This window comes from Orcinus orca, chromosome 1, assembly GCF_937001465.1.
Source record: "Orcinus orca chromosome 1, mOrcOrc1.1, whole genome shotgun sequence".
Lineage (NCBI taxonomy): Eukaryota > Metazoa > Chordata > Mammalia > Artiodactyla > Delphinidae > Orcinus > Orcinus orca.
The window spans coordinates 119,210,738-119,354,916 of NC_064559.1; positions in this window are offsets into that span (position 1 = coordinate 119,210,738).

The following is a 144,179-nucleotide window of genomic DNA, read 5'->3' on the forward strand; positions in this document are numbered from 1 at the left end:
TCTTCAGTCTTTTGAAAGGATTTGAGAAAGATCAATATAAGTTCTTTGTTTGGTTGAATTCCCAAGTGAAGCCATCCAGTCCTGGACTTTTGTTTGAAGGGATTTTTTTTTTTCTCTTTTACGGATTCTATTTCACTTCTACTGATTGATCTGTTCAAATTTTCTATTTCTTCTTGATTCAGTTCTGGTGGGCTGTATGTTTCTAGAAACTTATTCATTTCTTCTAGGTTATCCAATTTATTGTCTTAAAATTGTTCATAGTATTCTCTTATGATTTTTGTATTTCTGAGGTATCAGTTGTCATTTCTCCTCTTCATTTCTTATTCTGTCTATTTGGGTTCTCTTTTCTTCTCAGTAAGCCTGGTCAGAATTTTGTTGATTTTGATTTTCCTTTCAAAAAACACAGCTCTTGGTTTTATTGATTTTTTTCATATTTTTTAAATCTCTATTTTATTTATTTCTTCTCTGATTTTTATTATTTCCTTTCTTCTGCTGACTTTAGGTTTTGTTTGTTCTTCTTTTTCTAATTCTTTTAGGTAGTAGGCTTGGTTTTTATTTGAGGCTTTTCTTGTTTTTGAGCAAGGCCTGTATCTTGATAAACTTCCTGTCTAGGGATGCTTTTGCTATATCCAATAGGTTATGTATGGTTGGGTTTTCATTGTCATTTGTTTCGAGGTATTTTTTAATTTCCTCTTTGATTTCATTGTTGACCCATTGGGTTTTTAGTGGCATGTTGTTTCATCTCCATGTAATCATTTGTTTCTCATTTTTCTTTCTGGGGTTGATTTCTAGTTTCATGCCACTGTGATCAGAAAAGATGCTTGAAATAACTTCTATCCTCTTAAAAAATTGTTGAGGTTTGTTTTGTGTCCTAGTATATGGTCTATTCTAGAGAATGTTTCATGTGAACTTGAAAAGAATGTGTATTCTATTTTTATTGGCTGTGATGTCCTGAAAATACCAATTAAGTTTACCTATTCTAATGTGTCATTTAGGATCTCTGTTGCTTTATTGATCTTCTGTCTGGAAGATGGGTCCATTGATGATAGTGGGGTGTTAAAGTCTTCTACTATTATTATGTTCCCATCAGTTTCTCCTTTATGTCTGTTAGTATTGATTTTATGTTTTAGGTGCTCCTATACTGGGTGCACATATGTTAACAAGTGTAATATCCTCTTCTTGTATTGATTCTTTTATCATTACATAGTGTCCTTCTTTATATTTTTTACAGCCTTTGTTTCAAAGTCTATTTTGTCTGATATGAATATTGCTACCCCTGCTTTCTTGTCATTTCCATTTGCATAAAATATCTTTTTCCATTCCCTCACTTACAATATATGAGTGTCCTTTGCCCTAAAGTTGGTCTCTTGTAGGCAGCATATTGTAGGCTCTTGTTTTGTAATCAATTGTCACTCCATGTCTTTGGATTGAAGCATTTAACCCATTGACATTTAAGGTCAAAATGTTTTTTTGAATTTTATTTTATTTATTTTTTTGAACAGCAGATTCTTATTAGTTATCCATTTTATACATATTAGTGTATATATATCAATCCCAATCTTCAATTCATCACACCACCACCCACCCCGCCACTTTCCCCACTTGGTGTCCATATGTTTGTTCTCTACATCTGTGTCTTTATTTCTGCCTTGCAAACTGGTTCATCTGTTCTATTTTTCTAGGTTCCACATAGATGCATTAATATACAATATTTGTTTTTCTATTTCTGACTTACTTCACTCTGTATGACAGTCTCTAGATCCATCCACGTCTCTACAAATGAGCCAATTTCATTCCTTTTTATAGCTGAGTAATATTCCATTGTATATATGTACCACATCTTCTTTATCCATTCATCTGTCAATGGGCGTTTAGGTTGATTCCATGACCTGGCTATTGTAAATAGTGCTGCAATGAACATTGGGTGTATGAGTCTTTTTGAATTACAGTTTTCTCTGAGTATATGCCCAGTAGTGGAATTGCTGGGTCATATAGTAGTTCTATTTTTAGTTTTTTAAGGAACCTCCATACTGTTCTCCATAGAGGCTGTACCAATTTACATTCCCACCAACAGTGCAAGAGGGTTCCCTTTTCTCCACACCCTCTCCAGCATCTGTTGTTTGTAGATTTTCTAATGACGCCCATTCTAACTGGTGTGAGGTGATACTTCATTGTAGTTTTGATTTGCATTTCTCTAATAATTAGTGATGTTGAGCAGCTTTTCATGTGCCTCTTGGCCATCTGTATGTCTTCTTTGTAGAGATGTCTATTTAGGTCTTCTGCCCATTTTTGGATTGGGTTGTTTGTTTTTTTTATATTGAGCTGCATGAGCTATTTATATATTTTGGAGATTAATCTTTTGTCCATTGACTTATTTGCAAATATTTTCTCCTATTCTGAGAGTTGTCTTTTCATCTTGTTTGTAGTTTCCTTTGCTGTGCAAAAGCTTTTAAGTTTCATTAGGTCTCATTTGTTTATTTTTGTTTTTATTTCCATTACTCTAAGAGGTGGATCAAAAGAGATCTTTCTGTGATTTTTGTCAAAGAGTGTTCTTCCTATGTTTTCCTCTAAGAGTTTTATAGTGTCTGGTCTTACATTTAGGTCTCAATCCATTCTGAGTTTATTTTTGTGTATGGTGTTAGGGAGTGTTCTAATTTCATTCTTTTATATGTAGCTGCCCAGGTTTCACAGCACCACTTATTGAAGAGATTGTCTTTTCTCCATTGTATATCCTTGCCTCCTTTGTCATAGATTAGTTGACCATAGGTGCGTGGGTTTATCTCTGGGCTTTCTATCTTGTTCCATTGATCTATATTTCTTTTTTGTGTCAGTACATATTATCTTGATTACTGTAGTTTTGTAGTATAGCCTGAAGTCAGGGAGACTGATTCCTCGAGCTCTGATTTCTTCCCTCAAGACCGCTTTGGCTATTCGGGTTCTTGTGTCTCCATACAAATTTGAAGATTTTTGTTCTAGTCTGAGAAAAATGCCATTGGTGGTTTGATAGGGATTGCATTGAATCTGTAGATTGCTTTGGGTAGTATAGTCATTTTCACAATACTGATTCTTCCAGTGCAAGAACATGGGATATCTCTCCATCTGTTTGTAACATCTTTAATTTCTTTCATCATCAGTGTCTTATAGTTTTCTGCAAACAGGTCTTTTGTCTCCTTAGGTAGGTTTATTCCTAGATATTTTATTGTTTTTGTTGAAATGGTAAATGGGAGTGTTTCCTTAATTTTTCTTTCAAATATTTCATCATTATAGGATAGTATAGGAATGCAAGAGATTTCTATGCATTAATTTTGTATCCTGCAACTTTACCATATTCATTGATTAGCTCAAGTAGTTTTCTGGTGGCATATTTAGGATTCTCTATGTATGGTATCATTGCATCTGCAGTGACAGTTTTACTCCTTCTTTTCCAATTTGTATTCATCTATTTCTTTTGTTTCTCTGATTGCCATGGCTAGGACTTCCAAAACTATGTTGAATAATAGTGGTGAGAGTGGACATCCCTGTCTTGTTCCTGATCTTAGAGGAAATGCTTTCAGTTTTTCACCATTGAGAATGATGTTTCCTGTGGGTTTGTGGATATTACCTTTATTATTGAGGTAGGTTCCCTCTATGCCCACTTTCTGGAGAGTTCTTATCATAAATGGGTGTTGAATTTTGTCCAAAGATTTTTCTGTATCTATTGAGATGATCATATGGTTTTTCTTCTTCAATTTGTTAATATGGTGTATCATGTTGATTGATTTGCATATATTGAACAATTCTTGCATCCCTGGGGTAAATCCCACTCGATCATGGTGTATGATCCTTTTAATGTGTCATTGGAGTCTGTTTACTTGTATTTTATTGAAGATTTTCGCATCTTTTTTCATCAGTGATATTGGTCTGTAATTTACTTTTTTTGTAGGATCTTTGTCTGGTTTTAGTATCAGGGTGATTGTGGCCTCATAGAATGAGTTTCAGAGTGTTCCTTCCTCTGCAACTTTTGGAAGAGATTGAGAAGGATGGGTGTTAGCTCTTCTCTAAATGTTTGATAGAATCTGTGAAGCCATCTGGTCCTGTACTTTGTTGGAAGATTTTTAATCACAGTTTCAATTTCATTATTTGTGATTGGTCTGTTCATATTTTCTATTTCTTCCTGGTTCAGTCTTGGAAGGTTATAACTTTCTACGAATTTGTCCATTTCTTCCAGTTGTCCATTTTATTGACATAGAGTTTCTTGTAGTAGTCTCTTAGGATGCTTTGTATTTTTGCGATGTATGTTGTAACTTCTCCTTTTTCTTTTCTAATGTTATTGATTTGAGTCCTCTCCCATTTTTTCTTGATGAGTCTGGTTAAAGGATTATCAATTTTGTTTATTTTCTCAAAGAACCAGCTTTTAGTTTTATTGATCTTTGCTATTGTTTTCTTTGTCTGTATTTCATTTATTTCTGCTCTGATCTTTATGATTTCTTTCCTTCTACTAACTTCGTGTTTTGTTTGTTCTTCTTTCTCTAGTTCCTTTAGGTGTAAGGTTAGATTGTTTATTTTAGATGTTTGTTGTTTTCTGAGGTAGGACGTATTGTTATAAACTTCCCTCTTAGAACTGCCTTGCTATATCCCATTGGTTTGGGATCATCGTGTATTCATTGTTATTTGTCTCTAGGTATTTTTGATTTCCTCTTTGATTTCTTCAGTGATGTCTTGGTTATTTAGTAACGTATTGTTTAGCCTCCATGTGTTTGTGTTTTTTACGTTTTTTTCCCTGTAAATGATTTCTAACCTCATAGTGTCATGGTCAGAAAAGATGCTTGATATGATTTCAATTTTCTTAAATTTACTGAGGCTTGACTTGTGACCCAAGATGTGACCTATCCTGGAGAATGTTCCATGAACACTTGAGAAGAAAGTGTAATCTGCTGTTTTTGGATGGAATGTCCTATCAATATCAATTAAATCTATCTCGTCTATTGTGTCATTTAAAGATTGTGTTTCCTTATTAATTTTCTGTTTGGACCATATGTCCATTGGTGTAAGTGAGCTGTTTAAGTATCCCACTATTATTGCATTACTGTCTATTTCCTATTTTATAGCTGTTAGCATTTGCCTTATGTATTGAGGTGCTCCTGTGTTATGTGTATATATATTTCTAATTGTTATATCTTCTTCTTGAATTGATCCCTTGATCATTATGTAGTGTCCTCCTTGTCTCTTGTAACATTCTTTATTTTAAAGTCTATTTTATCTGATATGAGTATTGCTACTCCAGCTTTCTTTTGACTTCCATTTGCATGGAATATCTTTTTCCATCCCCTCACTTTCAGTCTCTATGTGTCCCTAGGTCTGAAGTGGGTCTCTTGTAGACAGCATATATATGGGTCTTGTTTTTGTATCCATTCAACGAGCCTGTGTCTTTTGGTTGGAACATTTAATCAATTCACCTTTAAGGTAATTATATGTGTGTTCCTATTACCATTTTCTTAATGGTTTCTGGTTTGTTTTTGTAGGTCCTTTCATCTTTGGTCTTTCCCACTAGAAAAGTTCCTTTAGCATGTGTTGTAGAGCTGGTTTGGTGGTGCTGAATTCTCTTAGCTTTTGATTGTCTGTGAAGCTATTGATTTCTCCATTGAATCTGAAGGAGATCTTTGCTGGGTACAGTAACCTTGGTTGTAGGTTGTTCCTTTTCATCACTTTAAATATGTCATGCCACACCCTTCTGGCTTGTAGAGTTTCTGCTGTGAAATCAGCTGTTAACCTTATGGGAGTTCCCTTGTATGTTATTTGTCATTTATCCCTTGCTGCTTTCAATAATTTTTCTTTCTCTTTATTTTTTGCCAATTTGATTAGTATGTATCTCTGTGTGTTTCTCCTTGTGTTTATCCTGTATGGGACTCTCTGTGCTTCCTGGAATTGGGTGGATCTTTCTTTTCCCATGTTAAGGAAGTTTTCAACTATAGTCTCTTCAAATATTTTCTCAGGTCCTTTCTCTGTCTCTTTTCCTTCTGGGTTGCCTGTAATGTGAATGTTATTGGGTTTAACGTTGTCCCAGAGGTCTCTTAGGCTGTCTTCATTTCTTTTCATTCTTTTTTCTTTATTCTGTTCTGCAGCAGTGAATTCCACCATTCTGTCTTCCAGGTCAGTTATCTGTTCTTCTGTCTGTTATTCTATTGATTCCTTCTAGTGTAGTTTTCATTTGAGTTATTGTATTGTTCATCTCTCTTTGTTTGTTCTTTAATTCTTCCAAGTCTTTGTTAAACATTTCTTGCATCTTCTTGATCTTTGCCTCCATTCTTTTTCTGAGGTCCTGGATTATCTTCACTATCATTATTCTGAAATCTTTTTCTGGAAGGTTGCCTATTTCCACTTCATTTAGTTGTTTTTTCTGAGGTTTTATCTTGTTCCTTCATCTGGTACATAGCCCTCTGCCTTTTCCTCTTGTCTATCTTTCTGTAAATGTGGTGTTTGTTCCACAGGCTGCAGGATTGTAGTTCTTCTTGCTTCTGCTGTTTGCCCTCTGGTGGATGAGGCTATCTAAGAGGCTTGTGCAAGTTTCCTGATGGGAGGGACTGGTGGTGGGTAGAGCTGACTGTTGCTCTGGTGGGCAGAGCTCCATAAAAGTTTAATCTGCTTGACTGTTAATGGGTGGGGCTGGGTTTCCTCCCTATTGTTTGACCTGAAGCGACCCAACCATGGAGCCTACCCAGGTTCTTTGGTGGGGCAAATGACAGGCTCTGGGAGGGCTCATGCCAAGGAGTACTTCCCAAAACTTTTGCTGCCAGTGTCCTTGTCCCCACGGTGGGACACAGCCACCCCCTGCCTCTGCAGGAGACCCTCCAACACTAGCAGATAGGTCTGGTTCAGTCTTCTATGATGTCACTGCTCTTTCCCCTTGGTCCCAATGCACACACTACTTTGTGTGTGCCCTCCAAAATTGGAGTCTCTGTTTCCTCCAGTCCTGTGGAAGTCCTGCAATGAAATCCCACTAGCCTTCAAAGTCTGAATCTCTAGGAATTCCTCCTCTCATTGCCAGATCCCCAGGTTGGGAAGTCTGAAGTGGGGCTCAGAACCTTCACTCCTGGAAGACAGAACCTTCACTCCAGTGTCATATAATGTCCTCCAGTTTGTGACTCACCCACCCAGCAGTTATGGGATTTGATTTTATTGTGATTGTTTCCCTCTTAACAGCTCATTTTGGCTTCTCCTTTATCTTTGGATGTAGAGTATCTTTTTTTGTGAATTCCAGTGTCTTCCTGTTGATGATTGTCTAGCAGTTAGTTGTGATTCCTGTTTTCTCACAAGAGGGAGTACTATTTAAGGTAATTTTTGATAGGTATGTGTTTATTGCCATTTTAAGCCTTGTTGTTCAGTTTATTTTTCTATTTCTTCTTTGTTCCATTCTTTTTTTGTTGTTTTCCTTTTTGTGGTTTGGTAGTTTTCTTTTGTATTATACTTGAGTTCTCTTCTTTTTGGTTTTTGTGAATCTATTGAATGTTTTTGACTGGTGGTTATCCTGGTTTTCAAGTATGTTAACTTATTACTATATCTACTTGCTTTAGACTGGTAGTCGTATATACTCAAAAACATTCTAAAAAAAAATTAAATCTACATTTTCTTACTCTCCTCCCTACCATTTTATGATTTTGATGTCTTATTTTATATATTCCTCTTTATCCTTTTGCTGTTCATTGTATTTATCTCACTTTCACAAAGTTTTTTAATTTTTTTAATCTACATACTGGCTTATTTAAGTGATCTACAGTTCTTTTATATATTTGCTTTCCCTATTGTGATTTTCTTTTTCCCTTTACTGTCAATTCTTGTTTCTTTTCTATTTAGAGAAGACCTTTCAATGTTTCTTATAGGATAGATTTAGTATTGCTGTATTCTTTTCATTTTTGGTTGTCTGAGGAATTCTTTATGATAAGTTTGCTGGGTAGCATATCCTAGGTTGCAGGTTTCTCCCTTTCAGGACTTTGAATATACCTTGTCACTCTCTTCTGGTCTGCAAAGTTTCTGTAGATAATTCATCTGATAACATTGTGAGGGTTCCCTTGTAACTAAGTCTTTGTTTTTCTTTTGCTGTCTTTAGAATCCTCTTTATCTTTAACTTTCACCATTTTAATTATGACACATCTTGGTGTAGGTCTGTTTGGGTTCATCTTGTTTGGGACCCTCTGTACCTGAATATCTGTTTCCTTCTTTAGATTTGGGAAGTTTTCAGCCATAAATTCTTCAAATACATTTTAGACCCCCTTTTCTATTTCTTCTCCCTCTGGGATTTCTATTATGTGTAGGTTAGCATGCTTTATATTATCCCCTATGTCTCATATGTTGTTTTCATTATTTTTCACTTGTCATTCTGTTTGCTGTTCTGATAGGGTGATTTCTGTTATTCTATCTTCCAGATCACTTATTAATCCCTTTGCATTATTTAGTTTTCTATATTCATTGCCTTTAGCTTGGTTCATTATCTGTTGAATGAATAAATGAATAGATAAGGCACAGGTACAGTAAGAGGGTTAGCTGCATAGACTTTGGTACCCACCAGACTTGGGTTCAATTATTAGTTTGTAACATATTAGCTACATGAATTGGGGAAAACTAGTTGACAATTGTAGGACTCATCTTTAAAATGGGTGTAGTAATTCACTGGTTCTTTTGAATCATGTTTCTGTGCTTGGTTCATCATAAGTGCCCAATAAATGGTAGAAATTGTTATTTAGATGCTAGCTTTGTGAGTGCTGAGAATGTGGTTTGCTGTTCTTTTTTCTTAATTATTCCCAACATAAACTGGTGTTTTGCTTAGTTTTAGTTTTGATTTTAATTTCAGTTTTTGAATGATTAATGAAGTACATTTTCCCTTTTTGCTTTTTATGACTATAATGCAAAGTTGCAAATCATGTTTTTATACTTTATTTTTCTTTGGATAAGAATCAAGTAAAATTAAATATTCTTATAATGAGACTGGAGAATTGAGTATACTGGTTTTGAACTAGTTTCGTGTTTAACCTGTTCTCATTGATCAGATGAATTACCATCTAAATTTATCACCATCTACTAGAAACACACAGATTAACTGTGTGAATAAATACATATTTTAAATGCTAGAATATTTATATTTTTCTGTAAAAATAAAATATATTTTTATTTTAAAAGAAGAATGACAACAAATCTACATGTAATATCATGGACTCTTTAACCATAAGAGAAATCTCTACTCATCGAGAGAGTTTTATTTATTTATCCCACACATACTGCATACACTGCAGTGTAGCAGGTCCCTGTTTTCATAAAGCTTATGATATAGGAATCTGTGAGTCCCTTTTCATTTTTATATCATCTGCTGCATCCAGAAGAGTGCAAAGTATGTGATTGGTACCCAAACACTTTTACTATCAGAGCTCAAATGGAAGATCTGCTATGGTGAAGTTAAGTGAAACAACAGTATCTTATCCGATACGTAAGTGCATACTCATGGAGTGTGATTTAATATAGTGCCTTTGCTGCTAAAAATTAGTTAATCGTAACTTTGAGTTATGGAGTTTTTTCTAGTTCTAGCACAATGAAAATATTTCTAGGAGATGCATTCACTTGGGTCACAAGTATTTATTTATTCCTTAAAATACCTAAGGCATTATGTTTGATTACTTCTACCTTGTTCTCTTGGTGCCCTGAGTTGCAGTGCAAGAAGTCCTACTATATTGCAGGATAGGCCTTGTTAAGAGGCCCTCAATCTACATGGAGTAGAAGGGGGCTCAGCTGAGCTCAGCCTTTCGTTCATTGCCTCTAAAGTACTGGTCATGTGAGTGACCATCTTGTCCCCTCTAGACTAGCTGAGAAACCAATTCAATACTACTAAGTGACCCCAGTGTATGGCAAATGGAAAGATAGTGCTACCCAATAAGCGCTGTCTAAATTTCTGACCCAGAAAATGGTGAAACATAATCATATTTTTGTTGTTTCCAGCTGTTAAATTTTTGAGCATTTTGTTAGGCAACAAAAGATTGCTGGAATATGAGTAGTCATCCAAATTAATACAGTTATATGTTATGGTAACTATAATGGATGGAGAGATACAGCATTCTAAAAGAGATCAAAATGGAGAGCCCTAGGATGGAGTGTTTGATTTATTTTTATTCATTCTCCAAAAGGAGCATCATGCTAGTAGTGTGTATTTTGGAGAGGGGGTGATTGATAATGGACAATAAGATTGCGAAAAGTAGCACCTAAATAGGAAGTAAGGGAAGACAAAGGTTACCATCACTCACTCCATAATTTTCTCTAAACCATTTCTATTAACTCACACTGAAGGGACATATATTAATTGCCATAAAGTGACTTGCTGCATTTAGAAAAGATTTGAAAAAAACAAAATTCAATAATTTCAGAGGTGGCAACTATATCAGAAAAGAGATTTATTAATAATATATTTAAAACATACCAATTATTAAGCTTCCACCATGTATCAGAAACTAAAATAATAAGTTTCTTATAGCCATTGCTCCTTTAAATTCATTTAAAGCACTAATCTTTTGAGGTGGTAGAATTTAACTGATTTTTACACTTTATTGATGCTTTAAAGATTTAGAATGATGAGCCAGTAATTTTCTCAAGATATACACATAATTTGAAGGTGGTAAATCTAGGATTCAAATCTAGGATTTGATCTCAATATCTTCCCTGAAAACAACTACATTATTATTCTTTAAGAGGAATATAATGGTATGACCATTATGACCTGGGACTAGGCTGTGCGAACAGTAACTGAAAAAGAAAAGGTTTAAGTTGTTGTGTTGCCATTAAGAACTGATAAAGGTGCTCTGTTATATTTTTCATTAAAGTGCTTTATCTTACTTTGAACCCTAAAGGTGAAAATGTGGCTTTCACAAAACTACTGAGAAGCACACACAGTTTCACACACCACCACATACACATACGCCCTTGAGGTTTGCTCAGCAACTTTATATCAGTTATTTCTTTAACCTAAGAAAAACCTTGAGTGAGATCTGAAATAGTGCAGCAGGAGCTCAAAAGAAAGGCAAATGAAGTAAACACTCTGTGTAATTGCAGAATAAAAAAGCTGTGAGTTGGCTTGCACAGGACTGGCTGTTGCAGTAGTTTCTTGATGGTGAGTATGTCAAAAGTTCTCCCAATTCTGATTGACTTTAAGTACCTTTGGATACATATTAACCTAATTCAATTTATTATTCTATAAAAACTATTTATACAGATTATAAGAAAGGGAAGACATAACTAAAACATTAACAATTTCTGAGATTATAATCTCTTGGTCTAGAGATCAAGGATTGATTCATCTTAAGTATGACAAATTTGAATCTGATTTTTGCTGAATTAAATAGATCTGGCCTCCTTAATGACCCACTTTTAGAAGGCAGGGATGTGTCTAGTAATGCTTTTGTATGAATCTCCCATTGGTCTTCTTTACTTACTACCGAGCTTGATTTTAAAGTACTTGTTTGAGATAGTTGTGGTAGAATCTAGTCTATTGCCAATGACATCTATTTAAGTGGTTACCCTCCAAGGACACGGATTCCATACCTCTAAGTCTGTGATGCCAAAAGCGAGCTAGATTCCAATAAAATGTATGGTAATGCCAACCTTGTTTTATCTTCAGTTTTTTTTGCTGTTATTAGGAAGTCTCACACATGTTCTCTTTACTAAAAGGACATAACTTTTGCCTACAGAGACGTTAACTTTCTAGTGACTTTTTACCATGGCAGATAGAAAAAAACACAGAAGAAATCTCTTGTTAAAAGTGGCAAGAAAGTTAAAAACAGTGCAACCAGTATTCATTTATTAAGTAGCATAAAATGATGTCCCAGGAAAAAATGTCATGAATTCTACAACCACACAATATTTTAAAATTGGCAAGACTGATTACCTAATATCCTGCATTTAATTTCTACTTCTAATAAGTGTGCATATTTATCAAGTGGCTTAGGAAAAACAAAACTGAGGTTGAGGAACTTTAAAACAGAGATATAAAAAGTATACCATGTGCCTTATTGCTACTGGTGACTATTAAGTGCTGTTTGCCATGGGTAGAAAATGTGAAGGTTAGCATAAATCTGTGTAGGGTAGGTGGGTAACTCTATGAAAAGTGCTGCTGATTTTGTTAGACAGCTGTAGAAATGCAACATTCCTAAATTAAATGCAGTAACACGAAGTGTCCAGCACAGTGATTGAAGCAGCAAGTACTAAATTACAAGGTCTTTGGAATGCAGAACGTGCTGTGACTCTCCCGCTACAGATTGATTGCATTTTACACATTTAAAAGGCAAGTGGACAGTCCCTTCTTATCAGTCAGTAATATGTGTAGTATGATATAATTTTCATGTGGTAATGGAAAGTCTACAGACTCTGGAGGCAGACAAGTTACATTTGAAGTTTGGCCAGGATCTCATACTTCTAAGCTGTGTGACCTGGAGGGTAGAAGAATTGAGGAGACTTTTTTTTTTTTTTTTTTTTTTTTTGCGGTACGCAGGCCTCTCACTCTTGTGGCCTCTCCCGTTGCGGAGCACAGGCTCCGGACGCGCAGGCCCAGCAGCCATGGCTCACGCGCCCAGCCGCTCCGCGGCATGTGGGATCCTCCCGGACCGGGGCACGAACCCGTGTCCCCTGCATCGGCAGGCGGACTCTCAACCACTGCACCACCAGGGAAGCCCGAGGAGACTTTTATAAAGGAACTATTCACAAGGAGGTAGACAGAGTGTAGGAAACCCAACAAGAGATAGCATAGTACTCTTGGGCTCACAACAGGTAGGAGCCATTACCTTATCTCTGAAGGGATGGGAAAGGAGCAATTGGCAGAATTCTGAGGACTGGCAGACAAGTGGCCTCTAATAGAGAAACACAGGTGACCCACAGTGACCCAGCAGGGAGGAGTCTAGGGAGAATGAACACCGTGACCTCACTCTCCTACAGCTAGCCCTCATATCTCCTGCCAGTTCTCCATTGGATAAACCTTACAGAAGTCAGAGGGTAAAGAAACACATCAAAGCAAGTTGTTAAAAGTTAGCTATTCAGTCAGTGAGTTGGAGGTGCACAGACAGGAGACCAGGGAAGGCAATGGCGTACATCCAGTACCCACACCCATGTCTGTGAACATTTAATCACCAAAGAGAAATTCTTTATCATTCAATTCCAGTCACAGGTATATCTATATTTTAGAAATCTTTGCAGCACCCTCTCCATCTTGAGAAAGAAAAAGGAAATTACCAAATCCACATGTTTTCCTTTTCAACTTGATTGCCAGAAGGAAACCCTGGGTAATTGTAATACAATAATAGTAACTATATCAGCACTAACTATAACTGACTTGTTTCCTGTTCCTCTTCATGCTTGTGACTTTTTAAAAAGTTTTTCACAGCTTAACTGTACTTTTAACCAGTGGCTATATATTCATAATGACTGAAATTGCTTACATCTCCACTGCCTCTTAGCTGTGTGATCCTGGACAAATGACTTACACTTTCTTAGTCTGCTCATATGAAAAATAAAGTTTGTTTTTTTTTTTTTTTGCGGTATGCGGGCCTCTCACTGTTGTGGCCTCTCCGTTGCGGAACACAGACTCCAGACGCGCAGGCTCAGCGGCCATGGCTCGCGCGCCCAGCCGCTCCGCAGCACGTGGGATCTTCCCGGACCGAGGCACAAACCCACGTCCCCTGCATCGGCAGGCGGACTCTCAACCACTGCGCCACCAGGGAAGCCCAAAATACCTTGATGTAACCAAGCAAGTAGGCTTGTTGCCCACTGCACAACGGAAAGACCAAGTAGTGAGGCAACAGTTTTGCCGAGAGGAAAGGCTTTACAGCAGAGCAGCCAAGCCAGGAGACAAGAGGCAATGCTCAGATCTGTGTCCCCCATAGGCTCTTTTTTTAAAATTTTTTAAATTAAATTTAATTTATTTTTTTTTATATAGCAGGTTCTTATTAGTCATCAATTTTTGTAAATTTATTTATTTATTTTTGGCTGCGTTGGGTCTTCGTTTCTGTGCGAGGGCTTTCTCTAGTTGTGGCAAGTGGGGGCCACTCTTCATCGCCGTGCGCGGGCCTCTCACTATCGCGGCCTCTCTTGTTGCGGAGCACAGGCTCCAGACGAGCAGGCTCAGTAGTTGTGGCTCACGGGCCCACCCACAACTGGGATCTTCCCAGACCAGGGCTCAAACCCGTGTCCCCTGCATTGGCAGGCAGATTCTCAACCACTACACCACCAGGGAAGCCCAGTCATAAATTTTATACACATCAGTGTATACATGTCAACCCCAATCGCCCAATTCATCAAACCACGACCCCCACCCTCCCATGGCTTTCGCCCCTTGGTGTCCATACTTTTGTTCTCTATATCTGAGTCTCAATTTCTGCCCTGCAAACCGATTCATCTGTACCACCTTTATAGGTTCCACATACATGCGTTAATATACGATATTTGTTTTTCTCTTTCTGACTTACTTCACTCTGTATGACAGTCTCTAGATCTATCCACGTCTCAACAAATGACCCAATTTTGTTCCTTTTAATGGCTGAGTAATATTCCATCGTATATATGTACAACATCTTCTTTATCCATTCGTCTGTCGAAGGGCATTTAGGTTTCTTCCATGACCTGGCTATTGTAAATAGTGCTGCAATGAGCATTGGGGTGCCTGTGTCTTTTTGAATTATGGTTTTCTCTGTGTATATGCCCAGTAGTGGGATTGCTGGATCATATGGTAATTCTATTTGTAGTTTTTTTAAGGAAACTCCATACTGTTCTCCACAGTGGCTGTATCAATTTACATTCCCACCAACAGTGCAAGACGGTTCCCTTTCCTCCACACCCTCTCCAGCATTTGTTGTTTGTAGATTTTCTGATGATGCCCATTCTAACTGGTGTAGGGTGATACCTCATTGTACTTTTGATTTGCATTTCTCCAATAATTAGTGATGTTGAGTAGCTTTTCATGTGCCTCTTGGCCATCTGTATGTCTTCTTTGGAGATGTGTCTATTTAGGTCTTCTGCCCATTTTTCGATTGGGTTGTTTTTCAAATATTGACCTGCATGAGCTGTTTATATATTTTGGAGATTAATCCTTTGTCCATTGACTCGTTTGCAAATATTTTCTCCCATTCTGAGGGCTGTCTTTTAGTCTTGTTTATGGTTTCCTTTGCTGTGCAAAAGCTTGTAAGTTTCATTAGGTCCCATTTGTTTATTTTTGTTTTTATTTCCATTATTCTAGGAGGTGGATGAAAAAAGATCTTGTTGTGATTTATGTAAAAGAGTGTTTTTCCAATGTTTGCCTCTAAGAGTTTAATAGTGTCCAGTCTTACATTTAGGTCTCTAATTCATTTTGAGTTTATTTTTGTGTATGGTGTTAGGGAGTGTTCTAATTTCATTCTTTTACAGGTAGCTGTCCAGTTTTACCAGCACCACTTATGAACAGACTGTCTTTTCTCCATTGTATATCCTTGCCTCCATTGTCATAGATTATTTGACCATAGGTGCATGGGTTTATCTCTGGGGTTTCTATCTTGTTCCACTGATCTATGTTTCTCTTTTTGTCTTGATTACTGTAGCATTGTAGTATAGTCTGAAGTCAGGGCGTCGGATTCCTCCAGCTCCGTTATTTTCCATCAAGACTGCTTTGGCTATTCAGGGTCTTTTCTGTCTCCCTACAAATTTTAAGATTTTTTTGTTCTAGTTCTGTAAAAAATGCCATTGGAAATTTGATAGGGATTGCATTGAATCTGTAGATTGCTTTGGGTAGTATAGTCATTTTCACAATATTGATTCTTCCAATCCAAGAACATGGTATATCTCTCCATCTTTTGGTATCATCTTTAATTTCTTTCAACAGTGTCTTATAGTTTTCTGCATACAGGTCTTTTGTCTCCTGAGGTAGGTTTATTCCTAGGTATTTTATTCTTTCTGTTGCAGTGGTAAAGGGGAGTGTTTCCTTAATTTCTCTTTCAGATTTTTCATCATTAGTGTATAGGAATGTAAGAGATTTCTGTGCACTGCAACTTTACCAAATTCATTGATTAGCTCTGGTGGCACATTTACGATTCTCTATGTATAGTATCATGTCATCTGCAAACAGTAACAGTTTTACTTCTTCTTTTCCAATTCATATTACTTTTATTTCTTTTACTTCTCTGATTGCCATGGTTAGGACTTCCAAAACTATGTTGAATAATAGTGGTGAGAGTGGACATCCTTGTCTTATTCCTGATCTTAGAGGAAATGCTTTCAGTTTTTCACCATTGAGAATGATATTTGCTGTGGATTTGTCATATATGGCCTTTATTATGTTGAGGTAGGTTCCCTCTATGCTCAATTTCTGGAGAGTTTTTATCATAAATCGGTGTTGAATTTTGTCAAAAGCTTTTTCTGCATCTATTGAGATGATCATATGGTTATTATTCTTCAATTTGTTAATATGGTGTATCACATTGATTGAATTGCATATATTGAAGAATCCTTGCATCCCTGGGAGATCCCCACTTGATCATGGTGTATGATCCTTTTAATGTGTTGTTGGATTCTGTTTGCTAATATTTTGTTGAAGATTTTTGCATCTTTTTTCATCAGTGATATTGGTCTGTAATTTTCTTTTTTTGTAGTATCTTTGTCTGGTTTTGGTGATTGAGGGTGATTGTGGCCTCATAGAATGAGATTGAGAGTGTTCCTTCCTCCACAATTTTCGGGAAGAGTTTGAGAATCATGGGTGTTAGCTCTTCTCTAAATGTTTGATAGAATTCACCTGTGAAGCCATCTGACCTGGACATTTGTTTGTTGGAAGATTTTTAATCACAGTTCAAATTCATTACTTGTGATTGGTCTGTTCATATTTTCTATTTCTTCCTGGTTCAGTCTTGGAAGGTTATATGTTTCTAAAAATTTGTCCATTCCTTCTAGGTTGTCCAATTTATTGGCATAGAGTTGCTTGTAGTAGTCTCTTAGGTTGCTTTGTATTTCTGCAGTGTCGGTTGTAACTTCTTTTTTATTTCTAATTTTATTGATTTGAGTCCTCTCCCTCTTTTTCTTGATGAGTCTGGCTAATGGTTTATCAATTTTGTTTATCTTCTCAAAGAGCCAGCTATTAGATTTTTTGATCTCTGCTATTGTTTCTTTGTTTCTATTTATTTCTGCTCTGATCTTTATGATTTCTTTCCTTCTGCTAACTTTTGGCTTTGTTTGTTCTTCTTTCTCTAGTTGCTTTAGGTGTAAGGTTAGATTGTTTACTTGAGGTTTTTTTTTGTTTCTTTAGGTAGGCTTTTATAGCTATAAACTTCCCTCTTAGAACTGCTTTTGCTGCATCCCATAGGTTTTGGATCATCGTGTTTTCATTGTCTTTTGTTTCTAGGTATTTTTTGATTTCCTCTTTGATTTCTTCAGTGATGTCTTGGTTATTTAGTAACGTATTGTTTAGCCTCCATGTGTTCATGTTTTTTACGTTTTTTTCCCTGTAATTCATTTCTAATATCATAGCCTTGTGGTCAGAAAAGATGCTTGATATGATTTCAGTTTTCTTAAATTTACTGAGGCTTGATTTATGACCCAAGATGTGATCTATCCTGGAGAATGTTCCATGTGCACTTGAGAAGAAAGTGTAATCTGCTGTTTTTGGATGGAATGTCCTATAAATATAAATTAAATCTATCTGATCTATTGTGTCATTTAAACCTTCTGTTTTCTTATTTATTTTCCCTTTGGATGATCTGTCCATTGGTGTAAGTGAGGTGTTAAAGTCCCCCACTATTATTGTGTTACTGTCAATTTCCTGTTTTATAGCTGTTAGCAGTTTCCTTATGTATTGACGTGCTCTTATGTTGGGTGCATATATATTTATAATTTTTATGTCTTCTTCTTGGATTGATCCCTTGATCATTATGTAGTGTCCTCCTTGTCTCTTGTAACATTCTTTATTTTAAAGTCTATTTTACCTGATATGAGTATTGCTACTCCAGCTTTTTTTTGATTTCCATTTGCATGGAATATCTTTTTCCATCCCCTCTCTTTCAGTCTGTTTGCGTCCCTATTTCTTAAGTGGGTCACCTGTAGACAGCATATATATGGGTCTTTTTTTTTTGGATCCATGCAACAAGCCTATGTCTTTTGGTTGGAGCATTTAATCAATTTATGTTTAAGGTAATTATCAATATGTGGTTCCTATGACCATTTTCTTAATTGTTTTGGGTTTGTTTTTGTAGGTCCTTTTCTTCGCTTGTGTTTCCCACTTAGAGGAGCTCCTTTAGCATTTGTTGTAGAGCTGGTTTGGTGGTGCTGAATTCTCTTAGCTTTTGCTTGTTTGTAAAGTTTTTGATTTCTCCATCGAATCTGAATGAGATCCTTGCCAGGTAGAGTAATCTTGGTTGTAGGTTCTTCCCTTTCATCACTTTATCATGCCACTTCCATCTGGCTTGTAGAGTTTCTCCTGAGAAATCAGCTGTTAACCTTATGGGAGTTCCCTTGTATGTTATTTTTCATTTTTCCCTTGCTGATTTCAATAATTTTTCTTTGTCTTTAATTTTTGCCAATTTGAATACTATGTGTCTCAGCGTGTTTCCCCTTCGGTTTATCCTGTGTGGGACTCTCTGCATTTCCTGGACTTGGGTGGCTATTTCCTTTCCCATGTTAGGGAAGTTTTCAACTAAAATCTCCTCAAATATTTTCTCAGGGCCTTTCTCTCTCTCTTCTTCTGGGACCCCAATAATGCTAATATTGTTGCATTTAATGTTGTCCCAGAGGTCTCTTAGTCTGTCTTCATTTCTTTTCATTCTTCTTTCTTTATTTTGTTCCATAGCAGTGAATTCCACCATTCTCTCTTCCAGGTCACTTATCCATTCTTCTGCCTCAGTTATTCTGCTATTGATTCCTTCTAGTGTAGTTTTCATTTCAGTTATGGTATTGTTCATCTCTGTTTGTTTGTTCTTTAATTCTTCTAGGTCTTTGTTAAACATTTCTTGCATCTTCTTGATCTTTGCTTCCATTCTTTTTCCAAGGTCCTGGATCATCTTCACTATCATTATTCTGAATTCCTTTTCTGGAAGGTTGCCTATCTCTACTTCATTTAGTTGTTTTTCTGGGATTTTATCTTGTTCCTTCATCTGGTACATAGCCCTCTGCCTTTTCCTCTTGTCTATCTTTCTGTGAATGTGGTTTTTGTTCCACAGGCTGCAGGATTGTAGTTCTTCTTGCTTCTTCTGTCTGCCCTCTGGTGGATGAGGCTATCTAAGAGGCTTGCGCAAGTTTCCTGATGGGAGGGACTGGTGGTGGGTAGAGCTGACTGTTGCTCTGGTGGGCAGAGCTCCATAAAAGTTTAATCTGCTTGACTGCTGATGGGTGGGACTGCATGCCCTCCCTGTTGGTTGTTTGGTCTGAGGCAACCCAACACTGGAGCCTACCTGGCCTCTTTGGTGGGGCTAATGGCAGTCTCTGGGAGGGCTCATGCCAAGGAGTACTTCCCAGACCTTCTGCTGCCAGTGTCCTTGTCCCCACAGTGAGCCACAGCCACCCCCTGCCTCTGCAGGAGACCCTCCAATACTAGCAGGTAGGTCTGGTTCAGTCTCCCTTGGCATCACTGCTCCTTCTCCTGGGTCCCGATGCACACACTACTTTGTGTGTTCCCTCCAAGAGTGGAGTCTCTGTTTCCCCCAGTCCTGTCGAAGTCCTACAATGAAATCCCACTAGCCTTCAAAGTCTGATTCTCTAGGAATTTCTCCTCCCGTTGCTGGACCCCCCAGGTTCAGAAGCCTGACGTGGGCCTCAGAACCTTCACTCCAGTGGGTGGACTTCTGTGGTATAAGTGTTCTCCAGTCTGTGAGTCACCCACCCAGCAGTTATGGGATTTGATTTTACTGTGATTGCGCCCCTCCTATCATTTCATTGTGGCTTCTCCTTTGTCTTTGGATGTGGGGTATCTTTTTTGTTGAGTTCCAGTGTCTTCCTGTCGATGATTTTCCAGCAGCTAGTTGTGATTCTGGTGTTCTCACAAGAGGGAGTGAGAGCCCGTCCTTCTCCACCATCTTGTTTCAGGGTCTTCTCCTTTTACAGAGCTGAGAAACTGAACTCTGGCCCTGTAGAGCAGAAGGCCAATGGACAAGAAAGAAGCTAATTCATGCTTCAAAACCAGGAAAAACTCAGGATTTGGAAGCTCTGGGAAATTCTTTTGTTCAGCTTAACTCTGAACTCCGAAATCTTTCTGCTTTCAATTCTTCAAGTAAGGCACCCCTGAGTACAGTGTCCCCCACAGGCTCTTGAGTGGGATATTTATTGTGAAAGTAGGGAGTAGGAGGGGGAGGAGGCTACAAAATGATGGGTGGAAAGTAATGGTAAGTTTCAAGAGTTCTCTGTGGAGGTCTACTCTTCTTCATGCCTCTTTGTGGGTTATGTGCAAATTTGGGGGCGTTCAGCGTGTTACATGTGGTGGATTTTTGGCCTGTGATGTCTAAAATTCACTGTCAGTCATTCTCGTTCCTCAATGCTCCTGTGCAATGTCCAGCTGAAGGGGCTGTCAGCAAGTTGCTTCCCTGGTACTCTGCAAGAGGAGCTTGGGGTCTCTGAATCATTTTGTTTTTATTTTGTTTCTACCTTTTGGGCCTTGAGTATGCAAGATACAGGGTATGGTTTCATTGACATGTCTTAAATATTTTTTCATGAAGACATAGGAAGAACTCAATAAATATTAGCTGCAATTATTGCTTCTGAGAAGTTTTTTCAGAGTAACTAATTGATAAATAATTAATATGAGCTATTTATTTGTATAAATAATAATAACATACTTTTTTAATCTGAACCTGGAAATAATATCTTACTCATAGTATTGTTGTGAATATCAAATGAGAAAAAACAGAGAGAGTTCTTTGTAATCTACAGCACACTCAAAAATACCAGTTCTTATTGTTGTTATTAACAGAAATAGACCCTCTCCTTCATCAGTAAGTTCTCTCCAGTAGGAGGGGTGGACTGGCTGAGCTTTGATCATGTCTCAAACGACTCAGCACAGTGTGTCTTTTGTCTGAAAAGCCAAGAGAGAGAGTAGTTCAGTCAGTCACCACCTTTATCTCTCCTACTCTAGAAAATGAGAATTTTGACAAAAAAAGAGAGACTGAATTAGAAGCTCCTCTTTGTAGACTGAGAATAGGATGGTAAGAATAAAGAAATGAGGATAATGTTTTATAAATGTTCTTACCCAGAGATGTTTTTCAATGGTTAGAACTAAGAAAAGCAGAGTACATTTCCAAGGTTATATTTTATCAAGGTTATATTTTAGGTGATTATGCCAGCAAAGAAAATGATAAAGGACAATCTAAGAAACAGCAAGACAATAAGGGCATTTCTTTGGCATAGATATTAAAGGCCAGTAGCAAAGCAGTTATGATTTACTATTCTTCCTTAATGGAAGTATTAAAATATGTATATGTTATTTATAATGTATACAAAGCTATATAGTTTGTAATCTCCAAAGAGAGCCCATGTATTTGAGAAGAATAAAATACTGGCATAAATCAATCTACTCAAATACCCTTTCCTTATGATCCATACTGGCATATATGTAATTCCATCAAAAATACCTTGACATGTCTTTGAGACATAACACAGGTTTGTGTGTGTGTGTGTGTACGTGAACATGCTGGCATGTGCCATTGCAATGCTGATCGCTCTACAAATCTTTAAAATTGGAGAGGATTTGGGAATTTTTATGGCCTAGATGAACGTGGAGTTGGAGTTGTCTTCCAGTTTGGGGCCTTTTAATGTGCCTATTTGTAGTTTGTCATGAAAGCTTCAAGGGAGTGGTAGAATTGCAATGAAGCAGTTTCAGGAGTTCTTGGTTCTAGTCCCAGTGTAGTTGTAGATGAGCATTGTGACCTTGGACAAAGTCATTTAACCTCCCTGGATCTCAGTTTATTCATCTGCAAAGCATTGAAGTTGAACTCTGTGATTTCTAAGGTCCTTAGGAGAGGTAAAGTTTTATGATTCTCTGCAAGTTAATTATTGAGGTCCTTTGTGGTTAAGTTTGCATCCTTCATTGTTTCAGGCAGCAATAAACAAGAATAACTTCTGCTCCAAAATTAGAATATTCTGTAACTTACTAGAAATAGATGAAAATATTCTAAGGAGAATAATGATTACATAATTTGATCTAGGCACAATGATGAAAAATTCAAAACAAAGCCTATTTACCATCTCCTTAAGTGATTCACTTGTTCAAAAACAAATCAAGACTGAGGCTCATTATTCCCTGTAGTTCAAAACTACATAACATTGTGGGTGCTTCAGTTAATGCCTTTGCTATAGTCGACATAGTCTTTGGATTTGCCTCTGTTCCTTGTCAGCGCCAGTGACAAAGCCTGGCTTCTTTTACACAGAGAGTGGATTTAAAAGAAAGGCATGACAACATCTTTTCTGTTGCTTAGATTTCTTTGGTCACACATTATATCTCACTTCCCTAGTGCGAGGCCACTGGCCTATGTTCCAACTTTAATTCCCTCACAGATGTTAAAGAGACTAATAATATCCCCAGGGCCTGTCTCAGACAGAATAGCACAAGAGACAAAGGCTGGTTTTGGGACATTTTAACCTCCCTTTTCAGAACCATCACCAAGTGCTTAGCTTGTGCCCCACTCTCTCAGGGCTGGATTTGGATACTGTATTTTCTGTTACCTGACAAGTATTTAAGATGGTGCCCACTCAAGGGAGTTTGCCTTATGGTAGTGTGTTCTCAGTGCTTAAAAAAAAAAAAATTAAAAAGCCTTGACAACCAAAAGAATTAAAGTGTATAATTTTACCAGAAGTGAATGCCATTTACAAAAAGAAGAAGTCTCTTCAGGACAGGGAGGTAAGTTAAAAGTCACTATAGATATATGTATCTTTACGTATAGATTCATTTAGGTGTTATACATAGAAAGATTGAGTAGGTAATATGATATATTGAAAAAAGCAGAACTATACTTAAAGTTTAGACCTTAGCAAGCTTTTCTTCACCTCCTTGAGACTCAGTTTTCTAATTTAAAAAAATAGGAAATTGTATAACCCCATGTGGACTTGCCATTAGATTTAACTGAAATTATTTATTTAGCATCCCTGGGACAATTGTCATGCTATTCATACGGTATTCCCTAAATACTCATTCTTTTCTCTTAGAAAGCTATTATATAAAATAAGAAGCTAGCCATTTTCAAATTTCAAGTAACAGAAATTGCAATTAACAGTGACAGAGCAGATTTTCTTACATCACAAAAAATCAGGTTGGTAGGAGCTAGCATGGGTTCAGGAGCACAATAATATCAGTGTTAGACTCTGCAGTTCTTTTACTTTCCTCTCCTGACTGCAAATGGCTGTAACTTTTCTGGGCATCATATCTATATTCAAAATGAGAAGGAGAAAATGGTGTGACATCCTTTGTTAAGAAAGTATAAGGATTTGTAGAAGTTCCATAGCAGACTTCCCCTTAATTTCATTGGACAGATTGGGTCACATGACTGGATCTAACTGTTAGGGTGGCTGGGAGGTAAAAACAAGATGCCATAATAGAATCAAACCAATAATTAGCTAATGTTTGGGGCTAACAAAACAAACTCTGTTCTGGAAATAGGCTTCTTTCTGTCAGTATGGAGAACTAGTCTGGCAAGCCTGCTGGATCTTTCTCTACAAAGCAAACATGTAAATACTATAGAAATAAAACATGGAAGTTAGGAACACAAAAAATTGAGAAATACTTGGGAAGACTGAAAGTTATCCTAAACTGGTGAACACCTATGTTACTCGGATTGCAACCTACGGAAACTGCCTCTCCCAATATTGCATGTTTCTACAAGCTAATACTGCAAGAGTACCATGGTGGAGCAGCATCACATAGGAGTTGTTACCTTGTTCTGTGATGCCCAGAGCCTTCCACTCTGGATTTCATTCCATCCAATCTTTTAAAACTTACCAGGAAGGACACAAGATGAGATTTGGCCTCTAGAAATTTCCAAGCATGTTTTACCAGAAAGAGTAGCTGCTACCCCCAGGAGGTCATGAATTCATAGGCTAAAATAACTAGATCTCTCTGGATGGAATACAACAAACTGAACAATACATGAAGTTGAGTTAGACCACACAGAACAATAATTTAAAATAAGCACAATAAATATACTCAAAGACAATGCCAAATGGGGAAAGAACCAGAAGTCATATAAAGAATGAAATGGGAATGTTAGAAATGATAAATATAATCATTAAAATAATCTGATAGAATAATAAGAATGGTGATAGCCAAATAATAAATTTAGTGAACTTAAAGAATGAGGAACTTTCCCAGAAGTCAGGAGACAGGACAGAGAGAGAGAAAACAAAAGTTAAGCTATTGTGGCCTATTGTGGTAGGCAAGAGAGACTTTGAGGATGTGATTAAGAGTTTTGAGATGGGAAGATTATCCTGGATTATCAGGGTGAGTCCAAATGTGAAAAGGGAAGCAGAAGAGATTTGAAGAGGCCATGCTGCTGTCCTTGAAAATGGAAGAAGGGGCCAAGAGCCAAGGATGCAATAAATCTCCAGAAATTGGAATAAGCAAGGAAGCAGATTCTCTTCTACAGCCCGCAGATGGAGTATGACCCTGCCTCCCTCTTTGGTTTTGGCCCAGTGAAATACATCACAGACTTCTGACCTCCAGAATTGTAAGATAATAATTTGTGTTGTTTTAAGCCACTAAGTCTGTGATAATCTGTCATAGGAGTCATAGGAAACTAATACAGATTTATACAGGGTTGAGGTAGAAACATTAAAATCTTGAAATTAGGAATCCTAGAGGAAAATAAGGGGAAGAAGGATAGAAAATATTTGTAAAATTGGAAATACTTCTAAAATAAAGGAGAAAAAATTTTCATAGTTAAATATAAAAATTCTCTGATTGAAAGAACTTATAGAACACCAAATAGGAGAGACAGAGAAATACCCACATTAAGAAATTATAAAAATAAAGCATGTATTTGGTCATGAAAGGAGCTTCATCAAATTCCTAGAAGTCAATATCTTATAGACTTCCTTCTCTAATTTACAATAAAGTTAGAAATTGATATTTAAATGGTAGCATTAAAATAGGTTATTTTTGGAAACAAAGTATCTTACTAAATAATCCTTAGCTTGGAAAAGATTTCATGAAAGAACTTTAAAAATTAGAGATACATGGAATTATTTGACATTAGAAAAGTTATATGTCAAATTCTGTGAGACACAGCTAAAGTAGTCCTTACATGAAAATAATAGCTTTAAATATATTTAAAATATATATTTAAAATGTATAAATATGTTTAAACAAATATGTTAAGCATTCAGCAAAAGAAATTAGAAAATAGAGCAACAGAGGAAACAAAGAAACACAAAGAAAAAAAAGAGCAAAGATAAAATAGAAATCAATAAAATGGACAAAGAGTAGAAAAAAATTAATTAAAAACTGTTTCTTTGTAAAGATAAGGATATCTTTAACAAGAGTGAACAAGAAAAAATAAAATAGGTGCTGATAAACCAGATCCTGACACCAAATATTTAAAAGCAAAACCATATTATGAATAACTACATTTTAAATTTCGTGAGCTTACTATAATTTGATTCCAAAAAACAGGTAAAGATAACAAGAAAATAAAAGTAAAGACTCATTCATTAAGACAAGAAAAATTCTAGATAACATATTAGCGAAGGGAATCCAGCTGTGGCTTAAAAATTAACATAGCATGATTGTCTTCCTTGGGTTCCCTCAGAAGGAGGCACTGAGAGAAAGATTCACATAGAAGTAGGACATTTAGGAGGTGATGCCAGGAAACATTTATAGGAAAATGAGGAAGTGATTCAGGAAGTGAAGGCTGTTAATAAAGATCTTGATAGCCAGCAAGTCACTTCTGTGGGCACCTGGCATTATGTCAGCAGGAAAACCCTAGGACACAGTGTAGACCCCCTGCCTGAGATTAACCTCACCTGCACAGTGTGGGAGTATGCTCCCTTATAAATGAGTCTCCATCATTTATAAATGTTGAGAGCTGCTCTCCATAATTAAGTTGTTACCAAATAAATCAGCATTTCATAGACTTAAATATTACCTGAAATAGTCTGAATCAGTTAATACAATTCAAAATATATCATTCTTTCAGATAACATCTAAGAAAAGAAAAAACCTTGCTTTTCTTCTGTACAAAATAAGTATGCAAAATACATATACTAAGAATGTTATTTTCAGTTTTCAACATGATTTTATTTTCAGTTGCTGTAAGATGTAATTAAATACTGAACTTTTTGTGGAGTTTTCTTTTTGAAGAAAAGAATGCTATTGGCTTTTTGTGGAAGAATGTTGCCTGTCCTTTCCTTAAAATAAAATTTTAAAGTGTCATTTTAAGGCTTTCACTTCTTTCAAGTGAAATTTGGTTTAAGGATGAGAAGTTGAAGAGAAAAAAAAAAACCTCTTTTGAATACACACAATGCAGTCTTTGAATTAAGCTTCTAGAATGTTCTCTTCTTATGGAAACTTCTTAAGACTAGGTCTATTTTCCCTGCAATGTCTCATTAGCTCTGAACACATTTTTCCCTAGATAAATTTAAAAGCTCATCCTAATTAGACTTCACTGGGGTGGTCTGAGTTATTTGATCCATTCAGAAAAATGATAGAAGAAAAGATTACCTTAGGCGGCTAGCATGAATGAGACTGAGGATAACCATGGTGATTTTAAGCTTTGGATTAGGTTTCATGGAATTTTCAACAATCCAGCCTCAACATCAGGCAATAAATAGTACTCACAAGCAATCTTCTCTTTCATCTTATTAAGTGCTTTTGTAACTGTAATACTATTTTCATCTTCCCTGGACTCATTTTGTTCCTGACACCACCCTACCCTATCATGTTCTTTAAAACAGCAGTGAATTAATTATTTAATGGTAAGTGGACTTTCATTTTAGGATGTGCCCCTCTTCAAGTTTACTATCAATATCCTTCACGAACTTTCTCCTTACCTGGACTACTGCAAAGACTTTCAGTCTATCCTTTACTGATGGCAGAGCTCTTTCTCTAAAACTGCCCATGCAGGACATCCACTCTAGGTGTTTCCAGAGTTCCTTGTCCTTTGTCCACCATCCTACCTAAAACATTATCTTTTAGTTTTCTATTTATTAGAATGCATCTGCTGCATTTTTCTCTTTTCCAGTTATGTTGTTAGAATCTAGCAGATGGGATATACAGTGCATGGCACAGCATATGGAAAATAGAGGGGTTTATTTTTGATTTTTTTTATTGGAGTATAATTGCTTTACAGTGTTGTGTTAGTTTCTGCTGTAGAACAAAGTGAATCAACTGTATGTATACATCTATCCCCTCCCTCTTGAGCGGCCCTCCCACCCCTGCCCCTCTAGGTCATCACAGAGCACTGACCTGAGCTCCCTGTACTATACAGCAGCTTCCCACTAGATATCTATTTTATACGTGGTAGTGTATTTATGTCAATGCTACTCTATCGATTCGTCCCACCCTCCCCTTCCCCACCCCGTGTCCACAAGTCTGTTCTCTACGTCTGCGTCTCTTTTCCTGCCATGCAAATAAGTTCATCAGTACCATTTTTCTAGATTCCATGTAATGCATTAATATATGGCATTTGTTTTTTTCTTTCTGACTTACTTCACTCTGTATGACAGACTCTAGGTTCGTCCACATCACTACAAATGACCCAATTTCATTCCTTTTTATGGCTGAGTAATATTCCATCATATATATGCACCACATCTTCTTTATCTATTCATTTGTAAAAATGATTACATAAGTTAATTGACCTGATCTGAACATGTCATTAATATTTTTCCATAGATGACAGAATATAGTAAAATGTTCAAAGTTAGGTCCCAAACTTCCTTTATAAGTAAAATTATTTTTACTTTTCAGGCATGTTTCTGGTTAGTCTTTCCACAAATTCTATGGTCAAATGGCTCTCAGCTTTCCTGTAACACGTCCTTCTGTTTCTCTTCTTCCTACTTTATGTCAACATTTTACTATGAAAATTATCAAACATACAGAACAATTGTAAGAAATATCATTGAACCCCCATTTACCTCCTACTTAGATTTCACAATCAACATTTTGTTTCATGCCACACATCTATTCATCGATCTACCCATGAACCCATTTATTTTTATCCATTTCAGAGTAAGTAATGGATATCACTACACTTTATCTCTAAATTTTTCAGCATGCCTACAAGTTAAGTATTTGTGGTTTTTTTTTCTTTTAAGTAAAATTAACATAGAGTGAAATGCAAAAATCTTAAGTATAGTATTCAGTAAGATTTTATTTTATTGAAGTATAGTTTATTCGCAATGTTGTGTTTAATTTCTGCTGTACAGCAAAGTGACTCAGTTATACATATACATATTCTTTTTCATATTCTTTTCTATTATAGTTTATCACAGGATATTGAATACAGTTCCCTGTGCTATACACATTAGAATTTTATTGTTACTGTTCAATAAGTTTTGACAAATACATACACCTGTGTAACTTAAAATTATCAAGATACCAGCCCACAAATTTCTCTCAGGTCTCTTCCCAGTCAATCCCAGCCTTCTGCCCTTTCAGCTACAATTTCTGTTCTGTTTTGTTTTTTTAACCATAACTTTGTTTTGCTTTTCTTAGAGCTTATAAATGAAATCACAAAGTACAGTCTCTTTTGTGTAAGGCTTCTTTCACTCAGAATAATGGTTTTGAGATTCAACCATATTGTTGCATGTATCAGTAGTTTGTTCTTTTTATTGATGAATTGCATTTCATTGTATTAATATAGCAACCTGTTTTTCCATTCTGTTAATAGAAACTAGGGCTATTTCTAGTGTTAGGGCTCTTTCATATTATGAATAAAGCTTCTATAAGCATCCTTATATAAGCCTTTTTTGTTGACATTAGCTTTTATTTCTTTTGGGTAAATACACAGGTATTATTGGATTAGGAAATAAGTATGTATTCACTTTTCTAAGAAAGTGCCAGAACTTTTTCCCTAAAACTTGTTTCACTTTGTACATTCACCAACAATGTATGAGAGTTTGAGATTCTCCACAGACTCACCAATATTCAATGATATCAGTGACTGAAAAAGCTATATTATCCATCTAAAGTTTTATCCAGGGTCAGGGAAGCATGACTTTTGGAAGCAAAGGTATAGAAAAAAGTATTTATTTTGTAATTTTACACTAGGAAATCCAATTTATTCAGTAACTTGATTATATTTTTTTAATAATACCATATTTTATCTAAAAGTATATTTTATCCCAAAGTGATATTATACTTCAAGACAGTACTATTATTAAAAACTATACCATAAAAATAATTATCTCATTGGTAAAACTTAGTAAGGAGCTAAAAGTTTCAGATTCTAAAGATGAATATTGTTCCCTATAAAAATTTTAATATAAAGTTTCTAATTGTTAAAACTTATATTTGTTATTTAAAGCTGAAGTAATAAATAGCAATAAATTATTGATTATTAATTTTTAATATAAGATCAATTAATTTGTTTGATTAAAATTGATCAAAACAAATTAAATGCCATTAATTTAATACTTAGCAACATAAAAGGCCAGACCAAAACTTATGTTTCCGTATGACCTTTGCCTTTAGTCACTACAATAATAAATCTTTTCAAGAATAACAACCCAAATTGAATTTGATTGTCTGAAGGAAAAACACAAAATATAAAATACAGTTTGTAATAACCATTTGTAAAGAAAAACATTAGATGTCAATGAAGAGTCACTCAGAACTGTTTTGCTTTGCTGCATTTGATTGGCTTTTCCTTAATTTTAATCAGTTTGCAACCAATTGTGATCTCATTGAATTCTTCAGCAAGTATTGCTGAGTAACTATTAAGTGCAGAGACTACAGGAAGAAGTCAAATTGATGAAGATTTTATGTTGTTGAGCTTCTATTCTTGTGGGAAGAGAGAGCCAAATAGATACATAAAAGTGTCAGGGAGAGCCATGAAAATAATTTGAGTGAGGGCTGGAGCCGGTGGCTAAGTGTGGTTTCTGATGGGGTGGCAGAGGAAGTCCTCTCTGATGAGGTGACATTTGAGCAGGGATCTGAATGATGTGAGAGTAGCCCAGTGGATATAATGAGGAATATAATGTTACTCCTCTGTACAGTACTGAACAGATACTAATTCTGGTTCTTCCATTTATCTTTATCTGATTACTGTACCTACCAGTTTTCCTTAATAATTTTTCTCTTAAATGAGTACAAATCTTAATATTTTAAATATATTTCCATTGTATTCTTACTGTTCATCTTTGACTAATTATCCCTATGTTAGTAGAGCAGATCAATATTTGAATTTTGTTTAAATTTAAATAACCTCATTTACAAATGCCGGGATGTAAGATGGCTTCTGGTTAGGTTACTGAAGTTTAATTTTATTCTTAGAAATTACTACTGTAATATTATATTCTTTACAGTAAATATTATTGTGTTTTGCTATGGCCCATTCTTAGCAAGGAATTTGGTTTTAATCTTGTTGGTTTGAATTTGTTTTATATGTTAAATATTAATGCTTAAAAGAAATCCGTAAAATAAAAATTCAAGCTGAACATACTGTGTGTTCTATGTTTTACATACATGCTGAACTTTTTTCTGTTCAGTTTTTCCTCTCCCGTTGCCGAGCACAGGCTCTGGCCGCGCAGGCTCATCGGCCATGGCTCACGGGCCCAGACGCTCCGCACATGTGGGATCTTCCCGGACCGGGGCATGAACCTGCGTCCCCTGCATCGGCAGGAGGACTCTCAACCACTGCGCCACCAGGGAAGCCCTGTTCAGTTTTTTTTACAAACATACTGTGTGTTCTATGTTTTAGAAAACCATTTGTATAATAAATAATTCATCTATTCATCTATTTTTATTTTCATATTTTTTGATGGTGCTCTTTGGGGCTTATAAATAATTTTAGGAATATATAATGTTCTTATTTATAGTAAAGTAAATGAAAATATGGGTATATGGCTAAAATTATAAAATACCAATGTATATTACTTATATTTTTATGTTTATGATAAATGCCAACATATAATTTTTTCATTCCTTCTCTCTTTTTAAAAAACTGTCCTTTTATTCCATTTATGCTATACTACTTCATTACCTTCTCCAGGGTAAATGAAAACTATATTTTTCTAGAAACTCTTTTGCAATACAATATATCACAATAATATTTTTCCCAGTGTGTATCATAATCACCTTTTTATTTGATCTTTTATAGCTACTCCTAATCATGTGGCTTGCCAAGGTTTTTGAACTATCCATCTGTGTGTCAGCTGTGACATTATCTTTTCATAACACTTGTCTAGGTTATCACCATGCATCGTACTTTTTTCTTCTACTGGGCCATATTCTCTTACTTTAAGTTTCCTGTAGTTTGGGGCACCTTTAACTGTTACATTAATGATTCTTGGCATTAAGTCTGATGATGCAGTCCTTCTAGTCTATTGCTATGGGTTGATAAGTCTTGCTGAACCTGGAGCACTGGACTTGTAGGTAGAAACCAGAGTTAAGTTACTTGGTCGCGTCATCATTTACCATTCTGGAATGATATCGGAAAAGTCACTTCATCTCTTCGAGTCTGGTTTTCTTATCCTTAAATTATAATACCAATTCCATCTTACTATTATGAAGATAAAATAATACAATATGTTTGAAAGTTAAACAGTAAAATGCTATATAAATTATTATTGGCTTCTTCTATTATAAAACTTCATAAAATATTGGCTATCATGGATATTATATAGGTAAAGAGCTGAAAGAAAGTTGTGATAACTTCAGAGAACTTCAATGCATTAAAAACCCAGCCAACCAAACTTAACATTTAAAAAACTCAGTTAATGTGTTGAAATGCATTGGGTGGGAAAGAAATCAGCAAATGCCTTTAATCTATCCTTATATAAAGTTGATTAGAATTTTTGAAAGGTTATGACAAACATTTAATAGAGTACAATCATGTCTAAATAAGAACTGTGGGAAAAGTGAAAGTGGTTGAGATTACTGCTTCTTAAATAGATATACATATCTGTGGTAAGCGAGATTCTAACATGACCCCCAGGATTCTCAGCCCCCGATGTACACACCCTGTGTAGTTCCCTCCTTTTGAATGTGGGCAGAACCTCTGAATATGATGAACTACCACTTGCATAATTAGGTCACTACTCAATTGACTTTAGTTTAATTAAAGGGAGATTATCTGGGTGGGCCTGACCTGTTCACATGAGCCCTTTAAATCCCAGTCTAGAGGTCAGAGACAGCAGAAGAGAGATGCTCAAAGCTTGAGAGGCCTGTGGGAGCAGGGTCTGTGAGCTCCTGTCAAGGAACTGTGAGGGGCCTCTACCAGCTGTCTATCCCTCGATCACACCAACACCAGCAGGAAAACGGGGTCCTTAAGTCTTACGGCCAACAAACCTACTTTCTGCCAACTACCAGGGGAGCTTAAAAGAAGTTCCCAAGCTCCAGAAAGGAATGCAGCCCAACTGACAGTGATTTCATTTGTGTGACTCTGAGCTAATCCTCACCCAGATGCCTGACCCAAGGAAACCGAGATAACAAATTTGTATTATTTTAACTGCTCAATTTGTGGTTGTTAGGCACACAGAAAACTAATACAATGCCCTTCATAATATATTACTTCTTTGGAATTTTTAAAATTAATTAAAGTCAACTCTGGTAGACAGATTAATTTAACAAATGTATATATTTTTTCAAGTTGGTAAATTTCTCCCAAACTTGTTACACTTAAAAGTTTCTTCTCTTCTAAAAATTTCTTACATTTGTGTAAAGTTTACCCTAGCATCAGTGAGAGGAATAATATATCGTTAGCAAGTTTTGAAGCATATATATGTGAATATAGTCTCTATTCTTGTTATTCAAAGTATGATCGAGAACAGAAAGCATCAGCATCTCCTGGGAGCTTATTAAACATGAAGAATCTCTGGCCCCACCCAGACCCAGTGAATCAGAATCTGCATTCTAACAAGACACCCAGGTGATAACACACTGTTGAGAAACATGGTCCTACCTTTTACTTGTTAATAATAAATATCTGCTAAGGGTCTTCCTCAGGAATTGTCATGATATAGTTCAAAGGGGAATCCATTTCTAGGACTCCAGGAGGGAAGTGACTACCTCCAATAAGGCAGTTAAAGAAAAGTATACATGATCTTTATTCTGATGTTGGAATTTAATCACTTAAAAAAATATTTTTTTGTTGTCATAAAATTTAGGGGAGGAAATTAGGCCCAGGTGTGGTTACATATAAATAATAGGGTTTGCTTAATCCTAACTACTATAGGAAAGATGCTAAGGAAAAGAGAGGATAAACTGAGGTCAGTAACCCCCTCACAGCTGCATCTCTGGAATTCTGATGGCCGCTTTGCTCAGGGCTTTCTACACTCCTACTGAATCAGAATCTCCACTCGTCATGTTTGAGTGTATGACTTTTAAAAATCCTCTTTAAGTGATTCTAACTTACATTTTGAAAACAACTGCTTCTTTAAAAGTCTAGAATAACATGGCTTTATTTTATCTGTTTCTGTAACATACTATAGAAGTACATAATTAATTTGAAATTTTTGACATTTTCGTCTTCTTAGTTCCATTGCTGTAGGACTAGTTTATTGACTTTTTTGTTTGCTTTTATTTATATGTTCTTATTTTATAAATTTATTTTTCTGACCTTATGTTATTGGAAAACCCCTTGTTTGCTATTCAATGGTATATGAGTAATAATTAAAATTATTACATAATCCTTAATGGCTCAAAATGGATTCAGCTAAAATAATTAAAATAAGGTGTAAAAATTACCTTTTAGTAAATACATTAAAAATTATGGGGTGATTTTATATGGAAAGGTTCAGATATTAAACAATAATTTTTATTAATCTGATCCAAGTTTAAGTAAAATGAATCTTGAATCATGTCTATCCATGTATCAGAATGGGATAGGACGAGTTAGGGGTGGGTTCTAGGCAGTGGAGAAGGGATGAAGTTGGCAAAACCATATGGAGACCAGAACCTATGGCCCTAAGGACAGTTTGTATGAAAAGAGAGCCTCTGATATTGGATACCTCATCACAAACAGTGGATCTGTTTATGGTTATAAGTAGATGATATTCCCTCAGATGGAACTAACAAAACAGATCTTAGAAGACAATACCATGATGAGCTAGAACAGAGGAGAAGAAGTGGTGGATGACTCTGTATGACAGCAAGTGACTCCAGCTATACTTGGGAATTTAGAAGAGATAGGTTTGGGTTGGAGCAATAAGAAAGAGCGCAAGACTTAATTTTATGTATAACCAAGGACGGAAACAGAATACTAATTTATGGCTAATGTTAAGAAAGAAAATGTAATCAGGAAATATGGAGTATCCCTGGATTATTTGGTGGACCCACTTTAGGTCACATATGTTATACCCCCTTTTATGTTAACTATCTTTGTTTTTTCAGGTGATCTCATCCATTTTCAAAAGTTACTACGGAAACATCCACATCATTTTAAAGGTGACTCTGACTATAGGTGACAGTAGATTGTATAAGTTTGGGGCACTTTACTTAAGATGGTTGAATTAGATCCTTTCTGAAATATTTGGATGAGAGACTAAGGAACTCAAGTAAAAGTCTTTCCACATAGCTACACGTACACTTGGAGTTTGCAGGAGCCATATCTTTCTCCATGTGAACTTGTCTGAAATAGGAAAAAAAGAAAGATAACAATTTGTAGAGGAGTGTTGTGATGGTTAATTTTGTAAGTAACTTGACTGGATCACAAGGTGCCCAGATATTTGATTAAACATTATTTCAAGGTGTGTCTGTGACTATGTTTCCTGATGAGATTAGAACTTGAATCAGTGGACTGAGTTAAGCAGATTGCCCTCTCCAATGTGGGTGGGCAATTTGAGGGCCAGAATAGGACAAAAAGGCAGAAGAGGGAGTATTCATTCTCTCTATCTGCTTGAGCTGAGGCCCAAGTCTTCTCCTGCCCTCCAACTGACTGGGACTTACACCATTGGCTCTCCTAGTTCTCAGACCTCTGTACCTGGACTAGAACTATACTGGGTCTCCAGCTTATAGGTGACAGATCATGAGACTTCTCAATCTCCAAACATATACATATTTGGTTCTGTTTTTCTGGAGAACCCAGACTAACATGAGTATTGTAAAAATCAATCTTTTTGAAACATGACTTTTGCTCTTCATTAAAATATCCTTATGCAAAAAGTGAAGTTGACTATGACAATCCCTCACATATCAACTTTAGGTTTTCTTTTCCACATATAGGATCAACTACCCACCCCTATATGCACACACACACATAATCTTCCAGAAATTGTTTTGGGATCCTCTGGTAAGAGAGGCCCTCATATTAATAAGTATATAATATAATCTATAAATTTACATGATATACATATGAAAAGCATTTAAGTATATACTTGAAAACAAGAGTAGCATTACATGAGGTCAAATATACATTTGAGAATATATTCATATTTCCACTTTGAAAATAAATACAGTAAATATAGGTAAGTATACATTTTTGAAAGGCCATTCGGATATATATTTGTAAAAAAAAGGCAGTCAGTATTTGTTCAGAGTTTTTAACTTGCAGGGCAGGAATAGAGATGTAGACGTAGAGAATGGACATGTGGACACAGGGGGGAAAGGGGAGGGTGGGACTAATTGGGAGATTAGGATTGACATATATACACTACCAAGTGTAAAATAGATAGCTAGTGAGAACCTGCTGTATAGCGCGGAGAGCTCAGCTTGGTGCTCTGTGATGACCCAGATGGGTGGGATGGGGGTAGGGGGAAGAAGGTACAAGAGGGAGGGGATATAAGTACACCCATAGCTGATTAACTTTGTTGTGCAGCGGGAACTAACACAACATTGTAAAGCAACTATACCTCAATAAAAGATAAAATAAAATATATATCATGAATTTAAGTATAATAGGTTGATGTCCTTCACTGGAATACAGAAAAAAGAAAACAAAAATTTCCTTATTTCCAGTTTGTGGTTTCCTCTGTTTCTAAAACCTAGGTAGATTTATTTTCATAGATTTGGGGAGATTTTTTAGTCTTTTTTACCTACAATTTGTTTCAATCACTACCAGAGAAAAAAGTCTTTAAAAGTATAGAAGAAATACATGGCTTAAGGCCAAGAATTCATAGTCCAAGTTGGTTAGGAAGTAGAGTTCTGAGAGAGCAGGAAGAGAGTCTCAGAATTTGACTTTAAGCTCCATAAGGTCAGCTTGCTTTGTTTTCTGTTATGCCCCAACCCAGTACTTGGGATGGAGTATGACCTCCAAGATTATTTTTGATTTGATGAACTATGTTCTACATAATTTGAAGGATCTCTGTCCTGAAAATCCATAGGGTTTATTAGAATCTCAAAGTCTTAGCAAGTACTCTCTACAAACATGGTTAAAAATTTCATTAACCTGATTACAACATGCATGTAGGAAATGATCCTTAGGAACAAGAAATCATTGTGGGCAAGAATACATGCGCATTTGATTTGATTTTGGTTTGTTTCTACTAAAAGAAGCAGCAAACAATGTAATAGACAAGTCTGATCACTGGGGAAATAACAATGAAAAATAGTATTCTCATGTCTCAAGAACATTAAAATAGAATCTTAACTATAGATAGTCCACTGATAATTAATTTGTTGTTGTTACATGTTATAAATCGCCAAAATACAGGACATGCCCTAAAGCCATATTGAAGCAATTAAAAATTTATTACACTTCAGAAGACTTAAAGGGAAATGTGAATGTGACTCATTATCAAGGTAATGTATCTTTTAAAAAATCATTCATTCTTCATTCATTCACTCATTTATACACTCACTAAATATTTACTGCATAGTCACTGCGTGTTAATTACCATAACTATTTTACATAAGTTAAAACACAGAGCTATGTGTGTGTGTAAGGAAAGTCAGAGTACATCTCTGAATGCCTTCTCTCTGTGACATCCTGTGACTGCCTGAAGGTTCTGCCTCTGGTGCATCTTGTGTGAGAGGAATTCTGCAAGATGGGTGCTTTATCTTAGTTTCATTATGTACTGTAGATAGCCAGGGCACAAGGATGGATTTCTCGGTGTCTTCAGGTATAGGTATGCTTGGAAATTATTCCCCAGTTCTGAAACTACTCTGCAGAACTCCCAAAAGAGGTATCAGTTCTGCTATGGTATAATGTTAAACTTGCCCAAAGGGTAAAGATTATATGGATTCTTTTATCACCAACAGTTTTGAACTTTGAGTTCTGGAGGACCTGTGTCCCTCTTTGGATTCTTATTTCTAATTTTAATAGGTATACATGAAAATTGCTACTTACTTTAAAAAGCTGTAAGAATCTCTTGCTGGAATTGATAATGTTAATGGTAACAGGATACATTTGTGAATGCTTATCAGCCACCAAATTCTGTTCTAAGTGCTGTCCATGTGCATTTGAAAAAAGAGGACAGGAGATACTGTTAGGTTAAGAAACTTCTGGGTGCTAAAGCTTAGAAATTTCAGGAGAGTCCAGTTCATAAAGTTTATGGCCCTGCTGTACATACTGCCTCATTTGGAGACTTAGTAATATTTGAGGAACTGATAGTTGATATTGGCTTAAGAAACCTAGAAATACCCAAAGCCTGCCAGGACAATTGTTCTCCCCCATCCAGGTTTCAAGGTATATGTTGTTTACAGCCTCGAATGATAACAAATGAGGAAGTCAAGGAATCACTTGATTATTAACTAAGCTAATTCCCAATAACCACCACAGAATTCTTAATAAACTGGGCTGAAGTAAGGGTTTTATTCCTCAACCCTAAAAAGTAGTAACAATCACCAACTTAGTTGCTTACTATCTTCCAAGCACTGTGCTTAACACTTTATATTGTTATATATATAGCACAATATAATGCAGTTAATCCTCCCAATAACATTATTACTATCCCCAATTTACAGATGAGGAAAGTGAGGCACAATGGGTTTTTAATAATTAGCCATCGTCATAGAGTTAGATAGTGATGGAGTGCCCATCTGCCAGGTCACCACAAGATTGCTACCAGGCAAAAGGAATTTACCTGTGAGCATGCTTCCTGGTGAAAAGAGGATCAGAATATAGGGTGGCCTGGCCTCCTATCTTAACTCACCTTTGGCCAATAGGTCACTTGGAGTTGACATAATTATGACCGGTTACCAAGGAATGCTGTTTGAGGAAGAGGGTAGGGACAGAAAAAGGCACCTTCTCTCCCTACAATATCTATTAGAAAAACTAAATATTACCTATATTTATTTCACATCTGATTTTAATGAAAGGCTTAAAAATGAAAAACTTCTAGTTTTATATCTCTTTTACTGTATTTAATGGTTTTTATAAATTACATAACCAGTATTGCAAGCTCTCTGCCCTAGAATTTGAACTGAGACCAATATTTCTGCAGTTTAAAAAATGTTTCTCAGGACTAAATTATAGATGGTGACAAATCGGCCTAATACAGGGCATTAAAAATGAATTATAACAATTTTATTCTAGAAACTAAGCAATCCAAGCCAAATATCTCTTAAAGATTGTCCCATTATATTTTCGCTATTTTAATGTTTACTTACTCTTGTTTATTACTACCTGTTTATTACAAAGGATAATGTTTGATTTAAGCTGTCTCAGTTAAATCGATCATACTTATGAAAAACTTTCTTCATGATCAGAGCAAATATTTGAAATAATCGTGTCCAAGAAAGGGACAGAATTTTTAAAATATTACAGATTTAGGCATTAAAGCACTCTTCACATGACATTAATTCTTGCCCAAATGTGTAGACAACAAGATTGAAGTTCTGTCTGCCATTAATTAGATGTAGAATATTAAAGAATTGTAAACATGACCAAGTCTCAAAAATTTCTCCCCACTTGCTTCTGAAATATCACCCCCGTAGGCATCAGTTTGGAGAAAAGAGTGCTTTAAAGGGTTGTCTAGGTGGCTTATGTGTCTGTGTCGTATTCAGAGTTAGAATCATAATAATTTCAAATATGCACTTGTACTAATCACAGATATATCACATATTATTTTTAAAACAGCCATGGCAAGAACACCACAGATTTGGAAGATAAGATTTTAGTTTTGGTCTGCGACTACTGATTTTACCTGAACACTGCAGATTTCTGATGCCTCAAAGATTGAATTAGGTAGAGATGGAAGAGCTGCTGCCCAAAGCCTCTTTCAGCTCTAATATTTTGGTTTCACACTCTGCCATTGATAATGGAGTATCTTATGAGGTAACTACCACCTGGCTCTTTCTCCATCCTTCTTCTTTTTCTATCACTTTTAAAGAAAGACTTTTTAAAAGAATAATATACATAGAAAAATATGTGCAAATCTTAAGTGTCAAACTTGATGCACTTTTATGAAGCAAATATACTCAAGTAAACAGCAAAAGATATTTTAAAAAAAAGAAAATTATCAGCAACTTAGTGTCTGCCTTGTGCCCTATTTCAGTCACTATAACCACATAGTAGCCACTATTCTGACTTATAACCCAAAATTCTAGAAATATAGCTTGATTTGATTATTTACATAAATGTGGTCACCAACTGTGATTGAAATTATATCCAATCTATAGGTCACCTAAGAGGATATTGGCATCTTAGCACTATTGACTCTTTTAACCAAGGAACATATATCTCTCCATTTAATTAAATCCTTAATTATTTCTCTCAGCAATGTTTTAAATTTTCATGTATTGATCTTGCACGTTTTGTTAGTGTTATACCAAATCACTTCATAATTGTTGATGCTATTATAAATGGAATTTTAAATTTGTTTATTGCTAATATGTAAAAATACAATTGAGTTTATAAATTGACACTGTATCTTAAAACCTTACTAAACTCACTTATTAATTCTAGTAGTTTGTTTGTAGACTCCCTGAGATCATCTACTTGTATGATTATGTTGTCTTCAACTAATGGTAGTTTTACTTCTATTTTGATCTATATAACTTTTTCCCCCTTTTTCTTGCTTTATAGCACTTTCTAAGACTTGCAGTAAAATGTTGACTAGGAGTGGTGAGATCAGACATTCTTAGCCTGTTCCTGATCTTAGGGGGAAATGATTCAGCCATTTCCTACCAAGTATGGGGTTAGTTACAGGTTTTATACCAAGTTGAGGAAATTTTCACCTATTTCTAGCTTGCTGATAGTTTTTTTATTATGGCTGCTTAACTTTGTCAAATGCTTTTTCTGAATCTATTCATATTAACATATTTTTTCATAGTTATTTGTTATTATAATGATTTACATTGATTAATTTATGAATTTTGAATCAGTCTTTCATTCTTAGCCTAAATTCCATTTGCTGATCTAATGTGTTAATATTTTATTAAGGAGTTTTGTTTATATGTTCATGAGGGATGTTGGTCTGTAGGTTTCTTTTTTTGTAATACCTTTGGTTTGATTTCAAGGTATAACTAGCCTCATAAAATGCATTGGGAAGTATTAACTACCCCTCTATTTTCTGGAAGAGTCTTTGTAGAATTTTTTTTCTTAAATATTTGGTAGAGTTCACTAGTGAAGCCATCTGGGACTGGGGTCTCCTTTGTGGGAAAGTTTTTTTGTTTTTTTTTTTGTTTTCCTTTAACATCTTTATTGGAGTATAATTGCTTTACAATGTTGTGTTAGTTTCTACTGTATACCAAAGTGAATCAGCTATATGCATATGTATATCCCCTATCTCCTCCCTCTTGCGTCTCCCTCCCATTCTCCTTATCCCACCCCTCTAGGTGGTCACAAAGCACCGAGCTGATCTCCCCCGTGGGCTGCAGCTGCTTCCCACTAGCTGTCTATTTTACATTTGGTAGTGTATATATGTCAATGCCACTCTCTCACTTCTTCCCAGCTTACCCTTCCCCCTCCCCGTGTCCTCAAGTCCATTCTCTACGCCTATGCCTTTATTCCTGTCCTGCCTCTAGGTTCATCAGAGCCTTTTTTTTTTTGATTCCATATATATGTATTAACATACGGTATTTGTTTTTCTCTTTCTGACTTACTTCACTCTGTATGACAGACTCTAGGTCCATTGTGGGAAAGTTTCTGTGTTAAAAATTCAATTGGCTTATTCAATTGCTTTAATTGATATTGATTTTCTCAGGTTGTCTATTTCTTTTCTCATTGAGCTTTGATAGGTTTTTAATTTCCAGACATTTGTCCATTTAACCTAAATCAAATTTATGAACATAAATTGTTTGTAACATTCCTTTCTTTTCCTTTTCCATCTCTGTGAAGTTCTCTCTACCCTTCCCAGTACTGGATATTGTTCTTTTTGGTTTTTTCTCTACTTGATCATTTGGCTCATTTCATAAGGATTGCACTTCCCCACCATCTGTCAGAGCACCCAGGGGATATTTGTCAGATCTTCACAATGAGAACCTTGTGAGGATCCCAAAGATAAAACCCACAAACATGTGGGAACCCCTAAGATTGCAGCCCTGAGAGTTTCTCAGTCTCCCACTGGTGCACGCTCAGCCATCAGCAAATTCATCAAAATTACAGTACATATGTCTTAGTACACTCAGCTTCAAATAAGAAAATCTTGATTGTGACTCTATGGACTCTCCTTTATGTCCAAATTTTAGGGCGACAATTTGCCCTGCCATCTGAGTTCTGTAGGGAGACCAAGAAAAGTTACTGAATCTCAGTTGGTCCAGCTTTTATTTATTTATGGCATAAAGGTAGAGGTGAAACTGGAGGTCAACTTAGTAATTTTAGTTTCCTTTTTATTATCGCTTTTTGTGACTTTTTAGTTACACCATTTAAATATTTTTTAGTTACAAGGTCCATCTTTAGCTTATCTCAGTTATTCAAAAAATATGTGGTTATATTTTTTCTTCATAAAGTTATCTTTTAAAGATAATAAAATAGGAAAACATTTGTCCACATTTTGAATCATTTCTTGATTTTTAAAATTTCTTTGTTTAGATCCAAATGTCCATCTACTATATTCTTTTTGCCAGAAAAACACTCAAATGATTCTTGTAGTTCCTCTCTGATAGCAACAAATTATCTCAGTTTCTAGTTTTCTGAAAAAGTCTTAATTTTGCCTTGATTTCTGAAAAGTTTTATTTTCTGGGTATACAGTTACAGGTTGACAGCTTTATCTTTCATTATTCAAAGATTTCCCTTTTTTTTTTTTAACTACAATGAAGATGTTGTCTAGTTTTTGATGAGATGTCTGTTGATGTTAGCTTCACTTCTTTACAAATAATATATTTTTCTCTTCAAGATTTTCTATTTCCATTGGCTTTTTAGCATATTTGTGTTTTTATTTGTATTTTTACTGCTCAAGTTTCTCTGAGATTCTTGGATCTGGGCTTTTTCTTTTCTCTTTTAATTAATTTTGGAAAATTCTCAGTCATTATCTATTTAAACATTTATTTTGGCCTGTTCCCTATTTCTTCTCTGGCTGGGAGTCCAACTACTTGTATTTTAGACCCTTTGATATGATTTCACAGATATTGAAATCCTGTTTCTGGAAGCCTGTTTCTGGGTTTCTTTTTTCTTTTTGGTTTAGTTTGTACAGTTCGTATTGACCTAGTTTTCAGTTCTACTTGTTTTCTCTGTTATATCTCGTCTACTCTTAAGCTCAGTGAAGGGGTTTTTCATCTCCAGTACCATGGTTGGTTTTTTCTTTCTTTCTCTTTTTGTTCAAGCATTTCCTTTCATCTTTTTTCATAGTTTTCCTTTCATCTGTGTACTGGTATTCATCACTTCTCACATATTTTGGTCACCTTTCTCAGTAGAATCTTTAACAGATTTATCCCATAGTCATTTTAAAGTATCTTTGTGACAGTTCCAACTTCTGAGCCATGTCTGTTTCTCTTTCTGTTGACTATTTTCTCTGTTGACATGGATCATTGTTGTCATTGCTGTTGTTTTGTGTGTCTTATAATACATTCTTTGGTTGAATGCTGTGTGTTGGGTGTAACAGAACATTAGAGCCAGAAGTGAATAGTATTTATGCCCAGAAAGGGTAATGCTTCTTATTCTTTCAGGCCATTTATTTGTGTGGGTGGTCAAAACTAATCTAATCAGCAGTTGAGCTGGATTTCAATTTTGCTCAATTACTGGCAGTGTGTTTCAGTGGTGGGCTTGTGCTGCCTTGTGCATAGTCTGTGCAAAAAGGGGTTTTCTTTCTTGATCTGCTCTGTGCTCCACCCTCAGCTTTTAGCAGGCTCTGCACACAAGTTCCATGGAGAGACTCTCTCCTCACTCTCTCCTCACTCTTAACTTTCTCTAGCTTTTTTAGGTAATCTATTGCTGTTGACTGCAGCTCTGTTCAAGGTTCAGGGTCCGGGTGGGAGTCAAAGGTTGGTTCTCTCGCTCACTCTCAGTGGTGGTGTTTTCTCAGCATTCCTGTCCATCTTCCTGCCCCCGGTGCAGCTAGGCCCTGCCCAAAATCCAGTATAAGTCTGTGCCTTGTTTCTCCTTGCCCCACAGCCTCAGAATCCACTTTGTGTCAGTGGAAGATACTGGTCTCATGTGGATTTTCTGCCTTTCCTCCAATGGCAGAGAGCTTTTTCTTCTACCTCCTTCCTAGCAGCAGCCAACATTTGTCTAGGACCAAGGAGCTCCCAATCCCCTGGCAGCAGATGGCTTTTATTTCTACTACTTTCCCAACAGAGTGAATCTTTTCTTGGAAGTGGGGCAAAGAGGGCATCTTTTCACATCTCTAGTGTCAAATGGGTTTGCTTCATGTGAAAGAAACTTCTCTGCACCATGGAGGTGAGATTTCTTGTGTCTTTCCCCTTCCCACAGTCTTTCTTGTAATCACCAGTGGAAATCAATGGAAAAGATTTGGTCACTGGCTGTTGACTGGCTCCTTTTGAATCTGGAACTCCCAATGATTCTAAACTGATAATCTGGCTTTCAGTGGTCTTAAAGAATTCATTAGAATTTCAGTTATTTTCTTCCTATCCACTTTTATGACTCCCTCTCATTCCTCCCATACCCTGATAAAGGGTAAAACAGTTCATATATCCTGTCCCTACTAAGATGGTCACCCTTAAGAAGTCACTTCATCTGATCATCTTGTGACATCAGCTCCGTTTGTACTTAAAGTTGTGACTTTTTAGAATATCTGGGTCTTAATCATCATTAGAGTTGGAGAAATATTCATTTGTGATTTTTTTTACATTCTAAATCATTTGTATCTATAGGACAGATTTTTTGGAATTCCAGAAAAAATCTAATTTTAATGTAAATAACAATAAATAATTTTTAAAATGTAACCTATGTTTTTACTACCTTCTTTATAATTGTCATAATTTAAAATAAAACTATGAATTTAATTTAACTCTAAGTAAACAATCATTACTCTTTCTAATTTAATAATTTAATAATATTACTGAAACTAAGAAAGATTTTTTAAATGTAATTAGAAACAAATTTTTTTGAATCATAATAATGGATGATTTAATGACTAGAATTAATTTGAAAACATGCAAATTCCCTTTGTGTGTATTTACCTGAACTTAAAATGAAGATTTATGTGAGAAATAATTTTTCTATAATAACTTCTGTTTTTCTTAGTAAGACATTGTTATTTGTGATGCTCACGTAATTATATGCCAGTGTAACTCAAGTATGTAATGACATTTCTCTTTGAAACCATTTAAATAACTCAGGAAATTGCTTTACTGTTCTGTTTCCTGACTTAAAACTCACTTTTGCCATGTTCGTTTTATTATGCAATCTGTCTCAACTCATCCAGGCAAAATATATTCCACAAAATATAATGTGCACTGAATGTTATACTGGTTGATAGCCATATAATTGTATCCATTCTTACATTTATATTTGTACATAGACTTTAGCATACTATATAAACAGTCGTGTTTATAAATGTGCATGCAAATAATGTCTGAATAAGGACTTAAACATTTACTTTCCCTTCTTTAGTGATTTCAGTTGATTTTAAAATCAGATATTTCATGAATTATGAGTTGCTTTATGGATTATAAAAGATAAGTAAGGAGGGATAGAAGAATAATAACTCAATAAAATTGTAATATGTAATTAGTTTGATTAGGAAGTAAAAAAAAACAGACCTTCGTCTCCATAAATGGATTGATGTTAGTTTTTACTCCATAACACATGAGCATATTTTCTACCAATTACAATGAATTAATGAAATTCCAAGTGATGACATAAATTCATATTTTTTGGCAGTGGAGAAGCTATTTTCACTCAGGTGACACTAATATTATATAAAAACACTTTTAAGCAAATGCTCACTTAATCCCTTTCCTTTTGATCTCAGAAACTGCTGTTGGCAGGAATGTGCACTACATTACCTGGGAGGGGCCTTGCTTTGTCTTCATTTTTATTGCAAAGTCATGTTTCTGAGTGATGTTTCTCATCTTTCCTGTCAAGATGACCATGGAGACCATGATCTTATGCTGTTCGTCTTTTCCTTTGCGTGTGTCTGTAGAAATATTCTGAAATACCAGTGAAAGCACATTTGCTTATTTAGTACATGGACACAGGCCCAGAGAAAAGCAGAAGATACACATGATAACAATGCTACAAAGACAAGCATTGTCAGAAATGCCTTTTCCATTTTTTTTTAATGAAATTTTGACATACCATGGGACCTAGACTGTAAGCCAAATAATATTTTGATTAGATACCATTTGAATCAAAAGCTATGTTTTGGAGTAGCAGTGATTCTTTTCTTGTACCTATCATTATTTACTGATAAAATTTTTAAAAGAGACAAAGTATTCTTATTTTGTGGCCTTGACATGTTTATGTTAATGCGCATCTTTTAAAAAGTTCTAAAGTTGAGATGATTTTTCTTCCATTTGCTGCTTTCCCTCCTTATTTTCAAGAAGCTAACCTCATAATCAATTGCTGGCCCTTTTCTAAAAACTAGCTCACATACTCCTTCTCATCTCAATTCTATCTTGCCCTTTTTTGACTCTCTACTCTTCATGTAAATATTTCTATTCAGAGAGATCAAGCAAAGTAGAGATGACATTGTACTCTGTCATTAGCTGAGGTGTATGAGATTAAACATTTATTTGTCTGCTCCAGGTGTCATATTCTTTATCTATAAGACTGCATCTCTAAAGTCAATTCCAGTGGTTATGGAAGTGGTGCCAGCTGAGTCTCATATAGGCATGTGAAGTTAGATAACACCTCTTCTTTCAAAACCAAGTGTCTACTCACATCCACTGCTTTATATGGTTTCCATGGAGCCTCTCAAAGAGAGAAAATAAGTTATACCATGTCTTCAATCCAAGATTAAATACATCAAATTTGTCTGGGAGTTTGGAATAGGGAGAGACTATCAGCCAGTGAAAGCTAAAGTTTTGCAAGGCAATACAGGGTCAGCAAGTTAAAACTTGTTGCAAAGGAAGAAGAAAAAGCCAGGCAAAAGAGAGGGTTTAGGTGGTTCTGAGATCAGCAGGAGAGCTAATTCTAGAATTCCTCCAATCCCTCATTAATTTAGCTATACACAATACCTGTAGGATAATATGGCTCTCTCTATGAAGAAAGATCTAGTTCAAGCAAGCCCACTCTGAGTGTGGGCACATAGAAGATTGGCACATCCTCTCTTTGCCACAATCTGACAATCTACCAGAATGCTTTGTGTCTTGAGAGGCCCAATGGAATTGTAGAAATATATGACTTCTCACTGACACAGGACTAGGTGACATGAAAAGGTCAGATGAGTGAAGAAGAGACTTAAGAATGCTGTTGATACAGAGTGGCAGAAACCAGTAATGGAGTACCAACTTGAACTCTTGAGTGACTACTTAGAAGGCACCCCTTTGTGGTGTGCTGCTGAAGGACATATTGAAGTTTGCCACCATGCACACAGGAGCTTGGAGCCCTATAATTTGGCCATTATTGGTGAACTAATCTGTATCCATAGATTAGAGAACACTGCAGTTATATTTTATGTATCTTATCTTCACTATGAAATCCCAAGGCAGAAACTTTTTTATTAGCCTTTAAAAAAAAAAGCTCTTTTGCACTAATATGTTAGGAAAGATCTTCTTAAAATCCCCACTTTTACTTCCATACTTCCAGTGAACAACTGGCACTTTAATAGGAAATTACTGGTGAAATTGCATTAATTTCTTTAGGAATTTTAGACAATGTAAGAAATAGTATAGCAGTATTAAATTAATCAAACAAGGAGGCCCTTAGACTGAGGTAACTCTAGTGCTGTGGTGGCCTTTATAAGCAAACTGAAATCTAAGCCTTATAAATCTAAGCCTCAAGTTTATGAAATCAAAACTCAGGGACAACAAATCACAAACAGCCACTGGTTATTGGTTAAACCATATGCAGTCAAATAATTTTTTTCTGTGCTTCTGTACCTTTTCTATCTAAATCTTTCCCTTAGCTCCTCTTGGTGGATCACTCCTAACCAATTCTGGTTTGGTGCTGCCTAATTCAAATAGATTTTTGCTTAAATAAACTCTTCAAATGTTTAATATGTCTTAGAAAGAAAAAGAAATGAGAAGAGGGATTTAGTTGGCCATGCCTTTCACAATATGAATAAAGGAGATAAAAAAGATGGCAAATGCCCCTTTAGGTGTTCCTTGAGTAAAACAGAGGCAGAAGCTGAGGGTTGTCATATACTATTTAAATTGTTGTTAAAAAATTAATGGTTCCCATACCACTCACCCTGAAGTCCAAAAGACTCTGCAGACATGGAATAAAAGTATTTATAAAATGAAAAATATGGGTTGAGGAGGTTTTTAGCAGTAAGCCACAAGTAAGACAATCTTTACTTTTCCTGGTGATAGCACAGTGTCCCTTCAGTAGCTGGTGCTCCACCCTGTCCATTAAGTCTCCTTGTGGCCCATTGTGGCATCAAAATAACCCTATATTTTCTTCACAGATTCTGCAAAATTTTCCTCCCTCATATTCTTGCCCTTTCACTTTAATGTCCAGGAAATAACCAATGCCCAGAAAACTGAGCTGTAGTATCCCTGATTTACTTTTCTTGTTGTCCAGATAGAGGTGACCACACCTACCCTGATTTTTTTTCAGCCCTGAGGTATTATTAATTCCTTACTCCATTAGAAAGAGCCACAAAATTATTTTATTATTTTAATGTAGTTTTTTCAACTTCCATTTGTTTTACATTTTTCTATTGTATCTTCAGCCATCTACACATATTGGTTTATTTATTTCAAAGTAAACACATTTCTGTACTTTTTCACATATACAGCATAATATAACAGAGAGTATGTAATCATTAGAGAAATTTGAAAAGATATTAACTTTGGATATTTGAACATTAAAATATTAGGTCATCTTCATTCAAAGAATCAAAACAGAAAGTTTACCCATCAGAAAATGATGATTTCTTAAAATAGTAGATTTTTAAAAAATAATACAAAACTTCATTAGGGAGGTTAGGCAATGATAGATGCATAGCAATGATGCCAAATATTGATAACAAGGAAAGATAGATTGTATTGTGAATCTTATGTATATCTCTGTCATAGAACAAAAACATATGAATAGTCTGAGATCATCATGCTTTATGAAGTCCAAGCTATATGGAGAATCCCTGGAGAAAGAGACACCAAAGAGAGAGAGACAGAGAGAGAGAGTTCATGTACTAGTTTTGACTATATGGACAATAAAATTGTTTGACGAAGGTCATATGGCTAGTAAGTATTGGTGCTGAGGCTCAACACCATTCCATCAGTTTCCAGAGATTAAATGTTTAACTTCTAGGCTGGATAGGTAAGTTTCTCAACCACAAAATGGTGATAATAGTTGCATATACCTGACCAAGCTATTACAAGGATTTAATAAGTTATATATTTGAAGCAATTAGAATAGAGCCTGATACATAGAAATTACCATATAGGTAAATTTTATTTTGGTTTTCATTATTATTATTAATCAATTAAGCAAATATTACATGGAACCAAATTTTAAGAAGTAATTTTTATTCTGATATAGATATTTTAAACTTATGTTATGAAGAGATCATGTTGAAATTTTATAGTCTTTAAAATTAATGAACCAAAGTAATCCATTACCTTAGTTAGAAGGCATTAACTAATCATAAGCAAGAAGCCTTGTCATGAAAGGATGTAGCCTATTATGCTAAGTATAGATTTTGAGATCAAAGGGTAAACAACTAAAAATGAGAGTAAATGGTTCCAACATATGCTAGTTACATAAAGAACATAATTTGTTTTCTTTTAAATGTCATTAAATTAGGTCTAACTACTTTTCAATTAAGTTTAAATTTATTTTGAAGGTAATAATATGCTTTTACATCATAATTTGATAAATTCTTAACAGCTTTCCTGGAAAAATATGTGCCCTCATTCCTCCTGCATATTCATTTATGTTGTAGAACTTTTACAGTAGTTTTAGAAATTTTTTTTCTTTAAAGATATATCAACTTAAATCCAATTGGGAATAACCCATTAAAATCCCCTTTTTCTTTAATTTATTTATATACTTTTTTCCAAAAAATAAAAAGTTAAATACATATATATATATATATATATATGTGTGTGTGTGTGTGTGTGTGTGTGTGTGTGTGTGTAAAAATAAGTAGATGACATCTGGGTGAAGGAGAACTAAGAAAGTGGGTGAGGGAAGAAGCAAGTAAAACAGGTTTATATGCCATAAGGACATGTTCAGTCATTAAATGTAAGACATAAGGCAATGTACTGGGAAAGGAAATGAAAATGTTCTTTATCATGATAAGCTCTGGGTTACATGATTATGATGAAATTGTATAATTAATAGCTGGATGGCCAAGATGGTAGAGTAGGAAGACCCTGAGCTCCTTTCCTCCCATGCACATACCAAAATTACAACTATCTACAGAACAACATTTGTGAGAATGACCCAAAGACTAGCAGAAAAGATTTTCCACAACTAAAGATATACGGACAAAACTACAATGAGCTGGGTAGGAGGAGCAGAGATGCAGAATAGTCAAGGCCCGTATACCAGGGTGGGTGACCCACAAGTGGGAGGATACAGTTGTAGAGGTTCTCCCCAAAGAGTGAGGGGAAACACACACTAAAAAACCTCAAATAGCCAAAATAATCTTGAGAAAGAAGAACAAAGTGGGAGGTATCATGCTCCTAGATTTCAATCTATAATACAAAGCTACAGTCATCAAAACGATATGATTCTGGCACAAAAGCAGACATAAGGTCAATGGAACAGAATAGAGAGCCCAGGAATGAACCCACACTTATAAGGGCAATTAATCTACTACAAAGGAGGAAAGAATACACAATGGGGAAAAGATAGTCTGTTCAATAAATGGTACAGGGAAAACTGGGTAGCTACATGTAAAGGAATCCAACTGGACTACTTTCTCATACCGTATACAAAATAAACTTAAGATGGGATTAAAGACCTAAATGTAAGACCTGAAACCATAAAACTCCTGGAAGAAAACAGGCAGTAAGGTCTTTGACATCAGTCTTAGCAGTATTTTTTTTTTTGATATGTTCCCTCAGGCAATTGAAACAAAAGCAAAAATATACTAATGGACTACATCAAACTAAAATACTTTTGCACAGTGAAGAAAAAACTATAAATAAAACAATAAGGCCACCTACTGAATGAGAGAAGATATTTGCAAATGATATGCCCAATAAGGGGTTAATATCTAAAATATACAAACTCATACAACTCAACATTAAAAACACAATCCAATTAAAAAATGGACAGAGGACCTGAATAGACACTTTTTTCAAAGAAGACATACAGATGGCCAACAGACACATGAAGAGATGATCAACATCACTAATAATCATGGAAATGCAAATCAAATCCACAATGCGATATCACCTTTTACCTGATAGAATGGCTGATATCAAAAAGACAAAAAATGGGGCTTTCCTGGTGGTGCAGTGGTTGAAAGTCCGCCTGCCGATGCAGGGGACACGGGTTCGTGCCCCGGTCCGGGAAGATCCCACATGCCGCAGAGCAGCTGGGCCTGTGAGCCATGGCCGCTGGGCCTGCGCGTCCGGAGCCTGTGCTCCGCAACGGGAGAGACCAGAATAGTGAGAGGCCCGCGTACCGCAAAAAAAAAAAGACAAAAAAAGACAAAAAATGACAAATATTGACAAGGATGTGGAGAACAGGGAACCCTCATGCACTGTTGGTGCGAATGTAAATTGGTACAGCAACTATGGAAAGCAGTATGAAGATCCCTCAAAAAATTAAAAAAATTAAAAAATAATTAAAATTATTAAAAAATTAAATTAATTAAAATTAAAATTAATTAATTAAAATTAAATTAAAAAATTAAAAAAATTAAAAATAAAATTATCACATGATCCAGCAATTCCACTTCTGGGAACTTTTTTGTTTTCTGAAGAAACAAAATCACTAATTTGAAAATGTACATGTATCCCTATGTTCACTGCAGCTTTAGTTATAATAGCCAAAATATGGAAAACAACCTGTGTCCATTGATAGATGAATAGATACAGTGTATGTGTGTATATATATATACCAAACACACACACATACACACACACTTTGGAATATTAGTAGTAAAAGAATGAATGAAATCTTGCCATTTGTGACAACATGGATGGACCTACAGGGTATTACGCTAAGTGAAATAAGTCAGAGAAAGACAAATACTGTATGTTTTCTCTTATATGTGGAATCTAAAAAACAAAACAAATGAACAAACATAACAAAATAGAAACAGACTCATAGAGCCAGAGAACAAACAGGTGGTTGTCGGAGGGGAGAGGGCTCAGGGCGGGGGGGATGGAAAAAAAAGGTGACATAATGAAAAAAAAAAACTATGAGGTAATGAATGCTAATTAGTGTGATTGTGGTGATCATTTCTCAATGTATATTTATAGGAAACCAATCACACTGTACACCTTAAATATATACAGTGTTTTCAATTTTACCTCAATAAAGCTGAAAAAAATTTATATAGTTAATATTTGTGCAGTTTAAGGTATGTTAATTTTACATAAAATAACTGTGATTATAATGGTAAGTATGGGGAGAAGGCGGTAATTTCAATGAAACAAAAACTAAAGACTGGAGGATTATTGAAGTTTGATGATAGATAAGTGGAAGTATCATGGACTATTCAGTGTATCTTGCATGTATTTCAAATTTTCCTTAATTAAGAGGCCAAAACCTTAATTTAGATTTTCCACTCGATCAGAACAGAGTCAACATAATTATTTATAATCTTATTAGAGCACACCAGAAAACTAGAAATACATGTTTTCTTGATATTGTTGCCTTAAAGAAATTATGCCCCTGAGCTCTCATAAAAAGGATATATGTGATTATTTGGCAACATTTTCAGTAAATATAATAGTATGTCTTTAATAGATGAGTCTTATTCTTAATCTCTCTAGTCAAACTGATGGCAAAAAAACAGTTCTTAAAGCTAAAAGAACAACTGAATAATGTTGATAGTGTTTCTCTCCAATTGTTTAGCTTGATGAATCTTTCAACTTTGTAAAAAATTACTTTGCAAGTTTCAGTATTTTATTAAGAATAACAAATGATTTTCACTACCTTTCTACTTTGTCATAGCAACACCAAACACTAACTCAGAGATACAAATAGGTTTTACATTCTTCAGGCAGTCATGGAGTTTCCTCATCAGAGGTGAGCCATAGGGTGCAGCAGCTTATGTTTTCCTAGAAGAACTTTGAGTGAGGACAGAGTAGCCAGACAAGCGTCTATGCATCTGCTTTGCTTCACTAACTGATTGAAATGGGAGGCAAGTATGACATTCTTAAGAAAAGTAGGGCGATTAACCAAATCACATGCCACTGCACTACCGGAGAAAGGTAGCTTTAAACACTCATTTAAAAAAAAAAAAAAAGAAAGAAATCTATCTGACTAAACAAAAGAAAAGGAATCTATCTGACTATAGACCAGACCATAGGATGATCATGCTAAAAGACAACAAGTCCTAGGGCACATACTGAAGTTTTGTTTTTTGTGGGTTTTTTTTTTTTTTGCCACTAACCTTGGAGATATTCTTATAGTAATTACTTCAGTAGCATTCATCCTTGTTTCACTTACAAAATTCACTGAAACTTTGAGTCTTGATTAAGTTGTGAGGTATGTAGCCATGAGTGGATGGTGGCAGTGGGTGCTTCATCCCCACCTGACTGCAATTGCTCTACTCAGTGTAAGAGATTTATGTTAACTCTTCCAACCCACCTGTCAACTTACCCAGCTGTGAAGAAATTATAATTACCTGTTAGAAAGATACCTTTGATATTTTCAGAGAAAGACCCTCCTCCATCACTTTCTTTAATTGCTTGAAATTCTTATGCTCATCAGTCTGTTGAATATGGGTTCTGTTATAAACACTGTAACCTTTGATATTTTTTTTACTCTTTTTTTACACTTAGCAACTGATTGCATAAAAATTAGGGTAACTCATTTTTACAATCTAAGAAAAAATTAGCTTTATTCTAGTAATTCTCCTGGGCTTTTCTTCTGGAATAATTTATTAAACTTAATTCTCTATTTATTCATTAGTCAAGCTTTCCTCCTTTCACTGTTCTTGGGTGAAACTGTATTTTGAAATAACTTTAGGCAATTGGTTGTACATTTCTACTTCTGTATTAAGCATTAGAAAATTAGTTTAAAAAAAGATATTTATATCACTGATAGAGAAGAACTCAGTCCTGAATTTAGTATTAAAGTTAATTAAATCAGAAAATTGTGAGCAATTGTGTGTAACAGCTTTATCCTTCTCCGACCCCCAAAGCACTAAATTAAGCATAGACATCTACTATCTTTATCAAGAAGTATTGACAGGACCTTAGCTACCGATTTTGCATAGGATGACTTCCAGAAAGTGCACACTTGAGAAGATCCAAACCATAAGGTCTTGATTTCTGCAAAGTTCAAGTCTCAGTGCTTTTCCAGACATGTTCCCATTATTCAGATACCATATTAAGTCTTTGTCAGACTGTTGAAGGTTCAGAATTGGCCTTTATGACATTCCCTCATTGATACCACTTTGGTCTAAAGTGAAAAGCATCGATATGTGAATTTCTAAAGATCCACACAAGAGCTAGAACAGTAGAAAAACACACAGCACCAACGAAGAAGCAAAATGAACTCTGACTATAGACCTCACCTATGCCACGCCATACTAAATATACCTATCTTGGGGCTACTCAATATTATTTGTCCACCAACAACACCTTATTTAGTTTTATTCTTAAGTTATAACTTGTCATGCCTCCCAGGTCAATTTTCTTTCCTCTAATAAATAAATGATTTTATGTTTAGAATTAAGACACACCTCCAATATTATCTACCAGTTCCCACTCTTGTTTGGAATTTCTATTATTCATATTTATTTTGATATATGATTGAAATGACTTATTAAAATTAACTATGATCCTTGAGTTGCAACATATTAAACTTGTATTGCCGTAGCAAGAGTTCATTAGAGTGGTTATTGCATCTAAGTACAGTGTTGAATGAAGGTAATTTATCAAGGGAGATGAGAAAGAGGTTCAGGACTTTATTAGTGAATTGAGGGCCAAGATGAGTTGATTAGAGTCAGGTCCCAGGCTGTTAGGGTGACTTCCCACCTACGTGGAAGTTGAAAAATAGGAAAGATGGTTCTACAAAGGGGAAGAAAGAGCATCAGAAACACATTATTACACCTTTAGACCAGTATGATTTCTTCACAACAAAATGAAAATGAAAATATCAAAATAGTTTATGATCTCTGTTTTTTCCTATCCTAAAGCAGAATTATTTCTGGATTTCTCAGGAAGCAATTCACTAGTTTATGGATTATCCTCTTTGTTTCTTCCTTCATCTCTTTCCTCCTTTTGTTTTCATTAATTCCATATATAGAAATTGACTCTAAGATAATTATGATAAATAATTAAATATTTATCTACATTTATGTTATTCTAGTGTTGTTTATAATACCAAAATATTGGAACTCCTTAATCTTAGGGAATTAAATTAGTAATTATAGCTATGGAATAATTTATTATTTCAAATAATGTTATGAAAAACTTGTATAAATACACTTATTTAAAAATATATAACATTTGTGTTGGAAAACCCACTCTCTTTCCTTATACTCACAATATTTTTAACATCAGATGTGTGGGTTTTTCCCCCACACCAAGTAATTCTCTAGGACACCAGCTAAGTATCTCACAATTTAACTCAATCTGACACCATCTACCTGAAGGCAGCATCCTGTTTCACAGGTTAAGGACTCAGTCTTACAAGACTGCCCCCTCCACTTCAGATGCCCATCGCAAGTCCCAGGTTGTCACCTGTAATTCTGACTGATGAGCTATCAATCAGGGTTTGCATAACCTCCTCCTTGGGGTTGATAATTTGCTAGAATGGCTCACAGGACTCAGGGAAACATTAACTTTACCAGTTTATTATAAAAGGCTATGATAAGGATCCAGATGAACATCCAGGTGGAAGAGATACAGAGGACAAAGTACTGGCTAAGGGGCTCAGAGCTTTCATGCCCTCGCCAGTGTGCCACCCTCTTAGTACCTCTGTGTGCTCAGCAATCTGGAAGCTTTCTGAACTCCAAACTTTGTGGAGATTTTTATGGAGTTTTCAGCATGTAAGCATGATAGATAATTAACTCAATTTCCGGCCCATCTCCCCTTCCTAGAAGACACAATGTAGGGCTGAAATTTCCAAACTTCTAATCATGGCTTTGTCTTCCTGGTGACCAGCCCCCATCCTGGAGCCCACAAAGCATTTCATTAGAACTAAAGATACTCCTATCACTCAAGTGATTCCAAGAGATTTAGGAGCTCTGTGCCAGGAATTAGGGGTAGAGATCAATACAGTTTCTATTATTTCACAATATTTATACCTTATTTAAACATTTAATGCTTTATTTAAATATTTATATCACATTTTATTTCAGTCACTGCTGTAGCCACTTTACAAATACTAACAGCCCAATAAGATGGGCAATAAGCCCATAAGATGAGTATCATTAAAATCTTCACTTCAGAGATGACAAAGCTGAGGCCAGAGAGATTAAACAAGTTGTTCAAGGTCTCACAGCTTGAGTGGCAAAACTAGGATTTGAGTCCAGGCAGTCTGGCTCTGGAGTCCACACTCATAGCAACCACATTAACTTTGCTCACAAACTGTCAAGTGGGAAAAAAATAATTTGTACGCTATGATTATATGGTCTGGCAAAGAAAACAGGGCTGCAGATATTTTAAATCAAAGTCAGCATTGTCACTTTTACTCTAAAACAGCTACTAATAAGACAGCTACTCCATTTTTTTGGAGGTTTCTACAAATTATATATGGGTTAAAAGTTTTAAAAAAAGGGAAAAAGAGACAATCCATTGCTGACATCATTTGAAATTAAAGTGAAGAATAGAATGCACATAGGAACCTTACATTATTTCTTAGAAAATAAACATGTTGTTACATGTTTTGCATGTAACAAAAAATTTGGGTCAGATGTTTAAAGATAGACTCAGTAGTTCAACAAAAACAAAATGACAACAAATAGGAGAATCCTTAGCTTTTTATATTGACTGGAAAGAAAACACAACAGAGAAAATCTGCCCCATATGATAGACAAGGAAATATTTTTAAATAGAGTCTTATTGGGCCCTTTGTTCAGTTAAAAGAATCAGCTCACTAAAAGGTGCTATGTGTATTTAGTTGTATTTACTTTCTTATCAGTACAAAGCACAGCAGCTGAAAGAACTAATATTTTTACACATAATAAAGTTGCTTTGTGTCTATGTAATATTGTTTTTAATCTCATGGTTCCTTTTTAATACAAAACAAGGTAAAATGAAACAAGAAACTTTTATTCCACATTGCTCTTTAGAAAAAAACAATACTAATTCCACAATATATATTGCTGATATACTAGATAATTTTAACTATTGAATACATTCATAGTCACATTTATATCATTTCCTATTTCTCAATTCTCAGCAACATTCCATGGGTGAATAGGAAATATCCATCGTTTTAGGAGTTATGCTCTATCAATACTTGTAAGAGTCCCTAATTACTTTCATGTATATAGTCTGACATTCCTTAGACTCGTGGTCATGGGCAAGGTCATTATTCTGTTTTCCTCTAGGACTGCAGGATTAATAGCCCACATCTCTCCAGGAGTCCCCAAGGAAGGATGCTGCCCCACTTCTGCTCAGAGCTTTGCCTGCCCTTTTCATCTCTCACGCTCATGCTCTAGCTATTGCTTTATAGTCTGCTCTCTTTCTGCTCATTCCAGGACACTCTTTACACCATTTGGTGAGCAATCTGTACTACCAATAACCATATGGTCCGTGAATTCCTTGCTACCTTCTACATTCAACACAACTTGAATCATGAGACATTGCTTTCAGTGACAACTTGGGGGAGCAAGGTTCCTCATTCGTCTTATTCCCCTCCATGCTGGTAGAAAACTATCTTTCTTGCGTCCAGTTCTCTTAGGTAGGGTTCCCACAGCTGAGATGCTTTGTGTCATATATGATATATATAGATATATAGTTATACCTATAATATAGTATATTATTAATATATTGTATTTATATTTAAATTCTACTACAGTCTTCTCTATTCCAGGACAGAGAGGTACTCAGGGATAGAAGGCCAAGTTGAAAATAAAAACTCAGAAGATAAAGATAGAGCCACTAAATCATATTATTAATTATTATTTAATATTATTAAAGTGGTACTGTGTGCTTGGCATTGTCTTAGTTGCTACTGAGCAATCAAAAGAAATATAAGGGCAGGTCTTAAAACTTTAAGGGATTTTTCCATCTTGTTGAGAAGACAAAATTAGCCACAAAATTGCACTTGTGATTCTAAATATGGAAAAGCATCAGGTTTACTGTGGCGCTTCTTAAATGCAGAAATGCAGATGCCTGGTCTCCATTAAGACACATTAATTAGCATTTCCTGCAGTGGACTCAGGCATATGTATTCATATCTAATCTGTCCATCTCTACCCTCTCTCCACACACAGAAGAGAAATTTAGCATGTCCCCATTTGCGAAAGTGGACTGGGAGGCATTTAGGTGCCAATTGTTTATGGCTTAATATCGGAATTGGCAGTTATGTGAAAATTTGTGCCATCACATATGTGTTGTCTTAGAGTATTACCATAATTTTATTATAATTTTATTACAGAGAATTTTGCTTGCCTAAAATTCTTTGAATGTTTATTTCATATCTATATTCACGTATTTAAATATAAACAAATATATAGAGTATAATAATATATAAATGTGTGGATAGATATACACACACATTTAAGAAATTTGACTTAAAAAATAAATTTTTCCAAATAATTTCAACATGGACATTTGCAATATAATGACTCCAAATAGATTCTAAGTATTGAATTATGGACTCCTAAAAACTGACATGTTTTCTTAAAAAGCAACTGGCATCTAAGAAGCAGAAATTCAGGTGTAACAGCCAGGATCACTCGTAGAGTTTTTATTTGTTTGAGTTTATCAAATAAAAACATATCTATGGTCCCATACCACACAGACTCAAGCCACTGTTTAGGAGAGTGATTAATAAAAGCTTTACCTAAATCCATAAAGAGAAATTGGAGTCAAATCCTAATCCAAACACAAGCCCTGTTTGCAAATTAGAACCCAAATCCTAATCCTTCTGAGGCTAGCCCATCACTGCTTGAAATGGCATTGTTGTTCTGATTTAAAATCTAGGCTCTCACAACATCTTTAAAAAGTGATTGCTATTTCTTTGTATCATTAAACACAAAGGCTTTTAAATGATTCTTCCCTAAAATGTACTCATAAGTAGAGCTGAATATTCAGCTTGACTCAAAATGGGGAAGGATGTGCTTTAAAATACAACCATTTAACAGAAAACATAGTTAAAATATTTTTAGTTCAATATGACTCATTTTTCAGGTACAATTTTCAGAGATGAACTGGAACTGACATAAGGCCAGGCATTTATATATATGATCTCCCTAAATTGATGGTAATTCTTGAGAAGTTTTATCAATTAAGATTAGGTTTGGCTAATATAAAAGTGAGATATGTCTTTTTTCTCTTGATTAAAATACAGAGACAGAAAATCCAAGACTGAGAGAATGGCTTCAGGTAATTTCCAGCTCAATTGCTCCACCATCCCTTTATGTGGCTCCTGTTCTTATGATTCAAATCGTCTGCTAGAACCCCAGTCTCCCAACCACACTCCAGGTAGCAGATGGATAAATGGAAATGGAGGAGAAAAGGGTATACTCCTTACCTTTTGAAGTAAGCACCTCACAGAAGCGTCATTTAACAATGTAACAATCCCATTTATGTTAATTCATACAGTTACAGCTAGTGACAAAGGCGGATGGAGATTGAAACAGTAAATCCATGTGCCTAGATCATTATTATTGTTTTTAATTAAAGAACAAGGGGAAAATATATGTATAAAGTGTAACCTGCAGCTTCTGCTACTGAAGTGTAGTGTACTAGTGCTTAGGACAAATACAATCTTGCCTGTGAAATTAAGATCATAATATTTGTGTGCCCTGGTTTGATGGGTCTGGGCATGAACTGCACTTTTAGCCATACCCCTGGACTAAGATGGGTCTGAAATAGCCTTTGACTTCTCCTTCCCTGATATTGCAAACGTCAACTCATCTTTAAATATTTAAATAAAATGTTTTCTAATCTTCAGAAAGCTTTCCTTTATCACCAGGTTCCATTCTAGTAAGAGTGACCTGCTCTGTCCTCTCCATTTCTATAACATATTTTGTGTTTGTTGAAGTAGAATGTGAGGCCAATATGGCTACAAGTGGCTGTTCAAAGCAGAGGTCCGAGTGATTATAGTTTGTTAGTTCTTACATGGTTCTCACACAAGATAGCCTGTTGAGGTAAGATTCCTGACCCTGCTTAGTCAATATATAGGAATCACAATAGGTCTGATGTTCTCAATCGCAACATGCTTCCCATTGCAAACTAAGAATCTCAAACCAGGTTGAAAACATTTTGTGTGTGTGTAAGTCTGATGTCAGGATTCAGTTTGTTAGTGTGTTTCACATTGGTCCACTTGATTCAAAAGATTCTCTAAACTCGTATTAGAACTGTGTTATGTTCTACCTCGAATGCTTGTTTCTTTTTACTTTTCCAAACTCTAGTCTGTTTCTCTTGCCTGGATCTAGAATATTTGCGTATTTCATTCTTTAAAAACTAAGGACCTAACTTGGATCCACTACCTCCTTACATATGCAACATCTAACAACCTGATTCAGGCAATTTTGTTAGTGAAATTGACTACTATTTTTAATTTTGCTGGGAAACATGTAAACTGGACTGTCTCAGGCAAATGGGACCATATGGGAACCCTAGAAATAATGGAGAACCTAGAATACTATTATCTTAGAGAAAATATTTGTGGTCACTCTTCCACTGGGCAGTATTTTGGAATAAGTAGCAGGAGACCCTAATACCCAGAGCAAAGAGAGTTAATATTTTTTTAAAAAAACTCTGAAAAGCAGGACCAAAGAAATATTATAAAGGCATTCTGTGACACAGGCATGAACTTTTTGAGACTGTAATAGCTCCCCAGACTATATTGTTGTAAGCTTGATAAAACAGGGTGAGGATTTTTGCCCCGTTTTTATTTTTTGGTTTGTTTTTCTTTTTGTGCAAAGGCAGGGGGCATATTATATTAAACAGCCAGTCTTCAACATTGCAGAACCAAGAAACAAGTTGTACATTGCAGCTGTAGCTTTAGAACAAAACGAAAGCCTTTATGTGTGTTTATTACAGTGGGGAGGAATAAAAGGCAGATATAGTCAATTCAGCTTCACCAAATTTTATATATATGTGTAAATTTATATATATATATTATATATATATATATATACTGACCCATATGTTAGTAATTACTAATTATTTATGACAAAAATTTGTAAGCAAATCTGATGTAATTTTTTTAGAGAGGAGCTTCTTTATGACAATAATTCATTTTATTGATACTTATTATCTACTCTATATTTCTACACTCTTAATGCCTCCCACAAACACTGAAACTCACTCTAAAAATCTAGCATCTTAGAATGAAAAAATATGGTGTTTAAAATAATGATTTAAAGGAGGGAAGTTGGTGCCAATATGTACGTTCTTATAATTATCCCAGAAAAGTTCCTAAGGGTTCCAAACTGCCTGAAGTTCCATTAATCTGGGCTAGGCTAAATTAAACATAAGATAGTTCAGCTGTGTTTGTTTTTAATTTGCAAAGGAATTTAGTGTTCCCAAAAGTGAGGGACTAGCAAACCAGGCTTCAATCAATCAGGAATATTTTGGGCATCTCTGCAAGTAGCATTAATGGGAAAGACCTGCTGTTATAATCCACAGGGTCTTTGGCAGGTTCTGAAATAAGAAAAAGGGAAATTTATAAGAGAACATGAAGTCTAACAAGCTGGTCAAAGAAAGAAGTGGTAAAATATGAAATATTTAGCTAAGCTGAGAGGGTTCTAGAGTTGAAGGAGAATTACATCAGAGAGTCAGAAGGTTTTAATGAAATATTATTTTATAATTAACCTATAATTGTATTCATTTAATACAGGTACATAATTTAAAATTTCAACTCATACTATAAAACCTGTTAAGAATACATTTCCATTCTTCCTGACCTCTGTCATGTTACCCAGCAACAGATTTTAACTTGTTTCATGTTTTCTTCTGTTATTTAGCACTCTAAACTTTTATTTCCTTCTTAGCTCTTAAGTGTCAGATATTAGCCCACTACAGCCTATTATGGAAAATAATGATTTACCTCATCACCTCCCCCCTCTTTGGGAGAGTTACAGCAGGGATTTAGTTAAATAAATACTATGATTTTGTAAATGGAATTTACTTCTGAACCAAGTAATAGATTATGATTTTTTTTCTTGTACATGTTATTGTTTTACTGCCAACTAATATTTGTGTGTTTTAAAAATTCACTTAGTTTTTATTTACAGTGAATCTTCCATAATGCTCAGACTCATGGGTTATACCCATCTCAATAATATTTTCCAAATGGTCCAATACATGAAATAAGTTTTCAGTTCTCTTTTTTTTTCTAACAATCTCTTCTCCTATAGACATTTTACATGAATGAATTTACATTGGTTTCTAGGCCTGCTGCACAGCTATTATCCTGAGACTTCTTTTACTACTATCCTTTGTTGGAGCTTTTGATTCGGGCTTCCCAATATCTTCTTTCTTTGTTTATATTCTTGCTTTGAGGTAGCAAGTCTTCCAGGAATTTCCTAAAAAAGAATGCTTATATGTTTAGCAAAACAAAACAACAAAAATGTGACAATTCTGAAGTCCTAAAAATACTTTTGTTCCACCCTCACACTTAAATTTTAGCTTGGCTTCTAAAACACTCTAAGTTAAAAATATTTTCCCCTCAAATTTATGAAAGCATTGCTTTATCTTTTTTCTAGTGTGTTGTTTATAAAATCTGATGCCATTCCAGTTCCTGACACTTTATATGTAAACTCTTCCCACCCCACCACTAAAACTCTTATGATAATTATAATAATAATAAATTCTTGATTACTTACTCTAAGATACTACATCATGAACTTTGTGTGCATTTTAATAATAATTTAATCCTCACAATGACCTTAGGTGATAGATATTATCAATATCAATCCCACTTTACAAATGAGGAAACTGAGCACTAAGACACCAAGTGAATTGTCAAAGTCATGCATCTGATAAATGGTGCAGATGGGTGATGAATCCAGGTGGTCTGGTGCTAGACTCCATATGCATAACCACTCTACCATCTGCCTCTCTTTTTCAGGTGTTTTGAAATGAGTACTTGGACTTTCAGTTTGGAGAAAACCTTCAGTTATGGGAAAGTGTTGTATGATTGGTTTTCTCTGTTTCATTCTATTTGTTGGATTTTGGATACTCTTAATTAAATCTCTAATTTAAAATTTTTTATTTTCCTTTTAACATTAAAAAATAGGTTTATCCTGCTTTTCAGGAAATTCTATGAATGATCCAACCTTTCCATTGCCATTATTATTAGTAGTAGTATTTAATTTCAGTGATCCTGTTTTTGATTTGTGAGGTCATTTCCTGTTTCCTGGTTACTCCTTTTATTATTTTTAAAAGCACCCTGCATTTGTTTCATAGATGGGACATCTTCTTTCTTTTAGGATACAAATTATACATTTAGGTTTCCTGCTCCCTACTTTGTTTCTGTATCCCCAAAGTTTCTTTCTTCTACTGTGTGCTTTGGACTCTCTTTTTTAGGCTGAGTCTTTCCTCCAATGACCAGGGATTGTTGACAATTACCATGGATGACCCAGGGATGAGCAAGCTTGATTATTGGAGGGAACCTCCAGTGCTGATATTTGGAATAATTGAATTTTTCAAGATAAGAATTCTTCAATTTCGTGCTGGGGGTTCTAAACCTTAAAGCAGGAATTCTGGTAGTTAGGATAAAGGACAGATATTGAGAAGGGCTGGCGGTTCCACTGTTCAATACTAGACCTTTATATATTCTACTTTCAGCCCCATATCCCAGCCCTCTACTGAGCCTAGAGTCCTTGAGACCAAAGTCTGTCAGCGTTATTATTTCCAGAAACATAACACTCTTTCAATAGGTATGTTTTGAGGGGTAAGGGAGAAGTAGGTGTTAGTCAACTGACTGTATCCACATTTTTGACTGGTTTCTCTGTTTTGAGCTCCATACCTATTTCTTGCCTTACTGGGGTTCTAGCCACAGATTGATTCACTTCTTGCAGATAGCTTTCTCTATAGGCAATTAGACTATTGCTTCCTCCTCTATGATAAGGCATTTTCCGCTCCTTCATCTGCTTTCTAACCCATGAAAATTTTTTGAAATCCTTTATCCACTGATTTTTTTCCCCTATTCTCTCTCTCTCTTTTTTTTAACTTTTTAAATTTTATATTGGAGTATAGTTGATTAACAATGTTGTGTTAGTTTCAAGTGTACAGCAAAGTGATTCAGTTATATAGATACAGGTATCTATTCTTTTTCAAATTCTTTTCCCATTTAGGTAGTTACATAATACTGAGCAGAGTTCCCTGTGCTATACAGTAGGTCCTTGTTGGTTATCCATTTTAAATATAGCAGTATGTACATGTCCCTATTCTCTTAATTTCTTTTTCTCTTGTGGATAGATTTGTTTACCAATTTAATATTGCCTTTCCTCTTAGATTAGTGGAATTTTAGGAGATACATGTAAAAAATCAATGTATATTTTTAAAATTTTTATATTTTTAATGTTGATGTGTATACTCTGTGCAAGTAAGATGATTAAGTGTATAACAAAATATATACAAGACATATAATTAGAGTCATGTGCACATGTGGCTGTGTAATATATGATTGAAATAGTAAAACCCTCCACTATTTTTTTCCTTCTCTTTGTGTAAACTAGTTAATGAAGATTTCACTGGGGCATGGATTGGGACCTTTGTTCTGGGGATAATGAGTAATATAACCTGACATATATTAAAATGTATTTGGGCAAAGGACAAATTGCAAGGAAGTAAGAGGATGTCTTATCAGAATGGGTGAAGTGAGTGGAGAGGAGTGCAAACAGACTGAGAATCTTGAACCAATGGCTACTAATATGAAATATAAAATTGCATGACTTGAGTAATCACTGTTAGGAAGAAGCTTAACATATTTATTAAATTCATACCATTACTGATACCCTGTTACTAGCAAGTTCTCCCAAGTATCACTCTTTTGTCTCATATTCATATCTGTCCCCAGATTTCTCTGAGTTGTCCTCTTTTCCCCCTAAGAAACAAATCCTCACTTCCAGAGTGAAAGAGTTTCCCTAGATTAAGAAGAAAAGTTGGAGATAAATTTTAGAGAAAGGTGAAGCTGTATGGGAATATAACAATGTAAGGGACATTTAGATATATTAGGGAGCAATTAAATTTCTTTAAACATCTCTAGCACTCCTTACCTTGATTCCACTCCTAACTTGATTAGTTAACTCAATGCCACTAGGAAAAGAATGTCATACTGTACTATTTTATATTGCTAGTAGGGTGTATTTGAATTCTGTGATAGTAGAACAATAGGCTGATTATATCTCAATCATGATAATTTTCAGACACACCATATACATATTTAGGTCTATAATATGTATATGTTACAGGAATACGGGGGCAAGTTGTCTTATCCTCAGGCTTAGAAAGAGAGTAATGCAGAGAGGAAATAAAATGATAAAGGATTGTCAGATTTGGGAAAATTATTCGTGTTAGTAAGAGTAGGGCACCTTCCAAACCATGTAATTATAGAATCACAGAGCTTGAGGAAACTTTTGATATCTACAGTTTACCTTTGTTTACAGATAATAATAAATGAAATTTTTACTTCGTACTGGATAACTATTGTAAATATTTATTACCCTTGACTCATTTAATGCCCTCAAAAATCCTATGAAGTATATTTGCCTTATATCATCATTTCACAGATGAGGAAACTGAGTCACAGAGAAATTAGGCAATTTGCTCTAGGTTACACAGCTATTGATGTTAAAACCAGGATTAGAATCTACAGAGTCTAGCCCCCAAAAGACATGTGCATATACATTTAACTACTATACATTTCCTCTCTTGAACAAACACCCAAAGGTAAAATAGGACTGAGATAGTTAATAACACACCAGGACCAAACTAAGTTTTCTTAGCCATAATTAATTGAATTAAAGATTGATATTCATGGCTATTGACCAGGACCTATGATTCTTTTCATGGTATTAGCTTTGCATGTTAGTATTATTTATTCATTACTTTTCAGTAATGGTATTGGCTAACACTCAGTTAAACCTAAATATGGGACCACTGATTAAAGGGAAAAAAATGTTTATTTTTATCACAATCATTATTTTCTAACATTTGTTGTCTTCTATAAGCCAGGCAATAAGCTAGATAATTTACTTCCATTTCCTTATTTCATTCTCACAAGACCACTGTTGCAAGTATTATTATATCTGTTTTACATATGTGGAAACTTAAGGACAGAAGTTTAGAAACTTATGCAAGATCACAAAGCAATTAAGTTGCAGGGTTAACCATCAAACCCTGATCTTTCAAACTTCAAAGTTCTTTTATTACTGTATACCTTGACTTTTTAAATAAATATTACCAATGAAAATTCATTTCCATTTTGAATATGTGCCAATTCTGTTAGCTAAAACACAGAGTACATTCATTTGTGGGACTTTAATTTGCCCTTTCTAAATGGCATTGCTATTAAAAAAATATTTGTCAATACAAACATTCCCTTGTGTGATATGCCTTATTGGGTGCACATTATCATTTCTGAGTTTCTATGCCTATTTTCTCCTTATTAAAAAATGTATGCACAGCTAATATTTACTCAAGAGATGAATTATTGTGCAAGTGAAAAATTATAATTGTTATATTCAGTCACATTTCAACCTTACCAGCACCAAAATGGAGTCTTTTGCTAGAAACTCTTTTGCAACGTTTTTTTTAAAAGCTCTCCAGCCAGCTTTAATGATTGTAAAATATTTAGGTATTTTTAAAATGGCGACCAAATAGAATAATGCATGAAAGCAATAAATAAATAAGCAGACAAATAACATCTTAAAGACCAACAGACAGTGGGGCTTTTACAAAAGAATCGACCACAGAGGTTTTAAAATCCTTTTGATAGTTTTTATTTGTGGTGGGGAGATTCTTAAACAGGTGAACCTCTCTGCCCTCCGAAGAGTACAGAGGAAGCAGTGATGAAGGGTATTAATAAACCAGCGAGACATGGTGACCACAATTAAAAATTAAAAATATTCCTTTCTGGAAGGAATATATAGTGAAATTACTCAATCTCTGGCTATGCCTCAAAACCCAGGTTATCTGTGGGCATACCTTCCCCCAAGGGAAATCATGTTCTTTGAACAATCAGGCATGTTCTGCCTCATTACTCTCTGCGATCTGAAGAGGCACCTGAAAGGATGTCTGGAAGAAGTATTCTTAAAGGGATTTTATGAAACCACTCATCAAGATAGAGTTGGGTCACACTGACACAATGCTCTTTGACTGGAGACATGTCCAACTCTGTTGAAATGAAGGGTTTACAAGAAGGGATCCTTTAGATTTTGAATTCCTTTCTCACTCTCTTTCCTTTCTCTTGTGGCAATGTTTTTTTTTTTCAAAAATATCCACATTGACATTTATATTAATGTCTGTGAGTTTTTTCCAGTAAGCAATTTTCTGCACTTTAATCATCCTCATATTTTAAAAATTTCTAATATGTCAAATTTTGGGCACACAATTTTCATTGATTACTAATTCATTTGGCAAACATGCTACCTTAGACTTCATACTAATATGTTCATCGACAATGACATAGAAGAAAGGGCATTTAGACCTACAGAGAATTAATTAGCATGTAATTCTCAGTATATCATCTAGTGTTAATTAGCAGTTAAACCATCTTCTTGTGCATGACCTGCTGATTTCAATACAGTGTTCTATTTTGGAGACTCAAGGGGAACAAAACTTGAAAGGATACTTGGTCTTCTTTTTTTGAAAATGAAGTATGGAATCACAGCTCCAATTCTCCTGTGCTTTGTTTAACTGCTATATATTTTCCTCATTTTGTTCCTTTCTTAAATCTATGTCGTAAGTATTATGTCTTCCCTTTCTAATAACACGGTAGCCAGACCACTACTAGTTATTAAGAGGAAAATAAATATTCACATTTAAGGCTTTTTAAAAGTTAGAACTTTTCCTAATTTTTTATTCACAATTCTTAGAGGAATGTTGAATATGATTGGTAGATAAATCTGTGTTTGAGTTAATCTTACTGTTTTCTGTTTTCTCATGTTTTTACGTACGTATGTTTTAATGGCATACAACTCTTTGAAGAAGAGAAATTCATTGAGAAATTGGCTAGTCATCAATGACAAATAAATTCTGAATTTTCTTTTTCTTTTAATGTTTCTCTATAGTTAATGCAATGATTTTGTATCTGAGAATTTTTTGTACATAGAGAAATAAAATAACTCATTTGAACAATTGCTATAGAAGGAAAAGTTTTTAGCACATTGATTTTATTCATCATAATAGATAACAATAGTGTAAGAGTGGCTGACCTATTCGAGTCATTCACATTTATCTTTGAATGGCATAATTAAATATGTACATATCTAAAATGTCAGAAATTCAGAACACTTTAAAAAATGAAGAAATGGCATTTCTATCTATTTGAAAAATGCTAGTATGCCAGCCAGGCTTGCTGACTCAGCATTCATGGGGTATTCTGTCTTCACTAATCTTCCTCCTTTGAATTTAGGCCTGGTCCTCCCCGTACTAGAGCTAAACCCTGGTCTCTGCATCTGTCTCTCTCATGACTATTACTTTGGTTCACAACTTTTTTAGGCAGGTAATAAGATCAGGAATGTCAAAATACATTATTTTTAAAAAAGCTTTCATGGCTTTTAGATTTATAATCATATTGAGAAGAGGTTCATTATGAAATTATCTTCTTCACCAAAAAGAGCAACTTAACATTTGGGCAACCCACAAAGCATTTTCACACATGTTATCTCATTTGATTCTCACAGAAACTCGGAGCAGGTATAATTACTGTCATTTTACAAATGAAGAGAGAGTCTCAGAGAAATTCAATGATTTCCCAAGGTAGTAAAGCTAGATAGATGGTGGTGAAATCAAGAATAACACTTAGGTTTCCGATTTCTACAACCAGTTCCTTTCCCACTTCATTATGCTTCAAGATATAGACCTCAAACTCTGTTTTTTACTGACTCCCCTTGGGCTGGAGGACTTGGGAAATAATAAGGCAATAGAGAGGTTGAGGAAATGAAGAAGAGTAGAAAGAAAGCAGATCTGGAATGAATTTAATATAAAGTTTCCTATCACATGACATTCCTGCATTCCAGGGAGCAGGAAGTGTTTGTTCCTTGCTGCATGCTGGTTCTTAGTTCCCTGGTCAGGGATTGAACACATGCCCCCGCAGTGGAAGCTCAGAGTCCTAAACACTGGACTTCCTTTTTTTTTTTTTTTTTTTTTCCCGGTATGCAGGCCTCTCACTGTTGTGGCCTCTCCCGTTGCGGAGCACAGGCTCCAGATGCGCAGGCTCAGCGGCCGTGGCTCACGGGCCCAGCCGCTCCGCGGCATGTGGGATCTTCCTGGACCGGGGCACAAACCTGTGTCCCCTGCATCGGCAGGCAGACTCCCAACCACTGCGCCACCAGGGAAGCCTTCATATTACTTCTTAATGGCACTTTTAAAAAGAACTAAAATATTTTTATTTTCATTTTAGAATTTGTACAGAAACAGGCTCCTGACTCGTCTGAGACTGAGGCTTCATTCTAAATATCCTCAACCACTAAAAATTTGAATGCTGATTTCCTATGTTGCATATTTAAATTTATACATTTTTTAGGTAAGGACCTGGAACATATGAAAAGTGCAATATTTGTATAATCAGCCCCACCACTTTGAGTCAGTTAGAAATGTGAGATAAATGTATTGCAAATTCTTTGCGCATCAAGCTTCTTGTTTTTAGAGCTATCTCATAGGGACAGAATAACATCTCAGAGTACTGGCTCTGGCTTCAGATGACGTAGGTTTAAATCAATGTTCTTCCAGTTACTAGATTCTTGACTTCCAGCAAGACAACTGAAGTCTCTGTGTCTTAGTCTGTTTTAAAAATTAAGTGAGGCAGCGCACTTGTAATTAACCAGTACACATTGGCTATTACTTTTACTATCAAATATTCAAAGAGAATAAAGTGCCTAGCATCTTATGTCATCTCTTATAATAATGGTGTTCTGGAAAAGGTACTCTGCTCTTTATTCCTTTATTAATTAACTTGGTGTCACCACGGTTTCCATATTTCCATGTAACTCTTGGGTGATTTTCACCATATTATTTTAGATGTATATATATTTATATTTTTGTATTTGTGTATAACATGGGTAAAGCCACATTCCCATAATATTTTCCAAAGTCTTTGAAAGTAAGGAGACCAGGGAATTTCATCAATTTGCTAATCATTTGGCTACATAATACCAAGTAATTGATTTTACTTTTTGAAATGTTTTTAGTAAATCTAATTGATATTTTTTTCTTTTTACCTTATAATTGAGTTGACTGGTTGATGTTAACATTTTATTCACCTAGACCAAGTTAGGCATTTTTGGAAATTGTTTATTTTTCAGCCTCTTAATGTACCATTAATACATTTTTCTGCCAGTAGTTTGAAAATATTCATGCAGCTTTCAAAAATTCCTAATTTATTTCCAGGTAGGAGATCATACATTGGAAAAATCTGATTCAGCATGAAATATTTACAGTAAAAATTATTTTATCTTAATAAGTGTACTTAAAATGTATTTGTACAGAAAGTTTCTTTCCTTCTTCCAGCTTTATTTCTATTATAGCTTTTTTATTCAGCCTCTCACCTTGAACACAGAGAGTTTTATGAAGAGCTGTGATGTACTAGAAATAGCTACCTGGCTGTCAGTTATCACTTCAATTACAGATGCTAAGCCCAAATTTTACAGAGGTGGTCCTCTCATATCCTTTTCCTCCTCCTTCTCCTTGAGGAAATTATTCTAAAAATGTTTGGTAACTATTTCCTTCTTTCAGCTCAGAGTGACCCTGGTTTGGTCCTTGGAGAAGAGAAAACATGTTATTGGACACATGATTATAAAAACACAAGAGCTGAAAGAATTCAATCTGATTCACAGTTTCCAAATCAAATATTGCACACATCTAGAAAAAACTAGAGATAACAGTTTTTATCTCTCTCTGTCTTCCTCCTGTGTCTATTATCTTTGAATTATTTCCACCAACTTTTCATTCCTTTCAAGTCCAAAGTGCCAGTGAGATCTATTTCTTGAATAATAGTAGCATATTAGGGTTTAATGAAATGGCCTAGAAGTCTATATGAGTCATACATTTAAACTGGTTGGCTTCTTTGTTAAGTCATGGTAGGGAAAGTGGTGATAAGAAAGAAATTCTTAAAACATAAACGTTCTTTCAGTGGTTTCTGAAATGTGTTGCTCTATAAAGTTGAAAACAATGTTTTACATTTCTTGCTGTACTGGGTGACAAGGCAAAGTGTAGTATATTATTTGATTTGGATAAATTAAAAGTGATCTTACTCTTATTACAGATGCCCGAAGAAGGTGGTCTACAATTGTTGAGGTAGCCTCAGGGCTTTCTCCTGAGATACCTCAAAGAGCCTGATGGGATATCTTTACTGAAATAATAAGTATTTGGAGAAATTTATCTTTCTTTGATTTTATGATTCTGCACCTTTGGAGTTTTATTTAAAAGAGGTCTCTTTAAAATTATAGACTGGTTCTTTTTAAAATAACAGTGTTTCTTTTTCATTCATTTATGTACATTTAATATATTTTGCTTAAGCAATATGAGGTGGGATCTTTGTTAGGGACTGGGGGAAATAGCTTGAAATGGAAAGAACCTGCTTTCAAGGTATTTACCTATGACTGTTGAGTTGCAAGCAAGGTATAGATGGTGATCACTTTCATTTTTCTGTTTCATGTCATACAATCATGTGATAACATTTAGTTTCTTTTAGCATTCAGGAAAATGAAAACATTAATATTCTGGGAAGATATGATTCTCATCATGTAATCCAAATGAGTTTGCTTTGCATTATTTTGATAATTCCTATTTCATCCCAATTTTAAAATGCAAATTATCTATTCATTACTTTTTAAACCCCATATTCACAAATTTTTATGGTAAAATACACTTGACATGAAATTTACTACTTTAACCATTTTAAAAGGTACAATTTAGTGCCACTTAATATTTACAAGGCTGTACAACAATCACTACTATCTAGTTCTAGACTATCTTCATCACCCACACCCATTAAGCAGTCATTACCCATGCTCCTTTGCCCCCAGTCTCTGGCTACCATTAAACTGCTTTCTGTCTCTATAGATTTGCCTATTCTGGATATTTTATGTACATAGAGTCATACACTGTGTGGTCTTTTGTGTCTGGCTTCTTCACTTAGTATGATGTCTTCAAAGTTCATCCACGAGGTAGCCTGTATCACTATTCATTTCCTTTTTATGGCTGAACAATACTCCATTGTATGGCTATACCACATTTGGTTTATTCATTCTTCAGTTAATAGACATTTGGGTTGCTCCACCAATTACTCTTATACTGGACAATACTAAATCCTCAAGTAAAATTTGAGCATATTTACTTGCTTCAAGTAGTATGCAAATAATAAAAATTCATTTGAAATGAGATGGGAATATTCCTTGGAATGTATCTTGGACTGTTCTATCTTCTTTTAAGGCTTCTAATCTAATGTGGTGTCTGAAATATAGACTTGGTGTTTTAACCGGTGGGGCTTCTATGCCTCTTCCTTACAATGTCGTAACTTACTTAGGTAATGGGTTCTTGAAAGGCATTTTTTGTAGACAATTAAAATCTAGCTATAAAGGAAAAGTTATTTCTCATCAAATTAGCAATATGCCTATTCCTCTTATAGCATTGGGAAATAGAATAAAAAGATTGCATTATGTTTCATAATTTCAAAATATCCTAGAGTGAAATTTGAATTCATTGTTTTGATTCTGAAGATTCCACAGCTCATGGAAAACAAGTTGGCAGCTTCAGACATGAAGCAATGACTTACCCCCAGCCTTGTGTATTACATGTTTTGAAACTGAAGGTCAAGGCTCTGAGGTTGCCCCATCCTCTTTCAGAAAAGCGTGATGTGATCTTTAACTCCACTTGAGAAGCCACTAGAAGCAAGTGGATGAGACCTCCATTTAATGTCTCAGCTGAAGGGCAGACAGGCAGAGCCATTATTAATACCCGACAAGCTGAGAACTCTGCCTCAGTGCAGTTAAAACCTCAGTGACGGGCAGCAGCAGTTTATAATTTATAAGGATGAAAATGGATCGAGACTTTTTTTCTGGGAAGAAAATAAAGTCATAATGAATTTTCAACTGATGCTTAAGTGCCCCTCAGGGCATTCCATTAATGAGGATAAGAGATTACAAGAAACAGATATAGATATGTAAAAATGTTGAATTAACATGTTTTTCCTTTCTTTAAACCTGAAAAAGCACATAATGTCCTTTCAGCATATTTGACAAACATATACTTAAAGTTAAAACTGTTACTTACAAAGCCATAATACTATGTGAAACCATATGGTAAACAGTCTATCTTGATGATTACAAACTCTGATTTTATGACACCCTAGGGATATCATAAACTTGAAAATTATTTTTAATTAAAAAGGCATAGTAACTTCAATGTAACACATTCTCTGTAGACCAGAATTCCTGTTAAAATAGACTTACTTTAGCCTCTGTCTTACATGGGTTTTGTACCAAAAAGAGTTTATGTTCGATGCACCTATAGAAACAATTTAAAGAATTGGCATTGGAGCTTGCATTAAATCATTTATTCACATGTTCTTTAGGACTGAGATAGCTACAAAATCAAGTAGCATACAATAAGATACATCAAGTCTGAAATTATTGAGGATGTTTGGGCCAGGAATCATATATCTAATTTTATATCTTTTTTTTCTAAAAACGGTTTTTTACTGTCTCTCATAATATTAGAAAGTTGATCTATTCTCAGGAAGAGAATGAAATTGTAAATCACATCAATGGTGTGTGTGTGTGTGTATGTGTGTGTGTGTATGCATTTGTGTATATACATATTTTTCCTTTTAACACATTAAATAAATTAAATTGAACACATTAAATAAATAACACATTAAATAAACAAAACCATTCAGTTTTATTAATTAACATATATTAAGTTTACAATAGTCTAAATAAAGACTTTCAAAATCTCTGTATGATCCTTGATCAAAAGACAGATTACAAGCATTCAAGAAACATTCTTTTTCTTCTGATATAAGGACCTGAGAATTGTGTTTTTCAAAACAGACGCTAATTATTTAGTAAACATGGAGGTACATCAATTTTATGACCTTTTAGGGAAGGGTTACCTATATTTTTCTTGGATATCTGTGAAGATTGCTTTGTTTCAACCACATCAACTAATATTGATAACCTCTAACTTTTGCTATTATGAAGATGCATTTTGGATTTTAACAAATTGTCAACTTTTTATCCTTAAAAAACAATTGGCAAAACACTGTGTATGTAGTACACACACATATATATATCCAGTTAAAACCAGAATACCAGAATTTCATCCTCCCTTTGCATAATGAAAACCAAGAATCCTCTTGGAGACATTCTTCCTCTTATGAAGTCAATTTTAATTTTAGATGTGCATCTAAGTTACAAAAAAATGTGTAAATTTTTGGTTGATTTGATCCACCTCTAAAACATGCCAAATAAAGTCCTTCAGTCTTTCAAATGGTATGTAAAACTCACCAATAGAAAGACAACAACAATAACATAAAATAAAATGGAAACTAAGAAATATCATTTGCTATAATAGCCAGCTCTGAAGCTAACATTTCTCTTACAATACTAATGAGTGAATGAAGAAAAGATGCTCTTCTTAGTATATTTCTCAACTTAGCCATGTATTAAAAGTGAAACAAAAAATGGCCTGAGCCTTTGTAACTAAGACTGTTCTAGGAATTAATTGGGAGAAACCATCGTTTGTACACTCTTGCCATGTATATGGCTGAAGGTCTCACCAGGAACTTGAAGAGGCCAGAGAATACTGTATAAGCACATGTCAATCCTTTCCCACTTTGATGTAAAGATCCATTAGCCTCTGGAGCAACAGCCAGACAATGAATCATAGGCATGCAGTTTTACATTGATCTCATGTACATTTTATTTATATTTTAACTTGTTTCCTTTTAAAACACAGTAATTCTTAACCCTTTGTATGATTTTTCCTTAATTCGTAGTGAAGATTTTTCATTCCCGGTGAACAGAAAGGGAGATCTACAAGAGAGAACTATTAAATTAACCCTACAAAATGTGCTGGCTGTTCAAGGTAATTGTTACCCCTCTGTCTCACTTTCACAAAGTTACATGCATGAACAGTTACAACAATAATAGGACTAAAGGCATTGACCATACAGAGCCATCATTCTTTAGAAGTTTACTCGTAATCGTTGTACAAACATTGTTTTACTTCTGCTTCATGAATTCTCAAATATATATGACACTACTCTTTCTGCACTGAGAAAAACGATCTGTGATTCCTGAGGCACTTTGATTTTATCATTCACTCATCTACTTGTTCAGCCTTCAGTAACTGTCTGCTTTACTGCTACTGTGCTTGACATTGGGGATTTAAAGTAAAACATAGTCTCTGACTCCAAGTTGCTTCCAGGATAGTACAAGGTGACAGACATGTAAAGATATAAGAGGAATCAATTGTTATAGAGCCTGTCATAAAAGTATGTATATGCACTACTGTGGAGAAGAAAAAAGGAAATGTTTATTTCTACCTAGAGTTGAATAAGAATGCATAGAGATGAAGAATAATGCTTAATGGTTATTGCCAATTGAAAACTGAAATTAAATAAGCAAACAGAAGAAAGAGTAAGTGAAACTGAGCACACTAAAGAGAAAAAGAGCCTGAGGGAAAAAAATATGGTAATAAAAAAATGGAAGAAAGACTTACAGGGGATTATTTAAGGTTGTTAAAAATAACTGAAAATAAATATTTTGATAAAAAGTCCTTTAGAATTTTAAAATTTGTATTCCAACTGATGACTGATCAGTTATGGTATAGAGTCTCATTGGAATTTATGTAAAAACTCTGATTTACTTTTCCTAACACAATTTTGGAATAATACCCTGGAATCAATAATTTCTTTTAGCAGATGTATTATTTTAGTCTTATTAATTCTGTAATAATAACTGTTCAGTCTTCACAAAAATGGAATAATATGGAATGCAAGTTAAAATACACACATGCTTTAAGCCCATTAGACCAGTGTACAGACTTTTTAAGTGGCTAGTTGGATATTCCATAAAAATTTAATTAGCATTTTAGAATCAGCAGCATCATGCTTCTTGCATTAAATAAATTCATTCAAAATCTTGGGTATGTAGTACTGGCAGGAACCATTGATAACAATTGGAACAAGACATGATTTCCTTTAAAGCACAGCTTTCATGTTGACTGATATGAAAGGCAGAGATTTTCCGCTGCTACATTTTTTTTTAAATTTCTATACAAATTAAAGCAGCAGACTAAGTTCTTAAATGTCAATTTTTATGTCAAATACACTCTGGCATTATGTAATATGTGTTTTCTACTTTAAGAATATTTTCCAATGATAGATCTTTCAGACTTTGCGAGATTATGGAAAAACCTCCAAATTTCATCAGACTCCATGGTTTGTTAGTTATTATGCGGCTAGGTCATGGAGTATCTGGCATGAAGAGCCTTAATCCTGAAATTTAATAGGCATAAGTAAAACTGTCATTAAATTATATAGTCCTTATTTTTAGTCCTATTTTCTTTTTTTCACAAGTGTCATGTATTTGGGTTTTATTATATGCAAACAAACACACTATTAAATATAGAAACAATGGAACTTGACCAAGAGAAAAAATAGCACACTTAATAGAAATTAAACCCGTAAGTAAGGTATGAAATTTTAGCAGTTTTAATCAACAGGTCAAAATAAAATAGAGTTCCCCACAAATTAAAGAATTAAAGGACTGCGATCATGAGTCCAAATAGAATAACTAAGATAGAGCAGATTGATTTCCAAAATGTTCAAAAAGTTGCTGAATTCTTTGGCTTAACATAACAATACATTCCTGCTGTGATAGTGTGTACATCATCAATTTAGTTAAATGGAACTACATTGTCTAGTTTTTCCTTTCCAGCTTAGGTTTGGCCACAGGAGAGATGTCTGTGAGATTTGCAAGGCCAAAGTGAAGTGGCAGCCATCACTCTCTAAAGGTCAGTGAAGCTCACACACATTGTCACTGATCTTCTGTCTTACAGAAGATGGTGTGGTGCAACAGCAAGAATTGCAGACTCCAGATCCCAATGGATCTACTCCTCAGTTTCTTCAAACTGTGGGCCAGGTGAAGAGCATCAGCTTCTTTTGCACATCACTACATCATCAAATGACAGGCCATGAGTGGCCAATTTGTCTTCATGATTTGCTGTTGTCTTTGCTTTTCCTCTGCATCATGCCTCACTTTTCTTCTTGACTGCTGTCTCTCCTGATCTATGGTAACTTCATGTTCTCATCAGTTACTTTCCACAGTACCCACAACTGCATACAATGTACTCCCTATAATTGGTCCTTTATTGTATCACTTAGAGTTGTTCTTCCTCCCTGACTGAACCTTAAATAATAGAGAAATTTATACCAGAGAGGGATCTAGGGGAACAGAACCTTATGAAAACATTCTTTGAAATGGCTCTGTGCTTTCTGGAATTTGTTATTTGATCTAATTATATTTCAAGACATTGATGATCCCATGGACAGTGGTAAAGTAGACATGAATCCATGGCAAAATGGTTACTTAAAATATCACCTGTAGACACCTGTAATAAAGTATCTGCAGAGGAACTGGGTGACCATGTAACTTTTGCCACAGAATATTTTATAAAAATAAAGAGCAAAATAAGGTTGTTTTGTTGCTTCTAAGTGTTCTAGAAGACTTGGGGAAAGTACATATGAGTTCAGAGTTTTAACTTTCCAGTTAAGGAAAAGAGAGGAGAACACTTCTAAGTCTGCCTTAAATAAATCTTTATCTCCTATAGCTGTAGGACTGAGATTTCTGAAAACCAATCCCAAAGTCTAAAGCTGTTTTTTGGCTGAATTAAAAATCAATTAAATGTACAACTTCAAAGGATCTTTTATAGTAAAGTTATCACATTCATTAGGAAGAAGTTTTTATCTGAAAATATGGATAGGATTATACAGAACAGATTCTAATGAAGCTGGGGAGCTTGATTCCTAAATACTCCTCAGCCTCCCTTGCTGTGGAAACAGACTTTCTTCCCTTGTTCGAAAAAGTTAGTCTTATCCTACCCAAGGAAACTGTAATGGCCAATCCTGAAGTAGTTGAATTACAGGGGACTGCTAATTCTCTTCATAACATACCCCATAACCTCCCATTGCTTCTAGACTTAGACTCTAGCCACAGTGGCCAAGATTTTAAATGTGACTTATGTGAAGGAGGAAACCACACTGAAGTGCCTGCAAATTTTGCCAATTTGTATCATCATAAACCTGGGGAACATGTATGGAAATGGATCCTATGGATGTTATAGCAGGTTAAAGAGGATTTAATGTAGGACTTAGTTGAACTTGTTGATATGGATACTATAGGCAGAGATTCTAGATTAAATTTGAAATCTCACATGACGAGAGTGGCAGATAGGTTAAGAAACTCATTCAGAGTTACAAAACAAATACGTAATGATTTCAGGATCTGAGCCCAAGGATTCTGGATCCAGAGTCCTTATTCTTAAGGGTGATATTGTTAGAGACAAGAGGCTGTGGCTTCAGACACATTAGAGACTATAGATTTAAAAGGGCAGTTGTAATAAATGAGACAAGAAAGAAAGCCCAGGATTTAGCTACTAAACCTCAAATTATAGTTATACTTTTCATGAAATCTTCACAACACTTTTTCTCTGTTCCATATGCATTTAGTCAAATGGTTGTCCTTTTTAAAGAACAAATTATATTTATTAAGCGACAAGAATATTTCCTGAATCCTCATCATATCTTGTTAAAGAGGAGATCTACAGTAGACCAACAATATAATGTAAATATTATGATGAATAATTAGGAAGCAGAGGAAATGTTAAATCAAGAGAGGGTGTGGGGAGAGGGAGAAAGAAAGCATAAACCCCATTCTTAAATATGTCTATGCACTTGTAATACAGTTTATATTTTCACAGTGAGATTGATGTATATATGTGTATATCTGTATGTGTGTATGTAAACATTATGCTGTAACCTCAAACTAAACTCTTTGAGAGATAGAAAAAGCAGAACATTACTGTCTAGATAACCAAACTCAGACCAATATACACAGCTTTCCAGGAGTGAGAGCTTCTACTTTCTAGGTAGAGGTGCTGAGTGGAATAGGCAGATAAAAGAAATATATTACTGTAAGATGTTTCATCTAAACTAACCTAATTGGGAGACACAATTCTTAGGTTGTACCTGGATATTCTGAGTGCACAGATGAAGCTGACCCATATACATGAAAGTAATTTCCCTTTAGGAATACACTATTTTGTGACATTTCCTCTGTCTAAATTATTCTTTAGATCTTCTACTAAAGAGGAGATAAATAGACACATAGGGTCCACCTCCAACTATGTTTTACTTTATTTGAATAGTTTTTGAAATTATTACAGCAGTTTTCTATTGTTGCATAAAAATTACCACAAACTTTGCAGATTAAAATAATAAACATTGCTGTATATGAAAAACCCACAGCTAACATTATATTCAGTGAAAGACTGAAATCTTTTCCTTAAGATCAAAAGGAAAAGAATGATCACTTTTTCCATCTCTATTCAACATAGTATTGGAAATTCAAGCCAGAGCAATGAGTCAGGAAAACGAAATAAAAGGCATCCAAATTGAACAGAAAGAAGTAAAATTATCTATGTTTGCAGGTAACACTATCTAATGTATAGAAAACCCAGAAGACACCACAAGAAACTGTTAGAACTGATAAACAAATTGAGCAAGTTGCAGAATACAAACTCAACACACAAAATCAGTTGTGCTTCTACAAATTAACAATGGACAATCTGAAAAGGAAATAAAGAAAACTATTTCATTTACAATAGCACGAAAAAGAATAAAATACTTAGGAATTAGTTTAACCAAGGAGGCAAAAGGCTTGTGCACTGCAAACTACAAAACACTGCTGAAAGAAATTAAAGAAGATATAAATAAATGGAAAGATATCCCATACTCATGCGTTGAAAGGCTTAAGATGTTGATACTCTCAAAGCTATCTACAGATTCAATGCAATGCCTGTCCAAACCCCAATGATGCTTTTAGTAGTAAAAGAAACCCTTCCTAAAATTCATATGGAAGCTCAAGGGAACCCCAAAAGCCAAAACAATCTTGATAAAGAACAAAGGTGGCTGTCTCATACTTCCTAATTTTAAAACTTACTACATTTGGTAGTGTATATATGTTGATGCTACTCTCACTTCAACCCAGCTTCCCCCTCCCCCACGCCGTGTCCTTAAGTCCATTCTCTATAACTACATCTTTATTCCTGCCCTGCCACTAGTATTGTGAAGCAATTATACACCAATAAAGATTTATTTAAAAAATAAATAAAAAATAAAACTTACTACAGAGCTCCAGTAATCCAAATGGTGTGGTAGTAACTTGAAGATAGATATAAAAATCAATGAAATAGAATAGAGACTCCTGAAATAAGCCCTCACATATATGGTCAAGTGATTTTTGAAAGGGGTGCCAAAGACATTCAGTGGAGACAGGACACCCTTTACAACAAATAGTGTGAAAACTGAATAGTCACATACAAAATAATGAAGCTGGACATTTACCTATATCATATACAAAAACATTTCTGTTCTGAGTAAGTTAATTTATAAATTTTACACAATCCAAATAAAAATATCAACAGGATACTTTTTGTGGAACTAAACAAGTTAACATGAAACAAAGCAAACTTGTGAGAAAAGACAGGAAAACACTGAAAAACAAAAACCCCATAAGAAAATGTCTTCCCAGACATTAAAATATAGTATAAACTCTATAATTAAAACATTGTGATACTGGCATATGAATGGACAAACTTTGCATTAGAACAGAATAGAAAGTTTAGAAATAGATATAATTGCACAATTTAAAAAACAGATATAAAAAAAGTCCCTTAAGTATAGAAAAATACATAAAACCTCACTCATATCAGAGAAATGCAAATTAAAAAAACTATGATATCATGTCTCACCTATCAAATTGTTGCAAATTTAAAATAATAACAGCACTTTCTATTAGGCAAGTCTCTGGGGGACCAGGTATTCTCATATAATTTCTGGTAGCCATGCTAATCAGTACACGTTTTGTGGAAAGGAATCTGAAAGTCCATACTGATGTCAGTCAATCAACCAATAAACATAAATAAATAGGAGTAAGAAAGCTTTTCCTTACAGTAGAATGGCAACTAATAAACGTATATGTATATGTATGTAGGGTTTGTGGGAGAGAGAGAGTGAGAGAAGGGAGAGAAAGGGGGGAGATGTGGGGAGAGGGAAGGGATACAGAGAACACAAAACTCGGTTACATCAAATAGCCTTCAGTGGAGCTGATAAATCTGAAAGTTGTGAGAAAGGGGCCACTAGTTTTAGGAGGCTATTCCAAACAATTACTGTAAAAAGATTTTTCAAAAATTCGAACTAGTAATGTGGCAGTAAAAATAGGAAGGGGTGTAAACAACAAGTCTGAATATTTTCAAGTTATTAACAAGGAAAAGTGGAAGATACTGATGAATACTTGGAATAGCAGAGGGTAGGGAAAATGATTTGAAAAAGAGAGAGATGTATTACACAAATTTTGGGAAAAAAAATTTAGTAAGACTAAAAGGTTTACCTTTTAATACTCCAAATAGAGAGATCTAAGAACCTAATACAAATTTCTAAAAATGTTTTGGAGGGGATTTGTCTCTGGGAAAAATTTACGTCAGGTAAAAAGGATACAACACAAATTTTTTTTAAACTTTCTATAGTTGACATTTTTAGGACAAATCTCTTCTACTATTTAATAAACTCCTTAAATCCAGGCTTTATTATACATAAAATAGTCTATTCTCTAAAAAATGCAAATAAAGTGTATTTTATTATTTATATATGGTTATTTTACTCATAGCCCTACTTCATTATCTGCCAGATTGCTGAATTAGAAGAGAAATTATATTTTAAATCTATATAAACATTGTTTTTAATGTAACTATAAAATATAATCACAATTTTATACCTGTATAACTATGAAAAATCACATACATCAATGGGTGATTTCTATCCTAAAGTACAGTAATAACTTGTTTGCTATGCCCCATTAGTGAATCTATGTTTGAGCACTAGTTATATTCAAGCAGAACTGTTTAAAAGTTATGGGAATATCAATGTAGGAGATAATTAAATGTGTACAGAACCTATTAATGTGTATAATTAAGACAGAACATCATTGGAGTCTATTATGAAATTATAATATCCTGTAGTCATCCTGAAAGGGACTGCTTGTCATGTTGTATTGCTTAATTATGGCCAAGTAGTTCACATAACTTGAAGTTACAGTGATTAAAACAATTAGTATAGGGTTAGGCCAAGTTATAAAATTAAAAAATCTAAATGTGAGCATAAGAATTAGATTTTAACATGTAACATTTATTTGGAAATGGATTAAATTTATTCTATTGCACTGTTTTCAATTAGCAAGAGATGGCAGTGCTCCATCCCACTTAATAGCTGTTAGTGCATAATAGTGGAAAATACTTTTATGTACTTTAGAACTGCTAAATCTAAATGGAAACTTATGAAAGGAAACATGTCAATAAATTTATAAATCATGTCTCTTAATGGCTGTGTATCCTCTATGCCTCAGTGTCCTGATGTGTAAAATGGTGATAATCTATAAAAGATTTTATCATGGGCTTCCCTGGTGGCGCAGTGGTTGAGAGTCCGCCTGCCGATGCGGGGGACGCGGGTTCGTGCCCCGGTCCAGGAGGATCCCACATGCCGCGGAGCGGCTGGGCACGTGAGCCATGGCCGCTGAGCCTGCGCGTCTGGAGCCTGTGCTCCGCAGCGGGAGAGGCCCGTGTACCGAAAAAAAAAAAAAAAAGATTTTATCATGAAGATAAATTATAAATATAGTTATGTACATAATTGTATATTAATGTGATATATATCTCAGTATATGTATGTGACATAATAAACAGTGATTGTAAACTATTATTATTATTGCTGTTACTATTACTACTATTATTACTTATTTATTATCCTTTTTTCTTTTACACATTTTGACTATCTACTTAGAACGCAGAAAATGACATTTTATTGCCTTACTGATTTAATACATTTCTTCCTTTTACAAGTATTATGACTAATGGATTATGGGACTTGAATGATCCTTGAAGTGGGGTCTACAAATGGTGTGTGAACTAAGTGATTATAGAAGTAGTTTTTCTTCATTTGTGTCATGGTCCATTTTATACAAAGAACAGGAAAGCTTGCATGTTCCACCATTTGTCTTCACAGAGACTCATGCATAAGCTAACACATGATGTTTAGAATTTATCTTATTTTTTAGAGCCTTTCAGAAAAGGAGATTATATGAATCCCAACAATTTCCTCCTCTCTCTCCTGCAACATCAATTTTTCTCTTCTACTGGTGATTTTTGACAAGGGTGGTATCATGGAGTGGTGAGGGTAAAACTATGATTGGAATGGATTCAAGAGAGAAGGGAAAAGAAAAATTCCTAATGTGGGAGTGTATATTTGGGGTAAACTTGTTCTAAAGTGAAAGATAGAAATATGGAGGTAGAGAAATGCATAGAATAAATGGAGAGGTATTGTTTGTTTGTCTGTTTGTTTTCTAATATGTTTGCCTTCACAATGAGTCTAGAAGAGACAAATTCATTTGATATGGAAGCCTTGTCTGAAAAGGTCTGAGGGAGAAAGTGTCTATCAGAGTAGTCCACAAGAATGAAAAAAAGAGGGGATGTACATGCCCCACTCTTTCCCATTTCCCAATGGTCAAAGCATGCCCTAAGAACTTCCCACTCCCCTAGCTTTTTGGACTTGTACCAACCATCCTCTTAGGTTGTTGCTCAGGAAACCAGATCCCTGTCCTGGGATGCGAAGCTCCATCCAAGACTCAGAGAAGTGATGAACTGGAGGTAGGACATGAAGGTAGGGAATCCAAAACTTGCAAAAGTTTATGACCCAAATAGTCCCTCACACTTGGTGTACTTAATTCTCCTTCCCTGAATTATTTTTCTCCTTAACACATATTGATTTGTTTGTTGTCTACTAGCCTGTCCTAGAATGTAAGGTTTGCAAGCCATGGGTAGGGGTCCAGGTACTATTTGTTCTTGTTTTTGTTTTCACTGCTGTATCTCCAACTCCTGTTAGATATTAGGTGCTCAGGAAATATTTGTTTACAGAATGAAGCACTCTAGGAGATTCAGTTCAACTTGTCCATATTGGAAAGGGTATATCAAAGCAGAAAGTCAAATGCAGACGAGTTGTACTAGAGCCAGACCAGCAATACCAGGCAACCAACCAAAACACAACCTTCCTCCTTCAGATCTTCAAGTTAAACATCCATTTACCAATTCTGACAATATTCAGGATTCACAGAGCACAAGTCCTTAGAAAAGAAAAATCATTAAAAAACAGAACTTTCCTTTTTGGTTTGGGTTTGAAAGATCTGAAAGAGATCTTGAATATTTCTTATATTTTCGTACTCAAGAGACGCAGAGGTGAATTTCACTTTGTAAGTCTCTGAAACATCAAATGAATGCTGAAAATGCATTCAAATGTGACAAAAGCAATCCCTATCTAAACAGTGCCTAAAATGAAAAATTTACTCTGGTTTTAGCCCAGTTGAATTGGTCAGAGCTGAAAATTCCTGTTCTCTTCCTAGCCATGTGTGGACTTTGAATTTAACTACAGGAATAACAGATATTTTGGGTTTGGTTCCAGACTACGGCAACAAAGTGAATATCGCAATGAGGTAAGTCATACAAATTTTTTGGTTTCCCAGGGCATATAAAAGTTACGTTTACACTATACTGTCATCTATTAAGTGTGCAATAACATTATATCTAAAAAGCAATGTACATAACTTAATTTAAAAATAATGCGGTTGCAAAAATGGCACCTATGGACTTGCTTTATGCAGGGTTGCCACAAACCTTCAATTTGCAAAAAAATGCAGTGTCTGCAAAGTGCAATAAAAATGAGGGATGCCTGTATAAAGTATTTGTCACTAGTATGTATGAGGCAGCCAGGTAGCAAATATCTATCCATTTTGGCTTGAGGTTGCACATTACAGACAAGAGGATTTTATTTCCTTTAACAATGTACAGTGGTAAAAGGAAATATGGGAATTTTTCCAGATTGATTGTTTTCATAGGCCTCTGCATCCCAACTTGGAAGCCAATTGGAAGATATATTTACTTTAATGAGAACATGCTTTCCTGTAGTGAATTTTTATAGCAAGAAAATGGAGATGTCATTGCTAACGGGGGGAAAAAAGACCTCTGAGGTCTCAGCTCATCCAGCTCTCTTGATTTGAGTTGCCACTAACCACTAAATTAATGCAAATATAGCTTAATGAAATGCTTCTCATACTGTGATCATAAAATATCCCTGCAAAATACCACCCTGCACTTAATAAATAGGAGAACCAATCCAGAATACTCCACATACCAATTTTCAAAAATTATGAATATTTCCCACAGATTCCTCAAACACTCAAAAGATCAACACAAGCCTCAAAGGTCAGTCTAATTATAAGATGAATTTGGATTGATTTGCAATCAACTCTGTCAGATGGAGAGCAACAAATTCAATGATGATAATTCTGGTAACAGTGAGACCATATGACAGAATACCAGATAAAAGCTATGTTAGAAACTGTGTTCATTGCATGGCGCAGATCGCAGGGCCCTCACTGAAGTGAAAGTTTTCTTCCCACTCCATTGGACCAGTTTCTCTGGGAGTATACAAAACCAGTGATACCTAACATGTGCGTCACAGACCAGGGAAGTACTGACGTTTAGAGCCAACATTTAGAAAGCTTCATAGCAGTTTGACTTGTTACACTATCTTAATGCATGATTTTTTTCTACTAACTAATTTTCCAGTATTTTACAAAAGATTTAGAATGCACTGGATTGGAGACTGCAAAGTAATAATAATAATAATAATAATAAATCAAAGATAACTTGAGAAACACTGTCCGAGTGTGTATATTTGCTTTGAGGGAAAACCGGAGAGCACTTAACTGAGTGTGAGCCAGAGATGATTTGCCTGAAATGTACTGTGGGATATGAGGAAGGAGAATAGAAAAATCTAATCTGTCCCCGCAAAAGCATTATTTGGAATTAGATGCATAAGACTCTTAAGATCAAGCCAAAATGACAAGAGGTAGTGATATTTGAAGAATAGACTATTGGAAGTTAAAGTGATTTTGTAAGTGTTAAAATATTTTACAAATATTTTTATTGTGTGGATTTTTGGAATTAACAGAGTAGAAAGCAGTGTACATTGGATTGAAGAAAGAGAACATTATCATAGATTTTAATAATATAAATATTCTCAGAATATAGAAACTATGTCACCCTCTTAGAGTATAATCAGTGTTATTAGCCACTGTTCAATTCACCAACCTATAAAAACCAAGTAGATTTGGAATTTCTGAAGCCCTAACAAAGTGTTTTGGGCATACAAAGAAGTATTAAAATAGAAAAAAAAATCTTACAAAGTTAGTTATAATTCCATATAGCAGGGATGATTTGCAGGGAGTATAAAAAAGAAACTTTGAATATTTAGTTGTCCATTGAGTTAGATGGATATGATAAAAAGAAGATACTGAATCTGACAGTGTCTCTGTCCACCATGGAAACTCCTTTTATCCTTCAAATTTCAGATCAAATGCTATCTTCTGTGAGAAACCTTCTCATAATAGCCTAGGTAGACTGCCTTTTTAATATACCATTTTATCAGTTATCATATTATAATAATTTATACAATTTAAAAAAAAATACAGTCTGTAACCTGATAGCAGGCAGGCAGATTTTCTCTTTTCTTATCCTTGTAGTTCTATTTCTACAATCTGGGAATTTCCTTGAACTTGGTACTTTCTAAATAATTAACAAGAGCATTCTAGGCTCTGTAGAGCAGGAGTCATATATGAGAGTGGATAAATGGCAAAAACATTAACGATGATAATGATGGATAACATATTCAATGTTTACTATATGCTAGGCACTGTTCTAAGCATGGTACAAGTATCAATTCATTTAATCTTCCCCTCTGTGAGTGACAGAAACTCAACATAACTGTGGCTTAAACAAATGAGAAGATTAATTCTCTCATATAAAAAAGTCAAAGATGGGCTTCCCTGGTGGCGCAGTGGTTGAGAGTCCGCCTGCCGATGCAGGGGACACGGGTTCGTGCCCCGGTCCGGGAAGATCCCACATGCCGCGAAACGGCTGCACCCATGAGCCATGGCCGCTGAGCCTGTGCGTCCAGAGCCTGTGCTCCGCAACGGGAGAGGCCACAACAGTGAGAGGCCCGTGTACCGCAAAAAAAAAAAAAAAAAAGTCAAAGATGAGCACCTGTAATGGAAAGGTCGTGTAATGAAGAGGTTAAGTCAGCCCTCCCACAGATAACAGATAAAATCTTGAGAAAGATATATTGTTAAAAAAAAAACCCAATTTCTCATGTTATAAAGACATGAGAAAGTATTTGAAAGCATACAGAAGACAGAACAGAGTTTACTCTTGAAACACTTCAACTAGAAAGGATAATAACAAGATAACAAGAAACATAATGCAAGTTTGCGCTTTCTTGTTCAAGTGCATCCCCAACCCTGGTGTCTACAGGGGACAAAACTGCAAACTGACTTCCTCCACTTGAGGTGGTAGAAATGAATTTTAAGGCTGAAAAAGCAGGTAGAAAATTAAGGGAGATGTTCTGAATGTGAGAGAGCTGACAAAGAGCTAAGATCCCAAATCTAAAAACCCTCCACCCAAATAACTGAATGACTGCTAAACTATGCACACACAAAAAAACTGCTGGGAATTGGGTGAAAACAAATGAACAAAAAACAAAAACAAGAAGAGATCGGAAAGATATCAGTTGAAATTAGTGAATTTTGTTTCATTGTTTTACTTCTTCACCTATTTTTCTTTTTAACTGAACACATTCCCCAGCTATTTGCAACTTGGTCAGAAGAAAGTTGAAGAAGTCTTAATGGCTTGAGGTATAGGAAGACAAAAGCAAAGGCTGGAAGAGAAACCAAACAATTAGAGCAGATTTTCTTGATTTTCACCTTGTCAAGAAAATCATAGACAAAGTGAGACCTGAAATGTGAGTGTATAATTTGCCCAAATCCTTGGTGGACCCCAAATTATGCAAGCCTGAGGGAGTTCACCAAGGGGCCAGGCTAGATAAAGCAAAATAAACCAGCAGCTGAAACTGTAATAATTGAACAGATATATCAGCTACTGCACACTCTGTGGGAGAGAGTTTGTAGTTTGAGTGTATGTGATTAGTCGCCACTAGAATTAAAAAACAAACAAGAAAAGCTAAGTGTTCTCTAAAGAACACGGCAGGATTCAGAATTACTATTTACCTGCAATATCCGGTTTTCAACCAAAAATTATTAGATACCCCACCAAAAAAATAACCCCAAAGTGTGATTCCTATTAAAAATAAGTAAGAATAACTTCAAAGCAGTTACTATGTTATGTTTGAATAATTTTTAAATGGTTCTAATAAGGAAACAGATAGGAAATCTCAGCAGAGAAATGAAAACTATCTTAAAAATGAAATTTTTAAAGATGAAAAGTATAACTTAAACAAAAATTTATAGAATGATCTCAACAGCAGAATGGAGCTGTCAGAATCAGTAAAGTTGAAATTAGAGGAATAAAAATTACCCAGTCCAAAGAATGGAGATAAAATGATTAGTGAAAAGTGCACAGAGCCAAAGAAATCTGAAGAGTAATACCAAACAGTTCAATATATATATAATTGGGGTCCTAGAAAGAGAGGAGAGTGAGAAGAAGGCAAGAAAGAATGTGTAGAAGTAATGAATGGAAAATTGACAAATAAGATTGAAAACATTAATTTACAGAACCTAGAAATGCAACGAACCCTTACCAATATCAACAAAAACAAAACTTTCCCAAGTACATCAGAGTTAAACTTCTGAAAAGCAAAGATAGTGAGACATTCTTAAAAGCACATAAAAGAAAACAACACTTCACATAACAGGAGGAATGATAATATGTTTAATAAATGACTTCTGTTCAGGACCAGTGGTGGTCAGAAGATATTAGAATAAAATATTTAAGGTAGTGGTGATGAAGAGAAAGCCTGTTAACCAAAAATTCTATATCCAGCAAAACTATCCTTCAACATAAAGATGAAATAAGACAATTTCAGATAAACAGAAATGGAGAAAAAGTGTTTTGAGATAGACCTTTGAAGTGCTAAAGGAATTATTCAGGTTCAAGGGAACTGGGAACAGATAGCAACCCGTATTTCCAGAAAGAGATGAAAAATACCAGAAATGGTAAATATATGAGCAAATGTAAAAAACTGTATCTAGGAAGATTTATGGTCCCTCAAAAAGTTAAACACAGAATTACCATATGACCCAGTATTCTACTCCTAGATATGCACTTCAAAGAACTGAAAACAATTATTCATACAAATACATGTACACCTATGTTCACAACAGCACTACTCACAATAGCCAAAAGGTGGAAACAACCCAAATGTTCATCAATGGATGAATGGATAAACAAACTGTAGTACATACATACAATGGGATGTTAGGCATACATAAAAAAGAGTACATGCTACAATGTTGATGAACCTCAAAAACATTATACTAGATGAAAGAAGTCAGGCACAAAAGGTCACACATTGTATGACTCCATCTACATGAAATAGCCAGAATAAGTACATCCATAGAGACAGAATGCAGATTAGTGATCGACAAAGGCTTTTGGGGACAGGGAATGGGGAGCATCTGCTTAATGGGTATAAGATTTCCTTTGGGTATGGTGAAAATATTTGGAATAGAGTTGTTTGCTGCACAATATTATGCATGTATTAAATGTCACTGAGTTGTTCATTTCAAAAATAATTTTGTTATATGAATTTCACCTTAATAAGATATTAAAGAAGTCTGCAGTATCTATAAACTGTTTTCTTATTATTTATTAATTTGTAACATATCTATTAGAGTACATAAGAAAAACAAATAACACTATATTGTTAGGTTTATAACATATATGGCTGTATTATATATTACAACATTAGCACTAAACATAGAAATAAATGAAAGTTTCCTACATTTTACCTGAACTTAAGTCTGAAATAATTTGGTTTGTAATAAATGAAAGATATTTATTTTAAATAAATAAAATAAATAAATAAATAAATAAATAAATAAATAAAACCAGTGGTCCTCAAACATTTTGCTCTCAGGCTTTAACACTCTTCACTGTTATTGAGAAACTGAAAAAGATTTTGTTTATATGGCTTAAATCAACCAAATCTAGCCTACTGGAAATTAAAATTCAGAAAATTAAAATATATTTATCTACAATTCACTTCAAAACAGCAATAATGAACACAGTAATTGCAAACACAAAAATACATGTTATAAATGAGAAATAACTAAAATTTCCAGAACAAAATAGGAAAGATATGACTCTTTTTTACATTTTTCTAAATTCATTAATATAGGACCCCTGGATTTTCAGTTATGGTTATGCATTTGATCTGTTATAATAGGTTGGTTTGAACTATATGAAAAAAATGTGGTCACACATATATAAGTAGCTGGAAAATGATGACTATTTTAATAGGCCTTTTCATGTAATTTTGGATATTCTTCTATTATTCAAAACCAAAACTCTACAAGTGTTAGTGTCTTAAAGTTTCTTACAGTACTATACATCTGACACTAACATAATACTGTATGTCAACTACACTTCAGTTTAAAAAAAATTCATTATAATGTCAAATCTGAAACTGTAGAGTGAAAATTTCAAAATCCATTGGTCTATCTTTTATCTTGAATAAATATTTTAACACATGCATGCTATTGTAACATCATTGTATTGGTGATCTGGAAAATATTGGGTCACTGAGTGATATAAGTTTTTCAAATATTAACATTTTATTATATAACATAAAAATGAAATTTACTAATATAACCATTAGATTCTTCAGAAAAGTCTTTGAATAATGGGATACAGTCAAGTTCACAGTGGCAGGTATAAGTTTTTCAAAATTCTAAGTTTTATTTGGAAATGATGTTTATCTTTAATAGTAAAAACTTTCAGTTATTTTCCTTGAAATGATAGGCTTGTATCATTCATTTTTAAGAAAACATTTGCCATATCTGTAAAAAACCCAGTAAACCAATATCTCTCATGAATATAGACTCAAAAATTCTTAATATAATATGAACAAATTGAATTAAAAATATTTAAGATGAATAATGAATTATGACCAGTTGGGGTTTACCCCAGGAAAAAAACATTACTTTAGCATAAGGAAATCAATTGATGTAATCTACAATACTTAGAGAATAAATTATGAAAGTCATATGATCATCTCAATAGAGAGAGGCAAATTATTTGACAAAATTTAACACATATTTATGAAAAACTTTCAGCAAATTAGAAATAAAGGAAACTTCCTTAGCATATAAAGGCACATCTACCAAAACCCCATGGCTATCATCCTTTTTTTTTAAATGTCTTTTTTCAGTTGAATGAAAGATTCTTTAAATTCTATAGTGCTTTATAATTTTCTAAAGTTTCACACACATGATTTCATATAATCCCATAATAACTCTTTTCTCCCCTTACACTTATTTGCCCTTCCCCCATTCTTCCTCCCCCCTGGTAACCACTAGTTTGTTCTCTATATCTGTGAGTCTGCTTCTCTTTTGTTATTCACTAGTTTGTTGTATTTTTTAGATTCCACGTATAAGTGATATCATACAGTATTTGTCTTTCTCTGTCTGACTTATTTCACTGAGTATAATGTCCTCCAAGTCCACCCATGTTGCTGCAAAATGGAAAAATTTCATCATTTTCTATGGATGAAAGTATTCCATTGTATATAATACATACCACAGTTTTTTTATCCATTCATCTGTTGATTGACACTTAGGTTGCTTCCATATCTTGGCAATTGTAATAACTCTGCTATGAACATTGGGGTGTATGTATGTTTTTGAATTAATGATTCGGGTTGTTTTTTTTTTATATCCAGGAGTGGAATTGCTGGGTCATATGGTAGTTCTACTTTTAGTTTTTTGAGGAACCTCCATAATGTTCTCCACAATGGCTGCACCAATTTACATTCCCACCAACAGTGTAAGAGGGCTCCATTTTCTCTACATCCTCATTAAGATTTATTATTTGTGTTCTTTTTGCTGATAGCCATTCTGAAATGAGGTGATACCTCACTGTGGTTTTGATTTGCATTTCCCTGAAGATTACAGATGCTGAGCATCTTTTCATCAGCCTGTTATGCATCTGCACTTCCTTCTTGGAAAAATATCTATTCAGTTCTTCTACCCATTTTTAAATTGTGTTGTTTGTTTTTTTGATGTTGAGTTGTATGAGGTGTTTATATATGTTGGATATTAATCCCTTGTTGGTAGCATTATTTGCAAATATCTTCTCCCATTCAGTAGGTTGTCTTTTCATTTTGTTGATGGTTTCCTTTGCCATGCAAAAGTAAGTTTAATTAGGTTTCATTTTTCCTTTTATTTCCTTTGCTTTAGGACATAGATCCAAAAAATATTGCTTCAATTTATGTCAAAAAGTGTTCTACCTATGTTTTCCTCTAGGAGTTTTATAGTATCTGGTCTTAGATTTAGGTCTTTAATACATTTTGAGTTTATGGTGTTAGAGAATGTTCTATTTTCATTCTTTTACAAGTAGCTGTCCGATTTTCCAGGCATCATTTACTGAAGAGACTGTCTTTTCTCCACTGTATTGTATATTCTCTCCTTCTTTGTCATTTATCCCAGGAATGCAATGATTTTTCAATATTTGGAAATCAATCAATGTGCTACATCACATTAACAAACTGAAGAATAAAAGCCATATCATCATCTCAATAGATGCAGAAAAAGCTTTTTATAAAGTTCAATATCCATTTATGATAAAGGCTCTCCAGAAAGTGGGGATAAAGGGAACATACCTCAACATAATAAAGGCCACATATGACAAAACCACCACTAAGATCATGCTCAATGGTAAAAGCTGAAATAATTTCCTCTAAGATCAGAAACAAGACAAGGATGCCCACTCATGACATTTTTATTCAAAATAGTTTTGGAAGTCTTATTCACAGCAATCAGAGAAGAAAAAGAAATAAAAAGAATCCAAATTGGAAAGGAAGAAGTAAAGCTGTCACTGTTTGCAAATGACATAATACTAAACATAGAAAGTCCTAAAGACAGTACCAGAAAACTACTAAAACTCCTCAAATGAATTTGGTAAAGTTGCAGGATACAAAATTGATACACAAAAATACATTGCATTTCCATACACTAACTATGAACTATCAGAAAGAGAAATTAAGGAAACAATCCATTTAGCATCACATCAAAAAGAATAAAATACCTAGGAATAAACCTACCTAAGGAGGCAAAAGACCTGTACTCAGAAAACTATAAGATACTGATGAAAGAAATTGAAGATAATACGAACAAAAAGATACACTATGTTCCTGGATTGGAAGAATTAATACTGTTAAAATGACCATACTACCCAAGACAATCTACAGATTCAATGCAAACCCTATCAAAATACCAATGGCATTTTTCACAGAACTAGAACAAAAAATTTTTAAATATGTATGGAAACACAAAAGATCCTGAATAGCCAAAACAATCTTCAGAAAGAGGAACAGAACCAGAAGAATCATGCTCCCTGACTTCAAACTATACTACAAAGCTACAGTAATTAAAACAATATGGTGCTGGCAAAAAAAAAAATAACACATAGATCAATGGAACAGAATAGAGAGATTAGAAATAATCTCACACACTAGGATCAATTAAGTTATCATCCTTTTCATTGAGAAACACTAAATGTTTTTCTTCTAAGATCAGAAAATGTGATGCTTATTTTCATTATTTCTATTTAACATTGTACAAGAGATTCAAGCCAGTGAAATAAGGGAAGGAAAAAAAAAGGTAATGCATATTGTAAAGGAAGTTGTTAAATTATCTTTAATTTACCCTGTACCTAGGAAGTTCTAAGTAATCTACAAAAAAGGATATGAGAACTAATAACCAAGTTTAGCAAAGTCACAGCATATAAAGTTGATATCCAAAGTAATTCTGTGTTGATTTATTAACATTAAATATCTGTAAGGGGAAATAAAATACATTTCCATATACAGTAGCATCCCCAAACATGAAATACTTAAGAATGTACTTAACAAAATGTACATAGATACCATTCATTGAAAACTACAAAATATTGCCAAAATAAAGAACTAAGGAAATTGAAAGATATACCACCCTCTTGGATTAAAAGGCAGAATATTATTAGGATGTTATTTTATCCAAATTGATCTTTAGATTCAATGTTAATCAAAATAATCATGAGCATTTATGAGGAAATATACAAGATGACCAAACTTTATGTGGCAATGCAAATAATATATATTAGCAAAAGCAGTGGTTAAAGAAAGGAACAAACTTGCAGCACTAACAATACCAGATTTCATCACCTACTATAAAGTCACAGTAATGAAGACAATGTAATATTTGAAAAAAGTATATTATTATAGACCAATGGGACAGAATACAGTCCAGAAATAAACTCACTCATGTGAGTGATTAATTTTTAACAAAGTAGTCAAGGCCATTCAATGAGGGGAAGTAAAGTTTCTCAATAAATAGGGTTGAAACTACTGGATATTGGCTCTTATCTCATACAATTTACAAATTTTTAAAAGAATCATAGACAAATGTAAAAATTAATACTATAAAAATTTGAAAAGGAAACATAGGAGAAAACCTTTGCAAACGGGGTAGGCAAAGATTTTGTACATAGGAAAGAAAAAACACAAACCCTAAATGAACAAATTTTATAAATAAAACTTTGTTAAAATTAGAAATTTCTGGTCATTAAAAGACACTATTAAAATATAAAGCAAAGTTACAGACTTTGAGAAAAATATTTCTGTTATATAGACATGATAAAATCTTTTATAAAAAATAAATAACTCTTACTACTCAATAAGAAGGCAAGTAACCCAACTTAAAAAATGGGCAAAAGGGGGGCTTCCCTGGTGGCACAGTGCTTGAGAATCTGCCTGCTAATGCAGGGGACAGGGGTTAGAGCCCTGGTCTGGGCTCCCTGGGTCCCTGAGCCCTGTGTCCCACATGCCGCAGAGCAACCAGGCCCGTGAGCCACAACTACTGAGCCTGCGCGTCTGGAGCCTGTGCTCCGCAATAAGAGAGGCCATGATGGTGAGAGGCCCACACACCGCGATGAAGAGTGGCCCCCGCTTGCCACAACTAGAGAAAGCTCTCACACAGAAACGAAGACCCAACACAGCAAAAATAAATAAATTAATTAATAAACTCCTACCAGCAACATCAAAAAAAAAAAAAAATGGGCAAAAGAGTTGGACACTTTAGCATAAAAGATATATGAATGGCCATTAAATACATAAAAATTGTCAACAGTGTTAGTTATCAAGGAAACACAAATGAAAACCACAATGAGAAAACACTAGCATAACTAAATTGTAGTAACAATGAGATTCCATTACAATGGCAAAAATTATAGACTAACCACTTCAAATGTTGGTAAGGAGATGGAGCAACTGGAACTTTCATACGTTGCTGATGTGAATGTAAAATAGTACAATGCATTAGAAAACAATTCAACAGTTTCTTAACAATGACAAAAAGTTAAGCATACACTTACCGTAATATCCAAGGACTTCACTCCTATTTAAACAGAAAAAGCAAAACATGTCTCCTCAAAGCCTTATACTTAGAATGTTCGTAGTAGTTTTATTTATGATAAGCAAAATCCAGATATAACCAGTTCATCAACAGAGGAATGGATGACTAAAGTGTAGTATGTCCATATAATGAAGTACTCTTCACGATTAAAAGGGACATACTACTGATGTATGTAACAACTACTAACACATGAAACTATGTTATGCTGAGTGAAATATAACTGGCACAAGATACTACATATGCTACTATTCTTTCATATGAAGTTCTAGAAAATAAACAGCAATCTATTTTGAAAGAAAGCAAATTTGCATTTACTCTGGGTGGAAATTTGTGAGAAGAAAGTATGGAATTGACAGTAAAAGAGCCCAGTAAAAATTTGGGGGTTGATGGAAATGTTCTGTATCTGATTGTGGCTATAGTTACATCAGTGTAATCACTTGTCAAAACTTATAAAACTCCAAGTTTAAAATGGGTGCAATTCGTTGTATGTAAGCTACACCTAAAGAAAAGATTACATTTCTTTATAGAAAATAAAACCACAATACAATAAAAATAGAAATGTATAAAAATTATTTTAAAATAAATCCAAATATAAAGAGATTAGGACTAATCTAATGTTGCCAATGGGGTCAATGGGGTCCTATGTTCCCTCAATCTTTTTACTTCACAATCTTCAATAATCTTTCTTCCCATGAAATAAGTTTTCTCAGTCTCCAGTCCTCTTGTCTGTGTTTCAGTCAGCACAAAGGAAAGAGCAGAGGATGCCGTGCTTTCTCCTTCCCTCTAAGGACATGTCTTAAAACTGCTTACATCACTTCTTATTCTGTCCTATTGTCCAGGACATGATTACATAGCATTAGTGGCAGTAGAAGTGGGAAATGTAATGTTTACTCTGCATGGCCATTTACTCAGCTAAAAATTTGAAGTTCATTGCTAAGGATGAAGGAAATAACTACATTGAGGGAGTAGATCTCCTCATCACAGTTCTATTCTTTCAGACTTTTTTATATGTAGAGGTCATTTACCAATTTAGACTAAAGTAAGAGAAATTTCTTTGTGTATATCTTCCCTGCTATAAGACTTCATGTTTTTCTATAGAGCAGTACTTACCACAATGTATGGTAGTTGTTATACATCTTGCATGTTTAAAATACTGGATTTAAAGGCAGAAATTGTATCTTACTCATTTTTTATGGTTAGTACTTGCCAATATTTAGATAGTGATCATTTAGTAAATGTTGTTGATGTTTTCCTGACCAAATTTCATTTCATCTGAAAACTAAGGACAATTTTTATCCTAGGGATGACCACCATGTATAGACCAATTGCAGCCACTGGATAGCCTCCCTCACTGAAATTTTTATATGCAAGAAAGACTTATTGACAAACATTAGTAAGTGTGTGCTGATAGTTCAAATACATGTTCTTCTTGGATCAATAAAATATAATTTTCAGATCTAAAATTTAAGTGAGAAATTCAGTATATACATAAGAGAGTTTAGCAACATTCTCCAAAGCAGAAACTCATGCCCTAGAATTTTACACGCAAAATCATGAGTTGTTGCTGGTAACATTTGAAATAACAATGACTTCTTTTTAAAAAGAATTTTTTATTGGAGTAAAATTGCTTTAAAATGTTGTGTTAGTTTCTGTTGTACAATGAAGTGAATCAGCTATATGCATACCTATATCCCCTCCCTCTTTGACCTCCCTCCCACACCCCCATCCCACACATCTAGGTCGTCACAGAGCACCAAGCTGAGCTCCCTGTACTATACAGCAGGTTCCAACTAGCTATCTATTTTACACATGGTAATGTATTTACGTCAAACCTAATCTCCCAGTTTGTCCCACTCTCCCCTTCTCCTGCTGTGTCCACATGTCTGTTCTCTATGTCTACATCTCTATTCCTGCCCTACAAATAGGTTAATCTGTAACACTTTTCTAGATTCTACATATATGCGTTAATATACGATATTTGTTTTTCTCTTTCTGGCTTACTTCACTCTGTATGACAGACTCTAGGTCTATCCACATCTCTACAAGTGATCCAATTTTGTTCCTTTTTATGGCTGAGTAATATTCCATTGTATATATGTACCACATCTTCTTTATCCATTCACCTATCATTGGACATTCAGGTTGTTTACATGTCCTGGCTATTGTAAATAGTGCTGCAATAAACATTGGGGAATATGTGTCCTTTTGAATTATGGCTTTCTCAGGGTATATGCCCAGTAGTGGGATTGCTGGGTCATATGGTAGCTCTATTTTTAGTTTTTTAAGGAACCTCCATACTGTACTCCATAGTGGCTGCAACAATTTACATTCCCACCAACATTGTAGGAGGGTTCCCTTTGCTCCACACCCTCTCCAGCATTTATTGTTTGTAGATTTTTTGATGATGGCCAGTCTGACCAGTGTGAGGTGATACCTCATTATAGTTTTGATTTGCATTTCTCTAATAATTAGTGATGTTGAACATCTTTTCATGTGCCTCTTGGCGATCTGTATGTCTTCTTCGGTGAAATGTCTATTTAGGTCTTCTGCCTATTTTTTAACTGGGTTGGTTTTTTTTTTTTTTTTTTTGATATTGAGCTCCATGAGCTGCTTGTATATTTTGGAGATTAATCCTTTGTCCGTTGATTCATTTTCAAATATTTTCTCCCATTCTGAGGGTTGTCTTTTCATCTTGTTTATGGTTTACTTTGCTGTGCAAAAGCTTTTAAGTTTAATTAGGTCCCATTTGTTTATTTTTGTTAACAATGACTTCTTTATACCTTCTGAAGTACAGCCAATGTGAAGCAGTTCTGCATGGACTTTTATAGATATGTGTTAGGGTTTATTATATATCTCGGTTAGAGGTACCATTTTAAGTTCAGTGTTAAATAGGTATATACATTTACAATATGTCAAAGAATATGGTATCATAAACAACAGTACACACAGGCAGCAGCACAGTTTTTATGACCTTTGCCTCCCCCAGGATATCACAAGGATGTCCTTAAAATTGTTGCCACTAAGCTAGAAGAAAGCTTAGGCTAAAGCATTCACAGATCAGCCATAGGGTCTATATTGCATGTGTCATTTATTTTACTTCAACATAGAAATTGTATTAAAAGTCATAAACTGGTAATTCATATCTAAGGTGATTTAATGACCTTCCAAAGACTTGTCTGCAGTATATGTCTATATGTACCTGAGGAGAGATATCTGGGTGGATTGGCAATGGGAATTCTTAAGGCAAAGGGGCAAAGACAGAAGGAGGTAGACAAAGCAGAGAGCAGAGTTAGCCAGAAAAAGACATGTGGTTTAGGACTGGGAGGTATCTGAGTGACATAGTGGTTTTGTCTGCCATGTGCCATATGTTATATACTATTTTATTCTCTTCTTTTCTATTCAGAGCCCTTTTTTCATTCAGGAAAAGGAAAAAGTTCCAGAATTTTAAAAAATAGAAATGAGAAACAAGCACATGTAGTACATTTCTAAATGTTTTACAGCTTCCATATTTGAAAGCCAAAAAAAAAAAAAAAAAAAAGAGAGAGAGAGAAGAAAAGATTCTTAGAACTTGGGATTTACTTTAAAATATCTTTCATATCTTAAAAGTTTGTAAACCTAAATTTGTGGCTGAACAGAGAAATATATTCCTAGGGTATAGGAAATTCAAGAGTTCTTTTCTTACAAGGGGGAGACAGTGAAAAGAAATCACTCTGTGTATAGCACATATTGTGAAAAGAAGACCAATAGTCTTACAAGCCAGAGGAAACCTAGAGGTCCATGTCCAGCTCTAAGGTCACTGAGAGATTTAACTTTACAGAGCATTGAAGGTATTGTTAAAAGATAAACTGAGGCATATTAAAAAATTTAAGAGTTTATTTGAGCAAAATTCGACTCGAATCCAGCAGCATCCAATCTAGTGGATAGAAAGGAGCTTCAAGGAGCTGTACAAAATGAACAACTTTATAGCCAGAAGGGAGAAGAAACAAGAAAGTTATACTAGGCTAAAAAAAAGAAAAAAAAGGATAGTGATTGCAAGATTACTTTCCTTTAGTAACTTTACAATGGACAGGGGATCTATTAGGCAGACTACCTCACTAGTGCTGATCAGCTGATTCCTGGTTGACTGGTTTAGGATTCCATTTCTGGAGACGTGAAACTGTAATTAAGTCTTGGTTTGGTGACATGGGTCTCAGCATAATTGACTCCATTTTGGGTCTGTTGTCTTGTTTTTAACAGTATTCATGAATTTTATTCTTTCTTAGATTAAAGGGCATGGTGCCCTGGTGTCAAACAGAAAGACAGATTTTAGGTTTTCCTTACTCTGATTTTAACTTCCAGAGGTAGTTTACTTACTTTTCAAAGACTTAATATGGTCTTGGCATTTGATAGATATGATTAGATACAGATACAATTGTGATATGTTGCAACTAATAAGATTTTTTTAAAAAGTCTAGGACTTAGTAAGTTTGACAGCTGATATAGGCCCCTAAGAATTTTTATTAATGACAATTAAGTCAAATGTAGTTAATTCTGTAGTTAACAAGAACTTTCTGTCCCAGATTTATAAATAGATTTTTTTTTACTAACAATCCCTAAGACATTCTGCATTTCTTTTGCCTCTGTGTGGGAGGACAGTATTTTTTCAGGTAAAAAGAATACAGTTATCCTTATGGGAGATACAACAATCTCACACATGGAGAGAGGACAGAACTCTAGTTTTCTAGTAAACTAGAAAACTATGCAGTCATTTTAATCACATAGTCAGCTCCTTGAGAAGATAGGATCTAGCTACCATTAAAGGTTGAGTTCAAGTCTGCCATCATTTGCATCTGTTTGGTAGCCCACTAAGTATTGTCTTCAGATGAGGCAACTGGTATTTTACTGAGTGTCCCCTGGAGATGCCAGATAAACTATCAGAGAGTAGGTTTAGACTCAGTAACTGCTAAGGAAATGACTAGGACAATAGCATTTCAAATGAAAATGCTGTGAATGGTCAGTATAATAGTAGATTTCCCAACATTTAACAATGTGTATATTGATGAAACAATAATAGGTTCCTGTTTGGGGTTCTTCCTCTAAAAAAGATGCCTTTGTTTTGTCAATACAATTAACTCAAACTAACTTAAATTTCATGCTTTTTTAATAGCTGCAGAAGGACAAAATAAGTGTAGTGGAAATAATGTAGATTCTGACAGACTTGGTTCTGAATCCTGGCTCCACTGTATTTTTAGCTCTGTACCTTGGATGTTTAGTTTACTTCTTTGAACTTCAGTTTCCTTTCAAGAAAATTGGAGTAATAATAATAAATACAGAGCATGGTTTCAGGGAATATTATGTGAGAAGATTAATATAAAGAGTTTAACATCTTAACTGACTCAGAGATGTTTCCTGATCCTTAGAGGTAATTGATCCTGTATAAATCTGCTTCCATGACCTTTTTTTAAAAAGTTCAATTTTTCTAAAGAAATATTTTACAGAATTCCAAGACCAATATGTAAAACAAATCCACTCACCTATCTTTTTTGTGTTGCATCACCTGAGTTTAGAACTGTATTTAAAACATTTCTGGCACTCTACTTTCAACTTGAAGACACTGAGTTCTTTTAATTAAAAAAAAGAAATCCTCAAATTCCCATAGATGGTAAGGTCTCTTATCCTTCAGTTCAGTTCATCCTTTTGTCCTGCAATACACTTGTGTTCTATATTAACATTAATTTAAATATTCTCTTTTAATAAATAAGGTAGAAAATAACCATCTTGTTGAGAATAATCTCCAAGCATATTTGCAAACCAAATGAGAAAACTGGTTTTATAAAACTCTATAAACTTTAAAACAGCAATATATAATGTGGTTTTCTTTCATTTATATTTTGCTATTATTATTGCTACATTTAGGCATGAATTTTGGAGTCAAATCCCAGTGTCATATCTGCCATCAACATGACACACATTTATCTTTGTGAGTTTGTTTCTCTATTTGTAAAATGGGGCAAATAATAGATCCTTATTTGATTGTTATGATATATATAAACCAATCAACATAGTGCTTGGCATAGAATGGACATTGCACACATGCATGCATAATTTGATTGGGCACTCAAAACAGTATTTAGATATTACTTTATCTTTGAAACATCTGTAACAGGTAAATAGGTAGCAAAATGATAATTCCTATAATTCCAAAGAAAAATTAAGATTAAGGTATTAAAATTAATACCCTCTCCACAATATTCAGGATAATTACATTGCTATCACTAAGTATAGGATGAGCATTTCGTTTCAGTATTCTGTTCCTCTAATTGAGGAATTCTTGGTTTTGAAGGCTAAAGGATCTCTGCAGATCATGTAATGATATAATAAGTATGATGCAAACCAAAGAGTAAGAATGGGAAAGAGAATTACTGATAGCTAATATATAGGCTTAGCTGGCATACGGCATAATACATGCCATTTCCTGTTCTTAGTGTTTTACTTCTATTAAATTATTTAAGTATTCATACTCCAAACAACCCTCTGAGGAAATTTTTATTAATGTGATAATAATTTTACATATATAGAAATGGAAATAAAGAGAATTAAAAAACCTGGCCTAGGGCTTCCCTGGTGGCGCAGTGGTTGAGAGTCCGCCTGCCGATGCAGGGGACACGGGCTCGTGCCCCGGTCCGGGAAGATCCCACATGCCGCGGAGCGGCTGGGCCCGTGAGCCATGGCCGCTGAGCCTGCGCGTCCGGAGCCTGTGCTCCGCAACGGGAGAGGCCACAGCAGTGAGAGGCCCGTGTACCGCCAAAAAAAAAAAAAAACAAACAAAAAAAACCTGGCCTAGATTATATAGCTGGTAGGAAGAACAGTGAGGGTTCTAACCCAAGGTGCCTGATTCTAGAGATGGCTGTGCTGGTAACCACTATATTCAGCTGCCTTTCCAATGTGAGAGCATTCTTGTAGCAATTACTCATAAGTAGACATCTACATCACTAAAACTGCTGAACACTGGATCTTTTAAAATGATCAAATCTGACTTTATTAATCTCTCCTTAATTATCCTTTTTTAAATCAAATGTTTTGTTGATATGTCTTTCACTGCTTTTATAACAGAGAAGGATGTTCTCTAAAACTTTCTTGCAGAAATTGTTTTCTGAGCTGGAACATACCACGTAACGTCTTCATTCATTCTTTCATTTATTCTCAGAGAGAGAGGAAAAATCTTGTGGCCTAGAAGCCTCAGGAAATAAAGAGGAGGTTCTCAAAGGCCATTTTACTGACTATGAGATACTCTCTGGCAAGCACACAGACCTCTCAACTTCAAACTCTCTCCTCTTAAACATGCTGGAGATGATAGGAAGGGATGATTTGGAGCCTGGGAAGAAGATAATCTAGGTTGTTCATTTTGTGCTAGAAGCATTTCTTTGGACTTCAGATGAATAATAAAATAAGGTTGCAAGAAGAATGTAGTCCCTGGACATTGATGATAAGGTGAATAATTTAAATGTTGTAAGGGACTGAGTCTGGTGTTAAATAATATAGGCCCTTTTTGGCCCACATTTTTTTTTCTTCTTGTAATTTCTTATTTGCTAGAGAGAGAACACAGTTTAGTAGAAAAAAATTAACCTTCTGAACCTGTAATGGATAGCATTATAAACATTTAATTAGGAACCTCTTTCTAAGTTATTTTTTCTTGAGATATAAAATTGCTTCATATGAATCATTACATAATTCTAACGTATTTTGGAGTCATATGTATTAGATGTTGAAGAATACCATATTTTGATTCTTCTTCTGACATTCTTCCTGACACATCTTGGTGCCTACAATATATGTTGGATATTTAATGAGTTATCTCCAGGGTAACATGCCCAAAAGAGAACTTGTACTTCCTTTCCCACTCAAAGTCTTCTCTTCCTCAGTCTTCCCCCATCATAACGAATGGTATCACAATTCACTCAGTAACTCTTCCCCCAAAACTATAGAGTCACCTTTGATTCTCCTCTTTCTTTCCAATGCCACTTCCAATCCATCAGCAAATTTTCATATCTCTACAATCTCTTTGGCCTCTTCTTACCACCATCTTCATTATCCCTATAACCTATGTCACTAAACTCTGCCCTCTGGCATATTACACCACTTCCATAGTCCTCTTGCTTTCACTCTTACTCCTCCACATGGCACCAAGTGTGAACTACTATATATAGAAAATCCTAAAGACACCACCATAAAACTACTGGAGCTCATCAATGAATTTGGTAAAGTTGCAGGATACAAAATTAACATACAGAAATCTGTAACATTTCTATACACTAACAATGAACTATAAGAAAGAGAAATTAAGGAAACAATCCCATTTCCCATTACATCAAAAAGAATAAAACACCTGGGAATAAACCTACCTAAGCAGGTAAACAACCTGTACTCGGGAAACTAGAAGACACTGATGAAAGAAATCAAAGATGATGCAAACAGATGGGAAGATATACTGTTGTGGTCTTGGATTGAAAGAATCCATATTGTTAAAATTACTATACTAACCAAGGCAATCTACAGATTCAGTGCAATCCCCATCAAAATACCAATGGCATTTTTCATAGAACTAGAACAAATATTTTTTTTCTTTACTTGAATGTTTCATGTAGCTGACTTCTGATTTTTTTTTAATTTTTAAATTAAATTTAATTTATTTTTTTATACAGCAGGTTCTTATTAGTCATCAGTCTTATACACATCAGTGTATACATGCCAATCCCAATCGCCCAATTCATCACACCACCACCCCCACCACCCTGCCACTTTCCCCGCTTGGTGTCCATACGTTTTAGAACAAATAATTTTAAAATATGTATGGAAACACAAAAGGTCCTGAATAGCCAAAACAATCTTGAGAAAGCAGAACAGAGCTGAAGGAATCACATTTCCTGACTTCAGACTATACTGCAAGGCTACAGTAATCAAAAGTATATGGTACTGGCACGAAAAAACAAAAAGACAAATAAATCAATGGAACAGAATAGAGAGCCCAGAAATCAACACACAAACTATGGTCAATTAATCTATGGCAAAGAAGGTAAGAATATACAATGGAGAAAAGACAGTCTCTTCAATAAATCATGCTGGGAAACCTGGACAGCTACATGTAAAAGAATGAAATTAGAACATTTTCTAACACCATATACAAAAATAAACTCAAAATGGATTAAAGACCTAAATGAAAGATTGTGTACTATAAAACTCCTGGAGGAAAACATGGGCAGAACACACTTGGACATAAATCACAGTAATATTTTTTTTAGATCTGTCTCTTAAAGTAAAGGAAATAAAGGTAAAAATAAACAAATGGGACCTAATTAAACTTAAAAGCTTTTGTACAGCAAAGGAAACCATCAACAAAATGAAAAGACACCCTACTGAACAGGAAATAACTTGCAAATGAAACAACCAATAAGGGGTTAATATCTAACATATATAAACAGCTCGTACAACTCAACGTCAAACAACAAACAACCTGATTAAAAACTGGGCAGAAGAACTAGCTTCTTGCATCCTTTCCAGCGGTGTATGCTTTTGATTTGTTCCATGACTGATGAATTCTTTTTGATTGCTTGATTAAGGTGTTGTTTGTCACATTTATCCTCTGAAAGTTTTTCTAATCCCTTTGGGTGTTAATATATATTTTGTGGGGAGGTGCTTTGAAGCTATGTAGATATCAAGTTTTTAATTAGTAAGTAATTTATTTAAATCAGTATAGTCTCTGGTTTCCTGTTTTATTCAGTTGGCTTAATCCATTTTTATCATTATTTATTTTGATGCCCATATTACCATGAATTTAGCCAGTAAAAGCCCCTTCTGGTTGGTTTCTGTGTCCTTTTGACATGCCCACAACATTCTTTGAGCACTTCCTTGCTTTCTGGTACAATAAGATAGTCTAGGACATCTTGTACTACTCTTGCCTCAGCCCTTAAATCAACCATTTCTCTAAAAAGCCCTGGTCCCTTTAAGTGGAAAATAATAAATAATATTTAGAAAATATTGTTTTTAAGTTACTGCTGCTCTTAGTGAACAGAATATGGAACATATATCTATATATATGTGTGTGTATTTTATATAACATACATATATATATACACACAAATTCACAAACTTAAACACACATTTAGATCTGTATTCATTTCCAAAGTTACCTATATGTTGAAAACTATTAGTTCACATCAATACCTCGATTCCAATCTAATACCACTAGTTCATCCTAGCTTTCTCTCCTTCCGTATTTGTAACTCCTTTCTCCAAAGTGAGAAAGCTGGTTTTCATTATCCTTAACATATTTACATAATGTATTACTTAATATATTTTCTTAATTATCCTGTGTGTCACCAGTTTCTATTGGTACTACACCTCCGCAGCTTGATTGCTCTCAATCCCCCTTCTGGACTCCAACACCTCTTCTGAGACGACCCTGACATTTCCATTACCTAACCCACAACTATTAAAATAAGAATCCATTTGTATATATATATATATATATATATACTTAATTTGAATTAATATTTAGATTCCACTATATCCTATAAAGGACTTAAAAACAACTGAGGTGCAAGGATTTGGGGAGAGTGATTTATACAAATTAATTTTGGAGAAAATGTATCAAAAACATATTTTTGAACTGGTTCATCATAAACATGTTCCAAATATAGTCAGACATCTGTTTCAAGTGAAACCCATAGGTAAAAGAGAAAACAAAATAAATAAAACAATTTAACATAATAAAAAAATGATAAAAAACTTGGCATAGGAAAGAATCATGCAAGCCTTGGGATACAAGGATTGTATCTGAGGACAGATTATCCTAGGCATAAACCTATAATGCTCAAAACATATTAAGGCCTCAAGGTGGCCTGAACATTAGCAAAAGTGGTCTGATATGCAGGCACTTTGCAAGAGACATAAGTGGAGGAGAAAGATAGAGAGAAGGGTGGTATCCAGAAGGCTGGTGACTATTCTGAAGCTGAGCTCTGAACCCAGGTCTAGTTGTGTTGAAGCTCTGATAATATATTCAGAGGCATAGTGAAAGGAAGAAAACTAGCAAAATCTAGGAAAGAATTTGGTCCTCATATTTGCAGACTGAGTAAAGAGATTGCAATTAAATCATGAATTGGTAAAGAAATCCAACTATAGTTTTAGGGAAAGCATATGTGAAAAAAGTAGAGTACTTTTCATAAATAAGCAGATCACTGAGAGTGATGGCCCAGACTCCCTGGATACCAGACCAAAAAGCAGTGTGATTAGTTTTAATTCCTCCTACTTTAGTGGGTGATGTTCTGAATATTCTTTCAAGATTGGTTAGAATGGCTCAGAAGCTGGGTGGAGCTGTATCTGCACTTGATGGCCTCCTTAATTTAGACAAGCAAACTGGGAGTGTAGTAAATGTCACATCTCCTCACTCTATATATAAATTAAAAAAACAAAACAAAACTATAGGGATTTACTTTAGAAATGAGGTTTGTCCCTGCATCTAATTTCTCTATACTGTCTTTAAATTTTGTTTTTACTTTTCAACATTTTTAATTATATATTTTATCCTCATATTTGATGAATTATGGACAATAAATGCTTTCAGAATCACCAGAAATTGAATCTTAGCTAACTTGACTTTCTTTAAAAAATGAGGAAATGGCAGAAAAACCCATCTTTTAAAAAGAGAATAAACATTTCAAAAATAGATTTATTTCAGTCTGACAAGGGATGTTGGGCTATTTTCTTTTTAAAAGCTTCACTGAAAGATTTATAACTAATATATTTGAAACACAAGTTGCAGTCATGTGACTGCCTGCTCAAATGATGGTGGTGTAGAGTGAATATTAATGATCAGTTTTACTAGGATAGATAAAACTCATACGACCTTATGACAAATATTTACTCTCCCCTTATATATATGCCAGTATAAAATAAACTTCCATTGTCATTTCAAAACGAAAGCTGAAATTAAGTAGCTTCACATTTGTTAGCTGAAAATTCACATATAGTACTTGCTTCCAGGTATTAAGACTCATCCTTTAAGTATTGTTTGATTCAAGTCTTTAATCACAAAATTTCCCAGATCCTTATTTCCCTTTCACTCACTGTTTGAGCTTATAACTCATGTAAAATTATTTTAAAGTAGATATGCTTTTCTGCAAGTTTCCTAGATTCCAACGATAAATTTATTTTGTTTTAAATGTATTCAGTCAGAAGGTACTCCAGTATTACCTTGTTTAGTTAGTATCTTGTAATCAAATGTTTTTGTTTTCTTCTTTGACCCAAGGAGGCTGAATCGTGTCTATTATTTGGAGACTCAGATATATGGTGCAGGCACAAGGGAGAAAATCAAATTTGTAGTCATATTTACCTTCTTTTTCTTCTTTTCCTTCGACTGATTAATTTTACAGTCTGTGGTTTGTTTTCACTCATTAAATACTTTCCATATATTTCTAAGAGTCGATTAAATTTTGCAGCAGTCTATAAAATCAACTGTTACTTCTCACTCCTCCCTCTCTCCCTCTTCAGAAAGACCTGGGGAAAGATTTTGCAATTGTTCTGCATGATCATTAACGCATACATCATCAAACTTGGCTTCTGATTGAAGATATCTATCAGGCTTCTCAATTAGAGGAAGATTTGCCTAGAATCTTCCTCTGACTCTGGCCTCAATATAGAGTCATTGATTTGGGGATTTCAGTATTTTGATTTTTCTTTTAATAAGAAGGAAGAGAACTTCCAGGAATTATACTTACACATAATTAATGGGTGATTTTTTAAAATCTACACTTAAAAAAATTACCCTATATTTACCCACCCTGATTTGGTTATTTCCAGGTAAAGTATCTATAATATGTAAAACCTTTAGACATTTTCCGACAGTAATTTGTTGAGTCTCTTTCACCCATCTGCACAAGGGATATCATGACTTTATTTTTAACTGCTACTTTTGCAGAAGATAAATGTTTTACTCAATAGATCATTTCTCTAAGGAATTAGCCAACACATATAAACATTCTTCAGGCAGGACTGAAAACTCCTCTTCTTGCACCTTTGATTCAAGCTTTATTGCCTACTTATTTAGTCTGATGGGATAAGTCTTTTCTTTTATGCTTGAAAGAAAGAAAAAGAGATTCTTTAGCTTCCTTGGGAAGAAAGGAGTTTTCCTTCATATTTGTGTAGAAAGAAGTTTGTGAGGAGCAGGGCGTTCCCTAAGGCCTGTCAGGGATAGAGATGTCAGAGCCTGGGAAGGGATAGCTGAGTGCTTACCAGGAAAGTTGTCTGTTTGGGCACAAGTTTGAGAAACAGTTATGAATTTGTTGCAGATAGAAGCTGGTGAGCAGTAAAAGCAGAATTAATTTATATTGACATTTCGGGTAATCCAAATACCACAAGACCATTAGTATTCTTTCATGGCCATTTGGGAGGCAATGTCGGGGTGAAATTTACTTAGGCTAATCATATTGATTTTTTGGTGTCCTTTAAGTATGAGAGAAAGGAAAGAGTATCTCTGCCATGGTTATATTCACAGAACACAGGAACTTGGATATAAAGTTGATTTCTACTTCTTTTTTTGAGTCTTATATTATCATTCAAAAATGCTTTTCCACTACATCTGGTTTTAGTAACTTTACCTCATTTTCATATTTCCCATCAGGGCTATTTTCTAAGTTATGATTAAACATATAGAGATTAAATTTGATCACCATTTCAGCAAATATTGATTTAGTGCTCACTGTGTGTCCGCACTATGTTAGGCACTGAATATACAAAAATAAAAACTGATTCAGCCCTTCAGGAATATACAGTCTACACAGACAGAAAAGGTAACAAGTGTTCAGAATGAAGTATGGTGAAGTGCTGTGAGTATTTCAAAGAGCAGTAGTCTACTTCTAGCCATGTGGGTTGGCACCCTCGCTGAAGGAGGGAGACAACTTGAGCTGCACCTGGGAGGTGGGTGAGGCCAAGAGAAGAAAGTCACTGCTGTTCTCTGGGTCCAGATGCCAGACCTTAGAGTCCCACAGCTCCTGGTGCTACGTCTATGTCACTATGTGATGCAGCCAAAATACTCTACTTTTCTCCTGAGGTCTAGGGAGACCACCTAAAAAGCATTGCTTATGTATCCACTCAACCATTTTTTTCTGCTCTTATCAAAATTCCTACCAGTTGCCCAGAGTTTACCAGGAGAACAGGTACACAGGTCAGCCCTGAAGTCAGATCTATCCTAGAGGTATGTCTCATTCATAGTTATTTTCTTCACTTATGCTTTTTGCTCCCAAGACAGAAGGCATCTATTTAAGGCATCTATATCTTGATACCTCCTAGACCTAAATTTAGAAAAATTAAATACCTAAGTTTACAACACTGAAATTCATTTCTTCAGTTTACTGAAGCAATAAGTGCACCTGATTAAATAATGGGATGGGAGAACATGGAATTATAACAATAGTGGTTAACATTTCAGAAAATGATCCCCCTACACATCTTTATATGGGATGAGGGGGACTGAAGAAGAAGGTTGAGAATTACCCTGGGGTGCTGATATAAATTTCTCCATTATTAAACTGGGTAGAGCAAGGGAAATAAATGTATAAACAAAGTACTCTGAAAGCATCTAAGTGTGGCATGTATGGGCAGGGAAATAGAAGAGGTGCCTCAGGAATGACTTCCCAGAAGAGGCTGCATTTAATCTTACTACCCGACTTGACATATGAGTAAACTGAGGCTCAGAGATGACTACCTTAAGGAAGTTTGTGTTTTTCCATAGCAATATAAAGATTATATTGTTGAGATAATGGTAGAACTTGATGTTTCCTAGTCAAAAACAAATATTTTCCAAGTTCTTAGAATATCCTGTCCTAGACAGAGATTTTGGGTCTCTCTGCTGTGAAATATAAGCAGGCTAACATTAGTTAGTCTGTGCCAGCCTAATTAATTTTCCACCAAATCCCCATTGGCTGTTTTGGAAAGAGGATCTTATTTATACGCTACACATTATTTCTCCAAACAAAGATCATAACTCCACCAAGCAGAAATGAAAACTCTATTGTTTCCAGATGCCCAAAATGAAAGCGTTCCATGTGAAATTTTGCTAATTACAGGTAATTTTATTATAATTTTGTTTAGATCATTGTGGTGTCAGATAAAGTCTCAATATCTGCTAAAATCAGTTTGAATGCACTGGCATAGCTGGTGTCCTGTGATGCATTTCCTTTTTAAAATCAATGTTTGCTTTTCAGAGCTTATCTACAATAGTCACAGTCTTTATTTCACAAAGCCATTAAAGTAAAGGCATTTCAAAGGGAAGACAGCTATAATAGCAGCAACCTAGATTTTATTATTAGAATAATTCACAATTATTTTTCAGTTCAAAAATAAGACATTTCACAGTTATTCCAGCATTTCTGCCTCCATAATATAATGTACCTAGCTCTATTATAACATTTACCAGGTTGTGCTGCAACTCTTTATTTACGTCTTTATTTCCCTTACCAGGCTGAGAGCTTCAAAATAGGCAAGAACTGAATCCTGTTTCCTTTTTCAGTCCCCTCCCCCAGTGCCCCAAACAGTGCTGACCATATGGTTGGGGCTCAAGAAAGATGTTTTCAGATAAAATAATAATGCATATGTAAAGGAAGCCATGCATTTGTATACTTAAAGTGAAGCTTTGATTTCCTGAAGTGTACATAATCACCTAAATTTCAAATTCTGCTATATAAAAATTGGCACAACTGTGCTGATAAAGTTTGTTTCAGCAAGAAGTGAAAAATAATCTTGTTTCTTATAAGGAAGTTGTTTATACTTACATTTTCTGTGAGTTGAATGTTCAGAGAAAATTAGTGATACTGAGATCCTATGTATAGGTGAATTTCCTAGTGCTTATCTGACACTTTTGAAAGTCACCTTCTTATAAGTACAAGGACTTCTGCTGAAAAGTTTATTATGATGGTGATTTTAAATCATCATTTACTCCAGTTTTCATTGACTCAGTGAACTCTTTTGAATTTTTATTATACTGTACTTATGATAAAGAGATAAATCCTCCTTGCCCTCAAAGATCTCACAGTCTACTTTTCAGTTTGGTATGCAACAAGTATAAAAGTAAATGGGTAAGTATTAAAATAGAAATATAAATAAAGTTCCATGTGAGCACAGCAGTATGATAAAACTTGTGACAGAAAAGGATGGAGGATCAGAAAAGACTTTACAAAAATTAAAATTGAAACTTATCATTTACTCCCCAGAGAGTTTAATACTCCAACTTGACTTTATGGTTGGTAAATGGTATTAGAATCTAGGCAAGTCTGGCTCTAAAGCCCATTATCCTTATATTCTGCTTGTCCCACTGCTCCCCAACCCCATAATATAATGAGTCTTTCAAAGCTAATTCAATTTCATATACAATTCATACAGTGTATGATTGTCTCTTTATGTGATACATTTTCTGTGTTATTTCTTATATTTTCCCTGTTTTGGCATTGAGCTAGCAATTCCATGAACATGGGGCACTACAGACCTGCTGAAAATCATGGAAACGTGATGAGGAATGATAAGCACATAATATTTCTTAATCAAAGAGAAAGATTTTAACCACATATATATTATAAAATTCAGGTGAACAACAGATGCTTTATTTATAATATATAACTTTATATTATAAAACAAGCCATGTGCTATTAAATGGAAATGTGTTATATGAACCACTATGAGGTTTACAAGATAAAATTATGTGGTGAGTGAAAACTTTCTTCCCAATTTCAGTGAAAAATGTTATGAAGTTAACATTCTCAGGCATATGCATGATAGCAAGTTATTATTTAGAGACCTAGACTGATACAAAGGGCAAGTAAAACTGATTTTCATCTTTGAAAACAATGATTGGCAAATTTAGAAATCCCATGGAAGTTTGTAAACACTAAAAGCATATTTGTATTGCAAATATGCTTGTCAACAGTCCATTCCATCTTCTCCTTCGTCTCTTATAAGAAAAAACTCCATTTTTTTCAGACAAAGATTTACTTTGTGATTTCAGAAGAGTTGCAGAAGAAAGCCTTGAATATTTTTACTAGTACACAGGGAAAACTGATGAAAACTGGATTTTAACCAACTTCTAATTTCAATATCCTGCTTTTTCTTTTATTATATATTACTCTCCAGTTACTTACTACTTGTTACTAAGTTGGTAAGAACCTTGAGATTAGAGGAGTTCTGATAACTGAAATGATCTTCTAGCTGGTTCTGACTAAAGCAAAGAAGTTATTTGAAATAACAGACCATTACATAAAGTTTCATATAAGCCAAAAATACAAACTGTCATTATTTGAACAAAGTATTTATTGAATTAATAGATATATTTTGTAAAGTAGGTCCTACGGTCTTTTAAAATGGTGTTGCCTTATAAATTTGTTTCTGTTAAATATATTTCCACTTACTCTTATTTTTAAATTTTTAAATTTAATTTATTTTTTTATACAGCACGTTCTTATTAGTTATCCATTTTATACATATTAGTGTATACATGTCAATCCCAATCACCCAATTCATCCCACCACCACCACCACCCCCCACCACCACTTTTTCCCCTTGGTGTCCATACATTTGTTCTCTACATCTGTGTCTCAATTTCTGCCCTGCAAACTGGTTCATCTACCATTTTTCTAGGTTCCACATATATGCGTTAATATACGATATTTGTTTTTCTTTTTATGACTTACTTCACTCTGTATGACAGTCTCCTAGATCCATCCACATCTCTAATTGACCCATGTTCATTCCTTTTTATGGCTGAGAAATATTCCATTGAATATATATGTACCACATCTTCTTTATCCATTAGTCTGTCGATGGGCATTTAGGTTGCTTCCATGTCCTGGCTATTGTAAATAGTGCTGCAATGAACATTGGGGTGCATGTATCTTTTTGAATTCTGCTTTTCTCTGGGTATATGCCCAGTAGTGGGATTGTTGGGTCACAAGGTAATTCTATTTTTAGTTTTTTAGGAACCTCCATACTGTTTTCCACAGTGGCTTGTATCAATTTACATTCCCACCAACAATGCAAGAGGGTTCCCTTTTCTCCACACCCTCTGCAGCATTTGTTGTTTGTAGATTTTCTGATAATGCCCATTATAACTGGTGTGAGGTGATACCCCATTGTAGTTTTGATTTGCATTTCTCTAATAATCAGTGATGTTCAGCAGCTTTTCATGTGCTTCTTGGCCATCTGTACATCTTTTTTGGAGAAATGTCTATTTAGATATTCTGCCCATTTTTTGATTGGGTTGTTTGTTTTTTTTTTAATATTGAGCTGAATGAGCTGTTTATATATTTTGGATATTAATCTTTTGTCCGTTGATTCATTTGCAAATAATTTCTCCCATTCTGAGGGTTGTCTTTTCATCCTGTTTGTAGTTTCCTTTCCTTTGCAAAAGCTTTTAAGTTTCATTAGGTCCCATTTGTTTATTTTTGTTTTTATTTTCATTACTCTAGGAGGTGGGTCAAAAAGGATCTTGCTGTGATTTATGTCAAAGAGTGTTCTGCCTATGTTTTCCTCTAAGAGTTTCATAGTGTCTGGCCTTACATTTAGGTTTTTAATCCTTTTGAGTTTATTTTTGTGTATGGTGTTAGGGAGTGTTCTAATTTCATTCTTTTACATGTAGCTGTGCCGTTTTCCCAGCACCACTTATCGAAGAGACCCTTTTCTCCATTGTATATTCTTGTCTCCTTTGTCATAGATTAGTTGACCAAAACATGCGTGGGTTTATCTCTGGGCTTTCTATCCTGTTCCATTGACCTGTTTTGTGCCAGTACCATACTGTCTCGATTACTGTAGCTGTGTAGTATAGTCTGAAGACCAGGAGCCTGCTTCCTCCTGCTCCATTTCTCTTTATCAAGATTGCTTTGGCGATTTGGGGTCTTTTGTGTTTCCATACAAATTGTGAAAATTTTTGTTCTACTTCTGTGAAACATACCACTGGTAGTTTGATAGGGATTGCATTGAATCTGTAGATTGCTTTGGGTAATATAGTCATTTTAACAATGTTGATTCTTTCAATCCAAGAACATGGTATATCTCTACATCTGTTTGTATCATTTTTAATTTCTTTCATCAGTGTCTTACAGTTTTCTGCATACAGGTCTTTTGTCTTCTTAGGTAGGTTTATTCAAAGGTATTTTATTGTTTTTGTTGCAATGGTAAATGGGAGTGTCTCCTTAATTTCTCTTTCAGATTTTTCATCATTAGTGTATAGTAATGCAAGAGATTTCTGTGCATTAATTTTGTATCCTGCAACTTTACCAAGTTCATTTATTAGCTCTAGTAGTTATCTAGTGGCATCTTTAGGATTCTCTATGTATAGTATCATGTCATCTGCAAACAGTGACAGTTTTACTTCTTCTTTTCCAATTTGTATTCCTTTTATTTCTTTTTCTTCTCTGATTGCCATGGCTAGGACTTCTAACTTTGTTGAATAATAGTGGCGAGAGTGAATATCCTTGTCTTGTTCCTGATCTTAGAGGAAATGCTTTCAGTTTTTCACCATTGAGAATAATGCTTGCTGTGGGTTTTTCGTATATGGCCTTTATTATGTTGAGGTAGTTTCCCTCTATGCCCACTTTCTAGGGAGTTTTTATCATAAATGGGTGTTGAATTTTGTCAAGAGCTTTTTCTACATCTACTGACATGATCATATGGTTTTTATTCTTCAATTTGTTAATATGGTGACTCACACTGATTGATTTGTGTATATTGAAGAATCCTTGCATCCCTTGGATAAATCCCACTTGATCAAGGTGTATCATCGTTTTAATTTGTTGTTGGATTCTGTTTGCTAGTATTTTGTTGAAGATTTTTGCATCTATATTCATCAGTGATATTGGTCTGTAATTTTCATTTTTTGTAGGATCTTTGTCTGGTTTTGGTATCAGGGTGATGGTGGCCTCATGGAGTGAGTTTGGAAGTGTTCCTTCTTCTGAAAATTTTTGGAAGAGTTTGAGAAGGATGGATGTTAGCTCTTCTCTAAATGTTTGATAGAATTCAGGTGTAAAGCCATCTGGTCCTCTACTTTTGTTTGTTGGAACATTTTTAATCACAGTTTCAATTTCAGTATTTGTGATTGGTCTGTTCATATTTTCTATTTCTTCCTGGTTTAGTCTTGGAAGGTTATACCTTTCTATGAATTTGTCCATTTTTTCCAGGTTGTCCATTTTATTGGCATAGAGTTGCTTGTAGTAGTCTCTTAGGATGCTTTGTATTTCTGCAGTGTCTGTTGTAACTTCTCCTCTTTCATTTCTAATTTTATTGATTTGAATCTTCTGTCTCTTTTTCTTTATGAGTCTGGCTAATGGTTTATCAATTTTGTTTATCTTCTCAAAGAACCAGATTTTAGCTTTATTGATCTTTGCTATTGTTTTCTTTGTTTCTATTTCAGTGATTTCCTCTCTGATCTTTATGATTTCTATCCTTCTACTAACTTTGAGTTTTGTTTGTTCTTCTTTCTCTAATTCCTTTAGATGTAAGGTTAGATTTTTTATTTGAGATTTTTCTTATTTCTTGAGGTAGGCTTGTACTGCTATAAAATCCCCTCTTAGAAGTTCTTTTACTGCATCCCATATGTTTTGGATCGTCGTGTTTTCATTGTCATTTGTCTCTAGGTATTTTTTGATTTCCTCTTTGATTTCTTCAGTGATCTTTTGGTTATTTAGTAATGCATTGTTTACCCTCCATGTGTTTGTGTTTTTTACATCTTTTTCCTTTGTAATTGATTTCTAATATCATAGTGTTGTGGTCAGAAAAGATGCTTGATATGATTTCAATTTTCTTAAATATACTGAGGCTTGATTTGTGACCGAAGATGTGATCTATCCTAGAGGATGTTCCATGCGCACTTGAGAAGGAAGTGTAATCTGCTCTTTCTGCATGGAATGTCGTATAAACATCAATTACATCTATCTGGTCTATTTTGTCATCTAAAGCTTGTGTTTCCTTATTAATTTTCTGTTTGGATGATATGTTCATTGGTGTAACTGAGGTGTTAAAATCCCCCACTATTATTGTGTTACTGTCGATTTCCTCTTTTATACCTGTTAGCAGTTGCCTTATGTATTGATGTGCTCTTATGTATTGAGGTGCTCCTATGTTGGGTGCATATACATTTATAATTGTTATATCTTCCTCTTAGATTGATCCTGTGATCATTATGTAGTGTCCTCCTTGTCTCCTGTAACATTCTTTATTTTAAAGTCTATTTTATCTGATATGAGTGTTGCTACTCCAGCTTTCTTTTGATTTCCATTTGCATGGAATATGTTTTTCCATCCCCTGACTTTCAGTCTGTATGTGTCCCTAGGTCTGAAGTGGGTCTCTTGTAGACCACATATATATGGGTTTTGTTTTTGTATCTGTTCAGCAAGCCTGTGTCTTTTGGTTGGAGCATTTAATCCATTCACGTTTAAGGTATTTATCGATATGTATGTTCCTATTACCATTTTCTTTATTGTAATGGGTTTGTTTCTGTAGGTCTTTTTCTTCTCTTGTGTTTCCCGCTTAGAGAAGTTCCTTTTTCATTTGTTTTAGAGCTGGTTTGGTGGTGCTGAATTCTCTTAGCTTTTGCTTGTCCGCAAAGCTTTTGATTTCTCCATAGAATCTGAAAGAGATCCTTGCCAGTAGAGTAGTCTTGGTTGTAAGTTCTTCCCTTTCATCACTTTAAGTATATCATGCCACTCCCTTCTGGCTTGTAGAGTTTCTGCTGAGAAATCAGCTGTTAGCCCTATGGGAGGTCCCTTGTTTGTTATTTGTCATTTTTCCCTTGTTGCTTTCAATAATTTCTCTTTGTCTTTAATTTTTTCAATTTGATTACTATGTGTCTCAGCATGTTTCTCCTTGGGGTTATCCTGCCTGGGACTCTCTGTGCTTCCTGGACTTGAGTGGCTATTTCCTTTCCCACGTTAGGGAAGTTTTCGAATATAATCTCTTCAAATATTTTCTCGGGTCCTTTCTCTCTCTCCTCCTTCTGGGACCCCTATAATGCGAATGTTGTTGCATTTAATGTTGTCCCTGAGGTCTCTTAGGCTGTCTTCATTTCTTCTCATTCTTTTTTCTTTATTCTGTTCTGTGGTAGTGAATTCCACCATTCTGTCTTCCAGGTCACTTATCCATTCTTCTGCCTCACTTATTCTGCTATTGATTCCTTCTAGTGTAGTTTTCATTTCAGTTATGGTACTGTTCATCTCTGTTTGTTTGTTCTTTAATTCTTCTAGGCATTTGTTCTTTAATTCTTCTAGGTCTTTGTTAAACATTTCTTGCATCTTCTTGATCTTTACCTCCATTCTTTTTCCGAGGTCCTGGATCATACTCACTATCATTATTCAGAATTCTTTTTCTGGAAGTTTGACTATATCCACTTCATTTAGTTCTTTTTCTGGGGTTTATCTTGTTCCTTCATCTGGTACATAACCCTCGGCCTTTTCATCTTGTCTATCTTTCTGTGAATGTGGTTTTTGTTCTACAGGCTGCAGGACTGTAGTTCTTCTTGCTTCTTCTGTCTGCCCTCTGGTGGATGAGACTATCTAAGAGGCTTGTGCAAGTTTCCTGATGGGAGAGAGTGGTGGTGGGTAGAGCTGGGTGTTCCTCTTGTGTGCACAGCTCAGTAAAACTTTAATCCACTTGTCTGCTGATGGGTAGGGCTGAGTTCCCTCCCTGTTTGTTGTTTGGCCTGAGGCAACCCAACAGTGGCACCTCCCTGGTCTTTGGTGGGGCTAATGGCAGACTTTGGGAGGGCTCACACCAAGGAGTACTTCCCCGAACTTCTGCTGCCAGTGTCCTTGTCCTCACGATGAGCCACAGCCACCCCCTACCTCTGCAGGAGACCCTCCAACACCAGCAGGTAGGTCTGGTTCAGTCTCCTATGGAGTCACCACTAATTCCCTTGGGTCCTCATGTGCACACTACTTTGAGTGTGCCCTCCAAGAGTGGAGTCTCTGTTTCTCCCAGTCCTGTCAAATTCCTGCAATCAAATCCCACTAGCATTCAAAGTCTGATTCTGTAGGAATTTCTCCTCCCATTGCCAGACCCACAGGTTGGGAAGCTTGATGTAGGGGTCAGAATCTTCCCTCCAGTGGGTGGATTTCTGTGATATAAGTGTTCTCCAGTTTGTGAGTCACCCACCCGGCAGTTATGGGATTTGATTTTATTGTGATTGTGCCCCTCCTACCATCTCATTGTGGCCTCTCCTTTGTCTTTGGATGTGGGGTTTCTTTTTTGCTGAGTTCCAGTGTCTTCCCGTCGATGATTGTTCGGCAGTTGTGATTCAGGTGCTTTCACAAGAGGGAGTGAGAGCACCTCCTTCTACTCTACCATCTTCTCTTATTTGTTCCACTTAGTCTTTAAAGGCTGTGATGTGCTGAATATTTATGTCCTTCCCCCCAGATTCATATGTTGAACCTCTAACCCCCAATGTGATGGTATTAGGAGGCAGAGCCTGTGGGAGGTAATTAGGATTAAATGAGACCATGAGGCTAGAACCCTCATGAAAGGGATTAATGTTCTTATAAGTCCTGAGAGCTTGCTTCCTTTACTCTGCTGTCAACTGAGTGAGGCTACAAGGAAAAGTTGGTAGTCTGCAACCCAGAAGAGGGCTCTCACCAAACCTCTATGGTGGTGGCACTCTGATCTTGGAATTCCAGCCTCTGGAACTGAGAGAAATAAATTTCGGTTATTTATAAGCCACCCATTTTATGATATTCTGTTATAGCAGCCCAAGCTAAGACAAAAACATTATTGTCAAAAGGGAAGAAAGATTTCGCACACTCAATGCATTTTTGTCAGCTATTCCCATCGTATAGCTCAAGCCTTTGTCATCATCTGGAAGCTGATAAATGATACTGTTCACATTGCCTATAATGCCCTTTCCCTCCAGGTATAATCCTCATTCCTTGAGGCACAGCTCACAGTTTTCTACAATGTCAAGTCTTCTCTGCTTTCTCAAAGCAGATTTAATTTCATCTCTTTCTTGGCTTCATTGCACTGGGCACTGGGTATCATGGAGTATTACAATTAATCTGTTTGTCTGAGTGGTGCTTCACTGAGCAATAAAAGCTCTGAAGTCAGAAAAACCTGAGTGCAAATCACAGCTGCACTGACTGTTACTTGGGCACGCTATTTAATCTCTCTGGGGCTCAAGTTCCTCACTGGGCAAAAGGGTACATATAACCACCCCACTAGGGTGTAGCAGTGAAGCTAAAATAATCTATATATACCGGATCCAGCAGTGGCTGGCATGTTGCAAACACCAAATAAATGTCATTTTCCCTGTATGTTTTTGTCTCTGTCACAGCTATAAATGAATTCCTGCAGGACAGGGAATGCGATGTACTTATCTATGTAACCTCAGCATGTAGCACTGTGCCTCATATATGCTCAAGGAGTTTTAATTTCATATAAGAATAAAAGGTCCTCTTGGCAGATAACTTGGTGATGTTTAGGGAGGATATAGAGTTTAGTGTGGTAGTGGTACTTTTCTTAAAGGAATTTGAACTAATTTTCCATTTTATTATTTGGGTAAATGAGGCAGCAAGGGATTCACTTAACAATAGAAGCTAATATCTTATTTCTACTTGTTGTCTGCCCACAAGGCATCTCTCCTTTGAATGGGCCCTTTAAAGAAACACTATTGATGGTGAGGCCCATAAGCAAGGCCATCCTTCTCTTTCCCCTGTAGTAATCGCTTTTCTAATACCAATTTACTTTCAATTTAAAAGGACTTATGAAGAACATTTTTATCTTTAAAATACAAACTAAATCAGGCCTCAAACTCATTGTCAGCATTTTTTAAAAATAAACATTCCACTACTAATGAGAGAGTGGGCCCAGACTGCCCTACAGGACAGAATGTAACAGTGTTTATCTCCTTAGAGAAAAAGAGGCAACCTCAAAAGAGAAGACTTTTAAAGGACATACACTTAATTTTTATCCATAAAATTTTACAACTAGAAGATAACTTAAAGATCATGTATCTCAAATCCTTCATTTTACAGATAAAGGAAGATCTAGAGATGTGCAAAAACTTTCCCAGCATTGTTGTACAACTGGCTGTCAGAGGGACCCCCCAAAACAGAGGTGTCTGGAGTTTAAGTTCAGCTTTCATCGACTGAAACTCTTTTGACACCTCCTAAGTTTCCACTATGGACTTAACAGTGGAGCATCAGTAAAATATCATTATAGTATATATATCATATATACACATATATATGTATGTATATATAATTTTGTCTTTCAAATATAGTCATTTCTCTCTCCCTCAGAAAACTTTCCTTCCCAATTATATATTCATTGGGCTTATGTTATAAATGTATCTTTATTTGCTGTGTGTACACACTGGCAGAATAGCAGGGTTGAGGCTCAAGAATGCACTGTTTTTGGAAAGCCAGTATGGGATAAGCAATTGGTCTTGGAAACCCATAATTTTGAGAAAATGGCTAATTCACATGCTGATAATTGTTGAATTGAATAAGGAAGAGAGAAAATGCATTTGTGCCCAACTGGTATTCTTGCTGTTTAATTTTGTAAAAATCAATCTATAGGAAGAGTTATTGTTTTTAAAATAATGTTACTTTTAAATCTTAGAAAAGAAACACACTCGATACTAACAAATGGTACAACTCTCTTTTGCAGGGGTAGGTGCTAATCCTATGACCAACTCCCCTTTTTCTCAACCTGAAATTGCAGTGTTTCTTCTCAGGACAGATTTTGGCCACTTGCCTTGTGTTTCAGGTCATCTTATGCTCTAAGACTGTGCTAATCAAAGTGTCCAAACTGCAGCAGAATCGGTATTGCCAGGAACTTGTTCGAAAGGCAGACCTGAGGCCCCAGTTCAGATCTACTAACCCAGAAACTGCATTTTGATGAGATTCCAGGGCATTTGTAGGCATCTTATCATTTGGGAAGCACTGCTCTAAGAGCCCGTATACATTCTTCCCATTTACAGCATTCTCAATCTCCCTCTCGGATAAAAAGGAACTACTATTTTACTGAGCTATTTCTAAGGTTTTGAGGAGACCCAAAATGTTAGGAGCAGAAGAAAGCCTTCAAAAAGAGAAAAACAAGTGGTGTTTTCTGATTTCCTACCTGTATACCACCCCCTATGTTCCTGTAGTTGGTCCAGAGCGGGCCACTGGCTGTGAGTTACCAACTTATAGATACATACACCTGTGGCACTGAACTTTTTATTTCTCTCAATCCTTTTCCTGCCTTTCATTTTGTGCATGAAAACGGTTAAAAGTGGTTGACATATTCTCTGCTTTCTTTTAAAATCTTTCATTTATTTATTTATTTATTATTGCGGCTCACTGGCTCCTTAGTTGCAGCACGTGGGCTCCTTAGTTGTGGCCTGCAAACTCTTAGTTGCAGCATGCATGTGGGATCTAGCTCCCTGACCAGGGATCAAACCCGGGCCCCCTGCACTGGGAGCATGGAGTCTTAACCACTGCACCACCAGGGAAGTCCCTTTAAATCTTAAAAATATTAGCTACTGAGTTTTGCCTCTATGGATGAGGCAATTCCTTACATTGCCATTAAATTTATCTGGAGGTCCTTACCTTCACATGTGAAGCAATGTGTAAGGAGGCTGAGTACAGAGATTTACCAAGTACATGGACTAAAAGTGAGGAAGACCTCATTAAGACAAATATTTATATTTTTGTCTGTAATGCTCAAACTTAGACTCCAAAGTGTTCAGTGTTTATTCTATTATAACAGAAGTGTCCTTTATTGTATTTTAAATCTTACACAAGAGTTATGAGATCCCTTAAGAATCTTAACTCACTTTAGAGAATGGACCATTAAAAAAAGCTTATTTAACAGAAAAAAGGAAAACTACATTGCCATTCTAATAGTGCTATAATATGACTCATGTCATATTTTTTGTTTATTTATTTAAAATCCAAACATCACATATAAAAGACCCAACACAAAGTACAGACTTCATGAGAGTATTTGATTCAATAACTGATGAATGATCAAGTCCTTGTGGTACAACCCAAAGAAATAACTTCTTAGGAGAAAACCCAAATTAGATTCAAAGTGGATATATTGCCATTAGTATGCCTTCAAACTTGAGTCTGCATCACAGTGGCCTGAAATAATTGATTAATTCCCGTAATCAATTATTTGATTGATTATTTGAAATTTGATTGATTATTTCCCATAATCAATTAATTTGATGATACTGCCTTTTTGGTTGCTGATATTTGTCTTTTTAAACAGCAGAAAGTAAATCCATTGGTTAGCATGTATTTTTGTCTAAATCAGTTTCCCAGGTATCATGTAACAGCAGAAAATTTTCAAGAATTGATTTATTTGAAATTTTGAGGTAATTCCCTTGCTGTAATCTTTAAATAGAGGTGATCCCAAAATATCTGGGCACTGGATTTCCATCAGGACAATGAAAATACCTTAGCATTGAAAAATATGAACTTAATATATTGAACAATTCTAGCAAAAAAAAATTGCTATTTGCTTCTCTCTGATAGAAAGATTTGTAATTGACAATTGAAATAAATTCAAAATTTTCTATTTTATTAGCAAGAAACATACAAATGTCTGCATGTGTAAATAATTAATATAATAAAAATCAGGTTATCCTTTCTCCTGTCACACAATATATGCTAAGAATAGAGCTTTTCAACCTTGGCCTCACATTGGAATCACCTGATAAGTTTAAAAAATATTGATGATTGGATCCCAAGTCAAGAAATACTGATTTGATTAGACTAGGATGACACTGAAATCTGCTTCAAGGAAACTGGTCAAATGTTCAAGGCAACCAAACCAGGTAGAATGAGGAGGTTACAGATCAGGACTGGAAATCCTTGACTGCCCAGGTCCTAGAGTTGCACAGCAAGTCTTTCCCCCAGCCCCAGATCACAGCGGGCCCAGGAATGTTACGTCCTCAACTAGAGGTGAAATCAAAAGACTTTGACCCCAGTCCCTGATCATGCCGGAGGAGGGTTGACATGTCCCTAAAACTGCAGACTCAAAACTTCACATCCCAGCGGTTGAGGTCCCTCTTCTGAAGTCTATCTTCTAGTTGGATTTTGGAGCCTGAGACTATGCTAGGGATATAACAGTAAATAAGTGCTGCGCCTTCTTTCTGCAGTTTATGCTTTAGTAGGGGTGTGTGTGTGTGTGTGTGTGTGTGTGTGTGTGTGTGTGTGTTCATGAAAAACTCCAAGGTAGCCTGTATTTGGCTGTTTGTTTTAGGTTGGTGGTATGGTAGAGCAAACATTTGCCTGGGAGTCCAAAAACACAGGATTAGAACATAAATCTGCTGTGTATTTCACAGACCATTAACATGAGCTCTCGGGTCCTCGGTTTCCTCCTTTATTAATTAAAAGTTAGAAAGATGATGAATAAATTCTGTCCCTCCTTTCAGAGCTGACAATTCTACCCAGTGCCTGTCTTGGATGTGATAGTATCAGCCTGAGCTGGCTGGCCCAGAGTTCATTTGGCTGATTGGCCTGGATAGAGGAGCAGCTCTTTCTTTGACCACTGTTACCCTTTGTTAAGCGTGAAGTTCACTGAGGAATCAGGAGGGCACGAAGAACAAGGAAGCATGATGGAAGTAAGAAAAGGGCAGGCTTTGTCACTGGCCTTGAGTGCAAGGCATTTTTCTCCTTGAAGTGGTGACAGTCCAGATACAAATTTGAGCCCCTACCTGAGGGCCTGGCTCCCTGGAGTGACAGGAAATACAGCAAAATGACACTAGAGCAAATCTAGCATCTCTGCAAACCCTTTCGTTTCCAGTTCACCCCTTAGACATCACAAAATAGACATCTGCGAAATTTTTACTTTATCCGCAATAGTAGCTGGGAGTACTTCATAATCAATACATTTTATAAAGAAAAGAATTATTTTTGTTATTAAAAAAAAGACCCTTGCCAAACTAGTAATTTCATTATGTAGGCCAAGTTTTGCCTTCTTTCAGTGCAATGTTCATTGTGTATCCTTAAGAATTAAAATCAGAAGGTAATGTTTTATTTTTTTAAGATTATGGTCTTTAAAAACAGTGAAAAATAGATTTGAACCTTTGGTCCTGCATTAATTAACTGGGATAATTTTAAGCAGATTAATTTATCTCATCAACTTTAATTTTCTTTTGCAAAATCTAGTTAATATTTTCCTCATAGTGTATTTTGGGTGTCAAATAGGAAACTGAATGCAAAACACTTAGCACAGGGCCTGTCATGTAGTATGATATCAATATTTAAAATGTTTAATTTGATATTTTATTAATTATTTTATACATATGCCACTGGTCTATATACTCAGTGGAAGGAAAGAAATGTAAATTAGCAACAGAAAGTATTTTCCTTCTAAGGTGTAGTCTTGCTTATTTTTCATTTTCCGACTAACTTGGAGATGCAGCCTTGTATAGTGGAAGGATCTTGTTGGTAGCAGGGAAAATGTTGGGTGGGGATGGGAGAAGCCACTCCTGTGTAGCAAGTTATGTTCAGTCATGCTCTGGCAGATAGAATGTCATTTGATTGATACCCACAAACTGGAGCCTTGTTTCCAAGAGGAAAATTTAATTATGAAATAGGACACAAATTTGGTGAGAAGGATCTATAATTTCTAGTGGAAAGACATGTTATTAATTACTGGACATCTTTCTCCACCTCCAAACCATATGCATCAGTGAAGGAGCCAAAATTTTTCAAAAGGAACTTTCCAAGACACAGTAGATTTCAAGAACACAAATTAAAACCACTTAATGTCTCCTTACGGGAGTGGGATGAGGAAGGGGTGCGCTGGTAGAAGAATGTGTCAGGTCAAACATAAGTTGTTCTCAGGTGTGACACATGCAGGCCAGGAGTGCCAGAGAAAAAGGGAAGCAAGGCAGCTGGGCCAGACAACATCATCAGGGGCAGGGAACCTGAACAGATCCCAAAGGTGTACGACCACCATTTCTTCATTCAAGGCTCAGAAAGTCTATGAAAGGCTTGGCTCAGGCTTACCCTGAATTCCTAGGAAGACTCTTAAACTCAGTTAGATGATAGTGGTGATGTGGTTGTAATTTGTACATTCTAGCCTTTTGTCCTTACTCAGTGGTTGGGGCAACATTGTCAGAATGCCACATCCCTTTACTGCTTAGAATACCTCACCTTCCCACCTCTTTCCACCCATGAGTTAACAAGCTTTCCAGATGTAGGCAGGAGTTTCATAAGCCCAGCCAAAATATCAGAGGTTCAAAGGTCACCCCATTCACATTAACGCCCCCTAAGATGAGGTCTAAAAGAGTAACTAGTAGTTCCTCAAATCAGACACAGTGCACAAAACTAGGCACATCAGGTACCATTCTAAAATATTTGCCATCTACTGGTGGAGCTGGGTCTGCTAAGAGACAATCTGAGGCCACCAAAGACTGAGAGCTACCCAGAGAGGGATTGTTCTTTTTCTAACTGACATGGATTTCAGGGGACTGGTTCTAGTGAGACAATTCTGACCTACGTTATGGATGATTATGCCTGTGCTTTATCTTACTATTCCTTTAGTCATTTGTATTCTCAGGTTTTGCCCACAAGGTGCTATAGCATCAATTTGATAAATATTTTTCAAGTGCTTATTACATGCCAGGCATAGAAGTTGTATTATTTATTAGTTCCTGCTTGCACTATAGCATATATTATATACTATAGTATATAGTACTACTAAGTACTAACTACTACTTAGTACTTACTAAGAAGAAATAGAAAACCATAGTTTTACATCTCCCAACTTAGCTTCACATTATAATTATGTACTTTATACAGCAAAAAATAGACAAAGATCAAGAAAATCTTAAAAAGAACAATACATTGTTCCTTTATTTATTCCATTATTTCTTCAAAAAATCTATTCTGAACTAAATTGTGTCCTAAATATTTGCAGTATATATTTGTAAAAGCATGAAAATTATGGAAACACTAACATTAAATCTCAGTAAGTCAAGGATTCCTAACATGAATCAAGGCTCAGAATCTTTAAACGGCTTGCCCAAGGTCTATTGATTACAATTAATTTTCTTTTCACAACTTTTTTGACTGTTGTGACTTAGTAAATCAATTAAATCCTTGAAGTTCATTTGGCATTTTATTTGGCTCAATTTGGGAAATTCTATTTATTACATCGACTTCTTTTCTAGGTTCTTCCCTGAGACCTATCCTTGGTTATGTTTTTTAAATTATGGGGGAAATTTTGTGTTTGTTGTTTTGTTTTCTACTAAGAAGATTGAGGTCATCAAAGATTTTCAATTTCTATCACTGAAATCAAACCTAGTCAGAAAAGATTTAGCAGCTCACGCTGGTTATACTGATATAGGACAATTGTAAATTAGTATTTGACTAGAGAATGGCCTATATGTCATAGGGTTATTATTCCTGCATAATAGAAGTAAATGTACCTTGAAGCTAATTTAAATTCTCCCTCACCCCTGTCATCACTCCAGAGATGATCGGGAATGGCTCTTAGCAAAATAAAACTGCTTTGGAGCCCAAGAATAACTAGAGAACTGAGTGGCTGCTGAAGACTAATGATTTATATATGCAGTAAAATTACCTACCTGAGGCTATTAAGATAGAAAAGGAAAATGGAACATGACTGTTATCATTACTTTATTATTGTACACTTATATTTTTCAACTTGAATATAAGAGTGCATAAAAACAAATCAGCTGAACGAAATGCCCATTCGTTCTACCACTAAGGGTAAAGGAAATTAGCTTTTTTTTTTCCAGCTAACTACTTATCTATCCTACCGAAGCTCTGAACATATAGCATTTTCATCTAAATCTCCCTAACAGTGCAGGAGATATATTGTAAATCATGCCATCAAGATTTTTAGCATCTTCTATAATCTAGTCATTTGAAATTGGATAGATAGGTTAGATAATTAGTTGTTTGGCTTTGCTCAAAAGTTTTAAAATTAATAAAAAGCCATATGTTAGTGAAAATAAGATGTGAATTCATAGTTGACAATGTAAGCAAGTGGCTATGGGTCCTATGAATGTGGGGAGAGAATAAAAATACTTGAATTAAATATATACAATGTATGTAGAACTAGAATCAAGACTTCTTTTCTTAGTTCTCTTCTGTAGTAGGGCTGGAGTTTACAGAGTTCCCTTTTCACTGGTACATAAGGTGGGAGAATAGCTCTTACTCTGCATCTTCAAGCACCATAAGAGAGGAAGGTACATAAACCTATTGTATTTATTCATAAATATCAGGTCAGTTAATTAGTGAATTCTAAAAGACACTTGATAACTTCTCAGATGGAAAAAAAAAAGAACTTGGTTGAATAGAAGAAACAGGAGGTTAGGAAACAGGATACCTGGGAGTATTGCTCAGCCCCAGACTTTCTCTGTGACGTAGGGACTCTGTGCCATAGATTCTCCAAATGTAATCTAGAAAAGAAGACAAACAATGCCTCTCTTAGCAATTCTATATAATTATTTGGAGGGGGGAAATATTGTCTATGGGTGAAATGCCTCAAAATCTCTGTTACTGTGGGACTTCTAACGCTTATTTCCACTTTTATACTACTAGGGTAACAACAGGGTTTCATACGAGGAAAAACTAGTCTATTACATTGTGGTTTTCAGTTTGGCATCAGAGGGAAATCCATAACTGATGTTATTTAGACAGAAACTTTTACTTTCTCTTTTTGAAGTGAGTCTCAGATACTGTATAGTTTGAAAGAAAGTTGCTTTATGTCTTTTAGGAAGTTAGTATCTTATGGCATAAAGATAAACATTCATTTTCTTTTACCATTTCATTTTTCCTTCTTCTTGGAGTAAATGGAATAGAGAACAATGAGAAGAAATGAGAAGAAAATTTGTTTCTTTAGACTTAACATTTTAAATGTACTAAAGCAAGCCCCAATTTTATCAAAGAACCACTAGAGGATATAAAAATAAAATTTCTAAATTCAAATGATTCTCACAATATAGGCTTTGAGACTTATTTTTAAGAATTTACCTAAAGACACAAATATTTTACATATTTCTATGGTGAAGACACACATGTACATACATATAAATACATACACACATATATATATATATGCTTGTATATACATAAATTATTTCAATTTCCAAGTATTTTTTAAAGCTTAGAATTGAATGAATTTACCTTTTGATTATTTGCCATGTAACTTTATTTTTCATTTTTGAATATGGAAATTGTTTATTTTAAAACTTATTCTCAGAGACTTCTGGCACTATCATGGGTTATTCAGAGAAATTCTACAAAACTCCTACAAATGCCTATTACATCCCTTTACATGTTTCCTGGACAAGCTCAAGGATATGAGGGATTTCTGCAGGGTCCATGAAGAGGAAAATGTATGGTCATCAAGTTAATACTGGGACTGCCCTAAGGGCCTTTGTCCAAACCACCCTCCAGAGCCTTGTGGGGTTTTTTGTTTGTTTGTTTTGTTTTGTTTTAATTAATAATTTTTATTGGAGTATAGTTGCTTTACAATATTGTGTTAGTTTCTGCTGTACAGCAAAGTGACTCAGCTATATATACATATATCCCCTCTTTTTTGGATTTGCTTCCCATTTAGATAACCACAGAGCATTGAGTGAAGTTTCCTGTGCTATAATCTAGGCTCTCATTAGTTATCTATTCTATACATAGTAGTATATATTTGTCAATCCTAATCTCCCAATTCATCCCACAATCCCCCTTACCCCCTTGGTATCCATACATTTGTTCTCTACATCTGTGTCTCTCACACTGGTCAGAATGGCCATCATCAAAAAATCTACAAACAATAAATGCTGAAGAGGGTGTGGAGAAATGGGAACACTTGCACTGCTGGTGGGAATGTGAATTAGTACAGCCACTATGGAGAACAGTATGGAGGTTCCTTAAGAAACTAAAAATAGAACTACCACATGACCCAGCAATCCCACTACTGGGCATATACCCTGAGAAAACCATAATTCAAAAAGATACATGCACCCCAATGTTCACTGCAGCACTATTTACAATAGCCAGGAAATGAAAGCAACCTAAATATGTCCATCAACAGAGGAATGGATAAAGAAGATGTGGTGCATATATACAATGCAATATTACTCAGCCATAAAAAGGCACGAAATTGTGCCATTTGTGCCATTGTGGAGACCTAGAGACTGTCATACAGAGTGAAGTAAGTCAGAAAGAGAAAAACAAATATCGTATAATATCACTTCTATGTGGAACCTAGAAAAATGGTACAGATGAACTTATTTGCCATGTAGATTTACTTGTTATTTACAACTCCAATATGCAAAATGCCCATAAATATATAAGGGCATTTTCTGAGAAGATAAAAATTCAAGCTAAATTTTTATATGGCTACTGAGTTGACCTGAGACAATAGGATCTTTGGGATCAGATTCCATAATCTACCTGTGCCCGCTAGGACTGCCACTCTGGCATGGTTTGTTTCTTGGACATTTGCATTTATTTTTTCTCTCCCCAAACCCCTCTTCCCCAGATTTTCACATGGATTACTCCTTTCCACTATTCATACAAATGTTATCACCTGATATTATCCTTTCCTGACTCTACCACTTAATGTTACCCTACTTCTCTTCATTCACTTTGTCACATGATCCTGTTTTATTTTACTCATAGAGATTACAACTATCTGAAAAAATAGCTTAGTTATTCTTCTAGGTGTCAATAAACATTTGCTGAATGGATGACTGTTGACTATTATGTGGATTTTTAGAATATCTTACAAGTAAGAATAGTGACTAAAACAGGATGCTGCGTTATCTACCTATCACTTTTTTTCTTGTTTTGTCTGTCTCCTTCACAAGATTTAAAATTTTGTGAGAATAAAAACTTTAACTTATCTTGTTCAAAAAGTCATATATCCTTAGAGGTCACAGGGACTTTAAATATTCAATAAATGAATGAAACTTAGTCTAGATTAATGTTCCAAATATTGAATTGCTTATCTGTTAAATTGCCATAGTAGCAGAATTTACTTCATGGAGTTGCAATAACACTTTATTTAATTAATAAGCAAATTTTATTGAATACCAACCATATAAGAAACTTTAGAACTGAACAGGAAACAATCCTTGCCCTCAAAAACTCTGTAGTGGGAGACCTCCAAGATGGTGGAGGAGTAAGACGTGGAGATCACCTTCCTCCCCACAAATACATCAAAAATACATCTACATGAGGAACAACTCCTACAGAACACCTACCGAATGCTGGCAGAAGATCTCAGACTTCCCAAAAGGCAAGAAAATCCCCACATACCTGGGTAGGGCAAAAGTAAAAAGAAAAAAATAGAGACAAAAGAATAGGGATGGCACCTGCACCTCTGGGAGGGAGGTGCGAAAGAGGAAAAGTTTCCACACACTAGGAAGCTTCTTCACTGGTGGAGATTGTGGGTGGCCAGGGAGGAAGCTTCAGAGCCACAGAGGAGAGTGCAGCAACAGGGCTGCAGAGGGCAAAGTGGAGAGATTCCTGCAAAGAGGATTGGTGCCGACCAGCACTCACCAGCTTGAGAGGCTTGTCTGCTCACATGCTGTGGTGGGTTGGGGCTGGGAGCTGAGGCTCGGGCTTTGGAGGTCAGATCCCAGGGAGAGGACTGGGGTTGGCTGTGTGAAGACAGCCTGAAGGGGGCTAGTGTGCCACAGCTAGTTGGGAGGGAGTCCGGGAAAAAGTCTGCACCTGCTGAAGAGGCAAGAGACCATTGTCTCAGGGTGTGTGAGGAGAGGGGATTCCTTCCCCGTGTGCCCACAGAAGGCAGAGGACCGCCTATGTGAGCTCCAGAGATGGGCACGAGCTGCGGCTATTAGCTTGGACTGCAGGGACAGGCAAGAAACACTAAAGCTGCTGCCATTGCCACCAAAATCCTGTGTGCAAGCACAGGTCACTACCCCCTCACGCCTCCAAAGCCTGTGCAGCCCGCCACTGTCAGGGTCCTGAGATCCAGTGACAAATTGCCCGAGAGAACACATGGTGTACCTCAGGCTGTTGCAATGTCACGGTGGCCTCTGCCGCCGCAGGCTGGCTCCGCATTCCAATTATGACTACCGTACCCCTCCCTCTCCCCGGCCTCAGTGAGCCAGAGAGCCCTAATCAGCCACTGCTTTAACTGCTTCCTGTCTGGGAGGAGAACAGATGCCTGAGGGCAACCTACATGCAGAGGCAGGGCCAATACCAAAGCTGAACCACAGAAGCTGTGAGAACAAAGAAGAGAAAGGGAAATTTCTCCCTGCAGCCTCAGAAACAGTGGATTAAATCCCCACAATCAACTTGATGATCCCTGAATCTGTGGAATACCTGAATAGACAACAAATGTTCCCAAAATTGAGGAAGTGGACTTCAGGAGCAAATGTAAACTTGGGGTTTGCTTTCTGTAACTGATTTGTTTCCGATTTTTATGTTTATCTTAGTTTAGTTTTTAGTGCTTGTTATCATTGGTTGATTTGTTTATTCATTTGGTTGCTCTCTTCTTTTTTTTAATTTTTAATTTTATTTTTAAATATTTTATTATTATTATTTTCCTTTTCTTCTTCCATTTCTTCTGAGCAGTGTGGCTGGCAGGGTCTTGGTGCTCTGGCAAGGTGTGAGGCCTGAGCCTCTGAGATGGGAGAGCCGAGCCCTGGACACTGGAACAACAAAGACCTCTGAGCACCACATAATATCAATTGGCAAGAGCTCTTCCCAGAGATCTCCTTCTCAACACTAAGACCCAGCTCCACCCAACGGCCAGCAAGCTCCAGTGCTGGATGCCCCAGGCCAAACAACTTGCAACACAGGAACACAACCCCAGTCATTAGCAGAGAGGCTGCCAAAAGTCATACTAAGTTCACAGACACCCCAAAACACACCAGCAGATGGGGCCCTAACCACCAGGAAGACAAGATCCAGACCCACACACCAGAACACAGGCACCAGTCACCTCCACAAGAAGCCTACACAAGCCACTGAACCAACCTCACCCACTGGGGGCTGACACCAAAAACAATGGGAACTATGACCCTACAGCTTGTGTAAAGGAGAACCCAGACACAGTAAATTACACAAAATGAGAAAACAGAGAAATATGTAGCATATGAAGGAACAAGGTAAAAACCCACCAGACCAAACAAATGAAGAGGAAATAGGCAGTCTACCTGAAAAAGAATTTAGAATAATAATAGTAAAGATGATGCAAAATCTTGGAAATAGAATGCAGAAATATAAGAAACGTTTAACAAGAACCTAGAAGAACTAAACAGCAAACAAATAATGATGAAAAAACAATAAATATAATTAAAAATTCTCTAGAAGGAATCAATAGCAGAATAACTGAGGCAGAAGAATGGATAAGGGACCTGGAAGATAAAACAGTGGAAATGACTGCTGAATAAAGAGCAGAATAAAGAAAAAAAAAATGAAAAGAATTGTGGACAGTCTCAGAGACCTCTGGGACCACATTAAACACACCAACATTCGAATTATAGGGGTCCCAGAAGAAGAAGAGAAAAAGAAAGGGACTGAGAAAATATTTGAAGAGATGATAGTTGAAAATTTCCTTTACATAGGAAAGGAAATAGTCAATCAAATCCAGGAATTGTAGAGAGTCCCATACATGATAAATCCAAGGAGAAACATGCTAAGACACATATTAACCAAACTATCAAAAATTAAATACAAAAAAAAAAATATTAAAAGCAGCAAGGGAGAACCAACAAATAACAAACAAGGGAAATATCCATAAGGTTAACAGCTGATCTTTCAGCAGGAACTCTGCAAGCCAGAAAGGAGTGGCATGACATATTAAAAGTGATGACACTAACAAATGTAAGGTAGATAGCTAGTGGGAAGCAGCCGCATGGCACAGGGATATCGGCTTGGTGCTTTGTGACTGCCTGGAGAGGTGGGATAGGGAGGGTGGGAGGGAGGGAGACGCAAGAGGGAAGAGATATGGGAACATATGTATATGTATAACTGATTCACTTTGTTATAAAGCAGAAACTAACAAAAAAATAAAAAAATAAGAGTGATGAAAGGGAAAAACCTACAACCAAGATTACTCTACCTAGCAAGGATCTCATTCAGATTTGACAGAAAAGTTAAAATCTTTACAGACAAGCAAAAATTAACAGAATTCAGCAATACCAAACCATCTTTACAACAAATGCTAAAGGATCTTCTCTAGGCAGGAAACACAAGAGAAGGAAAAGGCCTACAAAAACAAACCCAAAACAATTGAGAAAATGGTAACAGGAACACACATATCGATAATTACCTTAAATGTAAATGGATTAAATGCTCCAACCAAAAGACACAGGCTCACTGAATGGAGACAAAAACAGGACCCATATATATGCTGTCTACAAGAGACCCACTTCAGACCTAGGGACACATTCAGACTGAAACTGTGGGGATGGAAAACGATATTCCATGCAAATGGAAATCAAAAGAAAGCTGGGTAGCAATTCTCATATGAGACAAAATAGACCTTAAAATAAAGACTATTACAAAAGACAAAGAAGGACACTACATAATGTTCAAGGGATCAATCCAAGAAGAATACAATACAATATAACAATTGTAAATATTTATGCACCCAACACAGGAGCACCTCCATACATAAGGCAACTAACTGCTAACAACTATAAAAGAGGATATCGACAGTAACACAATAATAGTGGGGGACTTTAACACCTCACATACACCAATGGACAGATCATCCAAAATCAAAATAAAAAGGAAACAGAAGCTATAAATGACACAATAGACCAGACAGATTTAATTGATATTTATAGAACATTCCATCCAAAAACAACAGAACACACTTTCTTCTCAAGTGCTCAAGGAACATTCTCCAGGATAGATCATATCTTGGGTCACAAATCAAAACCTTTGTAAATTTAAGAAAATTGGAATCATATCAGGTATCTTTTCTGACCACAACACTATGAGATTAGATATCAGTTACAGGAAAAAATCTGTAAAAAAATCTAAATACATGGAAGCTAAACAATACACAACTTAATAACCAAGAGATCACTAAAGAAATCAAAGAGGAAATCAAAACATACCTAGAAACAAATGACAATGAAAACATGACGACCCAAAACCTATGGGATGCAGCAAAAGCATTTCTATGAGAGAAGTTTATAGCAAGATGATCCTACCTCAAGAAACAAGAAACATCTCAAATAAACAACCCAACTTTACACCTAAAGCAATTAAGGAAAGAAGAACAAAAAATCCCCAAAGTTAGCAGAAGGAAAGAAATCATAAAGATCAGATCAGAAATAAATGAAAAAGAAATGAAGGAAATGATAACAAAGATCAATAAAACTAAAAGCTGGTTCTTTGAGAAGATAAAAAAAAATTAATAAACCATTAGCCAGACTCAGTAAGGAAAAAAGGGAGATGACTCAGATGAGCAGAATTAGAAATGAAAAAGGAGAAGTAACAGCTGACACTGCAGAAATACAAAGGATCATGAGAGATTACTATAAGCAACTATATGCCAATAAAATGGACAACCTGGAAGAAATGGACAAATTCTTAGAAAAGCACAACCTTCCAAGACTGAACCAGGAAGAAATAGAAACTTTAAACAGATCAATGACAAGCACTGGAATTGAAACTATGATTAAAAATCTTCCAACAAACAAAAGCCCAGGACCAGATGGCTTCACAGGTGAAATCTATCAAACCTTTAGAGAACAGCTAAACCTATCCTTCTCAAACTCTTCCAAATATAACATAGAGAGGAACACTCCCAAACTCATTCTATGAGGCCACCGTCACCCTGATACCAAAACCAGAAAAAGAGGTCCAAGAAAGAAAACTACAGGCCAATATCACTGATGAACATAGATGCAAAAATCCTCAAAAAAATATTAGCAAACAGAATCCAACAGCACATTAAAAGGATCATACACCATGATTAAGTGGGGTTTATCCCAGGAATACAAGGATTCTTCAATATGCAAATCAATCAATGTGATAAACCATATTAACAAATTGAAGAATAAAACCATATGATCACCTCAATAGATGCAGAAAAATCTTCTGACAAAATTTCAACACTGATTTATGATAAAAACTCCCCAGAAAGTAGGCATAGAGGCAACCTACCTCAACATAATAAAGGCCATGTATGACAAACCCACAGCCAACATGATTCTCAATGGTGAAAAACTGAAACCATTTCCTCTAAGATCAGGAACAAGACAAGGTTGCCCACTCTCACCACTATTATTCAACATAGTTTTGGAAGATTTAGCCACAGCAATCAGAAAAGAAATATAAATGAAAGGAATCCAAATCGGAAAAGAAGAAGTAAAAGTATCATTGTTTGCAGATGACATGAAACTATACATAGAGAATCCTGAAGATGCTACCAGAAAACTACTAGAGCTAATCAATGAATTTGGTAAAGTAGCAGGATGCAAAATAATGCACGGAAATCTCTTGCATTTCTATACACTAATGATGAAAAATCTGAAAGAGAAATTAAGGAAACACTCCCATTTACCATTGCAACAAAAAGAAAAAGTACCTAGGAATAAACCTACCTAAGGAGACAAAAGACCTGTATGCAGAGAACTATAAGACACTGATGAAAGAAATTAAAGATGATACCAACGGATGGGGAGATATACCATGTTCTTGGATTGGAAGTCTCAACATTGTGAAAATGACTATACTACCCAGGCAATCTACAGATTCAAAGCAATCCCTATCAAATAACCAATGGCATTTTTCACAGGACTAGAACGAAAAATTGTACAATTTGTATGGAAACACAAAACACCCCAAATAGCCAAAGCAATCTTGAGAAAGAAAAACGGAGCTGGAGGAATCAGGCTCCCTGACTTCAGACTATACTACAAAGCTACAGTAATTAAGGCAGTATGGTACTGGCACAAAAACAGAAATATAGATCAATGGAACAGGATAGAAAGCCCAGAGATAAACCCATGCATATATGATCACCTCATCTTTGACAAAGAATATACAATGGAGAAAAGACAGCCTCTTCAATAAATGGTGCTGGGACAACTGAACAGCTACCTGTAAAAGAATGAAATTAGAACATTTCCTAACACCATACACAAAAATTAACTCAAAATGGATTAGAGACCTAAATGTAAGACTGGACACTATAAAACTCTTAGAGTAAAACATAGGCAGAACACTCTATGACATAAATCACAGCATGATCCTTTTTGACCCACCTCCTAGAGAAATGGAAATAAAAACAAAAGTAATCAAATGGGACCTAATGCAACTTAAAAGCTTTTGCACAGCAAAGGAAGCCATAACCAAGAACAACAGTCAACCCTCAGAATGGGGGAAAATATTTGCAAATGAAGCAACTGACAAAGGATTAATCTCCAAAATATACAAGCAGCTCATGCTGCTCAATATCAACAAAATAACAACCTAATCCAAAAATGGACAGAAGAGCTAAATTGCTGGATGTGAGGAATGAATCAGGGAGAGAAATCAGTGAATGGAGGGAGACAGGGTGGGTGAGCTTTCCAGAAAATTTAACTAGTAAAGGAGGTTAATCACAATGTAATCAAAGAGGTAGGGGACATGTTTATTTTGGATTTTTCTCTCTTTAAGTGAGCTTGTGGAGATTTGAGATGTGGATTTATCCATGGATTTTAATGGAGATTTTGGGAAGGAAGATAACATCTCTCATTGGGAACAAACATTAAAGTTGTAAACTGCTCAGGCTGTCTTAAGTTCATAGACTGTCACTAGACATATTGTTCTTGAATATTATTTAGGGGGAAATACATGTATTGGTAAGGGTGTACCGTGCAGGCCTCTTCCTCTGTATCAAAAGCATTTCTGTATTCATGGTAAAAATGCCAAGCAAACTTGATTTTTGCTTCAGGAAAATTGCCTGGGTACGTGGATAAATTCCTTATCAAAATAAATACTTTTAGAAACCTTAATTTCAATGATAAAATTACATAACTGTCTTCCACTAACGTGTATAAGCAGTTGTGTAGCCTAGAAAGTCAGAATTTAGGGCCAAGTCTTACAGCTTTTTCAATATGTAGTTACTTTCCTTCAAAAAAATTAATAAAATTCAACTTAGGTGCTAATTTAGGTTACTGATCTATGTTGAATATTATATCATCCAGTGTATAACACTTAGGATTTTAATCTCTGTCAATGCAAAGTTTCCGGAACTCTTGGATCCTTTGTTTTACCAGGTTAAGACTTAATGGTAATAAGTTAAGACTCTATTTAGGTAAAAGCTTGAAGAGCCAGCAAGTATTTTTTGTGTCTTTTTTTTTCCCTTTCTGCCACAAAAGAAAACATTCCAGACAGAGCTTGCTCTGATAGCCTGGATCCCAAAGCAATGACAAAGTGAAATAGAAGCACAGCCTACCAACAAGGCATGCACATCATGTGAGCTACATGCCTTTCTCTTCTCCTCCTCCTCCTTCTTTAATTGAAGGATTACCTACCCTATGAATTTAGGATCACAGTAATGTAAAAATTCCATGGTTTCTTGATTAATACTTTAGTTGTGACTAATAATGGTAATTATTAAAATTCACAAGGTATTTTTCTCTAGACACTTCTCTGTGCTACTTTTTTGTTTTTCCTTATGTAATCATCTGAATAACCCAATGAGATAGGTACCATTATTATGCTCATTTTACAGGCAAATAAAGAGGCTTACAGAGTATTGGTCAGACTCATATAATAAGTACAAGATGAAAGTAGAAATCAAATCCATATATCCTTAACTCCAGAACCTCATTTTCTAACCACCGCTCTATACTGCAACTCCTGGATGAAGTGTTTATCATCTTTGACACAATAAAGTTTATGTTTTACTTTTCTCTCCCCATATTTAATGAAGATTTCATGGAATTAAAATTCTTTAAGGCTTAGCAACTTAAATATTTAACATTGGGTAAAATTATCTATTTTTTTTAGAAGTTACAATTACTTGCATATATAATGGAACTTGTGGTATTTTGTGTATCTTTTAAAGTTCTAATTTCTAAGTTATATTTTTCATTTTCATGTTTTTCATCATTTATATTTTGACTTTGCTGAGAATCTTAGAAGAAACCAGATAGGTAAAGCTAACGAATAATGATTAAGAAGAAAACAATGACATATTTTGGAACAGAGAAAACAAAAGAAAGAAGAAAGGAAGAAAGAAAGTTACTTAGGCATAGCAATCAATTAAAAATAATATTTATTGATGAAGATAGCTGCTGTGGCCCGCCTGTGGCCTGTACTGTATGGCAGTGCACAGTGGGGTGTCACTCCAGGACCTCACTTCTAACCTATGGAAGGGGTCAGAGCAATGATACCGTGTGATGGAACTACAGTTATATGCTGTCTACAATGCCTCACAACAGGTGGAAGATGTTACAAAAGACCTACCAGGGTTGTTGAGCAATGCAGAAAACCACTATTCAGGGTCTAGAACAGCTGTGTGCAACATACAGGACCCCTGTGGACATGGTTATTAGGAGCCAAGGAATCCACTTTACTGGCCATGAAGTTCAGAAATGGGCTGATAAAAATGCCATACACCAGCATTTCGACCTGCCTTACAGCGCTACTGCTGCCAGGCTAATTGAAAGGATAAATAGACTATTTAACCAACAATTGAGATGGAAACTCTCTCTCAATATGTGGATCAGAGGCTAACTCAAGCCCTACAAACTACAGCTGAACACTCCAGGAGCAATCATCCCAGTGCCCATATGATGTTAACCCAGAGGCAACTAAAAAAATAATAATAATATTTATTATGTATGCAACAAATAATGTTGTAAAAAGCCAGTGATCAATATTACAATGATGTGGAAATGCTATGAAGATAACAGACCACATAATGGTGGTAGAGAACCTAACAAAATGGAAAAGAAAAGCTGTATAAAGAGTGAGTCATTGCTCTTGTGGAAAAAATATGACTGGGAGAGGAAGAGAAAAAGAATCTTCTTTAATTGTATTGGCTTCTGGGGCCTCTGTTGAAGGAAGAAGCTGAAGGATTAGAATGAAAGCAGGATTATGTTCAGGACACTGGGCACCTTCTTTCAGGATCGAAGGTTCGTACTTAAAGCCCCCTTGTGGACTATGATGGTAGGTGCACATGAGAGCTATGTGAAAGGTGGTCTTTGGTAACTAATGAGTTAAGATGCCCTGTGTGTTACTGACCAGGGACTGTGGAGGCTGGGGGTTTTATTGCTTTGTCCATTTGTTTTGTCATTAAAGAGAAAAATACATTATAAATATATACACTAAGGTAGTGTCTTAAATGCAGCCCTTTACAAAAGATGATGGCCGCCTTTTCAGTGGCTTACTGTGAAATTCTATGATGATCTTTAAGGGTGAATTGTTAGAAGACTTTCCAGGTGGAAATTTTAAAAGGTGTAATTGTTTGCCTTATTATGAAAGGCATAGTATTCATTTATTTTATGGTTTCATTTTTCTCTTTTTTCTTTTATTACATATTAGAAGCCTAAAAAAATCATCCTTCAGTAATTTTTTAAAAATTTCCTTTAGAAAATGTTTCTTTTTTGTCTTTCATCGTAAGACTTTTGACATAAAGAAAAACATCATTGATTTTTTTTCCTTAGCAAACATTTCTTTTAATGGAAACCTCAAATTGGCATGAATTTTCTGCTTGTTTCCAATTAATAGTGTTAATGCAGGTGCAAAAAACAAGCATGTATTTATTTTCTAATCCATTTATTTCCATTGCACTTCAGTACTTCCAATCTAATATCAAACAAAGTACTTCCATAGAAAATGACTTCTGAGTTTCCTTATCTTATTTTTTTTCAACATAAACTGGATCCATGCAGGAGAAGGTCAAAAGATACTTTATTTCCTTGTTTGAACTTCAGTTTTCCACAAAATGGGGATAATGATATCATCTATTGAGTGAGATTGTTGTGAATATTACTATGATCATCTGTATAAAGTACTCTGCATGGTGCATGACACATTATGAATGTCAAATACATGTTAGCTATCATACTATTATTGTTTCTCTAAGTGATGCATAGTCCACTTTCCCTCCCTCTTATCCTTTTCAAGTGTGTTTTAATACACCAACATGGCCTTTACCATAGCTTGTGCTGCATTCTGGTATAGCATTACTCTAACTAGTGGTCTGCTTTCAGGCAAATACTACAGTAGAGTGAATCCACATAGACCTGAGATTTCCCTTAGTTGAATCCATAAACATAGCTCAGATCATTACTTTAGTGATTTTCTATGTTCCCATATCCTTGTTCTGTAAGTTTCAATGGAATCAGAGTGGAAAGTTTTGTTACATGAAGTCAGAACAAACGACTTCGTAAAGCAATTATTGAAATATATCGCAAATGAAAGATGCCAAAAAGAAAGTTTTACAAAATGATTATTTGAAAATGTAAATAATTGGAAAGATACTATATATCGATAAAATATGACATATAATGGAGGTAAAAAGAAATTCTACAACGACTTTATAGTTTAAAGTGACACATTTGGATACCCTAATATCCTGAAGGAGTTCGCATTATTTCCAAAGTGCTAATGCTCCCGGGTTGTCATCACTTATTCAATGAAGAAAGTGCCAAAAAAAGAAAGAAAAAGCCCATGTTACTATTGGTAAACCAGAACTCTCTTTTTCTCCAAAGACAGTGTTTAGGAGAATTTTAAATGAGCTCCACTGTATTTACTCTTACAAGCTAGAGCGGAAGGATACTGTGATGAAATACAGCCCCTCAATAAAACTATGCCCCCAGCACTTTTGCTCACAACCAAATGTCCACAACTGCAGCCTTAAAGTATCAGGCTTATCTATTACTTGGCTACACATTTATAACATATTACCCTCATAAAGCTCAAGGAAATAAAATACATCTCAGCTTTGCACTGTGGAAACCTCAGCACTGGCATTAAGACCTTGAGTTTGCATTTAATGTCTCTTCTGGATGTTGGAATTGGACTGGCCAGTGCTGTTTTTATGAGATTGAGCCAGAGAGTTCCCTTTATCAGTGAGAATGCAGGATACAAGTCTCACTTCTTATAGTGCACAAGTAAATATGCATGTATGTGTGCATGGAACTTGTTTGGTGTCAGCCTGAGATTTTATTGCATTATCTTTACTTGTTTCTTTCTGAATTGTCGTTGTTGTTAAGCCTTGAGAAATGTTTAGCTTTGCAAATTCCTGCCAACAGTTGATGATGAATGCTATCCTGGTTTAATATGTTCATTTTATTGACTGCTGACATTAAAGAATAAGGGCTAAAGTGCCAGTATGTAGCATGTTAGATGCTGCTAAAACAATGTTTTTTTCACAGCATCTGATAGATTTTCTAAGTTTTGGTTATAAAGATATCAATTTTATTATCATTACAAATAGTTTGAAAACTACATATCAATTTATTTCTAGGTGACATTTTTCTATACACTTTTCTAGAGAAAAAGAATTATTGGAAAATCAATGGCACTATGAGAGAGATATTACTGAATATTCCAGGGAGTATTTATGTTTACCAATGGAATATTAGTAATTCATGCTGTAACACCCCTGTATACTACATTTGTATTCTACTTATCATGGGTTGAGAAATGTGTCCCCCCCAAACTTGTACATTGAAGTTCAAACCCCCAGTACCTTAGAATGTGGCCTTATTTGGATTCTTCCACAGACCAAGAAATGCTAAAGATTCCTAGCAAATTACTAGATGTTACAGGAGAGGCATGGAATAGATTCTTCCTCTCAGCCCTCAGAGGCTACTAACACTTGCTGACACCTTGATCTTGGACTTCTAGCTGACAGAATGTTGAGAGAATAAATGTCTGTTGTTAAAGCCACTCAGTTCATGGTACTTTGTTACAGCAGTTCTGGCAAACTAATACATTACCCAACCAGAACACACTAATAGAGGCATAATCAGTTACAGCAAGCAAGTGTTCGCATTAGCCCATCACTGTTTCTGCCTGATGGGTGCCCCTGTTTTACCAGTTACTAAATTTGTGAATATCACCCCTGCTACTTCTCTCTCAGGAACAATTTTCACACAAGGTATAAGACTACAGTTAAGCCTCAATGCTGGCCTTCAGTTTCTAAATTGAAAATAAAGGCATTTGAGTAAATAACCTTTAAGCTGTCATGGAATTCTGAAATTCTCTGAATGTTATAATTCCAGGAATGGAAAGAACTAGTATTTCCAAGTTGCAGCTAAGAAAAACTGAGACTCAAAGCTGTTGAGATAGATTAAGGACACATGGCCTGGGAGTTTCAGAAGAGGAATTCAATTTAAGACATATGATTCCAGTGGTTTTCCTATTTGCCACTGTGTCCCTCAAATGGTGACTTGCAATACAAACATTGACTATGCAGTAAAATATAACATGGATATAAAGTACATCCTGGTCAAATAGGTTTATTAGTTACTGTCAAGAAAGTGTCATCTTGATTTTTTATTAAAGGAGAGGTGTTTCCCAAATACCCTGTAGTTGTAGGCTTTATTATAATGTTGCTGTGTGATGGATATCCTTGAAAGAAAGGAGTTGCTCAAGCAAAGCCAGCTGAAAATCAGCAAACTGTACTTAAGGATTACATCTATGGCTGTAAATAGATTTTTAGAGTTCACATTTTATTTGTGTGTTTTTATAGCAATCAATAGGAAGCCATCTATAGCATTTAGGTGTTCCCATGCTGATTACTGTGATAGCTACTGAATCACTGCTAGGACACTCGATGTGTTAACAGGTTATATTGGCTGGATAAACACATCATTTGAATAGAATAGGAAACGACAGTAGAGGGTCAGCATAAACTAAAAAACATAAAAGTCTAGTTGAATATGGAATGAAGGAAGTATAGAGGCAGTTCCTAAATTCTTTCAAGGAGTAGGACTCTCCAGTGGTACTAACATTTAATATTATGTCAAAGATACATTGACAATAATTCCAAGTCTGTTCATTGTCATATATTCTGCAAGACCAAAACTAAATTGCTGCAAAATAGTATCCCCCTCTCCTGTGGTTGCAGTGGACCCCACTGCTCTGCCCACTGAGATTCTGGTTTGGTAGTTTTTGTGCTTTTGACAGTGGAAAGAATAGTGGTGGCCCAATCACATTCCCATATACCACTCTCAGTAAGTGAAAGGTGGTGAGAGTTCATTAGTCCATTCCCTTATTATGAAGAAATTTGTATTTATTGGGGCAAATCAAATTCCATATAAGATGTCTGCAGTTTAAATCTTAGAATCCTGGAAAAAAATGACTCAGAGATTGCAATTTTCTTGACTAGATTTTAGGAAGTATTCTCTAAGATGGCTAGAATCTAAACTACAAAGGAATTTATATTTCAGATCGGTA